This window comes from Pygocentrus nattereri, chromosome 19 (assembly GCF_015220715.1).
Source record: "Pygocentrus nattereri isolate fPygNat1 chromosome 19, fPygNat1.pri, whole genome shotgun sequence".
In the NCBI taxonomy this organism is placed as follows: domain Eukaryota; kingdom Metazoa; phylum Chordata; class Actinopteri; order Characiformes; family Serrasalmidae; genus Pygocentrus; species Pygocentrus nattereri.
The window spans coordinates 6,156,674-6,300,129 of NC_051229.1; the positions used below are offsets into that span (position 1 = coordinate 6,156,674).

General features: G+C 40.2%; 8 protein-coding genes across 15 annotated transcripts in view; 5 read left to right on the forward strand and 3 right to left on the reverse strand.

Annotated features, from left to right (window-relative positions):
- Positions 1–3,507: 3,507 nt before the first annotated feature.
- Positions 3,508–16,514, forward strand: LOC108440860 (vitamin K-dependent protein C-like). 2 transcript variants are annotated; one of them, XM_017720005.2, is made up of 10 exons: positions 3,508–3,559; positions 3,790–3,837; positions 4,052–4,128; positions 4,821–4,978; positions 8,463–8,487; positions 8,572–8,682; positions 9,466–9,606; positions 11,208–11,329; positions 12,754–12,871; positions 15,462–16,514. In XM_017720005.2, exons 3-10 carry the CDS (start codon positions 4,062–4,064, stop codon positions 16,019–16,021), a joined length of 1,302 nt encoding a protein of 433 aa, XP_017575494.1. In that variant the 5' UTR covers positions 3,508–3,559; positions 3,790–3,837; positions 4,052–4,061; the 3' UTR covers positions 16,022–16,514. The 2 variants fall into 2 exon arrangements, with proteins under 2 accessions (XP_017575494.1, XP_017575495.1); XM_017720006.1 differs by lacking the exons at positions 3,508–3,559; positions 8,572–8,682 and having other exon boundaries at positions 3,584–3,837.
- An 8,488-nt stretch (positions 16,515–25,002) lies between these two features.
- LOC108440861 (vitamin K-dependent protein C-like) lies at positions 25,003–33,922 on the forward strand. Its single transcript, XM_017720007.2, has 8 exons — positions 25,003–25,300; positions 25,602–25,685; positions 27,390–27,547; positions 27,831–27,855; positions 29,598–29,738; positions 30,576–30,697; positions 31,719–31,836; positions 33,363–33,922. Exons 2-8 carry the CDS (start codon positions 25,613–25,615, stop codon positions 33,920–33,922), a joined length of 1,197 nt encoding a protein of 398 aa, XP_017575496.1. The 5' UTR covers positions 25,003–25,300; positions 25,602–25,612.
- Positions 33,923–35,514: 1,592 nt separating this feature from the next.
- dusp28 (dual specificity phosphatase 28) lies at positions 35,515–46,292 on the reverse strand. 4 transcript variants are annotated; one of them, XM_017720009.2, is made up of 4 exons: positions 46,193–46,292; positions 39,477–39,812; positions 36,809–36,889; positions 35,515–36,042 (listed from the first exon to the last, which is right to left on the reverse strand). In XM_017720009.2, exons 2-4 carry the CDS (start codon positions 39,810–39,812, stop codon positions 35,902–35,904), a joined length of 558 nt encoding a protein of 185 aa, XP_017575498.1. In that variant the 5' UTR covers positions 46,193–46,292; the 3' UTR covers positions 35,515–35,901. The 4 variants fall into 4 exon arrangements, 3 of the variants coding, with proteins under 3 accessions (XP_017575498.1, XP_017575497.1, XP_017575499.1); XM_017720008.2 differs by lacking the exon at positions 46,193–46,292 and having other exon boundaries at positions 39,477–40,051; XM_017720010.2 differs by lacking the exon at positions 46,193–46,292 and having other exon boundaries at positions 36,801–36,889; positions 39,477–40,051.
- Positions 46,293–46,295: 3 nt separating this feature from the next.
- On the forward strand, positions 46,296–76,502 carry wdr33 (WD repeat domain 33). Of its 2 annotated transcripts, XM_037530830.1 has the most exons (23): positions 46,296–46,433; positions 52,902–53,124; positions 53,214–53,282; positions 53,394–53,498; positions 54,112–54,207; positions 54,308–54,459; positions 56,345–56,442; positions 63,270–63,396; positions 64,681–64,835; positions 64,925–65,003; positions 65,838–65,948; positions 66,098–66,192; positions 66,282–66,368; positions 66,669–66,808; positions 66,978–67,127; positions 67,547–68,275; positions 69,564–69,627; positions 70,209–70,479; positions 70,617–70,682; positions 70,991–71,145; positions 71,238–71,339; positions 72,724–72,921; positions 75,364–76,502. In XM_037530830.1, exons 2-23 carry the CDS (start codon positions 52,921–52,923, stop codon positions 75,528–75,530), a joined length of 3,420 nt encoding a protein of 1,139 aa, XP_037386727.1. In that variant the 5' UTR covers positions 46,296–46,433; positions 52,902–52,920; the 3' UTR covers positions 75,531–76,502. The 2 variants fall into 2 exon arrangements, with proteins under 2 accessions (XP_037386727.1, XP_037386726.1); XM_037530829.1 differs by lacking the exon at positions 71,238–71,339.
- A 3,247-nt stretch (positions 76,503–79,749) lies between these two features.
- Positions 79,750–83,000, reverse strand: sft2d3 (SFT2 domain containing 3). Its single transcript, XM_017720013.2, has one exon. The coding sequence runs from the start codon at positions 82,873–82,875 to the stop codon at positions 82,198–82,200; it is 678 nt and encodes a 225-aa protein (XP_017575502.1). The 5' UTR covers positions 82,876–83,000; the 3' UTR covers positions 79,750–82,197.
- A 1,166-nt stretch (positions 83,001–84,166) lies between these two features.
- On the forward strand, positions 84,167–87,151 carry si:ch1073-184j22.2 (dual specificity protein phosphatase 18). Its single transcript, XM_017720045.2, has 2 exons — positions 84,167–84,318; positions 86,068–87,151. The coding sequence occupies exon 2, from the start codon at positions 86,073–86,075 to the stop codon at positions 86,640–86,642; it is 570 nt and encodes a 189-aa protein (XP_017575534.1). The 5' UTR covers positions 84,167–84,318; positions 86,068–86,072; the 3' UTR covers positions 86,643–87,151.
- A 12,011-nt stretch (positions 87,152–99,162) lies between these two features.
- si:ch1073-184j22.1 (erythroferrone) lies at positions 99,163–115,311 on the reverse strand. 2 transcript variants are annotated; one of them, XM_017720015.2, is made up of 8 exons: positions 114,875–115,311; positions 113,214–113,330; positions 112,632–112,746; positions 107,447–107,574; positions 106,827–106,938; positions 104,448–104,538; positions 101,767–101,845; positions 99,163–99,635 (listed from the first exon to the last, which is right to left on the reverse strand). In XM_017720015.2, the coding sequence occupies exons 2-8, from the start codon at positions 113,310–113,312 to the stop codon at positions 99,537–99,539; spliced, it is 723 nt and encodes a 240-aa protein (XP_017575504.1). In that variant the 5' UTR covers positions 113,313–113,330; positions 114,875–115,311; the 3' UTR covers positions 99,163–99,536. The 2 variants fall into 2 exon arrangements, with proteins under 2 accessions (XP_017575504.1, XP_017575503.1); XM_017720014.2 differs by having other exon boundaries at positions 113,646–115,311.
- Positions 115,312–121,552: 6,241 nt separating this feature from the next.
- mfn1a (mitofusin 1a) overlaps positions 121,553–143,456 on the forward strand; it is a 33,821-nt gene continuing 11,917 nt past the window's right edge. Inside the window, exons 1-10 of one of the 2 annotated variants that reach the window (XM_017720046.1) lie at positions 121,553–121,730; positions 121,833–121,955; positions 125,836–125,971; positions 128,860–129,022; positions 130,242–130,366; positions 132,170–132,278; positions 132,471–132,578; positions 133,888–134,041; positions 135,486–135,553; positions 137,144–137,265. In XM_017720046.1, the coding sequence (XP_017575535.1) occupies positions 121,841–121,955; positions 125,836–125,971; positions 128,860–129,022; positions 130,242–130,366; positions 132,170–132,278; positions 132,471–132,578; positions 133,888–134,041; positions 135,486–135,553; positions 137,144–137,265 (1,100 nt within the window). In that variant the 5' untranslated portion in view covers positions 121,553–121,730; positions 121,833–121,840. The remainder of the gene's footprint in view (positions 121,731–121,832; positions 121,956–125,835; positions 125,972–128,859; positions 129,023–130,241; positions 130,367–132,169; positions 132,279–132,470; positions 132,579–133,887; positions 134,042–135,485; positions 135,554–137,143; positions 137,266–143,456) is intronic. The other variant, XM_017720047.1, reaches the window with a different exon arrangement.

Below are 143,456 nucleotides of genomic sequence, written 5' to 3' on the forward strand. Positions count from 1 at the left end.
AATGGTCTTTATGAATGACTCTGGTGTAGCTCATCTCATGACGTCAGTGTTTTACGATTACACTGATATACGCATACATAGGCATCCAAAGAAGGGAGAAAGTGCGAGCATCTATAAAAATAAAAATAAAAATAAGTCAAATACAGACAACACTACAAATCCTTCAATGATCAGAGGTAAGACAAACACTTAAGAGAACAGAATAAAGAAATTTAATGCACTAAGATTGCTGTGACATAAATAATGTTATCACTCCAACTCACCAAAGTCAGGCTGGACACTTCATTGATTTGCATGCAAATTCAAGCAAAATGTCTACTTAATTCCTGCAATTATGCAAAATGTCAAAACTGTGCTCCAAATCTTCTAAGCCGCTTTTCCCTCAGGGTCTTCAAAATATCTTGTGCAAAATTTAAGATTCAAGTATTAATTTATGTATTTCGGCAATATTTGAAGCCACACTATGAGTTAAAAATAAGTAGAATTTTTTAAAAAGACCTTATGCTATTTCCTTCATCCAGTCAAAAAACATCCTAAATAAGGACAGTAAACACAAAAAAACCTAATAATGAACAATAAAGCTGTTTAATTAACATGAAAGCAGTAGATGTAATAAGAGGAATACTACATACATTTTTAATTGTTTAATACATTTTGAGGATTTACCAAAATATTTGAAATATTTATTTTCTTGAAAGTGTTTTTAGGGCACTTCAGTCATTGTGGAAGCAGTACCTAAGAAGCAATACACAGCACTGGAGTTTAGAAATCGGCATGGAAAACCTTAAAAATTCCTTACTAAAAAATATTTGGAGCACAGTTTTGAAATGAGCAATTGAATAGAAGTTTTTCTTGAAATTTTGAGATAACATGAAATAAATTAATTGACTCCCATAACCACGGCACAATTCGCCCTATTGTTTCCATTTTAAATTCTGGATTAGTTATAATATGGTGGCACAGTGGGTAGCGCTGTTGCCTCACAGCAAGCATGGCCTGGGTTCGATTCCCCAGCCGGGTGACCGGTTTGCATGTTCTCCCCATGTCTGCGTGGGTTTCCCCCCACAGCCTAAAGACATGCAGTCAGGCCAATTGGACATGGTACATTGCTCCAGTGTGTGAGTGAATGTGTCTGTCTGCCTTGTGATGGACTGGTGACCTGTCCTGGGTGTATCCTGCCTTCTGCCCAATGACTGCTGGGATAGGCTCCAGCACCCCCAGCGACCCAGAAGGAGGTGTGTTAGTGATAATATTCAGCATAACTGATTTGCTGTAACTGCTAAACTGCACTCATTTGTGCAGGCCTGGAAGCCAAAGAACACCGCAAAGAAGAAACAAACAACTAAAAGAGAAAATATTCCCCATATTTCCTTATGATTATTCAGTAGAAGAGTCAATGTCATTTTTACGCCTTGTATACTTTTCTGTGTGTCCTCTTTCTGTACCTGGTGCACTGTTATCTCTTTCTCTCTGTCTTTCTCCATCCACGTTTTTAAAGGGGTGGCTAGCGCGGCTTATGCATCTCCTAAGATCTGATTGGCCCCAGATGCCACCCCAATTTGTTTCCTCCTCGCTGTGGGGTGGGTGCTTGGTGTTTGTGCCTTTAAGGGGAGAGTTGTTTGCTATTAGCAGAACTCTCTGACAACCACCCCCCCCCCCCATCCCACATTAAAGCTCTACTGCATGCTTTATGAGAGCAACATAAAAATAAATAAAAATTCACTTTTCATGCATAAAATGGTCCTTGATATGTTTTTTCAGACCTGATTATTAAATTCTAAAACATTTCTTAAAAAATGTGTGAGGCGGTCCTTTTGGGATATGTTGCCCTTAAATGTACTATATATCACTCCATCTCACCCAAAGCCCGACTGGACACATCATAGATTTGCTTGCAAATTCAAACAAAAATGTGTATTTAATTCATGCATCTATGCGAAATTTCAAAACTGTGCTCCAAAAAAAAAGTTTTTGAGTTGGTTAGTGAATTTATACAATTCTTTTGTTCCTGCAGGTTCTGAATTGCATGTTAAATATTGAGTTAAACTGTTTATATTACTAAACTGTTCTGAAATATTAGCCAGGAATGAATGCACCAAAAATTGGTACAATATTTTACTACTGAACTAACAAGATCCATATATAACATATGCCCACAACAGGGTATTTGTTGGGGGGCATGCTTTTATGTCAGTCTTTATGTCAGTCTTCAAAGTATTGTGTGCAAAATGAGAGTATTAATTTCTGTATGGAATATTTGAGTCCACCCTATGAGTTAAAATAAATTCAAATATGTATGTAAACAGTGACCACAAAAAAGTACCATCTAATAAAAAGCCTCTTGTGGGACTAAATTAATGGGAAAGAAGTTCCTAAAATCTGATTGGCCCCAGAGGCAACATTGTGCACCAATGGGAAGAAATAATATAGAGGCGTGTTGCTGAAGTGGTGAGACTTGGCTTGTGACTGGTTAAATCCATTCCTCTGTTGCACAATGTTGCTTCTAGGCAACAAACATATTTCTGCAAATTCTCATAATCTAAAAATTGATACTGAATGTTGAAAAAGGGGCCAACTATGAGGCAGTGTGACCAAGTACATGGTTTTTATTGACTTACTCAGACTCTTCCCTTTATTGTTAACTGTATTGTTGTCTTTATGTATGTATAATGTTATTGTAAATTGAGGAAAATGAGTTTGTTGCCCTGAGGCAACAACATGCAGGAGAGGGTTAACTATGTGACGACCTCTGGTCTGTCCTGCTTAGCACCCCCCCTCCCGGGATGCACATTAACACTGCCACCCTTCACCACCTCTGGTAAAATTTTCTAGATGTGACACTGCTTTTCTCCTTCTCTTGAAGAAAGCATTGCCCTACTGGTGCTGCATGGCATGTTAAGATATAAGCTCAATACAGTTTTGAAAACTTTGTCAAGAAAAGGACGATTGTGGATTGAAATAACCCTTTAGCTTAGCTCCCTTAAGTGCATTTATATTGCAGAGACCCTCTTCTAATTTATCTAAAGCAGCACATTTTGCTTTACACCAAGTGTTGAAAGCAGATAAAACATTTCTTGGGAAAAAATGTTTTACTTAAATAATGAACAGCAAACTGCTGGTAGAACCTTGACCCCCAGGCCCGAAGTTTTATTACACACTTCCATAACTTAAGAATAGCTCAACCAGTTTGCATTGAAGTTGCTGTAGTTATTGAATAATAAGCCTTAGTGTGCATTAAGCCTGGGATTTTAAGGGGTTAAAGAACTTGGCTTTACACACTAAAGTAAACTTGCAGTATTACAGCTTTAAATTTAAACATGTTCTTCTCTTGCTGGACTAGCTGAAAATACATTAACACAAATATAACAGAACATGATTTAATAGGGTCATACTCTATAAGCTCTAGCTGTCTGTAGTCATATGAGCTGTAGGTTTGCGTGGGCTGAGCAGAGGTTGCGGGGGAAGGAACAGACTGTGGACTGTCAGTAAACAGATATTAGTTAGTCATTAACACAATATAAACAGCACATCCTCCATTCCTGCTTTTATTTTTCCACATGTAAGTAAAATGGTTATATGTAAATCTAGTAGTTTCTTTGTGTGAGCTGTTACTTTGAATGTGCGTTTCTAGCAGCTAGATGGTTTTGCGAATTAAACATACAGCACTATTATTATTTGGACTGCAGTGTTGGTGGGAGCTTGCTTAAACTGCTAATGGTCACTCAGGCAGTGTGGACAATCACAGAACTGAAATTTTTGGTATTCTGATGCCTGTGTTTCCTCATATAGCTCTCATTTGAGGAGGAATCAGACTGTATTGATCAGCTCTTCTATCTGGTAAGAGACATTCTTATTACGTAGAACTAGTAAACAAGGTAATAACACAATAAATCACTGTGTAATTCCACCAAAGTGCTGCTATGGTTAATGCATGCTGTGTGTTAGGGATTAGAATCAGATATTGTAAATATAACAATAATTGTGTCTTTAATAATAAACTAACAAAAAACATAACAATATAATAAGAATTAAAGTGCTCTTTTGCCTACAGTCGTGGGACCATGGCGGGGAGAGCCTTCCTCGTTTTACTGATTTCCCTCTGGGCTGCTACGGCTCTCAGCATGTCAGGTATAATCTCAAAATTTTGAAATTGCAAACTAAATTATATTGAATCTACACTGTGAGAAATCTAACAGAACTATGTTACTGAGTGATTCAAAAAATAAAATGAACTATCTTACTGAGCTCCTCGAAAATTAATAAGGCACATTATTTGGCCAAGCAAGAAAGTATTGAACTTGGGAAACTTTGTTGGGAAATTGTGAACATTCTAGAAACTCTATGGATTTATTTGACTGTAGCCTTGGCAGAAGTCAGGTCCAGAATTACTGATGAAAAAGTGAAAGAAATATAAAAAAAACAATATGAATGTGTTAAAATACTTCTTTTATAATTATTTTTTTCTGAAAAAAGTGGTAAACGTACCTGCATGGCATAAAAAACACAAAGGAAAGATAGCTCAATGACAGTCCATCATGTTTTGCTTTTTTTATAGTTTTGAGTTAATGCTTGGGCCAAAAATATATCTAGATGTATGAGCTATGACTTTGGCAAGTCTGGAGTTAGTAATATAAACATACATTGATTGTAAAAATAAACAAATAATGATGATATGAACACATTTTCCAGTTTATACATTTCTCCCAAAAACTTAATCTGGACTTGGAAGCTGAATCAGGGTCTAGGAAGCTGGAATTTGAAGTTTAGACTTTCCTACATTATTCTGTTTGTGCTCTATTAGTCCTGTCTTTATGTGTTAGTCTTCTACAGCAGCCCAAAGGCTCATATGCTCCTGCGCACCAAAAGAGCCAACAGCTTCCTGGAGGAAATCAAGCCTCCATCATTGGAGCGAGAGTGTGTGGAGGAGCGCTGTGATTTTGAGGAGGCCAGAGAGATCTTCCAGACCAGAGAGAGCACAGTCAGTCATTATTTATCTCATAAATGTTACGTTTGTGTAAGGCTGTCAAAATTACTTGACTAAAAAGCGAATAAAACTGCCTTATATATATATATATATATATATATATATATATATATATATATATATATATATATATATACCATTGATTTCAGGAACTGGTGTGACCTGCAACTGAACATTTCCGGTAACTGAACTGTTGATTAGTCCTGCACATCAGCTTGATGGATTTTTAGCCAATTTCTCCTTACAAAACAACTTAAACTCTATTACTTTGGAGGGTTTCCTCCTATGAACTGCTTGTTTCAGGTCCTTCCACAACATTTCTATAGGACTAAGGTCAGGACTTTGACTTTGACATTTCAGAACATTAACTTCATTCTTCTTTAACCATTCTTTGTTGGAACGACTTACGTGCTTAGGGTTGTTGTGTTGACCCATGCCCTCTGGAGCTTCAGCTCACGGACAGATGTTTTGACATTTTCCTTTAGAATTTGCTGGGGTAATTCAGAGTTCATTGTTCCATCAATTATGGTAAGTCGTCCTTACCCAAAACAGGCCCAAACCATGATACTACCACTACCAGATTTCACAGATGGGATAAGGCTTTTATGCTGGAATGCAGTGTTTCCCTTTCTCCAAACATAACGTTTCTCATTTAAACCAAAAAGATGTTCTTTCTGGAGAGCAGCGGCTTCTCCTTGTAACCCTGCTATGCACACTGCTGTTCAGTATTCTCCTGATAGAACATTTACATTAGTCACTATGAGAGAGACCTTCAGTTGCTTAATAGTTTACCTGACTATTACACACCTTTCTCTTGGTGTGATCTTTGTTGGTCGACCAGTCCTGGGGAGCACAACCATGGTCTTGACTTTCTTCCATTTGTACACATATGTCTGACCGTGTATTGGTGGAGTCCAAACTCTTTAGAGATGGTTATGTAACCTTTTCCAGCCTGATGAGCATCAACAACTCCTCTTCTGAGGTCCTCAGAAATCTTCTTTGTGCATTCCATGATACACTTGCCCAAACAACTGTTGTGAAGATCAGACTGTGATAGATCCCTGTTCTTTAAATAAAATAGAGTGGTCACTCACACCTTGCTACCCTATTGATTGTCACCTACCTCTAATTTTAATTTGGTTCTCTTTATCTCCTATTAAGACCTAGGGACACTCAAGTGAGTAGCGTAGTCCTGATGCTGGTCCCAAAGCTTGAAGGTTCCTTAACTGTGTGTCAGCTTCAGAAACAGCAAGGCTTCCCGATCAAGTTTGATGGCCATCTTGTGCCAAGGATTGAGGAGTTAGTGGTGAGACCTGGACCTTAAAATTGTACGTTCAGAAAAAAGTACACTGCCTTCTGTACCCTCTCAGGTCTTTTCTGCTTTACTGTTATGCCAGTCAGACTACACAGACCCCATGTGACATTTCAGCAGGGTTGGAAATGTGGCAGGATTTAAAGAAGTTCAGTTCAGCCTTTTTGGTGATCTTGAGTTCCACTGGGGAAGATCATGTGAAGCATTTTGCAGCAGTCCTCCAAACAACCGAGATGCCAGATTAACAGATTAACAGATGAACAGCCACAAGTGTGCTGTGAGGAGAGGGTATACTTGGGATTCCAGTTGAGTAGAGCGCTGATGCAATGAAGAATTTATAAGAACCGGTTCTTATAGGTCCGGACTTCTCCTTCTCATGGTGCAAGTGGATGCATTGGTAAGTGGTCTCAGAGCTCTGCTGATGTTTCCGAGGGATATCATGTACTCAGAGAAGCAGGTTACTACCTTCTTGGCAGACCATCAAATACATTTCAGCTATACAGTGGTGCTTGAAAGTTTTGAATCCTTTATGAAAGTTTGTGAATTTTGTGAGTTTTCTATTTTTCTGCACAAATTTGACCTAAAATGTCATCAGATTTTCCCTAAGTCTTAGAATGTTTATTCCCTTTTTGATAGTCTTTGAAAGTTCTACCAACCACTCTGGGATTCTATTCAGCTTCCTTCATGGACGTCATCTCTTTCATTTATATTGTGAAGACCCCTTCGGATGCAGTATGATGAGATGATCTAGCTGAGGTAGAAACAATTACTCCAGAAGGCCATCTGCTTAGTCTCATTCAAACCATCTTCTTATACCTGCCATTCCAGCTCAACTACTTTGTTCTCCTTTCTCTCATTCCTGTCAAGAGGTCTACATGGAATGTTTGAGAGGTCTTCCTAAGACCTCAAATGGCATCTGCCTTTTTAAAAATGTAAAATATTAAGTCTTGATCACTGAGAGGAGCCAGTTGAGGTGGCTCAGGCATCTGATGGCCACATCCCATTGAAGGTCTATCAGGCATGGTGTACTGGGATTGTCCTAGGACCCGCTGGATGGATTATATCTCCAACATGGCCTGGGGGCAGCTTGGGGTCCCTTGGAATGAACTGGAAGAAGTTGCAGGGGACAGGGTCATCTCGGATTCTCTATTCTCCCAACTGCTAACACAGCCCTATCTAGAATAAGCAGTTTAAGATGATAATGATGTCTCAACCTTGATCATAGCATCTCTTCTGTTTTAATTAGGCCATCTCCAAATGTTTTTAGACTACTCACTATATGATTTTAGCTTGCCTTTCTTGAGAAACTGGCCCACCAGCATTGCTATCTTTGACATCACTGCCCTGAGGGTTGTGGCAGCTGGTGTGTTTGAATAAGCACCTTGTGTTGCTGACACAGTCTGATCACGTCCTGCATTAACATTCTCAGTCATCTGAGGTCACGAGCAACCTGTTTGAAGCTCCTGGCATCTGTGCTCCATTAAGGAGCCCTTTGCCAATACCTCTTAGATCATTTCCCTTGCCAAGGTCAGGTAGGCCGGCTCAGCATTTTGATACATGCCACAGGCCCCATTCGGATGTTGAGTATTTTATTTTACTTCATTTTTTCCTTTTTTTCCAATTTTGTCCCCAATTTAGAAGTTCCAACTCCACCCACTAGTTAGGACTCCCCCATCACATAATACTGCCAGCACTAGGAGGGGGAAAGCTAGCATAGGCTTCTTCCTGGACCTGTGAAGCGCCACCACATCTTTTCAAACTCTCGCTAACGCAACATCATTGGACAACTGAACACACTTGGAGGAGAACACTAACCAGCAGTTCTGTTACGTCAGTAGACACCTGTGCTTGCCAGCATCACGCTAGGTGATGGGGGGCGGTCATCCCACCAACCCAGAGAGAGCGAAGCCAATTGTGCTCTCTTGGACTCCCAGCCACAAATGGCTATAGCATCACCGGGGATCGAACATGCAAGCTCCAGATGATACGGCCTAGGCCAGCTTTGTTTCGTTAAATCTATTCTTTGGCTGCCCACTCAATTAATTATCTAAATAATTGATATATAATGCGAATGCTAATATAATGGATATCTTCTGTACATTGGTGCTGCCTCAGAAAATGTTTGCACATATAAAAGGTCCAGTAATGGACTCTCTTCTCTTACAGTTGGAGTTCTGGACTCGGTATGTAGGTAAGTGAGATTTTTGTCTTAGTGTTTAAAGGTTTACTGTGGTGTCATCCTCAAAGCACTACAGTCTAGTATTATGTGTGTCAGATGGCAACCAGTGCGTCCCTAACCCCTGTGAGAATGGGCGCTGTGTGGACCAGTACCAGTCCTACATTTGCGACTGCTTCCTTGGATTTGAAGGAAAATTCTGTCATATACGTGAGCTCACATTTACAGTTTCATCCAGTCTTCAAAAAAGAAACCAAAAGCAAACTGAAGCCATATTTCCAGGAGTGCTATCTTTCAAACCAAAAGCACCGAAGCACAGCCGAAAAAAAGCACTAGCCCTACATTTTGTCACTGTTGTAAGAAAACCTTGTATCTCTGAAACTTCACAGGAGAAGTAAACACGTTGTTCACCTTAAAGCACGGTAATGTAACAACTGTTTCTAGATGTAACTGGACTGTTTCTAGAGGTCAGTTCTACATGGAATGGTCACACAACATAAAGGATAGCCAACATTTTCATATGGTGTAAAATACAGAAAGGAAGAAATGGAGTTATGAGGTTTCCATATGGCAGGGCCGATTACTTCAACTTGACAAGTCGTATTATTTTAGCCACACTCCAAATATCAGTTTTGAGTAATGGAGATTTACTAAATTATTTATTACATTATTGTGAGTGAAAAAAGGATTTCCTTTTATGTTTCACTAATTGACAGACAGGTGCTGAACAGTGTTCAAGAGAACTGTCAGTAAAAAAAAATAAATAAATAAACGGTCAGTTCACTGCATACAACCACAGATAAATCCTGCATGCATGTTTCTCCATTTCCACACGACGGGTCATGCAGACATTCTGATTTTAAAGAACTGCATTACACTGTGCATTTAAATTTTGTTTTGATTGTAGTTTATGAGTATTTTTGCTGAGTGTTGGGTCAGAGTGCATTATAGAGATGGTAGGACTGCCGTCTGATGATCCTCTACGGCCCTCAGAAACCACTTCCTTCAACTGCTCGGTGAACAATGGTGACTGCAACCAAGAATGCCTCGAGAGGAAGGACAAAACTGGCCGTTTCTGTGGCTGCATTCCCGGATACCAACTCCACGAAAACGCCAAAAACTGTACTCCCAAAAGTGAGAACACAGTCATCTTTCCTCCCATTTTAGATTAACTGAAACAGTTCAGACAAAAAATCTAATATGCACAGTTTAGGCGTCTAAACTTAATCAGCCAGCCAAGAGATGTTTCGGTGTCTGTCACGCTTGGCTCCTCCCACTCCCCCATGTGCTTTCTGTTTACCTTTCGATAGTCCAAGTGCTTCTTTGTTTTGGTATCCCTAGTCCTGCCCCCTTGTTTTGTGACTCTGCCCCTGATTGTTTTCACCTGTCCCTCGTCTTCCCGGTGTCGTATTTAAGCCCTGTGTTTACCGTTTGTTTTCGTTGGTCTTTGTTTGATGTTAGATGTACTGATTGTTTGAATTGTTTGTATGTCCTGTTGGAAGTGTTTTGGTTTGTGCTTTAGTGAGTGTATTTCACCATGTCTGCCTATCGTTCTCTCCGTGTTGGTTATATGAGCCTGGACTGTCATGACCACAACCCTGGATTTGCCCTCAATAAAAGTCGCTTATCTCAGCACGTTCATCCGCCTCCTCGCTCCGCGTTACAGTGTCACTTCATTTGATTAATTTTCCACTGGAACTAAAAGACTATGTAGTTGACGAGTAATGGAAGCTTACGGCCACAAACTAATGTCATGCTAACTACATGCCTAAATCATGACACACTTGCTTCAAACCACTTTGAGTTGTTAAGTAATCTCAAATATACATGGTTATGTATTGTATAACATACTAAGTGTGTTAACATGCACTTAATATTCCGATAAAACTGCAAAAAAAAGAGATTTTGTCAGTAATCCGATCAACACGTTTACATGCACTTGAGGCTTCAGATACTGGGGAAACTCCAGGTCTACTTGAGTCAGACAGTTATCAGATTTCTGCTTTGCAACCAGCCAATAAACATAACGTAACACTCAAACTTCATGTCGCGGCTTTTTTTTTAAAAACATCACACCACTTTACCTAAAAATATGAACATACATCATGTAGAAGATGAAGAATATTCAAATCCTTTATTTCGTCAAGCCTGTTTTTGGTTTCAGCATCGCTCCAAAGGTGTTTTGTTGCCATCTTGCCGCAGCACTGCTCGCTTATTTCCAGTACCGCCATCTGTTTTCGCACATTCTCCGACTGAGAAATCTGAAAGAAATCAGAGTAAGAGGTCACACGCACTGAGAAATCTGATTACTGAGCTAAAATCCAGTCCTTTTATCATATTTCTTAATCCGATTTCTAGACCTCACTCCATTCTAACAAATCAGTATGCTGTTTACATGACCATTTAAATAATCAGATAACTGCAGAAATCTGATAATGATTTGATGTTATCTATAGAAAAAAATGTAATCTAACCTGGAACTTGTACTTTAGTCCATTTTTATAGATAACAGTATGTCATACGACGTCAGAAACAACATATACATGGACCATAAGCAAGGACATCAAACATGTCATGGTTGGCTGTCTATATTATTAACTATGTAAATGTGATTTTTGGAAAACCATTGTTTTTTTCATCCCTTGGGTGCTTAAAGAAGAGTTTCTGTATGTGTTGGCATGAAAGGACAGCATCTGTTATGAAAGAATCATGATGTGCATGTCTCTGATTTGCAGGTCAAGATTCATGCGGACAGATTTTGATTGCCAAGTCGGCTTTCAGTACTAAGCCCAGACCAATTTTACAGCCATGGCTTGTTGGCGCTGAAGTTGGCAGAAAAGGCGATAGTCCCTGGCAGGTATTTATTTCATTTTTTACACTGAAAGTGATCAATAAGTCTACACTGTCACAGTTTAATGATTTTAAAACAGTTGCTGTAAATCAGCCACACCATTGGTGTGAATATTAAAAGGTATGAACCAGTCACTGGGGCAGTCCCCCTCTTGTCACTGGGGTGGTGCCCACAAGGGTACAACTCAGTACCTTTAGCCAGGGAACATAATTGTACCATAATCCATTGAAATCATATTTTCTAAGGTGTTCTGACTCCACACACCCCGTCTCGTCTCCAGGCTTTTATTTTTTTTATTCATTCGGTTCTAAAAAGGTACAAATATGTATTTTTTTTTTTTTTTTTGTACCTTGATGACCCAAAAATTCAGATAATGGGGAAACTCCATGTCTACATGAGTCAGACAGTAATCAGATTTCTGCTTTGCAACCAGCCAATAAACTCACAGAAGAAGACGTGACGTAAACAGAATGTAAAACTCATGTTGTGGCTTTTATGAGCATACGTCATCTAGAAGACGAAGAATATTCAAATCCTTAATTTCGTCGTATTTCTAACAACCACCTCAGCGAGTCACTTTTGCTTGAGTCATCCTTCATTGTAATTATTATAGTTAACCAAGTTAGCCAAGCGGTGCTAACAGTACAATTACCAATCGCTCCTTCTGCATTTGTTAAAAAAATAAAGCAGCCTGCTCCGAGTATCCAATCAACACGTTTACATGCACTTGAGTAATCAGGTAATGGGGAAACTGCAGGTTTATATGAATCAGGCAGCAATTGGATTTCTACTGTGATACAGCCAATAAACTCACAGAAGAAGACGTGATGTAAATGTAATGTAAAACTCAAACTTTATGCTGCTGCTTTTTTTTTTTTAATTGCACCACTTTACCTGAAAATATGAACATGCGTCATGTAAATGACGAAGAATATTTGAATTGATTCTTCATTTTGTGAAACATGTCATTGGTTTCAGCGTCACTCCAAAAGTATTTTGCCGCTTGCTTATTTCTGGTACCGGCGTCTGTTTTCGCACATGTGCAGACTGAGAAATCCGAAAGAAATCAGAGTAAGAGTTCGCATGCACTACAGCTAAAATCCAGACCACTTTATCAGATTTCTAGACCTTAATCTGATCTTAGAAATCGGAGTGCGATGTTTATTTGACCATTTGAATAATCAGATGACTGCAGAAATCTGATTATGATCGGATTACTGAGTGCATGTAAACACACTCAGTGAAAACAAGTTGAAATCAAGGTCCAGATTTGAAAACGCTCCTCTACTGACCCCTGCTTCACAACTACTGAAAAGGACAAATAAGCATGTTTACAACAGTAACAACGTCTAGACAGTTAAATTGACAGTGTCTCTTTAAAGCAGTTCACTCTCAGTACGGCGCCACTCATCCATGTATGTGCTTTCTAGGCTCTTATACTGAACGCCAAAGGAAAATTTCACTGTGGCGGCGTCTTGATTGATGAAAGCTGGATCCTCACTGCTGCCCACTGTCTTGAGACAAGCCTTCGCTTCAGTGTTCGACTAGGTTTGTCCTCCTTTCCCGTCTGAATTAGAAGTGATTTTATGGCAATGTTGCATTAACATTACAGCGAAGCAAACAGCTTACCACCTCCACACTGAGGTTCCTTTCACTTCTTCCTAGCAGCATCTATCAAAATGGCTACACATGATGCATTGTTAACCTCATGTTCAAGCATGTGGCCCATTTTTTTAAAGGTCTGGAGTTTCAACTAATTCAAAAATGGTATGAGATGGCCAAAAGGGGGATGTTCTTACAAATGTCGACAGCATATTGCTGGGGTGTAGGCTTCTAATCCTGGTCAGCAGTGGTCGCCAACCCTGGCGCCTGATTCATGAAAGTGTATTGAGAAAGAAAATCTTCTTAAATGTGTTTCTTCATAACTTCATTCGTAAGAAAAAAATAGCGATGGTACTTTTGTAAAACCTTGTATGTAACGTTACTTTTCACATACCTTCTTAACACTTCATTTTGTGGTATTCTTGGAAATATTATATTCTGAAATGTTTCCTAAACCTTACGACAGCCTCACACTTGACAAGGTCAGCATCTAAAGTTACCAATTTATCCACTTCGTCCTCGTCTCTTGCTTTCTGCTGTCACCCAACAATTATCGCATTGTCTAAGGAAGCTGTTTCTTCCAAAATCTTAAGAAAATCTTAAGAAAACCTTAAGAAAATTATTAAGATTATCTTGCGCGAATGTGTGAGAACATTCTAATGAAATTCTTAGTGTTGGTCATTTGAAGGTTTTCTCTTAAGAATAACCTCTGGTTCTGGAGACTTTCAACTTTTCTGCATGGTCTACTTCTAACCACAGCTGGCCACACCTGCTCCACCTAATTAACTTCTTTGCAAGGCCTTGATTGGCTGGATCAGATGCATTAGTGCTGAGTAAAGGAGAGGGCAGCAAGTTGCAGTTCAGGAAATCAGGAAAAGAAGAGGGTTGGTGAGCACTGCTGCAGAACCACAGTACTGCAAAGATTAGCGTTCTACCTCATTTAGCACACCTGACTCAACTCATCGCATATTAACCTTATTAGGTTGAGTTCAGAGTGTTGTGGTCCGTTTCGCCGCTTCTGATCAACTCAAGAAGTCATGTTACCAAATAATAACTACCAGTTTGGTTTTGGGTGGTAACTCATGTAAACATAAAGTGATGTCATAGGCCGAAGTTCTGAGATGGACCAATGACATCACTCATGGGAAAAACATCATTGTTAATGGCTGGCTCATACACATGTATGTTCTTGGTGCTTCTTCAAGGGTTCTTTAGTAAAGAAAATGGTACTACACTGAACCATGAACACTCAAAGAACCCTTTGCATGATTAATAGGGTTCTTTGCATGATGAACGTTTTCTCCAGGTTGCTGGAGAATGTGCCGTAGATAGTTCTCTATAGAATGTTCTATAAAAGCGCTATATAAAGGTTTCTATATAGCACCAAGAAGGGTTCTTTTGCTGTATAGAACCCTATTTAAAAAAAGGTTCTATATACAACTTTTTTTTTTGCTAAAGAACTCTTGAAGATCCATCATTTCTAAGAGTGTAGGGTCTACCTGTTCATTAGAGGTAAGATTAATATTTACCACAGGTGCATTGGTTACCAGCTTGTGTAGCCATGGTTACAGAGGATGCACTGACCATATATGTCATATATATGTGATATATCTCATAAACTCAGGTAGCTTGGAGTTAGCTTGAGTTTAACACTTGCATTTATTATTTAGCTCAAGTACCACATTGCTGTGGTAAACTTGAGGCTGTGGCAACATATGGCCGTTAAAATTCACCAATTTTATACGAGCCAAATCACACCGATACTAACAAGCGACGAAAAAAACTGTCATCCAGTATCAAACTTCTACACTATGTGTCAAACACAAGGCCAAGTCAGGCCCGAGACACAGTCCAGGCAGCTTTTTCAGCCGGCAAAATTATTTTAATTTTTAATTCGTACCAGCCTGAGATGCACTACAGTCCCCAGCATGCACTGCAACATAGTGTGCATTCTGGCCCCCTTCCCTCAGCATCAATCTATGGTCAGCGGTTACACAAAAAGAAAAAAAAGATGCCTGGTGTCTAGTTCAAGTAAATAGGTAGCTATTTATTTTTATTTAGAATAATTTTTAGTATTTAGTATTAAGTATTTAATGCCGATTTTGTAATGCCGATACAGTTTTGCTGTATTTTGAATAAACAATGGCCCATTTGGGCAAAATGTTAAGCAAAAATGAAATAAAAACACAACTGGCCCACAGATTTTTACCACTCAACCTTTTAGTGGTTGAGTTTGAGACCCCTGACCTAAGAAGTCAATCTTATCAGTGCCAGTGAGCCAATAAGCATGCTCGTTCCAAAACCTAGACAGGTGATTGGCTGATTAACTTCAATTCTGCATTCATGTGATGAATCAGAGTTTCTTCTTAAGTCTATGTCTGTTCTCATAACACTAACACCGACGTCCAGTACCTCAGACTTACTTCTGGTTTAAGCCACACCCACAAGGTATCAAAAAAGTGTCCTTGAGAAAAGGTGCTGGAGTCAAGTTTGACACTCTAAGCTCATATTATATAAAGATTTCCTGTTCCTTTAGGTGACTATTTGCGATTTAAAAAGGAAGACAGTGAAGTTACCATCCCTGTGTCCAAAATCGTCTCCCATCCAAAGTACAACCCCGTGACGGTGGACAACGACATCGCCCTCCTGCGCTTGGCCACTCCAGTGAAATTCACCAATTACATCCTGCCGGCGTGCCTCCCGAGCCGCAGCCTGGCCGAGCGAGTGCTCCACCTCAACGGAACCCAAACAGTAGTGACCGGCTGGGGCAAACAAAATGAGACAGCGACCCACTACAGCTCTGCTCTCGGCTTCATCAACATCCCCCTGGTGGACCATGCAGAGTGCGCCCGCCACATGGTCAACAACCTGACCCAGAACGTGCTGTGCGCCGGGATAATAGGGAAGGTCAGGGATGCCTGTGAGGGAGACAGCGGCGGCCCCATGATGACCCAGTACCACAACACATGGTTCCTCATAGGCCTCGTGTCGTGGGGCGAGGGATGCGGCCATACGGACAAACTGGGCATCTACACCAAAGTCTCCAATTATCTGGAGTGGATAGACAGCGTCCGGAAGGAAGCAACGGGTCCTTGATCCGTCTCCAGGATTTCAACTCTGCCCTGCGCTCGCCTTCTTCACCATTCTGCTTATTATGTCACTCACAGTGGAACGTCCACGCAGCCTGCTAGGCCTTCTCCAGCCCCTCATTGTGGCCAGAGGAGGCCTGGCAGGCTGCCTGGACGTTAAACGCAGGGTGGTAAAATGGTACGGCTGCACAATATTTCATTCATCACTATTACTATTACTATTACTGTTACTATTGTGATATTGGTATTTCTAGTGCTGATGTCACAGGTGGCTGCAATATGCAAATGAGGCCTCTCACCAAGCATAAAGATTTTTGTGTGCTGTGAGCATCCCGGCCAATCACAGCTCCACAGTTTCTGTGGGTGTTTTAATGAGCCAAGATATTCAAGCAATCCAACAAAAGTAAATACTATTGGTCAAACTAATGCAAGCCAATGTTCAACTATGTCACATTAATTCATCAATATAATATATTATAATATATTATCATGTATTGTTACACTTGGGTCATTCTCATTTTTCACATTCATTTCTTCGTTATTATCACATACAGTTTTGTTGTGTGGCTAAAGCAGATGATATAGCCATAATGTGGTGTGTATGTTAAACTTTTAAGCTCCACTTTAATCCGTTTTTTAACAATTTTCTGAAAACAGTATATAATTACTGTAACAATATTTAGATTAAACAGCAAAATAAGATTTCACACTGTTCAAATTTACAGCCCAAATTTTAAATAAAATAATACAATAAATGAATAGGACCTATTTTATCTGTTAAATTAGGTGTTTATTTTGACCAATAGTCTCATTCATGCAATTCTGTCACAGAAAAAAGCAAAATAATAACACAAACCTGAAATACCAATCCAGAGGCAAAAATGAACTGCAGTTACAACTGAAGTTACACGATTTCAATTCCTCTGAGAGTTCATGAAATAAAATGAATTAAGTGCTGATTCCTGCTGCTTAACATAAATATGAAGAGAATATGAAACAGACACAAGAAAAGCAAAGCAATAAACCAAACTGACTCATAAAAAAACAAACTAAACCAGCAGGATTCAAGTATTTATTGTAATTCCTAAAGCCACCGTTTGATGAAAAATCAAATGAATTTAAGTTTAAATTCAATTTAAATTGTGAATTTTGTCTGTAGTCCATGTTTACAGGCAACAGTGTGTTATACAGTGGCAGAAACCGCATAAGCAAGTCTGTTAGAGACCGTATGAGGCCAGCGAGATCATTATCCGTGTAGTTTGATTGATGCTAATGGGTGAATAATGGCTTCTATTACTTGTGAGCGACATGAGCCTCGTAGCTAAAGCACAAAATTAAACCAACACATGTCTTGACTGAGTAGGGGGCAGTCGTGGGCTGGAGGTTAGGAAACTGGCCCTGTGACCGGAAGGTTCCAGGTTCCCAGAGCCGACAGTCCATGACTGAGGTGTCCTTGAGCAAGACACCTAACCCCCAACTGCTCCCCGGGCGCCGTGGATAGGGCTGCCCACCGCTCCGGGCAAGTGTGCTCACTGCCCCCTAGTGTGTGTGTGTTCACTAGTGTGTATGTGGTGTTTCACTTCACGGATGGGTTAAATGCAGAGGTGGAATTTCCCCGTTTGTGGGATTAAAAAAGTATCACTTAACTACATTTGGGAGAAACATTTGGGTGAATTTCTGCACTGGAGCTATGAGGCTAATGTAGCTTACAAGTAATAGAAGCTATTCACCCACCAGCATCAAGCAAACGGCATTAGCCTCGTAGCGCCAGCGCAAAATGAAAGCAAAGCACATCTTGATTGTATGAAGCCCAACTGGTGGCATCACGTATAAATAAAAATAATGTGGCCACGCCGTATTAACGTGTGGGAAGGAGATAATTCAACTGTGAGCATGACTTAGTAAAGCAATGAGAATGATGTGATTCAATTGTGAGCACGATTTAGTAAAGCACTGAAAGGAGATAAGTCATGGCCACAACTTAGTAAGGCGTAAAAGGAGATAATTAAGTCCTGACCATGACTTAGTAAGGCATGAGAATGGTATAATTAAGTTGTGGCCATGTTTAATAAGACGTGGGAACAAGATAATTAAGTTGTAACCACAAATTAGTAAGGCATGGGAACAAGATAATTTAGTCAAGGCAATGAGTTAGTAAGGCATGGGAACAAGATAATTAAGTTGTCACCACGACTTTAGGTGTGAAAATGAGATGATGAAGTCATGGCCACGATTTAGTAAGATGTAGGAACGGTATATTCAATTTGACTCATTTAAGGTGAGGGAACAAGATGCTTAAGTCCTGACCACGATTTAGTCAGGTGTGAAAAGGAGATAATTAAATCATGACCACAATTTAGTAAGGTGTGGGAATGAGATAGTTATGTTGTGGTCATGACTCAGCAAGACAGGGGATTCCACGACTTAATTATCTCATTCCCACACCTTAATAATAATAGTCCTTGCTATTAAGTGTAAGTTACTGCGCTGAGGTCACAAATGAATATAGTGATATAGATAGAAATATTCAGGGCCACGCCTTATTAAAAATAATCACCATGTTACCTTGGGGTCTCTGTGTGCTTGACTACCTTTGTGATAAGGTGAAATTTTGAATATTTGATTTTTGCCAAAGTGTCGTATTGACTGTATATCTATATTTAATGACTGGAATTTCCATTTGAATGCAAAACAAAAGACATAATTATCATAACCTCTACAGCAGGAGGAGAGGGAGCCTTGCTTTCTAGTCATGTTTGAGTGTTTTTGCTGAACTTGTGGATTTTTAAATGTTGCTTCAACAAAATGTGCTTTATTTTGAATGAAGTATTCACTCATTTATACGTTACACTTCAATTCACCCAGACAAATTGTGGTAATGAGATTTTGGGAAACAGTATATATTGCTGTTGTCGGAACAAAACCTTGTATCTCCAATTTTGTTGATTTTCAGTTTTTGGCATGATTTGAAACTGCTTGTTGCCCTTTACATTGTACGTAAATTTCATGATGAAAGGACTGAAAGAAATGGGCCAAAATGACTTGGAAAAAACTCCGGTTCCATTGACTTACATTAAAAATAAAGTAGGTTTTTTCCTTCTCCTGTAAAGTTCCCATTTTGGAGACATGAGATTTTGTTCCGACAACACCGACATAAAAGTTTAGATACAGTTACAAATATTTACATATTCAACAAAACAGGCACAAAGAGCAACACATTCATTTCAGAAAACAACTTTTAAAAGCACTGATTTTTAAAAACGTATTTAGCTTGTACGTCCAATTTCACAAGTTCATGAGAATGACCCAATTGCAGCAAAGCTACAGTATTTGATCCATATTGTGTAACCTTAGAATATGAATATGAAAAAGCAGAGCTAGCATTTGATGTGTGTCCAATATCCAGGTTTAATAGCATCAGTAATGGATCCCATGAGTTCCACCCTGAGACATAATAGGCAAACTGCTTAAATCACTCACTTCCAAACTGTCTGCTCTTTTTATTGCAACAAGTTCACAAACGATGAACTCTTTACCGTATGAACCATATAATATGTACTGTTAATCTTCACAGCTTCATAAAAACATATTTTGGTGACAAATGCCCTTTTGTTTGGTTCATTGTAAAATAAGGTTTTAAGCATTTACTTAATTAAACAGTATATATAAAATTTTTCAGCATTTCAAAGAAATGTGTGTAATATGTGTGTAACAAACACCCTGTTTTTATTCATCTGAATAACAACAAAAAAGTGATGACAATATTATTAGTCTACATTACGGTCCTATTTTAATCCAGATTGCAAATATAATGCCTTGTATTGGATGGTCAAATGTTGACCAGCCAATCAGATTATTTAGCCAGACATTTTGTAAGTGAATACAGATATTTATGTTCTATAGTAAGAAGTTAATAATAATAATAATAATAATAATAATAACAATGAGAAGACCACTCATTTAAATAACTCAAGTAAATTAATTAGATGATGATTTAAGCAGGAGAAATATAGGGGACTTTTATTGTGACAGCAGTGGAGTTTCTGCTTGAAAGAGGTAAAATTATCCACTATGCCATCTACTTTCTGTGTAGGCAAAGGGGACCAAATAGATGTAATAGACCAATTTCTAGACTAATGTCTTTGCTGTGAAATTACTGTATCTTTTACTGTATCACGGAAGTTTAACTAGCTCTGTATTAAACTTTAAATTGACATAATACATTCAGGACTGTTAACTGCAGACTCTAAGATGCTTTCAACAGGTGTTGGGATGTATCCGAATACGACTGTTGGGAATATTATTAAGAATACACCAATTAAGTACCTGTGTCTAACGGCAGTATTCAGAATACAGTAACTTGTTATATTCTTTGGAATATTTTTTAAATTCTCTCCCACTAAATAATAAAAAATACTTCATAAATCTTTTTAAATCCCATCAGTGCTTGTTTATTATGTAAACAATTAAGTATTCAGTATTTTAGAATCAGAACACATGATTCTAAAGGAGACCTCAATTAAAGGTTTCGTTACCAACTGTGAAGTTCCTCCTAGATCCTGAGTAGACTGATAAATCAATGTGATCGTCTACACAAAACATACACGGCCCGAGTACAAACCAACATACAGGATTCAACGTGGTTGGATAGTGTAGTGGTTAACACCTCTGCCTTCCACACTGTAGACTGGGGTTCAATCCCCACCTGGGTAAACACCCTACACTATACCAATAAGGGTCCTTGGGCAAGACTCCTAACACTGCCTTCGCCTTCCTGTGTAAAAATGATCAAACTGTAAGTCGATCTGGATAAGAGTGTCATGTAAATGATTCCTATTCACGGCACTACGGAAGCATTACTAGGAGGACAAGACAGTATTATGGGGTTTTTTTTGCAAGATTTATAGTGGATGAATAACTGTGTGTTCTGCTTTCGTTCATTATTAGTATCTTAGCGATGTGAGAGCTTACAATCCTTTTTCCTAAAATTTTAGGAATTCAAATTTTAATAAAGCTGTTGTACAACTGTAGATAATTACTGCTCTTATATTCCAAAGGTGAGTAATGTCAGCAGGTCATTTTGAAATTGCTGTTATTTAGATTAAGTTGTTTTTTAGATGGGCAGCTTTCAGACCATGTTCTTTATTCATGATCTACAATGCAGATTTATCTTGTGTAGAAATGACAGCTTCAGAGTTTTGCATCTTGTGTACTCCACCTTCATTGACTCATCGTAAGAGTGTAAAAACAGACTGTATAAAGAAATGCAGCTTTATTTTAGCTGACTAAAACTTTAAAGCTATAGGCTTTAGTCTTTGTAGATTCATTTATGACCCGGCAGTAGATGCAGCATGTCAGAAGAGCGGAATTCATCACTACATCAAACCAATATAGTTCTTGAGTAAAGGCAACTGTTCTATACAGAACCTTGGTGAAAGGGTTCTTCAGACTGATGGCGAACGTCATGTACATCGCACCAAATAGCACCCAAAAGTGTTCTTCTATTGTTCTTCTGTTGTTAGAAGCTCGAGGGTGTAACAATAGCAGAACCCTTTTTGGTGCTATATGGAACCCTATATGGTTCTGTATGGAATGTTTTTGTAAATGGTTCTATATAGCACCAAAAAGGGTTCTTCTACTCTTACAAGCTTGACATTGCAAAAATAGCAGAACCCTTTATGGTCATATATGGAACCATATATGGTTCTGTATGGAATGTTTTTGTAAATGGTTCTATATAGCACCAAAAAGGGTTCTTCTACACTTATAAGCTTGACATTGCAACAATAGCAGAACCCTTTTTGGTGCTGTATGGAACCCTATATGGTTCTGTATGGAATGTTTTTGTAAATGGTTCTATATAGCACCAAAAAGGGTTCTTCTACACTTATAAGCTTGACATTGTAACAATAGCAGAACCCATTTCAGTGCTATATAGAACCATTTTAAAAGAGATTCTATATCAAGCCATCTACAACACATTCTCCACCAATTTGAAGAACTGGTTGATTATGCAAAGAACCATTTAAGCGTGAAATGTTTCTCTATAATACTCATAGTTCTACACAGAACCACTGCCTTTACTAAAGAACACTTGAAGATCCCTCTGCTTTAAGTGTGCACCATGAAGGCAGATTTACATTCACTCCTTTGCCAAACAACAATGATTACTGCATAGCATAGTGAATGATTTGACCTTTTCGAGCAGAAACACTATAGATATTACAATAAGAGTCCTCCACAATTTTATCCGGTACAACTGAATATGACAAATGTTTACCAAATATTATACATACTTTATTATTATTAGTTGTAGTAGCAGCAGCAGAAACAATAGCGATAGCAGAAAAACAGAAAATGTGTGTACTTATGGGGAAAAACATAACAGAGACTGTATCGTATCGCAGCCCAATGCAGACTGTATTATCCTGTAGAAGTGTCAACTCTACAGAATAAGAATTTTAAACTCTTTAGTGTTAAAAATCAAAAACCAAGGAAAACATGACTATGGACGGAAATAGCCCTATAGATTAGTCCTAAAACGTAGCTGTATTTTAGGGACCATCCTTTCCTTAAAGTAAAACAGCCTATTGCATCAGGCCAATTGTTGCATATAGCTAGAACAATGAATTACAAACAACTGGTGAGCAGAAAACTGCATAGCATCTTCTTTACTAAAGAAAAAGGTTCTATGTAGAACCGTGAGCACTCAAAGAACCCTTTGTGCGATTAAGGGGCTCTTGGCATGGTGAAAACGTTCTTCAGATTGATGGAGAGTGTGTGGTACATGGTTCTCTGTAGAACCTTTTTGAAATGGGTTCTCTATAGCACCAAAAAGAGCTCTGTTGTTGTTACAATGCAAGCTTGTTATTTTTGTGCTATGTAGAAGCAATTAGAGCAATTTCTCCATCAGTCTGAAGAACCATTTTACAATGCAAAAGCATGCAAATTGTTCTTTGAAAGTTCATGGTTCTATACAAAAGAACCTTCGAAGAACCATCTTTTTTAAGGGTGTAGTACCCTGTTCGAAAAGGTTGTACTGTAGGCCTATTTTGGCTGACCGGAGAGGGGCTGTGTGGGTGGGGGTGGTGTTTTCGCAGACTGTGGACTGTCAGTAAACAGGTATTAGTTAGTCATTAACACAATATAAACAGCACATCCAGCCTTCTCGCTTTCTTTATTCCTTAAGTACTTGAATCTTCTTCACTGCAGTGGCACAAAACTCAGGCAAGTATGGACGAAGTGTGGTTTTGTGGTTTTGGAAAGAATGTTTAGTCCATTTACGAGCGAATGCTAGTCAGCTGTTCAAGAACCTTTTGCCGGACGTAGAAACGAGCGGAGATTTAAACATAAATGATGAATCAGCTTGGGTGCGTGAAATCAAGCCCCTACCTGCCTGTACCTCATTTACATATCATTCACATGAAACACGCCCTACTCTGTGCAGATGTTCCTGAAAGAAGCCAGTAAAATGAACACATTTGGAGGCCCCTGAGCCAATTGTCTGATCTGGGAGGTGGAGTTTCGAGCACTGCTTTGGTTTTGGTTTTGCCCGTGTGTTCTTTGTTTTGGTTTTGTAGTCCAGCCCCCTTGTTTAGTGACTCTGCCCCTGATTGTTCCCACCTGTGTTTCCACCTGGGTCTTTTGTTCCCTTGTTGGCCCTGTTATATTTAAGCCCTGTGTTTGCCCTTTGTCTTGACTGGTCTTTGTCTGAACTGTCTAAATTGTTGGATGTACTGTATTCTCGTGGCGTTTGGTGTTTGATTCAGTGTTCACTTCGTCATGTCTGTCCCTCCTGCTCTCCGTGTTAGATGTTTGACCCTGGACTGTTGCAACTATGACCCTGGATTTGCCCTTAATAAATGTCGCTTACCTCAGCACATGTATCCGCCTCCTCGCTCCCAACCGTTACGGCATTAACAATCTCTGTTAATGCCTCGATTTCTCAGAGCTGCTGTTGCATTTATTTGAAATGGAAATGTGGTCTAACTAACCAAAAAAATGCTTACATTTTTATTTGTTCTCACAAACTACATTTTTGAACAAGCAAAGACATGAGTAGGTGCAGAGCAATAAGCAGGACGGGGCCTACCCAGATTGATCACAAGTCTACCCAATCAAATGGGGAGTAAATATTTATTAAGCTGCATTTTTTAAGATTAAGAAATTTGATTTGTTTTTCTATGCATGCTGCTATTGAATTATACAATCTAATCATTACGCTCGCCCCCAAGCTCAGCCCTTCAATCACTGTTTAGCTACTGTTGCTTTCTGCCTTTGCCTCAAGCCTTCAGTTTATCATTACACCAGTGTTTGAATCCAAGGTTCCAGCTGCAGTCAAAAGATGTCTCTGTAGAATATCATTTTCTACTCATTTCCAAAGCCAAAAACAAATTTCTAAAGACGTTGTCAGTTTTCTGTAAATTTGATTATTACAATACCCTTTTACCACAAAAACTAAAATGAGGTTTGTCAAAGCAAACATCTTCTTCAATGCCATCAAAGGTAAGACATGATTAGTCCATAAACATTTTTCATGCCCACTGTGTATGGCAGTATGCTTTAGCCTAGGATGGGTTAGGATTGGGTTTATGTTTTCAAGTTTGCTGGGTTGTTTTCCTTTCATTTGTACATCTCAGCTATCTAATTTTAGCTCAGTTATGTTGTCTTCATTATGCAGAAGTTGTACCTATGGTATTTCCAACAGGCACAACTGTTGAGTTAAAATCAAACAGATTATCTATTTTACATGCTGCAAAGTGAAGGGTGCTGCAGTGTTGGTTGCCTTCATATGAATCCTGCATTCTGGTTAATATGTTTACAGAAATTTCAGGATGTAGCATGTTTATAAATTGTATTTATCAAGGTGGCCTACCCCCTTTGTCAGAGTACCTAAAAATATATTCCCGCCTACACTTCTGAGTCACAGTTTGCCGGGTTTTATCATTGCTCGGAAGAAACAGATCAATAAAAAGTGCTTGCAGATTCAGACTGCACTCTGAATGAGCTCACATGCTCGCTTGGAAAAAACAATAGCACATTCAAAAATAGAGGAATGCTTGGGAATCTTTTATCCAGTGATGCCTCCTTCCCAGCCCACATATACACACATATGTGATTTGGCTTGTAGAGTCGGCTGGAGTTTGGTTTAACTGCTAACGGTTACTCATGCATTGTTGAATACCTGGGATTCAGGACAAAACCAAGCCTGTCTGATGTCTGTCTCTCTCCATACAGTTCTTATCTGAGGAGGAACCAGACTGGATTGGTCAGATCTGCTAATCTGGTAGGAGACGTCTGTTTTTACACTGTAAAACTGGACAGTGCTGAGATATAGAGGTGATTCTAGGACAGTGTCATCCGTGTTGTGCCATGCAAAACTATGCTTTGTGTTTTGAATTCCAATTACATAGAATTAAATATTAAAGTGATTATAATTAACAAAATATAAGTGATTATCGTGGATTTTTTTTCCAATCCTATATCGTGTGTACTGGCAAAATAAATATATTTCAATTATTTTCTAGGACCTTTGCAAAGTACTGTGTCATTATATAATAAGAATTTGGGTCCTGCTATATCCACAGTGTGTGTAACCATGGCGAGGATACCTTTCCTCTGCTTTGTTGTGCTGATTTTCTTCTGGGCTGCTACAGCTCTCAGCGTTTCAGGTATGATCTCACATTTTAAAAATGTAATTAAGTAAAAAAAAAAAAAAAAAAAAATATATATATATATATATATATATATATATACACATATATTTGATAAGTACATATTCTAACTGAAATGAACTGAAATGAAATGTGTTACTGAGAAATGTTGAGCACCTAAAAAATATCTGGGACATTAGTTGGTTGACCAAGAACGTATTGATCTATTTGCTGGGAAACTGTGAACATTCCCAAATCCCTTGTGTATTTGACTACAGCTTTGACGGGCTACATGTAAACAGAATAACTGATGCATTTATAGTTTAAAAGGTATTATACACACACAGATCATGGTCTTGCGAGGCCCGTGTGACCAAGAGACTTTGGAGGCCTCTGAAGCAAAAAATAGAATGAAAAAGAAAAAAGAATGAAAGAAAATATAATAAAACAACGTTTAATGTTTATGTACACTGTAATTTTGCACACACTTTGAGCGATGCTGAAAATGTGGTTTATTGAAAATGAACAAAATTAGCCTTATTCATGTGCAAACACTTTTTTTTGCATAGCATCTGAAGGTTATTGAAGGTTAAACGCTAAGACCGTCACACTATCCACAATATCCCATTTGAATGACGGCAACAAATGTATTTGGGTCATTCCATGGAAATGGCACATTTTGAGTCCTCATCTCCTCTTTAGGTGTATTTTATCTACTGGGTCACAAAAATCTATATTTTAACAGCTTTACACATACATTGAAATATCTCCTTTAATACAGTGTATTTTTTTTATTTGATCTTTTTATGAGAACTTTGTTTATTTATTTATTTTTGCTGACACCACCTATTTTGTCATGTCCCTCATGGCCTTCAACGAAAGTATACTTAGAATATACCAAATACAACTATAAAAAAGTCCATATATTTTGATGTCAACCTAAACAACTGTCTGTGTTTAATTGTTTGTGATATTATTTTTCAAAATTAATTGATAATTATTTATTAAAATCACATTATTTAGTTCTGTACCTAAGTAACCCCTCAACCCCGTAACACAAATGAATCTCCCCCACAAAAACAATGGTATGATCCATATGATCCAGATACATCAAGAAGTGACATCACTCAAGTCTTTTGGACAACAGGACAGCAAAGACAGGCAAGTGGCTTCCTTCTTTTATTTAATTTTGGTCATTTATCTTGTGATATTGTGGTCGCCAAACTCAGTGACTCAACACCGTCACATGAAAAAAAGATAGAAAACTATTACTTATAAAAAAAGTTTTTTTTATTTCAAAACTATATGCTAATTCTGAATCTCATGCATGCCATGTGCTCTCTCTCTGGTATACAGTATGTAGAGCAGCGGCCATTTTGTGCAAAAATCACAACCCCGTCACACTCAACCCCGTTACATGTTTGACTGTGAGGTTTACATATCAATGATACATTTAAGCAAAAAATTTGAAAATGTCAAAGTCCAATTTGAACCATTCTAGTGGAATGACCCATTTATTTGTAGTCATTTAGACTTTGTGTGCATTCAAGGACTACTCTAATAACTCATCTAATGTCTACATCTGTGGTGGATTGTCCCAAGTATTTGGGCAACCTTGAGACTTGTGGTGTCTCAGCCCCAATGGCCCAATCCTTTATGACCCAAATCCCCAAGCCCACCCCCCAGGGAGGTTTTTTTATTGGCCTGTCCGTTATGTATCAGTCTTCTACAGCAGCCCAAAGGCTCACATGCTCCTTCGCTCCAAAAGAGCCAACAGCTTCCTGGAGGAAATCAAGACAGCATCACTGGAGCGAGAGTGTATGGAAGAGGACTGTGACTTCGAAGAGGCCAGAGAGATCTTTGAGAACAGAGAGCACACGGTCGGTCATTATTTATCTTATTAATAATAAGTATTAATGATAATAATAACTAATCTTACTACTAAGAACCAGAATCTGATGTTACCACAGTGTTTTTATATTTTTAATAACATCTTTTTAAAGGCTTTATCTTTTCCCAACAAAGACTTTTGGAAACTTTTAAAGGATATGCATGGCTTGTTATTGTTGAAATATTGTCAGAGGTGCTGGCAGATTACCAGACCTAATGCACAGTGAATGTAAATGTCAATATAATCCAGCAACTGACTCTTTTCTCCTGTAGTTGGAGTTCTGGGTGCGGTATGCAGGTGAGTGTGACTTTTGGTACAAGGGACCCCACAAATGTTTATGTGAAGTATGGTATTGACAGAAAAACATCTTGTGATTACATCAGTGATGACTCACTGTTTTTGAGATATTTTATTTATGATGTATTTTTGCATTTTTTCTTTCCTCTATATATGCTTAATTATTATTTTATTCTCTTACCTTAGCATTTATAACATGTTTTCCTGATTGCAATTAATGAAGCATTCATTCATTTTCACCCCCCCCCCAACCAAAAGCACAGATGTACAGTTCCAACTGTACATGTCATTGCTGATGTAAGGAGACCTTGTATTACTAATAGTAACTTTGAAGAACTTTAAAGTTTTCTATACATTAATGTTTTTATTTATTTATTTATTTATTATAAACAGTAGCAGTAAATATATGTGCGTTTCAAATTTGATGCCTGCAACACTTTCCAAGTCAGTTGGGACAGGAACATGTGTTGCATTAGTGTTACATCGTCTTTCCTGTTAACAATACTTAATAAAACCATCTGGGGACTGAAAACACCAGTTGATCCAGTTTTGAAAAGTCTTCAGCTGCACAACCGTACATGGTCATGTGTGCTCCATTGTGTGTTTATATATCTTCTGGGGTTAATGGTGCCTTCACAGATGTGGAAGGTACACACTAAGGCTTGGTCCACAAATCCGATTGTATCCAGATGGATTTTTGACCGTCTGGACAGCAAAAAATTTATGAAATTTGATTTTTGCAGATCAGATCCAACCCCAGTTTGGAAGTGGTTTGAAATGCGATTGAAATCGGACTTTTAGAGACGTATCTCAGACTGGATGCTCTGGCCGCTCAAATATGATTTCAAAGCATCTTTGGCGTCACTCGCAACACAACAAACAACAACAATGTCATATCCAGACTGACGAAAAGCTGGGGTTTGAGAAGAGCGCCAAAGATTCATGCTTGTGAAGAGACCTCCATCTCTCCTACATCCATGTTTGAAATCCACATCACTAGCATAGCTTTTTAGTTACTAACACCTGCATTGTTACCAAAGCAAACCATGCAGATCGGCTGCTGATGTCTGGACAAACAAATCCGATCTGATCTCTTGCAAATAACAGTGCAGACAGTCATCTCAAAAGATTTGAGATTTGAGAAACAAATCCGATTTGCCTGCAGTCTGAACACAGCCTCCTAACTTATCCTTGCTTATGAAGGACTAGGCCTTTACTTGGATGCTCCTTTTATACCCAAACATGACCTGTTTCACAACACTTGTCATATTACAGACATCAATTTCAGAGTAAGCATATATATACATATATATATATATATATATATATATATATATATATATATATATATATATATATATATATATATATATACAGTTTTTGTTTAAATATACATCAAAGTGAGTTCACGAATCACTGCTTTCTGTTTTAATTATATATATATATTTGTACTTCTCATACTGTCCTATTGAGGGTTGCAATAAAATGGCCACAGAATGTATGTAAAAGCATGTATTAGATACATAAACTACAGTAAAGTAGTATAAGTAAACTACACCAATGGCCTGCATGCATGTTTCACGTTTCCAGATGAACATGTATGGAGAAAATCTCGAAAATTCTGATTATGAAGAATGAAACTTTGATTTAGGTTGTAGTTTGTCACTATTTTCACTAAATGTTGGGTCAGAGTGTATTAGAGTGACGGAAGGACTGATGGTCCTCTCTGGCCTGGCCCTCAGAAACCACATCCCTTAACTGCTCGGAGAACAACGGTCACTGTGACCATGACTGCTACGACAGGAAAGGCAAAACTGGCCGTTTCTGCAGCTGCATCCAAGGATACCAACTCCACGAAAACTCCAAGGAGTGCATTCCCAAAAGTAAGGACATGTAGTGTGATAGTTCTGACCTGTGAACATGAGCACCAAAAAGAAAAGCTGGACGTTCCGTGTCGTTCTTGCCACACCGAGGTAGTGCTTTGGTAAAAAATTGTTATATTTGTTAATCTGCCAGTTATAATCTTGAAATGAAACGAATAGAACATCTTTTACAAGTTTCAAATGTCTGTGCTTAATTTACACTCTTAATAAAGATGGTTCTTCAAGGGTTCTTTGGTAAAGACAATAGTTCTACACAGAACCATGAACAGACTCACAGTCTCACCAGGCAGAGAGCCATTTAATCATTCAAATGGTCTATTGACTGTTTGACTGGTTCTTCAGATTGATGGAGAACGTGCTGTATATGAAAAGAGTTCTATAAAGCACTAAAAAGGGTTCTTCTATTGTTTCAAGCCTGGCACCATAACAATAGCAGAATCATTTTTGGTGCCATATAAAAATGGTTCAAATGGTTCCTTGAGTGCTCATGGTTCAACCATTGTCTTTACTAAAGACCCCTTGAAGATCCATCCTTTTAAGCGCAGTGGCTGAAAAAGATAATTTGCTTGTGGAAATACAACTAGAATCCCATACGGCTACTGGCAGAAATTCGTATAAATATAGAAGCATTTTAGTGTTTTGAGAGTTACGGTTCAAACTCTTAAGGCCCAGTTCTGATAGTAACTGTTCACCACCGCGCCAAACGTCTCCACTTATCGACTACATTCGGGGAAAAGATGTCTTCATGTGATTTTTTTCTCCAAACCACTGCTTTAATTTGCATCTTGTTCCTGTGTTAAAGGAATCGTTGTCTGTGTGTATGCCTTTGGTTACCAGGTGAAGATTCATGTGGACAGATTTTGATTGCCAAGTCGACCTACAGTACTAAGCCCAGACCAATTTTACAGCCATGGCTTGTTGGTGGTGAAGTTGGCAGAAGAGGAGAGAGTCCCTGGCAGGTATTGAAGTGTCCAGTAAGAATACATTGTCCAATTGTTGTGATCTTGAAACTGATTTCCAAAAATGACACTGCCATGAATCACCTACAGCTGGGGAGCACAACTCTGATCCTGGAAATTTCCCCGTCCTGTAGATTAGCTTTGAGGCGGAGTGAGTTTGACAAACTCATCAAAAGATTCCTTGACCTGTGCTAAACGATCCGTCCTTATACAGCATCTTTCAACGATCAGGCATAATATCATGCTCCATCATCAACTCCTTGCTTCTACACTCATTGTCCATCTTATCAGCTCCACTTACTGTATAGCTGCACTTTGTAGTTGTACAGTTACAGACTGTAGTCCATCTGTTTCTCTGATACTCTGTTACCCTGTTCTTCAGTGGTCAGGACCCCCATGGACCCTCACACAGCAGGTACTTTTTGGGTGGTGGATCATTCTCAGCACTGCAGTAACACTGACGTGGTGGTGGTGTGTTAGTGTGTGTTGTGCTGGTCTGAGTGGATCAGACACGAGTTTTTAAACACTGTGTCCACTCACTGTCCACTCTATTAGACACTCCTACTTTGTGTGTGCACCTTGTAGATGTAAAGTCAGAGACGACAGCTCATCTGCTGCTGCACAGTTTCTGTTGGTCATCCTCCAGTCCTTCATCAGTGGTCATTTTTGGACATTTTTGGATGGTGGACTGTTCTCAGTCCTGCAGTGACACTGAGGTGTTTAAAAACTCCAGCAGCACTGTGTCTGATCCACTCAGACCAGTGCAACACACCATCACCACCACCACGTCAGTGTTACTGCATTAAAATGATAACAATCACCCCCCCATCTCTACCCCCTACATCTCTATTCATATTCTCCTCTACAACCCCCATTATCCCTCCTCAAACTCCTTTTCCTCCTTCCTCCCCCTTAGTTTTCAATGTATAGCTTTCAAAGGTCCTGGTGACCAGACTGGACTGGTGACACTGATGACCAAGCTGTGCCCGTGCGTGATTGTCTTCATGTATGTGCTTTCTAGGCTCTTATACTGAACGCCGGTGGAGATTTTCACTGTGGTGGCGTCTTGATTGACGAAAGCTGGGTCCTCACTGCTGCCCACTGTCTTGAGACAAGCCTTCGCTTCAGCGTCAGACTAGGTTTGTCCTGCTTTCCTTCTACATCCGACGTGTTTTTAAGGCTGATTTGTTTTTCACTTCATGCTAGCAGCATCAGGCTGAATGTTTAGTGTGTTTAATGCTGTGTTTAATCATAAGACACATTTTGTTTTCGCACAATACTGGGAGGGGGAAAAAAATAATAAAGAAATATATAAATACATACATAAATACAAAAATAACTGTGAGTGGTATTCTTGAAAAGTGGAATTGTTTAGCAACCACAGCAACCCAGCCACAAAGTGTCAGACTACGTCAAAATCACAGAGCAGGTTGCCAGGTGTTGAGGAGAATAGTGCATAAAATTCTCCAACGCTCTGCTGAATCAATAACTGCAGAGTACAAACCTCTTCTGGCATCAACATCAGCACAAAACTGTGCATCACCAAGTACAACGCCATGCGTTGGATGGAGTGGTGTAAAGCTTATCGTCTCTGGACTCGGGAGCAGTGCAACGTATTCTGTGCAGCAACAAATCACGCTTCTCTATCTGTCAGTCAACGATGGACGAGTCTGGGTTTGGCGAATGCCTGACTGCATTATGCCAACTGTAAAGTTTGGTGGAGGAGGGATGATGATATGGAGTTGTTTTCCAGGGGTTGGTCTAGACCCTTTATCTCCAGTGAAGGGAAATCTTAATGCTTAAGCAGACCAAGACCATTTTGGACAACTGTACGCTTCCAACTTTGTGGGAACAGTTTGGGGAAGAACCTTTTCTGTCCATAAAGTCATGGCTTGGTCAGTTTGGTGTGGAAGAACTTAATGGGCCCTAACAAAACCCTGACCTCAACCCCAACGAACACCTTTGGGATGAACGAGAATGAGTTTGAGAGCCAGGCCCTCTAGTCCAACATCAGTGTCTGACCTCACAAATGCTCTTCTGAATGAATGGGCAAAAATTCCCACAGACACTCTCCAACATCTTGTAGAAGGCTTCCCAGAAGAGTGGAAGCTGTTACAGCTGCAAAGGGGCAACCAACTCCATATTAATGCCTATGGGTTTAGAATGGGATGTCATAAATGTCCATATATGTATGCATGTATGTATTCTGTGAACAATACACATCTGCTACTGAGATGGACCAATGACATCACTAATGGTAAAAATATTGTTGGTAGCTTGCTGATAGGGCCCATCTGTTCATTAGAGGTAGGATTAATACAACCCCAATTCCAAAAAAGTTCGGACACTGTGTAAAATGTAAATAAATGTAACTAGAAACAAAATGCAATGATGTGCAAATCTCATAGACCCATACTTTATTTACAATAGATCACAGAACACACATCAGATCTTTTGAGACATTTTACCATGTCATGAAAAACATTAACTCATTTAGAACTTGATGGCAACGCATCTCAAAAAAGTTCTTGCCACCCAAAATGTCTGTGCACAGATCTGTTTACAAGGACTTTTTAAACGTCCCATAAGAAGAGGCACTAATCTGTTTATCGGCTTTGGTCCTCCAAGACCAGACTTTGACGCTCTTGACTTTCTACCCCTTTAGGTGACTATTTTCAATTAATGAAAGAAAAAAACGAAGTTACCATCCCTGTGTCCAAAATCGTCTCCCATCCAAAGTACAACCCCGAGACGGCGGACAACGACATCGCCCTCCTGCGCTTGGTCTCTCCGGTGAAGTTCTCCACCTACATCCTGCCGGCGTGCCTGCCGAGCCGTAGCCTGGCCGAGCGAGTGCTCCACCTCAACGGAACCCAAACAGTAGTGACCGGCTGGGGCAAACAAAATGAGACAGCGACCCACTACAGCTCTGCTCTCGGCTTCATCAACGTCCCCCTGGTGGACCATGCAGAGTGCGCCCGCCACATGGTCAACAACCTGACCCAGAACATGCTGTGCGCCGGGATAATAGGGAAGGTCAGGGATGCCTGTGAGGGAGACAGCGGCGGCCCCATGATGACCCAGTACCACAACACATGGTTCCTCATAGGCCTCGTGTCGTGGGGCGAGGGATGCGGCCACACGGACAAACTGGGCATCTACACCAAAGTCTCCAATTATCTGGAGTGGATAGACAGCGTCCGGAAGGAAGCAACGGGTCCTTGATCCGTCATTTGTTAATCACTATTGCGTCATTGGCCTTTGCTATACTGATATAACTGGAGGCTGCAATATGCAAATGAGCCAATCAATCACAGAATTTTTTTTTGTGCGCAGTGATCATCCTGACCAATCACAGTTCCAGATGAGTATTTCTGTGTTTTGATGAATCAAGGGGTGGATGTAATCCAAAAAAGATCAAACATCCCATCATCTGTATTTCGCTGTTGTCGGAAAAAAACTTGTATTTCCAAAATAGTAACTTTACAGGAGAAGAAAAAAAACTCCTTTACTTTTAATGTAAGTCAATAGAACCAGAATTATTTCCAAGTCATTTTGGGCTGTTTCTTTTGGTCCATTCATCATGAAATTTAGATATAGTGTAACGTGGAGCGATGAGGAAGCGGACACATATGCGTAGAAAAGCAAGATTTATTCGGGGCAAATCCAAAATCAGGGTCGAGACAGTCCAGGGTCATAGAGCCAACACATAGAGAACGGGGAACAGACATAACGTAAGAAACACAGGATCCAAACAACACAGGGGTGACGAGGGACAGGTGGGGAAACAGGTGGAAACAATCAGGGGCGGAGTAGCGAAACAAGGGGGCAGGACATCAAAGAATCAAAACAAAGGGGCACGTGGACGACCAGAAAGTAAACAGAAAAGCACATGGAGGAGTGGGAGGAGCCAATCATGACACACAGTCTAAAGGGCAACAGATATTTTCAAATTATGCCAAAAACTGGAAAACATTAAAAATGAACATACAAGGTTTTTTTCAGACAACAGCGATGTGCTCTTAAAAAAAAAACATCTTAAAAGCATCATGCGTTTAATTATTCTGCTATTCAGAGAATGGGAAACTGCTGGCTGAGAAAATTAGGTGTTAAATGAGCATTTAATAACTATTTATTAATCCAGACAACAATGTTTCATTCATACAACATTATTAGGCTACAGTACATTCATATTTTGAATTTTCATTGCATACATCAAGCCTTGCTATGTAAAAGCAAAATGTGGTAAATAAAAAGCTTAAAATATGATTTGAAATTTTGTTTCTAACCATATGAAAGACATTTGGTTTTTGAAATTATTGTTATTAAAGTGAATTCAGTGAATCCATGGAGGGAGGTGTAATTGCTAACAAGACAAAAGCCCTTTCAGACATTTTTACAATCAACCCTTAGACGTCAAGAGGTATTACTGTTGCTTCGACATGCTACTTAATTACCTAAAGCTGCACTATGTAAGACATTGTGTAAGACTGAAAGGAGTAACATTACTGGGTCAGGCTAAAACATAGTAAACGTGTGCTGCTGCGAGTCATTTACTCAATCCTGATTTGAATGTTAGAAGTGTTGCTTATAGTTATTATTTTAAATCCATCACGAGTAAAAAATCAGAGATGAAATACAATACTATATTCACTCATATCAGGAGGCACGTTCTTCACAAAGGTCGGACCGAGTTCTCTTTGAATTCTCTTGCTTGAAATCAGATTCATCCACTCAGGGAAGGGGTTCGAAACACAACCCACACTACAAAACGTTCTGCACATTGCATGCAATTACACACTTCCGCCAGAGAGGTCTCCAAATCCCCAAAGCTTACATAGTGCATCTTTTATTAGTGCTTTGACATTCAGCTTCTGATCTGCATCAACGGGTTTCATTCCAAATTACATCTTTCAGTTTGATTCAGGGTCAACAAAAATAGATGAGTTTTCTGTGTTCAACATGAAACTGCACACACAACAGTAACTTTTCATTCAATTTAAATCATATTTCCACTCCTACCAACAAATACAACTGTGCTATGGACTGAACGTTTACAGTCTGCACTTCCCATACAATGTCTATTAGTTTCTATGAGCTACAAGTGAACAACAACAGCAATCACTGACTTCTAAGGATAAAGTAAGTTCCTGAGCATGGACAAGTACTGTAGAGATTCCTTGAGAACTGAACAGCACCATGATTTAAGACCACTTGAAGTACCTTGTGGTTAATGGGACAAGGATGAAATAAACAATAAAATACTTTTTTATTAGGATGTATGACCTCTGTGTGAAAAAAGTCGTTGTAGAGAAAACTGCAGACGTTTGTGTGTCTGTTGTGTTCTGGAAAATGTGAAAAGAAAAAAAAACTATCAGTGACAAATAAATCTACCTAATTTTAAAAGTAAAACAAACTTAGCTTTTCTAGGTTCATTATGAATAACAAATTACAGGATTCTTGCACAATTCAACAGCAGAGAACCTGAGTGCCACTATGTAAGGCAGTATTTAAGTTACACAGTTAAACGGTGATAAAGGGACAGTCTAAGGTGTCTTACTTAAAGGATACAATCTGCAATATTGGCATTGTATTTAACTCTTATTATTCGGTTATTAATCTTAAGACATTCAGTAACTAATATGAAACTACCATTTCAGTTATGCAGTACAGATCTTTATACTGTAATGTGTTGCACTGAATGTTTTCTTGATTCAAATGTGAACCTCTTTCCACATGAATAAAACAGATTACAATCAACCCATTTATCACAGAAACTAGGTCAAATGAAATATAAAAATGTGCTGTAAGATTTTGAGAAAATGATGTACACATTTGAATTAACGCATTTCTTTTTTCAGTGTAAAAATCACGAGTGCATGTGTGGGTCCAGACTTCACTCTCATAACTACATACTAGTTTTGCAGCAGTTGATCGTTTATAGCAGGTAAGATTAATAAGATAGAATGATAAGCTGGTAGTTACAGGTTTCAGCTCCCACATAAACCTACCTAAGGGCAACAATCTATATATTTAACGTAACACTGTCTAAGCTCTTTGGTGAGGTCAAGTTGGAGAGATGTTCGAGCTGCTGCTTGCTGACCTCCTGACCTGCAGCTCCTGCTCGTATCGCTCCAGCTGAGCCCAAAAGCCTGGGTTGGGCTCCACCACTGACCGGGCACTTTTCACAACCTGGGGGAACAAGTGACATGACTTTACAAAAGCAACATGAAGCACAACATTACATTAATACAAAAAGTGTCACTGCCCGGGCGCCATGGATAGGGCTGCCCACCGCTCCGGGTAAGTGTGCTCACTGCCCCCTAGTGTGTGTGTTCACTAGTGTGCATGGGTTAAATGCGGAGGTCTAATTCCTCTGTGTGCAAACACAGTTGGCAAATGGTTCTGATCAATGATCAAAAGGTGCAGCTGCATTTTAGCGAGCAGGTTACTGAAAAGATGTGTATTTGTATACAATGTACTGTCAAATTTAGTGTCACTAAACATGCATTTCACATTTTTAATTCTAACGGTTGGTAGATATAAAGGGGTTGCCTTGCAACAAAATTAGGACACTTGTGCTGTGGTACTGTTACAGTACTGTGCAAAAGTTCAAGACATCTAAGCTAATTTTTTAACAATTGACCTCAGCAGTGAGTTTATCACAATATACATTAGAATAAAGTCAAATCCAGAATTCAAATAAACATAAAAACAATAAAGAGTAACAAGAATTTCTCGGGTCCATATTTTTCCTTGACACCTTCACAGCCGCCACAGAGACTCGTTAATATCATCGATTACATCATGAGCTCAATTTACTGAAGCACTGATTGGTCAAACCAGGAGCTGCTTTTTAACTACATGTAATACTGGGCTTCCTCGAGGAGAGGCTTGGAGATGGGTAAACAAACAAACTAACATCCAGAAATCACTTTATTATATATATCATTGTTAATTAATATTCTATACATTCTGTTTATTCAAATATTACTACACAAATGAATAGATTTTGAAAATGTTTCTTGGGTGCCTAAGACTTTCGCACAGTACTGTACATACAAACATTTTCACAAGGTTCTATAAATATTTTCCACCTCGCCTTCCTGCATCTCTGGCTGTCTGTACAGTCTCATTGTGTGCTAAGAAAAAACTCATTTAATGTTTTGCAATGAAATCAACAGTTATTAATTATGTAAATTACACACTTGAAAATGAGAGTCATTTAGTAAAGAAAATGGTTCTATATATGAAGCCCTCTTAAAAAGTTCTTCACACAGTAAAAAAGGTTCTTCAGACTGATGGAGAATGCGCTCTAGATGGTTCTATATAGCACCAAAAACGGTTGTAACAAACCTGACGTCATAACAATAGAAGAACCCTTTTTGGTGCTGTACAGAACCACGCATGCGTGTGAACAGCATACTCCGATTTCTTAGATCAGAGTGAGGTCTAGAAGTCTGATAAAGAGAGCTGGAGTTTAGCTCAGTACTCAGATCTCTCAGTGTATGTAAACTATCTTTTGACTTCTCAGCATTTCTGAGCATGTGCGAAAACAGACTGCGGTACCAGAAATAAGCGCGCAGCGTTGCGGCAGCAAGACACTTTCGGAGCGATGCTGGAACAGACTACATGCCTCACGAAATGAAGGATTTAAACATTCTTCATCTTCTAGAGGATGCATGTTCATATTTTCAGGTAAAGTGGCGCAACGCTTTTTTAAAAAAAAGCCACAGCATGAAGTTTGAGTTTTACCTTAAGTTTACCTTAAGTGAGTTTACTGGCTGGTTGCAAAGCTGAAATCTGATTGCTGTCTGACTCAAGTAGTCTTCCCATTATCTGATTCCCCAAGTGCATCTAAACACGCTGATCGTCAAAAATGCTTTTCTGCAGTTATTGGATTATTAAGTGCATATAATCAGCTCCACTTACTGTATAGGTGCACTTCGTAGTTCTACAATTACAGACTGTAATCCATCTGGACTCAGACCGCTGAGTCATGGTTTCTGTTGCATATGTGAACAAGCCAAACTAAGCCAGACCCCTCAAACGGCCCCAAAAACAAACCGAACTGAGACCACCTCTCGAGATGGTCTCAATTTGACTCGTTTGTACATTGTACACCGTGAAAACAAAACGGCCCTGGTCCGCTTTAGCTTTGTGTTATGATGAAGACCACAAGGCTCCGTGTACACACAGCCAGTCTTCAGCACTTCAGCAGGTAAAAACTGACTAAGGATCATTTAAGATGCTCCACTCACTGTATAGCTGCGCTTTGTAGTTCTACAGTTACAGACTGTAGTCCATCTGTTTCTCTGATACTCTGTTACCCTGTTCTTCAGCAGTCAGGACCCCCATGGACCCTCACAGAGCAGGTACTTTTTGGGTGGTGGATCATTCTCAGCACTGCAGTAACACTGACACGGTAGTGGTGTGTCAGAGTGTGTTGTACCGGTACGAGTGGATCAGACACAGCCGTGCAGTTTTTAAACACATAAGTGTCACTGATTTACCTGCTCTGTGGGGGTCCATGGGGGTCCTGAGCACTGAAGAACAGGGTAAAAGGGGGTAACAAAGTACCAGAGAAACAAATGGACTACAGTTCATGGACAATGAGTGTAGAAACAAGCATATTTGAGTATCGTGAAGAAGATCCTGACATATCGTGATATGAACCTCTACTATTTCACTGTGTAAGTATTGCAGCAGTAATCGATCATTTACTATAACATTTTGTCCCATTGAGCACAAAGTGAGAAGCAGTAGTTAAAGGCCTTACCTGGAACGCCTCTGTTAAGGTGAGGCCCTGGTGCTTCATCAGGAAGGCCACACAGATTGTGGCTGAGCGGCTGCGACCGTTCTTGCAGTAGACGACTGTCCGGCCGCCTCGGCCCGCTTCGGCGTGGATGGCGTCAGCACAGCGGTCAAAGTACTTATAGAGGTCCTCGTTGGGGTCATCGTAGACGGGCACGCGGAAAGTGCTGACTCTGGTGGAGGGGAAAGGCTGCTGTTTGGACACGTTGATGCAGAGCGTTACTGCCTCCTGCTGGACGAGCTGGTCGTTGCAGGCTGAGCGAGCGTTGCTGATCAGCAGCGCGTCTGTAACCGGACACATCTGAAGCATCGAGAAGAGTTTGGAGAGCAGCAGAGACACTACAGCCGGTTTAACTCACACACATCACTCACACACACACAAAGCACCCTCAGCTCTACGTCTGGACACCCTAACACTAACACTATAAGCTGTCCGTTTCTAGCTGGCATGAGGAAGGCAATGCAGAGGTCAGTCTGATTCCACTGAGTGCTGCTATATTTACAGCAGGAGCCTGAGGCTTCCTCCAGGTCCTAATGCCACCCCAGTCTCTCCACACAGTGGCACCAACAGGATCTTATGGGCCCAGACAGATGTAGCTGCCACTAAGGGCATTTACATTTACGCTCTTACCCCGCAGGCGAAGGTGGTGTTAGGAGTCTTGCCCAAGGACTCTTATTGGTATAGTGTAGGGTGTTTACCCAGGTGGGGGACTGAACCCCAGTCTGCAGCGTAGAAGGCTCTGGTGTTACCCACTACACTATCCAACCACGTCTATTGACTACCTGTCCACCGATTAATGGTGCAATTTGTAAGATTTTTGGTTTAAAACAATACAAAAGTAACTAAAGTTGTCAAGAGAGCGAAGAAATAACACTTTTGATGTCACGACAAAGATGTCTGTGTACTTTGCTGCAGAGATACCGACTTAAGCTTGCATGCTAACCAGCTAGCCCTGCCCCGTCCTGCCTCGTAATACCAGAGAACCGGGAGAGTGCAGTGTGTTCTGGGTTTCTCAAACACTAGAGGGCGCTCTTGAGCGACCCCAAATCGTAGTTTATAAATGTTTAAACATTTTTAATGTAAAAGGATGCAGTCATTTCCTGAACATTGAATATGATAAAACATATTAGCGCCGCTGTTCTGCTTCTAAGAGCTTTTAAACTCGAGTTATAGGACTTTAAAACGGCGCCTCATGCGGGTCCATGATGTCAGTGAGTGCGAACAGCCAATGAGCTGCTCCGCTCGCCCATCAATCATCACGCTCTAGCAGTAAAGCCCGCCTCCTGCTGCCCTAAAATCTATTTGCTGTAGAAAAAAGGAAATATATTGGTGAGTTTTCTTTGCTATTTTAGTGGAATACATCCTTCTACTTTCTAAAATTAAAGAAACGTTCTGGGTGAGCGATTCGTTTTTAGCCGTTGAGCTCCTTTCACTCCCATTTATTGGGGACTCGCTCACAGGTGCCCTCTGCTGTTTAGCAGCTCTGTTTCGGATATAACGGAGGAAATAAGAAGTGGCCAGGCTCCTCATAAATTTAGCTTGGATCGTTTAAGGACGGGTAGCCAATGAAAGGAACAGGGATGAAGTTTGGTGCTGAACTTGCAACATTTCTTCTAGAGTGGTAAGGAGTGGGAGGAGTGAAGAGATTACTATACACTGGTTTACTATACTAAAATGACATTTTATTAATTTCACGGTGTTTCTGACCCTACAGAAATAAATGCTATATTTTTCTGTAATGCTAATACAGGTAGATTTAGTCCCAATGTCTACACTTTATGTGTACAGTCGTATACACGAAAGTTTGAATATCTCTGAACAAGTTGTGTTGTATTGATTTTCCATGTGAAAATAGGTTAACACAAATTCTACAGAGAGCACACTTAAATACAACACTGTCCTCAAAATATACTGCACAATTACTGTTTATTTGTTGATTTAACATGTCAGGAAGAACAAAAAACATTCAATTTAAAGTGTCCCATTACTTTTGCACAGACCACATTTTAGGTTTTATTTTTTTCCAACATGTTAAATTAACAAATAAACAGTAAACGTGCTTGGAAATGTGCAGAAGTCTGTTCACTCTGAAATACAAAATACACACATCACACCGTTATACACCGGGGATACACGCTTTTCGGTTGTCTATATTAAAGGTTTTAATAGGTTTTCTATTCTCAGAAGAAGAATTTAAATCAATATCAATTATTTGTTTATGTAGTACTTGTCTCAACTTAAAATAGATTTAATCAGTAAGTTCTGTTTGTGTGCCGTAAACACAAGAATCACATTTTTATATTTCTAAGAAAGATTTGTGATCAAATGAGACCTTAATCTGTTTCCAGGGTCTCTTTGTTTACTACAATGACAAAATAAATGAGACATATCTTCAAACTGTTCAGCTAATAAACAGTCGTGCATTTAAACGTGCATTAACTTTGCACACGTTCTTTCCTCTGAGACCAAATTTTATCACGGTCAACATCATTTATATGTTTATTCCAGTAAAACAAAGCAATTTTAAGAGAGATAATTTCATGCAGAAAAACGATGATTTATTTCTTATTTTTAGCAGAAGATAACCTAATAAACAAGCTTTATATAATGTTAGACAACAGATAAATCCGGCCACGCAAGCCGTAACATCACAGGTTTTTCACAAACGCTGTATCACTCCACTGAGACGCTGTTGCTAAGCAACGACTTTGACAGCTGTAGGAGACGCTCAAGCCATTTGAACGTTTTTACTTCTTACTTTGCCACAAAAAGAAAACAGACACTGTTAAGATCACATTTGACCGACAGCCGATTTGGTCCGACTCTGAAGACGAGACGACACTAAATTCTCTAATTGTCAGTTGGTCTGTGTGGAGCTGGAGAACAAACTGCCGGCTGTGCAGCAAGTGGGCGGAGCTTGTTACTCTGACATAACAACAAGCTGCTTGTTAAGGAACTATAATTTGATGAAGGAACTGTAACACTGAAACATTTTAAGCGCAGCGTTCACGGCCCAGTTTGTTAATTTCTTACTTTATTTATTTAACTGTTCTATAAAAGCCAATAGAACACTTGAGGTTGTGTGTTATCGCTATAACATCAAGGCTGTGATTCGCCTTCGGCTCATGCCTACAACCAAATCACAGCTGTGATGTCATTTTGCGATAACACACTCCCTCTCATGTTCTATGGCTTAATTATATAAGGATTGATTGATTAACACAGTTCAAGGAATGTTTTGATGAGTTTGTAAAGCTCACACTACCTCAAAGCTAATCTACAAAAGGGCCAAGAAATTACCCTCACTTTCAACAGAAGGGTTGTGGCAGGATGAAGCAGGATTCTGCTTCCTAATGAAATTTCTGCTTCCTAAATTTCTGTTTCCTAACAAAATTTCTGCTTCCTAAATTTCTGCTTCCTAACAAAATTTCTGCTTCCTAAATTTCTGTTTCCTAACAAAATTTCTGCTTCCTAACGAAATTTCTGTTTCCTAACAAAATTTCTGCTTCCTAATGAAATTTCTGCTTCCTAACAAAATTTCTGCTTCCTAAATTTCTGCTTCCCAATGAAATTTCTGCTTCCTAACAAAATTTCTGCTTCCTAATGAAATTTCTGCTTCCTAACAAAATTTCTGCTTCCTAAATTTCTGCTTCCCAATGAAATTTCTGCTTCCTAAATTTCTGCCTCCTAATGAAATTTCTCCTTCCTAAATTTCTGCTTCCTAATGAAATTTCTGCTTCCTAACAAAATTTCTGCTTCCTAAATTTCTGCTTCCTAATGAAATTTCTGCTTCCTAATGAAATTTCTGCCTCCTAACAAAATTTCTGCTTCCTAAATTTCTGCTTCCTAATGAAATTTCTGCTTCCTAAATTTCTGCCTCCTAATGAAATTTCTGCTTCCTAAATTTCTGCTTCCTAATGAAATTTCTGCTTCCTAACAAAATTTCTGCTTCCTAAATTTCTGCTTCCCAATGAAATTTCTGCTTCCTAACAAAATTTCTGCTTCCTAATGAAATTTCTGCTTCCTAACAAAATTTCTGCTTCCTAAATTTCTGCTTCCCAATGAAATTTCTGCTTCCTAAATTTCTGCCTCCTAATGAAATTTCTCCTTCCTAAATTTCTGCTTCCTAATGAAATTTCTGCTTCCTAACAAAATTTCTGCTTCCTAAATTTCTGCTTCCTAATGAAATTTCTGCTTCCTAACAAAATTTCTGCTTCCTAAATTTCTGCTTCCTAATGAAATTTCTGCTTCCTAAATTTCTGCCTCCTAATGAAATTTCTGCTTCCTAAATTTCTGCTTCCTAATGAAATTTCTGCTTCCTAAAAGAACTTTTTACAAATGTTCTTTTTATAAATGTTCTTTTTACCTAAAAGAACATTTTAAAATACCACACATTTTTTATCCTTGCCACGTCCTTGTTGCTTAAACACGTTGTTGTTTGTGTGTGGATGTATGCATTGTCCTTCCATCTGATTTGGTTAAATATGAATCTGTATGTATATTTCTTCCAAGGTGTCATTGGACTGTGCATGATTGTTAATTGAAATTTAAATAAATAGCTAGATAAAAAATACATGCATGTTTCTGTGTAGGTGAACAACACCTCCTTAGGTACGTGTCTGTTTGTGTGTGTGTGTGTGTGTGTGTGTGTGTGTGTGTGTGTGTGTGTGTGTGTGTGTGTGTGTGTGTGTGAGAGCAAGAGATGTGTGTGTTTGGTGGGGGGGGGGTGTTAACTGTCACTCTGTGATTATGCCGCTCTTAGTGGAGAAGCCTTGTTTGAGTCCAATTTGCACCCTCTGAACAAACAGTCATAACTCGGGAAAGGAAGAATAAGAAGTATGAGAGAAAACAATAGAGCGCATTTTCAAGCACCTCTAATATCCAACCAAGATCTCTGAGGAACATTTCCAACACCTTGTTGAAAGTCCGCCATGAAGAATTAAAGCAGTTCTGAAGGCAAAAGGGGGTCCAACCTTTCACTATTAGTACCTAATAAAGTGGCTGGTGAGTGTATGTACAGCATATACATGCATAACTCACTTCTAAATCTAGAACATGCCACACTCCAAAAAAAGACAGTTCTTTAAGGGTTCTTAGTAAAGGAAATGTTCTATAAAGAATCATGAACACTCAAAGAATGATAATCATGATCATGGAAGACTTCTTCAGAACGTGTTGTAGGTGGCTATATAGAACTTCTTTGAAAAGGGGGTTTATCTATTGTTACTATGTCAAGCTTGTAAACATAGAAGAACCCTTTTCAGTACTATGCAGTAGCCTTTTCAAAACGGTTATATGGGGCTCTTGTGAAACTCTAAAGCAATACAATTCCCAATTTTACCAGACAAGATCTGAGTATTTCAGAAACTGCTGATCTACTGGGATTTTCGCACGCAACCATCTCTAGGGTTTCCAGAGAACGGTCCGAAAACGGATGAAAACGCCTTGTTGATGTGAGAGGTCAGAGGAGAATGGGCAGACAGGTTCGAGCAGAGGTGGACAAAGTACAGAAATCATATACTTGAGTTAAAGTAGAGACACCCACGGTAAAATATTACTCCAGTAAAAGTAGAAGTCCTTACTCTAGACCTCAACTTGAGTAAAACTACAAAAGTATTTGGTTTCAAATGTACTTAAGTAAGAAAAGTAAAAGTACTAAAAGAGTAATTCTGGCTCTGATGTCCTGTTATCATTTTCATAACCAGACTGGCTTCATGAACTCATTTCAGGTGAAAGTCCTCCAGCGTCTCTCTTGGTAAACCAGTCTTTTAATAGAACGTCATTAATTAGTGACGCTGACGTCTATTAAAATGATCATAAGCACAAAACACTGAAGGTAAACAGTTTCCATCAGGGAGAACGTAGTGGCTCTGAAATCACTTTTTACACACAAGCAAAGTTTCAGTTTCAGATTTATTTACAACTTAGTTCCAAGTTTAAGTTGAATAAAAACTGGCTTTAAACTCAGGATCACAGATGAGCTCCTTTACTATGTTGATCTGTAGGCGTCTGTTCATAAACATAAACCAGCCCAAACTCATTTACTATAAAATGAAATGGTGTTTGTAGAAATTCAGAAAAAAGCCGCGTCAGTCTCGACTGCATATGTGGACATATTTCTATATTGTGCTCTATTTACTCAAAGTTAGGTTAGTTCATCATTTAGGTGACGTATGTGCTCCCACATTTTTACGCTGCTGCGCTGACATTGAACCGTGTGCTGCACTGGGTCGGTATGACCAACAGGTCAAAACCAGCTCTAAACAAAGTGACCGCTGGGCCCTGATTGGTGCTCTGGCTTTGCGCTTCTTTCGTTTTGACATGTTACGTTTTTATACACACAGAAACCAAAAGGAACAACAGATTTCTCAAAATGTAGGAGGAAAAAGTCGGATATTAGACTCTGAAATGTAGTGGAGTGAAAGGAAAAAGTCACAGAAAATGGAAAAACTTCAGTAAAGTACAGATATACGAAAAAAGTGTCCACCACTGGGTTCCAGATGATAGAAAGGCAACAGGAACTCAAATAACCAACCAAAATCTCTGAGGAACGTTTCCAGCACCTTGTTGAAAGTTTGCCGTGAAGAATTAAGACAGTTCTGAAGGCAAAAGGGGCTCCAACCTTCCACTAGCGAGGGGTACCTAATAAAGTGGCCGGTGTGTGTACATTCATAACTTACTCGGCCTTACGACGTGTACGCGCCTTCGGCTGCGTCATGACGTCACCGCGCGCCCGACTGAAAGCAGCGGGTCGAAGCGGAGCCTCAAGATGGAGATGGAGGCCGCGGGCTGACAATCCGGAGACGGTTTTAATGTTGCTGTGTTTTCCCAAAAGAGAGTGCAAACTCGTCTCCGCGAGGGAAGAGGCGTGCGTTTAAACGTAGCTAATATAGACTCAGTCAGCACTGGATATTTTTGGGGGTGAGTTCTACACAAGAATTGACGAGAAAACTACCGAGGATGAGCGAGCGACATGTTTCTTGACCGGCCGCCATTTAAACCCGCTGCGTTGAGAGGAAAACGCGCAGCGACTGTACAGATAAAGAGCTTCTATACGCTGTTTTTAAACCTGCTTTCCGTCAGAAACGAGCCAGCCGCTTGTGTTGTAGCTGCTCTGCTAAAATAAAGTTTCACAGCTCTGTGTGGGTTTTGGGGAACGTTGGGTAGCGCGCCAAGCCAAGCTAAGCTAAGCTAAGCTAAGCTATCCACCATTGTGTCCCTGTCGCCACAGCGCTAACGCTAACTCGCCGACGTACGGCTAAGATGCTACGTTTTCGCGAATAAACATCACTCCTAACGAAACAAGTTGGCTTATTTTGTTGTGAATTTGCCGTTCCACCTTAAATGCTGCGGCGGTGACGTTCTAGCGCTTGAGACGCAGCCCAGCCGCTGCGGCGTTTAAGGTGGAACGGGCGAAATTCGGGAAAGAGGCTAGCGAGTAGGAAGCCAACGCAAGCCTCGTTCACCTTTTAGGTGTTTTATTTAGTCCGGAGGGGCGGTTGTGTGGTTATGAAGGGCCGACGGCGAGTATCGGACGCATTAGAGCCGTTTACGAACTAAAATGGTCTGGATTAAGGAGCTCTGGTCTAGGGCTAACAGGCTAAGCTAACGCTAATGAAACGGTTTATGTTCATAAATCTGCTGCGTTGCCGTCACGAAAGAGGCGGAAACGAGCAGATTGGTTCGACCAGGTGCTCTGGAGCAGGGAAAAGGCGTCAAACACGTTGTATATGAATCATTTGGAGACGTTAATCGAACTCGTTTAGCTAGCTAGCGCTCCCTTGGCGACGTTATTTGGTTCTGTTGCTGTTCCGATCTTCACTGTATCTACAGCACAAATACGGACATCGTATTTCCTATCCAAAGCCACAGGTGTCCACTGTCTACACGTGTCTTCTGAGTGTTTGTAGGTAATGTTGATGGGAAAACGATGAAAAAATGTTTTATTTGGAGGCTCTTTGGCCTTAAAACATCCTTTATGTGTCCCTCCACCATGAATATATCAAGGTGAATTGATTGCAACTCGTTTACATGCAAAATGTAATCATTCTTGTGAGGGGAGCTTTTAGAGGTGGACGTCTGGTTACCATCACCACCACTGTGAACAGCTCTGACTCTGCAGGTTTCTCTAGAACGACGTGTTTTACACCAAGCTGTTCTGAATGACTTTGCTTCCATCTTAACTGCTATGTAGACCTTTTGAAAAATTGGAGGAGTTGCCCTTTAAAGCAGAGCTACGTTTATGTGGCTCTGGCAGGAACATGTGACGAGCTTAAAACTGAAAATGTCCATTTGAAACAAGAATAGGTTTGAAAAGAATAACAGGCGGTATAACATATTACTCATAACATATTACTGATATTTCTTTGTGTACATGCCACTATCAGCAACATATTATTGAGAAAATAAAGGGAAAAAATGGCAAGTGTGGCATTCACCGCGTTTTGGAGCAGCAGCCCATCATGTATAACTTCAGATCTGGCCTGCAATGTGCCAGCTAGGCTGTCTAGTCATGTCGCTGCTGTCGGAAACAAAGGTTTTTAATTTTTTGCCTTATTTGAAAATTGTGCAGAGCTCCGCTGATGTCATCCTGTTTAAGTAAAAATAATGAGTGGCCACGCCTTAACGCGTGGGAACGAGATCCTAATGCATGGCCACGACTTAGTAAGGTGTGGGAATGAGATGACCAAGTCATGGCCATGACTTAGTAAGGCGCACGCTTTCCTAAGTCGTGGCCACGACTTAATTATCTCGTTCCCGCGCCTTACTAAGCCGTGCATTAGGATCTCGTTCCCACGCGTTAAGGCGTGGCCACTCATTATTTTTATTTATACAGGATGTCGCCAGCGGGGCTCCGTCACATTGTGTATAAACTTAATGAAAAAAGAACCAAAACAAATGGCCCAAAATGACTTGGAAAGACGTCTGGTTCCATTGACTTACATTAAAAGTAAGGTATGTTTTTCCCTTCCCCTGTAAAGTTACCACTTTGGATATACAAGGTTTTCTTTGGACCGCAGCGATGTGTTTGTGCAGGCATTGCATCTGAAAGTGATGAACACGAAGGAAGCAAATGCATCAGAAAAATCTGAATCACTTCAAAACCCTGCATATCAAGGTTGATGATTGTTTGGTAGAGATTATTGAGCAGATTTTTTTCAGCCTTTGCAAATTAAGTGTTATGCATTTTTTACTCATTCATATTCATGCATGTGACTGTATTTCTACACATTCAACACTTGCATGCAGAAACTACTGAACTGAGCCCATGAATGATGGCCTGTAATGTAAGATGAAGTTTGTTTTTGTTGTTGTGCTGTTTTCTGTCGATCCAGGGAAGATGCTATGTAAGGGTGTTAAGGTGTTTAGTGATAAATATAATTTTTAATAAAGGATCATTTTGGTGTTCTTAAGCTGTAATAAATGCAAGGCACAGTCTTTGTTTAGACAAAAAAAAAAAAAAAAGTTTTCACAAGTTAGGTCTCCAGTATTTCAAGTAGACTAACAATTCAGTAAAAAGTCTGCAGTTAATAATTTGTTTTGCAAGTATTAAAACACTTGAGTCTCACTGAACTTGGACAATATGAAACTGTTCAGGTTTTGTTGTTAAAGGGGAGTGTGTGTGTGTGTGTGTGTGTGTGTGTGTGTGTGTGTTGGGGGGAGGGGGGTCACTTGGACTGTTTGGCTCTAAAAGAATTAAATTGGCCACAAAACGTAAAAGTCATTGCACTTCTGCCTGAATTTGATCATTTTATCAATTTTGCCAACTGTCTTCTTCAGTTTTCAGGGCAGTAAAAACTCATCAGTATGTGCTTTGAGCAAAACTGGTTGTTGATGTTTCTACATTACTGTACTGAAATCTTTAATTATGGGGTTTGTGACTGCTGATTAGTGAGGCCTGTTGTTGATGTTGCTGTATGATTCTTTGCTGAGAACCAACATTTTACAGTGTTTAAGGGATACAGTACCTGCAGCATATCGCTGTTGTCAGAAGAAACCCTGAAGGTTTTTCAGTTTTTGATATAATGTAAAAATGCCTGTTGCCTTTTACATTGTCTGTAAATTTCATGATAAATGGCCAAAAAGAAACGACCCAAAATTAAAACTAAAGTGTGTATTTTTCTCTATTCCTGTAAATTCACACTCCAAGCACTACATGTGTGCAACATGCTGATTTTGGGTTTCTTGTAAACATTTCAAAGCAGAAACGCTGAGTGGCCTAAAATAATTACAGATCACCTCGGATTTTGTGCACGTTCGTATTTCTGCCACTACCAAGACGGGGGATCCACGTCCAACCAGTAACCTAAAGATTTTTTTATGGTGTTGGAAGCTTCATCTCTTTAGCTTGGTGACCCAAACACTGCTATTGAAAACATGTATGGTTCTGAACTAACACTGGGGTGGTTCCCTTCTTGTCTCTTGGTCTCATAATCTGCTGTGATGTGTGTGTGTGTGTGTGTGTGTGTGTGTGTGTGTGTGTGTGTGTGTGTGTGTGTGTGTGTGTGTGTGTGTGTGTATATATATATATATATATATATATATATATATATATATATATATATATATATATATATATATATAATTACACACACACTTTTTGTTTGTTTGTAATGGTTATATTGGCTCCACACACCCTCTTATCTCCAGGCTTTTTCTTTTATTCCATTTTAAAACATAAGTTTATGAAAATGTACAAATGTGCCTTTTTCTCTAGAAAAAATCTACACAGTTGAACATTGAATCCACTGTTCTACCTTTTGAGGGTGCATGTATGTTGTTCGTACCTTGACATGAAAAATGTATCTGCTCAGTACCTTTTTTTTTTTTTTTTTTTGGACAATATACATAGATGCTGTTTAGCTAGGCGCATCTGAAATAAATTAGTTTTGTTTATTTAGTTTTACTTTGGTGCACTTATTCAGTCTTGGTTTGGACTGCTGCTACTCCTAGACTAACTGGTGATCTTTTACAGGAAAGGTCTTGTAATGTCAGCGAACGATTCCTTATACATATTAAGCGTTTTCATTGCTGAAAGTCACTGGGTGCCAAGGTTTTTTGCTCCGGTTAAATTGGGAGTGTCAGCGGTTTATGGTATCTAACATTTTAATGCTACGCTGGTATTTTAAATAAATGGTTTAACAAAAAAATCTGATTGTTTTTACCCCCTTTGCCTCAGATGTGTTGTTCAGACAAGGCTAACGTTGCTGACAGACACTGGAAGTCAGTGATCGCTCAAATCTTCCCCAGGCGTCTCTCAACACGCTCAAACTAGTCTTAATTAAGCTCGCGCAGACTCATCAGTGTGGTTTGGGACAATGTTGGCTTTCATGGTGAGTTATGCTGTGTCCTAAACCACATCCACAAGTCTGTCTTTAATGAAGGACCTCGGTGTGGTTGAGAGACGTTTTGGGAATGTGTTTGCAGATGAGATTTGGGAGACTTGACTTTTCTTGGTAATGGTAGCTTCGTGACTCTAGTTCTAAACTAAAGAAGCCAAATTTGGAGACCAGACGTGTCTGGGGTAATTAGAAAACTGTTAATTCTGTGTCTCATCAAGCTATTCCTTTAAATATAAATATAAAAGTTTTTTTCAGTAAAATCTGCACAAACTACCGGTAGTAATTAAAAAAAAAAAAAAGGCCGGCATATGAAATGTGGAAAAGAAAAAAAAAAAAAAAAAGTCAAATGTTTTAGAAAAGAAAGTTTGATGTTGGTTCTTATGTGACTTGTATTTGCAGAGCTTGACGGTCAGTGCTGAGATTTAGCGGTGAAGATATGCTGTCAGTGAATGCTTTGAGTTTGATTCAACATTTTCCCAAGCTGAATCTCCAGTCTAGCATGTCAGTGGGATGGTTTTGTTTGCGGAAGTGTTAAAGAACAAGGACCGCATTCAGTGTGACTCCGATCTAGAATCTGTTCCCGTCAGTTTGGGTTGGATTTTGATCCTTTGTGATGTTTTGCTTTGCTGTGCCAGTGTGCTTGAGGCATATCTTTAAAGGTTGTGTAACTCTCGTCAGTGGTTTAGGCGTGTTTCTGGCTGGCATAGTACAGACTCGGAGGTCACTGAGCTCCTCGGAGATGGGATAAAATACTTCTGGCATCATTATTAGAATATCGGTCATGCAAGACCTCCCCGCTTTCTGTTTATCTCACTTTCGGCTTTGAAGACCCTAAATAGTATCGACACAAATGGAGCTCAATCCTTTTGTGTTTTTGTTTGTTTTTTTTTATTTTAAATACTTGTGTTGCTGCTTACTTTGGAAAGCTTGTTTTAAAATGCACTTCTGTATGTTTACAACCCAAAGTCTTAGCTGTACTTTTGGCAATGTAAATACCAGAATACATTTTTTTTTTTTTGTTGGATGAAGCTTAAACCATATTTGGTGGAAAATATTTATTCCTCCAGAAACAATTAAAATGGGTTAATATGCAGCTGCATTCTTTCACTGTCTCTGGTCCAATGCCTCCAACCGTCTGGCAATGACTGTAGAGCAGAGAATATATTCACACTGTTAGAAATACAGTTTGTGCAGGTAGTTTTCATTCAAGGTGCAAACAATGTAATGTTCCCTTTCCAGGTGAAAGGTTCATATTTGTACCTTTTCATGACCGAATGTTTTGAAACAGAACAATAAAATAAGCCTGGAGGCGAGGCGGGGTGTGTGGAGTCAGTACAGCTGAGAAAATATATCAGTGGATTATGGATCAGTTATGTTCCCTGACTAAAGGAACCGAGATGTGTACTTGAGGGAACCACCCCAGTGACAAGGGTCACTGCCCCACTGATGGTTTACTACCTTTATTTCTGAGAGTGTGGAGAAAACATTAGGCGCTCAGGGGGTGTGGGGTTACTGGGTGTGTGCTTATGATTTTGTAAAAAATTTCATTAAGAGGGAAAAAAAGTTCATAGATGCCAGCAGTCAGAATTTAGTGTGTTAACTGACTGTGTACCTGTTCACATCCTTAAACATCTGGTTTTGTGTGTTGTTTTTAATGTTTTGTTTACGTTTATACATCCGTCCACTCATGCACCCTGGTAAGCATTTCATTCTGAGCTGATAGATTAGCAATAGAATTTCATAATTTGGTATGTTTGGACTAAAAACCTCTGGTGCAGGATAAGAAAGGGTGGTGTTGGATTGACGAGTCAAAATATGAGTTAATTTATGCTATAAAATCAAACCCTTGCATTTCACATTCACTTTGTCCTGCTATGTTTTCTTAATTCAACTCAGTTGTTCCAGTTTTAGTCGTCTTCCATTGTAAATACTGACTGGTGATGCACGCATGTTGTATCAATGTGTAAACCAGATGTTTTACAGTAAGCTATTTATAAGAACAGTGAACTAAAATGGGCACAAACTGATCATTCACATCCATCCACAGGTGTAGCTGACTGGTCACCATGGCGACAGACATCGGCTCACCACCCCGGTTTTTCCACATGCCTCGGTTCCAGCACCAGGCGCCGCGGCAGCTGTTCTACAAGCGGCCGGACTTCGCTCAGCAGCAGGCCATGCAGCAGCTCACCTTCGATGGCAAGCGCATGAGGAAGGCAGTCAACCGCAAAACTATCGACTACAACCCCTCAGTTATCAGACACCTGGAGGTATTGCCAGAACTCCAGCGTCTTTCGCCTCCTGCAGTATTGAGAAACGTGAAGATATTCCTCATAAATTTTAAATTTTTGTCCCACAGAATCGTCTCTGGCAGCGTGATCACAGAGATCTCCGAGCTATTCAACCAGATGCAGGTTGCTTCAATGATGTGAGTGCTTAATTTGGCTGGATACTTTATAAGCATTTAAAATTATGCCCTGAAATAGTTGGTTTGAATAAAAGATTTCATTCCCTGACGGTTCTGTTTGTCTCTCTTCAGCTGGTCCCCCCTGTTGGTATGCTCAATAACCCCATGAATGCGGTCACTACTAAGTTTGTCAGAACATCCACCAATAAAGTGAAGTGCCCTGTATTTGTTGTGCGGGTAAGTTTTGTTCACTGCAGTGTTCATAGCCTGTATCAGTTTGCATTTTTGATGGACTGAGATTTAGATTTGTCAGTTAATCTAGGATTAGACGGGGATGCTGGTATAGGACAAAAACGCACAAAAAAGTCTCGTGACACATCAGTGCTTATATTGACATACGTTTTTCACATAATTGACAATTTTGTGAGACTTTTGCAAGTTGTTTTTCTTGGCGAAGGTACGATTAAAAACATTTACAGCCTTTAGCAGAGGCTCTTATCCAGAGTGACCTACAAGAAGTGCTTTGTCTAGGAGACTTCCATTGACAGCATGTCTTAATTTCATGCCTAAAATTCTCAACAGCCGTATTGGAGAGATTCACAAAAGGCTCTTTGAGGCATGTAGGTTTTAATCTGCCAGGCACTAGTTTGTCAGCGAACGTCTAAACATATAAGCCCTGTTTTCATACTTGAGTGAAGCATGTTCAGTTCTTCTTTTCTGCTTGTGGAGGCTTTCGTTGAAATGTACAAGTTGTCCAGTTCTAGTTTGTTAGTGAACTTGAAGGTATTTTGGAGCAGTTATGAAGCTCTGTTCTCATCTGTCTCTTCATTTTCTTCTTTGTTTTATCTAGTGGACCCCTGAAGGCAGACGGCTTGTAACAGGTGCCTCCAGTGGGGAATTTACATTGTGGAACGGCCTTACGTTCAACTTTGAGACCATTTTGCAGGTGAAGACGGTGTTTTTGCCAGTATATTGGCTAATGTAATGCAAGAACCGGCTCTTGGACATACTTATACTTACCCTTACCCCTTTACGCCCTTTTGTAGGCTCATGACAGTCCTGTCAGGGCAATGACCTGGTCTCATAACGACATGTGGATGTTGACTGCTGACCACGGAGGCTACGTGAAGTATTGGCAGTCCAACATGAACAACGTCAAGATGTTCCAGGCTCACAAGGAGGCGATTAGAGAGGCCAGGTCTATACCCAATCTACCATTTTCTGTAGTTAACCCAAGCCTGTTCTTGGCCCTGCACTGTCAGGGAACTGTCTGTAGGGGGCTCCCCTCAGTGTTCTTAGTTTTTATATACTTCTCCCTGTGCTGCTCAATGTTGATGTCCATAATTATTGAAACGTGTATGTGTGTGCTGTTGCAACACTGCATTGATTTGTCACCTGTGGCTCATAAGTTATGTATCCTGGTTTTTTCAATATATAATTCATTACTATTGTACAGAAAAGGTATATTTTTTCACTTTTTTTAAATAAAGTATTCACATTTATCTATATTCTAAGGTCCTTATAATCCCAGCGTAGCTGCAAAGACTAACAGAGAGACACACAGGGACAAAGTGCATTTAGGAGGGTTTGTGGACCCTCTGTATTCAGGAGGGTGGACACTGGTGTCCCACTTCCACTCATACAGTTAACTTCACACTGATGCATTAATGGGGAAACTGCTGTTCTACCCCTTTGCCAGCGGGATCTGCCATGCTCTTAGACTCTTTGAATAAAGATTACTGGCTTTAAATAAAGATTGCAAAAAAATAAAGGTTAATAGAATAAAGATTACCTTTTCATGTAAATAATACAACTGTCATTGGGGGACAAGTGCACGTGCCTCTCACATCACAGGGACATCCAGGGTGACCACTCACTGCTATTGCTTCATTTTGACTCTTCAGGCCACATAGTGGGGGAAACAGTGACAGCTGATCAAATAAAGTTGACCATTTTATTTCTTTTCCCCTTTAGCCATACATTTATAACCAATGTTACACATGGGTGGAGGTTAAATATGAATATGGTTTAAAAAAAAAAAAAAAGGCTGCCTTGATTTTTCACACTTTGGGTGGGCAAGTTTTAGCTGGCTTTGTGTTTCTACTACATAAAAAAAAAAAAACGTGTTATCCATGTAGAAGCAAGTTGATTGCGGTCAGTAATAGTGCTGTAGAGAGAATCTGAAACGGGTGTCATGTTGGACACTGCTGTGAGGGATTTTCTGGCATAGATGAAGTGTATTTATGCACAGCCCCAGAGCTTAACATGGAACAGAATCCAATAATTGCAGAACAGCAACATGCCTAAATGGACAGGGTGGGAAAACAAAAAGGATGCAGGTCAACCTGAATGTAGGTCATGCCTTATTCTAGCTGAGACAGGTTCTGAAAACACGAGTTAACTAGGAATTTTAACTAGGAAGTGTTCTGTCAAGTGAAGGACTCTGGTGTTTATTTAGTCTGGTTTATATTTATTAATTACTCTTAAAGCAACTGTTCTGTCAAGAAACCGGACATTGAATGAAAGTGAATAGTCACCACTGAGGTAAGCAAAGTCATGCCAGTTGGTGGCTGCTGGCTTCCATTCATTGTTCGCCATGTTAGCAGGCACTGTGGACTGGAACCTTTTTGGTTCCTCTGCTTCCTTTAGGTATGGTATTCACAGTATGGATGTGGACATCAACCACAGTCTCATGTTTGGTAGCAGATGATGACGTTTAAGTTTGTAGTGTTATGAGGGAAGCGTTTGGCAGTGACTGTGAAGTTGAAGATGATTGGTCAGTTTTCTGGACGTTGTAAAGACTAATCTAGCTAAATCGCAGTGCCAGTGGTGAATTGGAAATGTCTTTACGTCTCCGTTTTGGGTTAATTTGAGTCTTGGAAACTGCCCCAGCATCATTTTTTGGGCCAGAACTTGAGAATCAGATCAGTCCTCTACTCTTTTATGGCATGGCTGATAGGGAGACACTTGAGACAGCGAGAAGACCCACTCAAAGCCTCTCCCAGAGTTTGGGGGTTTCTCAAACCCGCAAAGAGCTGCTTTGTTATCCTTCATTGTTCATTCTTTCCCTGCTGTGTCTTCAGTTTCTCTCCTACGGATAATAAATTTGCCACTTGCTCTGATGACGGAACTGTACGCATCTGGGACTTTCTGCGCTGCCATGAGGAAAGAATTCTGAGAGGTATGTCTATGATGGACTTGTACACACAAACACTTTGTGCCAGCTAAAAAAAAAACAACACATGCACAACTGCATCATAAATGGATAAATGGGTTCACACACAGATCAGTGCACCTTATCATGGACTCCTAAACACTTGCTGGAAGTTTCTCATTCTGATTATCCTTTTTTTTTTCTTGGCTTCTGTGTATGTTAGGTGAAAAATAGATGTCATTGATGTTTGCCTGATTGCAGTCTGTGGTATTTCCATCTTGGTGATTTTTGCTTTGGATTTTTGGTTTCTCTGAGGCAATCATTTGTCCATTTGAAGAAGTTAGTTTTCCTTGTGTTTTTGGGTCCTGAAGATTTTATTTTCCCTTTTTTTGGTCTGAAATTGCCCAACTTTAAAGAATAATCTACATCACAAGCCCACAGACCCACCACTGTGGTCCTGGAGATCACAGCACATCACAGTTTGGTGATTTTAGTTGAATCAGGCGTGTTGTAGGAGAATCCCCAAACTGTGCTCTGGCCCTCCAGGACTGGAGTTTGAAACCCCCGCCTTAAGGTCACTTTAAAATATTTAGTTTTTTCCTGCTAGATTTAATTTTTATGAGTAACCAAACCCCAAACTCCTCCAAGGTACTTGTTTCAGTATCTTAAAGAGCTGGAATGTCTCTACTTGGTCTGTAGCAGGTACCACTGTTGGACCCAGCCGTTCCCTCTGAGTAATCTAGCGTGATAAATCCAGCATAAGTAATAATTATGCATAAAAATGTGCAGACCTCCTCTCTGTAGATGACTTTAACTTCAATGTCATTTGACCAAAACTTTTTATAGTATTTAGTGTTCATCATTTACTGAAAATAACCTATTAACCATAATAGCCTAATGAATAGAGATTTTAGGTTAACCTGACTTAAGTATCACTTCAGTACTCATTACATTAAAGCTGCCCAGTATGATGTTTAGGTCACCATAAAAGGGGAAGCTTTACTGAGCGAGAAAGTGTCACTAGTAAACCAGGGATCTGTTTTAACCTTGGCGTAAAAGCTTTGACCGCAGGCACTCAGGATGAAATGGCACCTTGACCTATTTTCAGTAAAGCTTTTGGCCTGTAGAGCTGAACTTGGACACAAATGATTTTGCAGATAAGCAAAAGATTCTTCTTTGCTTGTTCCAGGTTGTGATGTAAAATCCATGCGTTTCTAGCTAGTTCAGTTTTATCAGTTAGGAGTTATCATACTTTCTTGTTATATTGTAGTGAATAAAACTGCTTAATTATGTTTTATTGATTACTGAGATAAAGTGGCAAAATCTGCCGCATAGCTGTCACAATTAGTGAGGTACCTGTGTTATGTACATATCTACTCATGGTGATATCAATAGATAATCTGTTTAATTTGGAGCTTTTCGCTCTTCCGGAATACAAATAAAAGCCAATATTTTAGATATCAATATGAAATTTTGGTCAAATCTATACGTTTGTCTGATGCCAGCAGTTTTTAAAAGTGGGTAGCTGCAATGCCGATATGATTACAATTTTAATGCGCACACAATCACAGTTGTGTAAGAAACTGCTCATTTTAAAGGTTTAAAAAATGTCAGTTTGAGTCAGTCATTGAAATGTTAATGAACACATTAGTAGGACATTAGTCTGCTATGGGTGGTGAGAATCAAGGCTCACAGGTTGTATTTACTAAAAATCGCAGGTTATAAAAACTGTACAAAGATGATGGCATATTTTCAGGGTTTTTTTTCCCCCAGTGTCTTAAGCTCAAAAAACAAATAAATGGAAATGGAGCACTAATATTAGCAGAAATACGTGTTCTCTGTAAAGAATGTAAACTTATTTTTCATCACCAACTCGTGTCGTTTGGGCAGGTTTCTTGAAACATTTGCATAAGCATGTCTCTGAAATCTTCGGTGCAGTTTTGTTTTTCTGGCCCTGTAGGTTATAGAATGAATCTAACTTGAGTTTTGCTTTGCAAAACCTTTTTAAAATAAAATTGGTTGTTACTGTAATTATATTTGTCCAGATCTTCGTCCAGCCTGCTGGCGTCCAAACCACCTCCATGTTTCGGCCCTTTACTCAGTCATGTCATTACAATGTGGTGCAAACACACAACACTGACGTTCCAGACTCCTTGTGCACTCAGTCTACCTGATTGAAATCCTTACCGTCAGCATAGACCTGTAGAGTTTCAGGACCATGATCCTGCTCCTGCATTCAGTGCGGTCACTCAAGTTGTGTAATGAACGTTATGAAAAAAGTAATGGACGGTATTCTTTACATAGTAGTGGTGGTCAAAGCGCACGGATCCAGTGCTTGAGTGGATTTAGATACCGTTAGTAAAATATTACTCAAGTAAGAGTGAAAGTGCTCCGTTTATATTTTTTATTTGAGGTAAAGTAATAAAAAAAGTTAAAGTGCTTGCTTTTAAATGTGCTTTAATAACTAATATTAACCCCATAAATGGTCAGGGCCCAAAGTTTTATTTCATACTTCTATAACCTAAGAATAAACACCTGAAACGTTTAGGACTTCAAGGGTTCTTTATCAAAGAAAATGGCTCTGTATAGAACTATGAACACTCATCTGTTTCCATGATGACTTGGTTCTCTGCATGGTGAGATGGTTCTTCAGATTGAAGGGAGAATGTGCTGTCGATGGTCTTTGAAAAGGGTTCTGCTGCTGTTTAGAATATCAAGCTTGTAACAAAAGAACCCTTTTTGGTGCCTTTCTAGAACCATATACAACATTCTCCATCCATCTGAAAAGCCTTTGTACCATGCAGAGACCCAATTAATCCTGCCAGTAGATCTTTGAGTGTTCATAGTTCTATATTGAACCATTTTCTTTGAAGAACCCTTGAAGATCTGTCATTTTTAAGAATGTAGTTTGCATTAATGTCCCTGTAGTTACTGGAAAATAAGCATTGGTGTGTAATAAGCCTGGGATTTTAAATGGTTACTGTGAGATTTAGCAGTCCAACATTTCTCCTCTTACATCTTCTGATTGGGAAATGGATAAAATCTCACTCCTTTTCCAAACTCTTGGGATATGATTTTTAAAATGCCCCATACATTACAGCGTTTTCAATTGTCAGAGGTGCACTATGATTTTGGTTTATTTGTGAAAGAGCATCATATTCTTTTGTGTACTGTATAATGGAAAGTCTAGTTTTTACTTCACAATATTTTGCAGAAAGTAGAGTAAAAAGTTGAATAGTTTACTGTAAAATGTGATGGAGTGGATGTAAAAGTCTCAAAGTACTTGAAGTACAGATACTTGAAGTTCTTACGTACTGTAATGAAACCAGTAGTGTTCACCCGTGTAAAGTGACATCATGCACAACAAATATTTAATTATTAAAGTTTGAAGTACATAAAATGCCATTTTCCCCAGTAGACAGATGTTCTGAAGGCCAGAACACACTGACCAACACCAGCAATACAAACAAACATTTGATTGGTGAGCTTGATGCAAGAATCTCGAACAGGGTGCCCACTCTGTTTCTTGTCAGGGGCCAAAGTGTAATGTTTGTGGTCAAGGTGAGGGCAAAAAATACAAAGCTATGTACAAATAAAGATGGTTGGTAGACCTTTTTAAAAACATTGCACTATAATTTGCTACTAAATGATACAAAGTACAAATTTGAAAGGATTTTTTTAATGTATTAACTTTTATTCTTTCCCTGGGTGAGGGGGTGGGGTTAGGGTACCTTCCCTTTGGGCCAAACCATTTTGGCCTGTGGTGCGCGCACTGGGCTGCCCTGCTCTTGAATGTCTGCTCCCCATTCACACTTTTATTTGCCCTGTCAGTTCTTTTAGAATAAGGGCTCAGCTCAGGGCCTGGAGGGCTGGCGTCCAGCACAGTTAGGTTGTTTTCCTATTCAAACACACACCTACAACCTGGCAGTTAACAGAGTTGAATTGGGTTTGTTTGAGCAGAGACATCACCAAACTGAGCTGGACACTGACCAGCATGCGTGGTCACTGTGCCGTATTTTGTGACTCAGCATTACTGTTCCACAATATGAACTGACAATACAAAAGAGCCAGTGTTAATGGGAAGACAGTTTTAAACCACTATGAACAGGAAAGCTTGTTTAGAACGTTCTGAATGGGGTGACTCTGGTGGAACATAGTGGAGGGGGGGGCCATTCTAGAACACTGAGAGGGAGCGTGTTCTAGAACAGAGGGGGACATTCTAGAACACTGAATTGAGAGGGAGAGCATTCTAGAACAGAGTCAATGTAGAGGGCATTCTAGAATACAATGAGGCAGAGCATTCTAGAACAGTGGATGGGGGCATTCTAGAACACTGAATTGAGAGAGCATTCTAGAGCAGAGTGGATGCAGGGAGGCATTCTAGAACACAGCATTCTAGAACAGAGTCAATGTAGAGGGCATTCTAGAATACAATGAGGCAGAGCATTCTAGAACAGTGGATGGGGGCATTCTAGAACACTGAATTGAGAGAGCATTCTAGAGCAGAGTGGATGCAGGGAGGCATTCTAGAACAGAGTCAATGTAGAGGGCATTCTAGAATACAATGAGGCAGAGCATTCTAGAACAGTGGATGTGGAGAGCAGTCTAGAAAACGGAGTACTGTGACTCAGGGGAAGAGTACTCGAGTGTTATGAATCGGAGAGAATATTCTAGAACGGTGTGAACAGGAAGAACATTTCTTAGAATACTAAAAACGGGGGAAGTGCATTCTAGAGCAGCGTGAACAGGGTCAGGGGGTCGGGGGGCATTTTAGGCGTCTTACGGCAATCCTGCGGTTTTATGGCGAATCAGTCAAACGTTTAGATTTGTTGGAGGAATTGGATGGACAAGAATGGATTCTAGTACATCTTCATAAATGCCCAGTTCTTCTGATGGTGTAGTGACGATCACTTTGGGTGCCAACTTAACAAAACACAGGTTGATATGGTGTAAAATAATTAGTTTTACTTTGCCTGGGCAAAACGTCCCCCTCTGCCCAGCAGAATCACTGCAGTGACTAATACTGGTAGTACGCAGGAAGAACCAACCAACGTTGTTTTCTTGGATTTTTTGGAGGGCTTGTTTCTCAAATTACCAAACTACAGTGCAGAGATTAAACAACAAGGTGTCAAATGTATGTAGACATTATATCCTATTTTCTTTTGTACTCTGCACTGTTGGTTAATAAAACCACTTAAGTAACTCTCAAAATAAGCTTTGAATAGTACGTGTACTTTTTAGTTGGCTGTTTTACTTTGCGCTAGTGGTTTTAGATCTACTGCAAGTCTTGAAATAAAGTTTGTCTGTATTATGTGCAGTAATTTGCAGATTGAGAGCCCAGCAGTACTTTCAGGAGCATATTTCATTTTCATAATCTCTCTCTGAGTATCACTCTCATGTCTCGCTCACCCTTTCTGGTTCACTGTGTCTCTCTGGTTTACTCTCAGCTGTGCGCGTAATAAGCTCAGCACTGACACACAAAACGATTCTGTAATTTAAAGAATGATTGATTTGTTTTTGTTGTTTAAACATGTATGCAAACTCCTTTTGTTTTTTAAATATTCTACACCATCTTAAATGGCCAGCTGCCCTTTACATTGTATGAATATTTCATGATTAATTGAATAATGTAAATGGTCCAAAATTACTAGGAATAAAATCGTACAATTGCAGACATGCAAGATTTTCTATTGACAGCGGTGGTTCGCAGTGTCCTTCATACTCTGAACATTTTTGTTTTTATTATTTATCCAAATATGTGCAGTACATTTAGATTTTGCTGGTGTGAAATCAGTGTATTACAGTTTGATGTTTGAATATTTATTTTTTAATATAATATGTAGGGGAAATGCTTGCAAAGCATTAAAGCTAACAGTGATGAGTCAGTGAGCAAGTGTATGTAAATTAAATATAGCCCTAAAATAATCTGTGATCATTGTCGGTCAAATATATTTGATCTGGGACACATTTTGCAAGGCTGTTAAGAAGAGATGTGCTCGAAAAAGAATCTGAATATCACGCCGTTATGCCCATATGATGGAATCCGATGCTCCTGCACTCTAAAATGACGTTGCATGAAAGTCTACTTTTAAACTTCAACACTGTTTAACAGCAGCAGCTGTTTAAACTAATCTAAAACTGCCATTTGACAAAGTGCACAGAACTTATCAAAAAAGCCTCGTATCTCCATTATGGTAACTTTACAGGAGAAGGAAAAATCATACTCTTATTTTAATGCAAGTCAAGGGAACCAGACATCTTTCCAAGTCATTTTTCATCCTTTCTTTTAAGCCGTGCACCGTGAAATTCACACACAATGTTGAGGGGAACGGGTATTTTCAAATTATGTGGAACACTGAAAAACGACAAAAACGGAGATACGAGGTTTTCATCAGACAACAGCGGTATGCTGGTTTGGTTAATTTTGGTGAGGTTGAAGTATTTAGTGCGCAGTTGCGTTACATGTAGTATGTAGCAATATTAATGTTTCAGCCCCTTATTGACCTCACAGTTCAGAGGATCCGGTGCCATTCTGAGGGAAAAAATGTCCATTTGGCAAAGTGGATCAGGTTTGGAATGGTTTTTGTTTACCGCAGGGTGCCATAGGGAGCAATTTTGTCTTAGAGAGATCCAGTTTAGACCTGGAGTTTCTAAAATGGCTATGACACCAACTACAAAATGATGCACGACGACAGAGGTCTGAAAGATCAGACGTTTGTTCTTCATACAAGCAGTTGCGGTTTTTGGTGAAATTTTATTTATTTTTTTTTTTTTTCTCCCCCCATGTCTGTGTGAAAGTGAAGAATGAGGGATGTGCTGTTAATCTTGGCTCTTTTCCTTTTCTCGGTGTTCAGGCCACGGAGCAGACGTGAAGTGTGTTGACTGGCACCCCACCAAGGGCTTGGTGGTGTCTGGCAGCAAAGACAGCCAGCAGCCCATCAAGTTCTGGGACCCAAAGACTGGCCAGAGTCTAGCAACATTGTAAGTTTGAGGGTTAAAGCGAGAACGGGGTGATGCCGCGTTTGTGCCTCTGTAACACACAAGGCTCCAGAAATTGAAGTGCAAGACAAGAATGGAGAACGCAAAAGCTTTTGTGATGGCAAAATGGAACATTTTTGTTTTAGATGGCATGAAGAATCCTAGGAGACATTAAAGCTAATTTCACCACTAGAACCACGTAAACCTAATAACCCAAAAACTTTTTAACTTTTTTTTTTATTTATTTGTTTCATTTGAAATTGGTACCTGGCCCTTTGATTGTGTGATTTGTGATCTTTTTATAAAAAAAAAAAAAGACAAAAGGGGTGTAAAATACACGTCGTACTAGTGTTGGATAAAATAAGAATCTAAGCAGTATAATATTTAAAAAGGGGGTGAAAATGTAGATCATGTTAGTGCATCAGCTGTTAGAGTATGACTGCTTTTCTGTACATTATAATCCCATTCAGTTGTATGTACCATTATAACTTAGCTGTATAAATATAAAATATAAATATAAAAGACTAACTAAATAAATCACTCACAAGTAGATAAATAAAATTCCAACCACAAACTTGGGCAAAAGTGCTTAAAGCAAAAATGAAGTGACTCCTCGTAATGTTACATGTGAACGTTTCATAACAAACGGATCAGAAATGGTGGTGGAAAATGTCTAGGGATACACCAATGTGGGAATTATAGGCTGATGCCAGTATCCAGTATTCTTCATGAACTATGCTGATAAACACATTATAAAATGTAGAAATTGGGACTAACTCTACCTGGATTAGCAAAACAAGTGCAACAAATGCAGAAAGTAAATAAAATGCAGATATTTTGGTGAAGTAACCCAGCATCACAAACATAGTCTCCTCTTCCAAAGTACAATAAATACATCAAATATTAGTTTGAAATATCCTCCAAATCTAAACATCTGTCCAGTGTCCAGCAGATGTCTGTTGATTTGATTCCAGTGTTCTCATACGTTCTTAAAGAGGACTTTTTACCCTTTACGTTTAATAACAGTAAAGAACATTTTTTCTTCTCTTCAGAAGTCGTTTAATAACAGTAAAGAACATTTCTTCCTTCTCTTCAGAAGTCTTTAATTTCAGAGATGGGCAGTTGTGCTATTGTCACTAAGATTTTTGATGATGGGTCAGATTGGCCAGATTAGTCCACCACAGATGGTTGAGAAATACTCAAAGAACGTGATGACAGCAGTAAAAACTGGCAGTGGTCTAAAGCCGTGAACGTTTGTTTATTATTGTCCATTTTTCCACATTTCAGACATGCCCATAAGAACACCGTAATGGAGGTGAAGTGGAACCTCAACGGCAACTGGCTGCTGACGGCGTCACGTGACCACTTATGCAAATTGTTTGACATCCGAAACCTGAAGGAAGAGCTGCAGGTTTTCAGAGGCCATAAAAAGGAAGCTACGGGTATGAATTTGTTAGTGATTACACGGGTTCTTGTGCGCTCATGCATTTGTTAAAGATTCTATCTCAGTCTTTCTGCCTCTTGATTTTAGCTGTCGCCTGGCACCCTGTCCACGAAGGCCTTTTTGCCAGCGGAGGCTCTGATGGATCACTGCTGTTCTGGCATGCAGGGTGTGTAATGCTGATGAGCACCTAACATTTCATTAGTCATACAATATGATGGTAATTTCACATAAAATGTAGAAATATTTCAGCCTTAATTCATTTGAAAGGCTGTTAGTGGTACTTATAGTCAAGATTATATTAGAATATAGTGCGTAGTAGTTCTACTGTAGGGCATTGATGCCTTTTCAGATTCTTAAGAATGCGTCTTTTAATTGTTGTCTGTGGAGCAACACACCATGACAAAGTGTGCTGTCCTGCACAGCAATCTTCATTTATATATTGCTTGTTTAATGAGTAAAAAACATCAAAAGTTAGTTTTGGTGGTTTTTGAACACACCTTTCTTTATCTTTACTGTTTTCTTTGATTTGTGTGTTTTATTTGTCCACATTTCCTATGTTTATACACACACACACACACACACAAATTTATTTATTTTATTCATCATGAAATTTACATTCAATTTAAAGGTTAACATGCAGTTTCAAATTATGTCAAAAATATATATTGCTGTTGTGGGGGGGGGGGGACCTCCATTTTTGTCATTTTCGTCATTTTCCAGTTTTTGACAGTCTGAAAATGCCTGTTGCTCTTTACATTGTTTTAAAATTTCATGAGAAATGGACCAAAAGAAATGATCCAGAAATGATTTGGGGGGGGGGGGGGGGGGGGGGGGCTTGTTCCATTGACTTACATTAGAAGTAGGTTTTTTTTTTTTTCTTTCTTTCTTTCTTTTTCCTGTGAAGTTACCATTTTGGAGATAAGAGGTTTTCTAACGACAACCTCACGTTTAGAATGACGATGTCTGAAAATCCCATAAAGCTGTGTAAACCTGTTGACAGGGTGGAGAAGGAGGTGGGTGGTATGGAGATGGCACATGAGGGCATGATCTGGAGTTTAGCTTGGCACCCTCTCGGCCACATCTTGTGCTCAGGGTCCAATGATCACACCAGGTGTGTATGTGATATTTAGTCTGTTTATACACATGTTTTATACACATTACTCAGTAATGTGAGTTGTGTGAAAGAATACAGTTGTAGAAATATTTAAGCCCTCCTCTGAGCTGTGCTGGTAGACTCAAGCTGTTCATTATCGCCTTCAGCAAATTTTGGACAAGGAACCGACCAGGTGACAAGATGCGTGACCGATACAACCTGAATCTGCTACCAGGAATGTCAGAGGATGGTGTCGAGTATGGTGAGTAGTGTTGGGGGATCATATACAGTTCTGAGAAGGCAGTATGCGTTGTAAAGCTTTGGCTGAGGGTTGTGTTTTGGTGTTTCCAGATGATGTGGAGCCCAACAGTCTTGCAGCCATTCCTGGCATGGGGATCCCAGAGCAGCTGAAAGCAGCCATGGAGCAGGAACAAACAAGTGAGCACCAGTTTGAAAAACCACTGATATTTAATATTATAGCCTGCTTAATTTGAATGTGAAAACAATCTTTAACTTTATACAACAGCTTGATCTGTACTGTAAAAACCTAATATGAAGTTGGTACCTCAGTCTCATAGAGCTTGGAGTATAGTTATTGAAAATGCTCTGCCATACATTTTGCAGGAGCAGTCGATTTCTTGCGGACGAATTCTTTGTTTGCACACTACAAGCATTTTCATAGCTACATTTTGTCCTTTGGCGAAGTGGAGACTGATCTGTGGGCTGTGTGATCAACAGATAAAGAGGCCGCACCAGAGGCTGAGATGAGCATCCCAGGGCTTGACTGGGGAATGGATGAGGTCATGCAAAAAGACCAGAAGAAACCTCCAACGAAAAAAGTTCCCTATGCAAAACCTATTCCTGCACAGTTTCAACAGGTAAGACAGCCTCACCTAGCCAGGGTGTAGTAAAGAAAATCAGTTTTCAGCAAACGTCTTCCAGTTTCAGGTGTTTATATTGACCAATGATGATGTGTTTAGAACTTGACTTAGACATTTTCAGTGGTATGTAATGTTTTTTCTCCATCCCTGTTGCTTTGCTCTTTAGGCCTGGGCAGAGAACAAGGTACCAGCTATGGCTCCTGGTGAGATGCCCAAAGAGAGGAAGGATGAGAAGGTGGACGGCAAGAAGAAGACTCAAGCTGAAATAGAGCAAGAGATGGCTGCGCTGCAGTATACGAATCCCATGCTGCTGGAGGTCAGTAGAAGCACAGTGGGTTTAAAAAATAAAAAATAGCAATGCTGCTCTCATTCTAGTCTCTTTCAGAAAAGATAAACAAGTGCCAGGTAGTACAGGGTGTAAAAACGCAATCGAGGCATGCATTTGAATATGGCAATTCAACTATGTTGATTATTTTAGTTTGTTTTATTGTATAATTAGTTAGAATAATAGTCAATGTAATAGTAAGGTCTGCACAAATTTTAGCCAAAATGAAATTACCTGTTTTCAAATACAAAAATGCTTAGTGTTCATTTTATTGTTCATGTTCCACTCATGTGTAAATAGTATGTCCCAGTTACATTTATGTATTTAGTGTAGTAAAAATAAAATTATGCTTCTAGTAAAAGTATTTATTTATTTGATTATTTTATTTATTTGTTTGTTTGTTCCTTCAGCAACTAAAGATTGAACGAATGGCTCAGCTCCAAGAGCAGGGTGTTCCGCAATCTGCGAGCCAGCCAGGAGCCATGCCCCCATTCCCTGGCCAGGGTGGTCCTATGCCACCCCCTCCGCAAGGCTTCCCTCAGGCCATGCCACCTGAGCAGATGCCATCCCATAACATGCCTCCGATGGGTCCAGGTGGAATGCCTGGTCCCTTCATTCCTCCAGGCCAGATAGGTCCTCCTGGGCCTCCACCTCATCAAGGTCCTCCACAGGGCATGATGGGCCACCCTGACCTACACGGACCCCCACGTCATCCCGGACCTCACAGAAACATGGGTCCCCAAGCCCCTCATGGTATGCCACCAGGACCGAGGGGTATGCAGGGACCTCCTCAAGGCGGGATGCCCCCAGGGCCCGGGGTTCCTGCAGGTGGCATGATGGGACCGCGGGGTCAAGGACCACCACAGGGAGGCATGATGCATCAGGACATGAGGGGCCCTGCACCCCATGGTAATATGATGGGCCCTCAGGGGCCCATGCAAGGAGGCATGATGGGACCTCCACCCAGAACTCATGGCATGGGGAACATGCATGGAATGGGACCTCCTCCTGGAGGAATGCATGGGCCCCCAAACAATATGCAAGGGCCCCCAGGTAACATGCAGGGCCCTCCTCTTCCATATATGCAGCAGGGCAAGCCGCCGCACATGGCTGATGGAAACAGAGGACAGTTCAATCAGGTAATGAGGGAAGAAAAATGGGGCTTGATCAATCCATGGTTTTCTGTTCTCAGCAGCAGTTGCCATGACGTCACAACGGTTCCTCTAGAATGGGCTAAACTTCCGTGTAATGTTTTTCACTGAGAGTAATGACGATGCTGTCGAACTGGATCAAAGCACTGGAATGTTGTTATTAGATGGTGTCATAACAGCTATCGAAAGCTTAAAATGATGTTGGAAAACGAGTGCGACGAACACAAAGGCAGATCAGAACGTCAGTGTCCGAGGCAGACGAGGCCAAAAGAGCATGGCTAGATATATTCACCGTTCACTCCTTCCATTTTGTGATAAGACTTAATAAATGCATAAGAGAGAGATTCTGATGAACAAAGCGAATGAGAAATGCACACCTGATGGTATTTTAGTCTGCCCAAGAAATACTTTGCTACTGCAGTGCTAGACTAATAAACCGTTATGGCTGCTGTGGCAGAATAACCAGTTAGCTAACGCTATGTTTCTCAGAGTAAATGCATCTCAGCTAGTTATGTGTTCTAGTTTCATTTAAAACTCCTACCTTCCACAAAACAGCAGTGACGTGGCTACAAGATCTGCCTGGACCAGTGATGCAAGACCATCCTGCTGTCTCTCCTACACCGAGGTTTTGAAATCGTAACCCATGCTGAGTAGTTAGGTTGACTGGCCTGGCTGTGCCTCCGCTTTGAGAAATGTGAACTGTTCGCAGTTGTAACACAGATCGCTTGCAGTTTTAACGCTGTGTTAGATAATTATAAGCTTCTATGCGTTTGATTTCTCAGCTCCTCATCGTCTACGCCTTCAGAATCACCAAGGTAGTTGATAATGTCAACATGCGTGACATCTAGGCAGAGTTTCACGTTGTTAATCCAGACTTGGGATTGGTTCAGTGGATGAGGAACAAGCTGGGTGACACGATTTTCAGTTCTTGTTAAACATTCTTGTATGTGATGCCACCGCGAGACAACCATCGTCGTCTTGTATCCAAAAAGCAAAAACTAGCAGGCTACACAAATTAATAACTGGCTAGTGATAAATCTCTTTAGCCGTGAAGTTAATCTGTACGCCGTCACTTGTCAACAACAAATGCATACCGGAAGTTGTGCCCATTCCCGTTCCAAGGACGTGCAAAGCGTAATGGTAAATGTTGTCTAGGAAAACCATGGATCTATAAGCAGATTTATGACCATTAAAATAGCACATGCAGTCAGTTCAATGGGGAGTCCATTTAGAGGATTAAGCGGTCTTGATGTGAATCTTTGTGAATGTCTTCTAGGGACAGAATTCTGGCCCTCAGTCGATGATGCATGGAATGGGCCAACAAGGTCCTGGAGGCAAAGGTAAGGCTAAGTGACCACATATGTAATAGTAAACCACCAGCACAAAATAAAAGTCTGTGGAATCTATGGCTGGGCAGTATGTCCAAAGAGTTTATATTTTTTCATGTTATTTATTCATAATGATTATATTTCTTAAGCCAACTGTATGTCTGGAAAAAAAATTGAAAATATAAAAGTTTGTTCTGATGTGATGTTCAAAATAAAATTGACATGAAAGGTATAACTGTGAAAACACTCGATTTTCATCGTTGTTCTAGTTTGTGCTGTTATTAGTAAATAGCAAGACTTCTTCCTACCTGTCTAGTGAGTGAATGTGCAGGTTGCCATCTAGTGCACTGAATTAGCAGGTTCTCAATGTTCAAGACTTTGCTGCTTATAACTGATGAGGAACAGAATGGCATGATGATTTTATCGAAAAATGTGTCAAATGCATGTTATCAATATCAGAACGCTTGTTTGTTTGCATTTTATTGTCCAGGCCTCTCTTGTCCTGGAACCTTTTTATGCTAGTGTGTAAAATGTGTCTTAACTTTAAGAACTTGTCTTCATCATCTCCATTCTTTTTCTCTTTCATTATTAAGATGGGCCTCGAGGACCACCAAACCACCACATGGGACCTCCCCAAGACCGACAGGGCCCTGGGGGCCCAGGTGGACAGGGCCAAGGCTCGGACGGAGGCGGCCAGTACTGGGGTGAGGAGGGGGGCTTCCAGGAGAACTGGAGGAGAGGGCCTGGTGGGCCGGGACAGGACTACCACGGGGACCCCAGGGGCCACCGTGGAGGCTCAGGAGGACAGTGGGAAAACCAGGAACGGTTCTCCTCGCATGATGGGGAATATGGTGGACATGACAGGTGCACTTTACTTGATGTTCCTATTCCTCAAAATGAATGGGTGCGATTGCTGTTAGTCGGTTCCAGCAAAGACTGGGGTACATGCTGCTTGTCAGTGTCAGAAATTTGTTCAAATTCTGACTTGAGTTTCCTTGCAGATATGATGGGTATGAGGGTCCAGGGGAGGAGTTTGACCAGAGGCAGAGGCGGCCACCAGATGACTCGTAAGTACATTTAGATTTATGAGCACATGCTGTTACTGAGGCCGATTTACAAAATGTGATGAAATGAGAATTTTTTTTAGCAAGTAAACAAAAAGGTAACATGTTAAGTGCAGGTAATTTTTGAAGAACTATTAAAAAAAATGATAAAGGTAAGAACGACTGACTATAGAAAGGTGTTAACCATGCAAAAGTCATGTACAGTGCAAAATATCTATCTACCTGCACCTACTACTACCTACTACTAAATAAGCTGCGAAGGTTGAGGACAAATTCCTTGAAAAAGGTTGATGTGAGTCAAATTCTTGTAGTTACAGGAGAGGTGGTCCAAGCAGTCGTGGAAGTAGAGGAGGCTACCAAGAGGAGTATGGAGGAGATGAAAGCTTCGATTCTCAGGATGAGATGAGCCAAGGCTGGGGAAACGGAGGAGGAGGACGAGGGAGGCGTGGAGGACCACCACGAGGAGGTCAGACTCGTTCGCATCTTCCTGGTACCCGCATAGCAAGCGTCCATCCATTCAGTATGAGGTGCCATGTTTGAACATGTCATCTCTCTTAGGTGGTGTAGGAAGAAAGGGGCTTCTGCCAACTCCTGATGATTATGGCCCTCACTACGAAGGAGGAAGAAACCAAGAGGGTTGGGAGGGAGGGCGAGACCCAGGTAGAAAAACAGAAAAGACAGGGAGGGGTGGGTGGGTGTTGGTTCTGTGAAAGTGTAGACAGATAGTGTGCTGACACCACCAGAGCTGAAGGCCTTGTCCCGGTCTTATATCCCCGACTAGGGGTGCGCTGTATATCAGTGGCACATGTTATTCACCCATAAATGGGGAAATTGAAGTAGTGGCGCACCAGTATTCAAAATGCTGTTCATATTTACAGTCAATAACTTGGCAACCCAGGTTTCCACATATAATCTTTAATGGTGGGCAATGAAATTGATAAAGTGGATAACACATGGAAAAGCAAAGGTGTGGTTCTCCATCCAAGCAGGATTGCCACTACTATACTAATAAGTGTTAGGGCTGTCACTGTCAATTACCTATGTGTAGTTTAATAATCTACTGTATGATGTTTTGTTGATTTTAAGTGCAAATGTGTTAAATATACTCTACCAGGAAAAAATGTAAATGTGACTTCCCCCCCCTTCAGCACTGTGATCGTCATTTTTAATACCAGTGTATTAGCTTATCTGCTGAGCCATTTGGCCTATGCTTTGTAAAACATGCAGTTTATAAGAATTTAATTTGGCTTCAAACACATGTGATTTTAAGGAAAATCCTGGTAAAATCCTGTTTTAAAAAAAAAAAAAAAAGTCATGACCATGCATGAGGATCTTGTTCCCATGCCTGACTAATTTATGACTATGCATTCTTTTTATATATACAGGATGTCATGCATTCATTTTATTTATATGGCATGTCACCAGCAGGGCTCTGTACAATTTGTAATTACAAACATATGCATTATGTTCCTGCTGGTGTGGGTTTCATCTCTTTCAATTGATGCTCACACAAGCATCTTGAGTGTTCATAGCTCCCACTTGTGGACAGTCTGCTAGGCTTTATTATGACATGCCGAAATCCTGATTATCATCAAGCAGCCGTGACGGCCCTAGAGAATTGTACACATAACACTACACATAGACATAAACACTATAAATAGATCTGTGAGTATTGGGCAGGACTCATAACTCTACATTTGTCTACTACTGCAAGTCTCCTAAATACGTATCTTTTCCAGTAATCATGTCAGATTTTTCCGTGTGTCCTGGCTGTGTAAAATTTAATCAACGATCCATGTTGAGAGTTTTATCTTGTCTTTTACTCACTGCACTTCATATATGGACTCTACTGTGATATTATCATCCACAACAAGATTTTAACTGTCGGTTATCATCAGCCTATAAATCCTGTATCGGTGCATCACCGTCCTCGACCACTGGGGAAATTAGTGCAGCTTGCGGTTGGTCATTGTTGTGCTTTATTTCTCCAGGCTGTAAAGTAAAGCTGTGTTATACTGACACTGAGTCAAACTTGCACCTGCAGGTCATGATGGCCATTGGGACAGCCAGCGAAGTGACCACTCCATGCATGACGGTCAGTCTCCAGCCAGCAGGGAGCGCTCCTCTTCTTTGCAAGGGATGGATATGGCTTCACTGCCGCCTCGTAAACGGCCCTGGCATGATGGGCCGGGCACTGGAGACATGGACTCGCCCAGCGGTGGACCTGATGAACGAGGAGCAGGTGAGACGGATGATAAATGTCTCTGTGGTGGATGTTAAATTATGGTTATTTGAATTTCAACATATTCAAATGCATTTTAGCATCTGTTCTCTTGTTTGGGGATGCGGATAAGGCGCATTTTTACATCGTGTTTTCGTGTCTGGATCACATTCATCTGGATGTACTTCAGCCGGATTCCATTTACTTCACTAAAACACATCCCGGGTGTGGCCAGATGAAGTCTGATGCGACTTTCACTTCTGCATATTTTAATGCACAATTACTGTTTATGTGCTGAATTTAAATATTTTGGGGGGGAAATTTACAAATAATGAAAAAATAACAAAATATGGCAAAAGTTATGGTACATTTTATAGTGTTTTTCCCCCAGAATATGTTAAACAAATTAAGCAAATAAATAGAAATTGTGCGCAGAAAAATCCCATATGCAAGTGCCTTCCCTGTAGAGCCAGGGGTGTCTAACTCAACCGCTAAACAGGCCATATTAAAAAAAATCTTAAATCTGTGGGCCAGAGAACACCCATCTTCATCTCATGCCACTTTCTATCCAGTTCTTTGGTGTTTTTTTCACTGGTACATAATGTGGTATTCCTTCATTATGGCCGCACCATCTCGCAGCAAATAAGATGGATATGGGAAGTAAAAAGGTATCTGAGCTCCCACCCATCTTGGAATCCCCAGTGTTCACTGTACGCTTCCTACTTTTAGTAAATTTTATTTTATTTATTTTCCCTAGCTGAATGTTTTGTTGCTTGGACTTGTGCTGAAACACAACTGGTGTGTCCGGTGATGTGACTACTGTGGTAGGATTGAGGTGTAACTGCTGTCCCACAGGTTGCTGTTGTGGGGAAGGGAGTTGCAGTGCACTTCATGTTGCAGTGCATGTTGGGGACTGTAGTGCAGCACACTGTGAAATGGGCTAATATTAATAGAATATTTTATATAGAATTGATAGAACATTTAAATATGTATCAGATTGTGCTGCTGGCCTGACTTGGCCCGCAGGGCTTGTGTTTGACGCATTGGCCAGTAGAGGATGGTTTAACTTACTTTCACCCAGAAAATCAACAAAACGGCATTTGATCAAACTTTTGCATATGGCTGCAAGTGTACATTACCTTTTTCAGTACAGTATTTTGGAGCCTTCAAAAGGCTCTGCACAGTGTGGTGAATATACATGCAATGATATTCACAAATCTCAATGATCTGATCATAATTGGGTTTCTGCAGTTATTCAGTTATTCACGTGGTCATGTAAACACCATACTCAGATTAAGAAATCTGATAAATTGAGCTGGATTTTAGATTAGTAATCTAAAAGTAATTTCTCAGTGCATGTATACTTGTACTCTGATTTCTATGGGATTTCTTGGTCACATTTGGAGAGGTGCTGAAACCAAATACGAAATAAAGAATTTAATTTTTTATCTTCTAGATGATGGATGTTCATTTCTCAGATAAAGTGGCTTTTTTTTTTTTTTTTTTTTTTTTTTTTTTTTTGCAGTATGAAATTGAGTTTTGTTACGTTTACGTCATCTTCTGTAAGTTTATTGGCTGGTTGCAAATCTGATTACTGGCTCATGTAAACCTGAAGTTTCATATTATCTGATACTCAAGTACATGAAAATGCATTGATCAGATTTGACAGTCAGATTTTCTGCAGTTATCAGATTATTAAGTGCATGGAAATGCACTCATTGTTGAGTTAAACCCATTTTTATTGATTTTAATCATCAAAATAAACAGTAGCTTATTAAACTACACATATATAATCAATAGTGAAAGCCCTAGTGCTTTTCAGTATAGCAGTTACAACTGTACGTCTGGGAAATCTCAAGCATTTTCTCAACAAGCTTGGATGCTTTCATTGGCCCAGAGTGCAAGAAGGCTCCTGTTTTGGGGATTCATAACCGATGTGAATATAGAAGAAGCCTTCAGTTTGATCTGCTCACGGCGCTTCCTGGGGCTGGTCGGTCAAGTGAAATCCAAACAGCCTAGCACTTTCACATAAAAACAAAAACTGAAATGAATTGTTTTGAAAATAAAAATGTTTGAGACGTTGCAAGTGTGACAACTAAAGAGTCAACACGAGCTTGTGTTGCACCTCATGTTAAGCAGAATAACGGAGGTGTACTGAGAAATATTTCAGATTAGATAAATGTGTACAGTGTAAACGTCTCACATACACTGAGATCACTAAATCAACCAAATGATCCGGTACAGTTGTTAGGCCAACTGCCCGCATTAATTTTATATTAATGTTTTGTTTTTGTGTGAAATGACATGTTTGCATATTTGTATGTTGTTTATAAATGAATATATTTGAATAGCCAAAATTGTTGAATGGCGTTTCCCTTATTTTGAACATGTAGAAACATCTCATATAATTTTAAACTGTGAATAATGCTTTTCCAATCATCTCTCGCTCTCTTTCTCCCCCAGGTCGGCCACCACGAGAGGATGGTGGTTATGGCCCACCATCGAGGGGGGGGAGAGGTGGGTGGGGTCGTGGTGGGCCCCCTAACGCAGGAGGTCCAGGTGGCAACCCAGGTCCAAATACAAGGCGCGGGGGGGCTCGTGGTGCACTGAGAGGGGGTCGGGGTCGGTAGAAGTTACACATGCTCCCCCCGCCCTCAAAGGACTGTAGGGGGACACTGTGGATTACAACGAGGACGGAGACCAAAGGAGACACAAGCAGCCGCTCTAGCATCTCTGGCTGTTCACTGGGTTGTCGTGAATGTCTCGGCACCACCTGGAACATCTGGATCCTCGTTGTCCAATTTATCCAGAGGCTTTTGTGACTCGGCCTCTTTGTGCTGATTGGTTGGCGCAGACGGTATTGGGAACATTTTCATTGGTTGAGGCCCATAAACTACGGCTTCTTTCACAGCTATTGCACAAGCTGACTGGATTAATTTGATCTTGGACACTTAATGTGCATCACTGATTAAAAAAAAAAAAAAAAACAGACTGGTTCACACCTCTTGACCTGTTGCGCATGGATTATATTCCTTTTTGGGGCCGTCAAATAGTCTCTACCCAGAATGTTCCTCCAGTGCACCGTACCAGCCAGACCCCAAGCTAATGCAGCAATGCATTTGCTCTGCTACCCATCTCCCATCAAAGCTTTAAGGAGCACTCTGACCATGTGCGCTGCTGAAGCCCTCACCTCTAAAAACTCCCATTTTCCAAACCAGTGACTGAAATAAATGAAAACTGGACTTTTTAAACATTTAGTTCTTCACATGCTGAGCTCCTCTTGTTTAATTTCATTTTATGTAAAATAATGAAAATAATTCTGTAACATTTACGGGGCATCTCCTGCGTGAAGAGGCTGCCTACTTTGTGTACATTTTGTCAAAAGATTGTCATTGTTTTGTCTGTTTTTGTATGAGACTACAATAGAAGTTGTGCAAGATTTGTAACAAAGCATCCGTTTTGTCATTTCTTTGGTTTCAAACAGTTCAGACCAAATCTGTTTTTCAGTCCAAAGAAGAGTTTACGTTACAATATTGCGAACATTTGAGTCGAGAAATTGATCCCTTATTTGCTATTCATTTATATTAAATAATCTGCCCGAACTCCTGTGAGTCATCTAATTCTAGTTACCTCAAAGTGCTCGAATATCCTGATGGTAGGATTCAAAATACAGTTCTGTGCACCATTCTTCATTTATTCATTTCCAGCCAAACTGGCCGTTAAGTATTTGTTTTTTAGCATCGGGAGGGTAAAAAGCAGCAAGTGAACACATCAGGCATAACATTATAACCACCTCCTTGTTTCTATGCTTATTGTACTGTATAGCTGCACTTTGTAGTTCTATAATTACAGACTGTAGTCCATCTGTTTCTCTGATACTTTGTTAGCCCATTTTTACCCTGTTCTTCAGCAGTCAGGACCCCCATGGACCCTCACAGAGCAGGTACTACTTGGGTGTGATGCTGACATGCCCACCCCCGTTTGACATCAATGGAAGGTGGGCTTTGGAGTAAAAGCCACAGTAAAGTTGCTGGGTAAACAGAACTATGACGGCGTTTTAGGGTAATACAAGTAAAAATAGTAGAATTTGAGAATAAAGTTGTAATATTTCGAGATTAAAAACAAAGTTAAAAGAATAAACCTGCAATATTTCAAGGATGTAGGGGGCTGACAGCGCGTTGGGGTCTGGGTTGCTGCAACAAAGACACAGAGCGACGCAGATCAAGGCGGAGTTCCACTCACACGTCTCCTTGTGGGTCGATCATTTTGATCATCATTCTCACTGTCTGTGAAACTTCATGTCCTCTTTGAAAGGTGCGGAGATGCAGCCCCGGTAGCCGTGTAGATGGTCAGTGCCTGCGATTCTCCCTGCGACCTTCCTTTTGCAAACCCTTTGGCCATAATATTGCGACCTTTCCTGGTAATATCCCACTTTAATGTCCTAATTCCACACTATGATCGGAATATTATGGCTTTATTCTCAAAGTCTACTATTTTTATTAACAGTGGCCCTAAAACGCCGTCGTACAGAACACTGCGGGGAAAAAACAGTAAAGACTAATAAGGTCTAGATCACTGAGCGCTTCGATTACAGGTTATGATCTCGGTAAGTTTACCGTTACATTAATGTTTTTAGCAGGACTTGTGGAAAATAAGCATGTGGTTGCTTGATGGTCAGCAATACTCAGCCTTGCCAGTTATATTGTGCAAGCTGGCAGCACCACGGCAGCCCCTACTGAATAAAGTCCATGAAATCTAATGCCTTTTGCCTCCTAATGGTTACCATTAGAGACCACTAGTTTCCAACTGGAATCTGAAATGTATCTGGAAATGTATCAGTCAGGTCACCTGGTAAACCATTAGGATCCTTTATATTATGAACCCCTCGAGAAAAGCCCAAACGCATCACAAACCCCCAAGAACCAACAGAAACTCAATGGTTTCTATGTATTTTTTCCTCATGTTAACCTTGTAACCCATTATTACACATTATTTAAATAATGGTTGGTATGGAGCAGATGATGATGATGGGCGTTCAGACCGCAAGTTCAAGTCGGGGGTCACAAAACCAGACAGAACTCTACAGATCACCAGAGCCTATAGATTCATAAATATTTGCTTTTAAATGCCGAATAGCTAAATATATAGAAACAATATTAATTTAGTGTTACATCTTTACAAGTACTGACGTATTTTCCCCACTGAGTTGTATCCACCAACGAGAGAAGACATTTAGCAGATATATTGGGCAATGAATGAGAAGTGGGCGTTCCTGATGTGGCCATTCTTGTTTTACAGGAACGCCCTTCATTGCAATTTGACTCTATTGGAACAATTCCACCTGGTTAAAGAGGCCGAGTTTAAATTAAACCAGGCCCGTACTGAACGTGGTCACGCTCAGAGGGACGCCTAATGGTCTTTAGCCAGTGCATAAACTCCCTCAAAGGAAAACTTCTGCGTAACGAAATTGTAAACAAACTCATTCATGGTGGTTTTAATGCTTCATTCTAGAGAAACTTTCCGTTCACAGTAGTGGTGATGCATCATATTCATTTTGATAAGGTTTTGGCCTAAAACGTCTGTTCATGAGGTACATGCATGGTTTATGAGACCATAAGACAAAATAGTCCCAAAAGAAATGTATTATTTATTTATTACTGTTTTACCATCAACATTACATATAAAAACTCAGGTGTAGGTTCACTGGTGGTTCTGGATAGTAAATATGTCGGTGTTTGTGTAGTCACCCTGGTTCCCATCACCACCACCAAGTTTCTCTACAGTTAACTATTTCACATTAACTCAGTCTGAACTCGATGATTTATGCAGAAAGTTGGAAGAAGTCATGAAATTGTCTATTACAGTAATGTGTCTCTAATCTCCACCTGCTGTATACAGCGTACGGTCAGTTACCACAGATTTCAATTTAAATGCATTTTCCTGCACTTGGTAAAGAACTGAAAGCCCATTGAGTCTGTGTGTGTGTGTGTGTGTGTGTGTGTGTGTGTGTGTGTGTTTATTTCTACATCTCGAACATGGTACAGATAATGTGACAGATCAGGTTGAAAAACTGAGTGTTCCTTTCCTTCCATACAGTCACTGTAGTTCTCAGTCTACGCCGTGTCTCTAGCCCTTTTCGGGTGGGATGTACGTGGGGTCCTGAGGTAATTTCCTCTTTTTCATGTGCTGCCCTGCGATTTTATTTCCAGTGGATCAGCCATGTTGGTGGTTTTTTTTCCCTCCTAATTACTGGCTTGCTGTTTTTCACCAAACTCAGCAGCCGTCTGATTATGTTGGTCCAGTCTGGATACACACTTCCATGATTTTCCAGACAGATTGGAGGAAAAAGGCAGTTTTTACTATCCACTGTATTCTCCTACACTCTCAGAAAAAAGGTACGAAACTCACTGGGGGGGGTTCCCTCACGGTATATTTTCTAAGTTGTATCGACTCCACACACCCCGACTTGGGCTCTGAAAAGGTACAAATATGGGGCAGTCGTGGGCTGGAGGTTAGGGAACCAGCCTTGTGAACGGAAGGTCGCCGGTTTGATCCCCAGAGCCGACAGCACATGACTGAGGTGTCCATGAGCAAGACGCCTAACCCCCAGCTGATTGGGCGGCCCACCGCTCTGGGCAAGTGTGCTCACTGCCCCCTAGTGTGTGTGCGCTCACTAGAGTGTATGTGTTGTTTCACTCCACGGATGGGTGAAATTTCCCCGTTGTGGGACTAATAAGGGTCACTTAATCTTTTTCCACTGGGGGGAAAAAAAATGTCTTAAGGTACACAATTGGATCTGAAAGCCTCTGCTGTACCTTTGAGTGAACATTAACAACATTCATACCAGGATGAACGAAAACGTACCTACACAGAAGCTTTATTTAGAACGGTGTAGGGCATATCCATCTTAAACGCGTCCCAGTTACAAGGATTTAGCAGAGTCTCAATCATTTACTTGGTTTGGGTGGTAGAAGTTCTTCTCCATCCACTCTACACTGTGAGACCATTAGCAGGAGAAAGAAAACGAAGTCAATCAGAAAACCAAGACTCAGTGGTGGCTACTATCATATGCCCCCTTCATCCATACACATCTGAATTTGTACTAGAAGCCCACTAGAAACCTGTGGTGATGTAACTACTAGGGCTGAAAGATTCGTCTTTTATATCAAAATCGCAGTTTTCAAAACGCAAGAGCTGCTTCTTTAGTAAAGACAGTCGTTCTTTACAGTAGCATGAACACTCGGACCCATTCGCATGCTTAGAACGTTCTTTGCGCGGTGAAATGGTTCTTCAGATCGGAGAATGTGTTGCATGCGGTTCTGTATAGCATCAAAAAGGGTTCTGGTATTGTTCCTTTGTTGCTTGTTGATGTCAAGCTTATAGCAATAGAAGAACATTTTGGTCCTACAGAGAACTCTTCAAAAACGTTCTATATAGATCCACAGAACACATTCTCCATCAGTCTGAAGAAACACCAGAGAACTTTTCATCCATACGAATGGATGGCTGAGTCCTTATGGTTGTACATAGAACCACCGTCTTAATAAAGATGGTTCTTCAAGGGTTCTTTAGTAGTGTGTACATTAGCCAAACCGTTGTTCTACGTTTTAAGAGGGGAGACGGGTCCTATTAAGAGTTTGTGAAATGCCTGTAGGTGAGTTAGACCAATCAGAGGCAACCAAACATCCATGTGTTTTGACATCACAACTCGTCGGTACTTCGACACCTAAACACTGCGTTTAGGGGTCGAGCCTCAAGCCGGACAAGGGGGATGTTCTGGTCTTCTTGGCCAAAATAAATCAGGCCTGAATCTCAGTTTAAAAAAAAAAAAAAATCACTATTTAAATAGCAGCCGCCGGATTAGTCGGAAAAAAATCACAATTAGGTATTTTCCACAAATCGTTCAGCCCTAATACCTGCAGTCCGAATGTGGGAGTTTTATCACTGAGCTGTGTCGATTATTATAGACGCCCCCTCGTAAACCATCCCAGTCTGAGTGAGGCCTGTGCCAGTGTTTTCCAGCTCCAGCTGTAGTCGGTCTGTGGAATAAAGCTCTGTGCCACAGCATGGCGAGGACACCGAGCAGCCAGGAGAGAGTACATTACGTTCCTTATTTATTTACAAAAGGTAAAAATCTGTTGTGGGTGCTTTCTTGACGTGACCATGGTCACTCTCAGATGAACACAAGTCTTTCTCCTTGAGCTTGGTCCCATTCAACTCTTCACAGTGAAGAAAAAAATCTGAATTAATGCCGTTAATCCAGATTAGCGCCGCCTCACGCTGTTCCAGAATTACAGTATGTGGTGCGTTTTTCACAGCTGTTCTCAGGCAGCAGGTCATTCCTCACGTTTTGGTAAACGCTGCCCATCTCAATGAGAAATCCTGCTTCGTGAAACTCGCCCTGGGTGCGTATTTCACAGAAGTCATTCTCTCAGTTAGCCACACAACTTCAGCCCAAAGTCTACCATGACCAATAAAGCAAAGGTCATACCTATTGAACAGTCCTTACTCAGGGTCGGGTTGTCCAGCTTTACTGAGAAATCCCGTTTCTGTGTTTCAGAAGTGGCTTCTCTCAATTAGCCAGTTAACTTGGACCCAAAGTAAAGCCTGACCTCTGAAGAACAGTCCTTTTGACGTATGCTGACCATCTTAACCACGCTTTCTGAAACTCCCTCTAGTTGTGTGTTTCACCAAAGTGGATTGTCCTAGTTAGCCAGATAACTTAAGCCCAAAGCCCAATGCAATCCTATTGGACAGTCCTCACTTCTGGCTTATGTTGACCACCTTAGCAACAAATCCTGCTTTCTGAAACTCCCTCCAGTTTCACAGAAGGGGTTCCCTTAGTTAGCCAGATAACTTGAGCCAAAGGTCATTCCTACTGGACAGTCCTCACTTTCGGCTCACTTTGGCTTTGGCTTATGAAACGCTCCCTAGTTGAGTATTTCAGACGTTCTTTCATTTAGCCAGATAACTTAAGCCTGAACTCAAGCCTGACCAGTAAAGGCCATTCCTACTGTTCAGTCTCACTTCTGGGAAAAGTCATTCGGCTTTCCTGACAAATCGTGACGTGTAGTCCTGCACAGAGGCGTCTTCTCTCAGTTAGCCAGATAACTTAAACCCGAACTCAAGCCTGTTTAATAGTAGTAGTCAAGGCTATTATAATTACAAAATTAGGACAATTGTCATGTTTGATTTATGCAGCTTCGCTGAAAAGTCCTGCTTTGTTTAACCCCAGATCAGCGCATCCGTCCACAGAGTCAGTGTAGTCCAGTCCGTCCCGCCGCCCCGAACCGGCGCTCAAATCGGCATAGTTTTGCCAGTCACGGTTCTTTTGATGGCCGACGCTGCCAGGCCTCCAACAAACCGCATTCCAGCGCTCCCTCCCGGCAGCAGCGCCACCACTTGCCCCACGATTGCGCCGATTTGAACCAAGGCTCCGAGCGCGGTGAGCGCCGTGCTGTGGAGCCCCATCGCCGCGTACAGGGTCCCGCCCAGCGCGCAGAGATACACCGCGGTGCCGGGGCTCGGGCTGCCCAGGAGTTTGCTCGGTCCTCGGAGCACCGCGGCGCCCAGGAGCGCGAATAAAGAGCCGAGGGACCAGAGGAGGGCGAACTTCCGAGCCTTCAGCAAGAGCAGAGGGGCGTAGAGAGCCGACAGTCCGAAACAAATGGCTGAGAACAAGACGCACGTACCGAAAGCTACCAGCCGCTGAGAGCGACTCATGGCCGGCAGACATGGATCCGGCTCCGCGGACCACGGCCAGGAAAAGCCGCTGCTCTGCGCCGGGCCTGCCGGAGCTCCGCGGCTGCTCAGTCCGGGGAAGGGACTCGACCACCTGCCGAACCAGCTGCCCGGGACCGCGGCGGGCTCCTCATCGATGTTAATGGCCGTGCTGGAGCTGGACTGTGAGATGGTCTTGGCGCCGCTTTTGGACTGCGCTAAATATTCCTGTAGCTGGCGGTTTAACTCGGCCATGACTGCGGTGGTGTTGTTGTAGTACAACAAGTAAGGCGCACGATATAAAAACGCGACTGTCGCAGGAATGGGCGCGTTCGAATCCCATGCATCCGCCCTACTTCCCTATGCACTATTCCCTAAGCACTACACCCTTAATTCTATGGCATTCACCCTTATTTTAAAGGCACCCGGTGCAATTTATTCAGACGTCAGTGAATAAATTCGACCTGTTTCACACCGAACAGGTTGCTTGTGTCACTTTTTTCGCTTGGCCCACACAGAAATCTGATATATGACCATATATGGGCTTCAAATGTATTGACATGTATTAGCACACATGGATTTCCCTTATATCCAACTTCTATTAGTCACATGGACACACATGCAACATAAACAACGACTTATTTGAAGTTAGCCATTTTCAAATACAGGAATATTTCAGTCATATATGAGCTTACACATATATTTAACAATATATGATAAACATATTTGAATGCCACATATGTGCTATACCATGCGGGAACTCACTGAGCTCCTGAGAGCGACCCATTCTTTCACTAATGTCTGTAGAAGCAGTCTGCAGGCCTAGGGGCTCGGCTTTATACACCTGTGGCCATGGAAGTGACTGGAACACCTGAATTCAATCATTTGACTGAATACCTTTGGAAAGAATGTGTGTGTGTGTGTGTGTGTGTGTGTGTGTGTATATATATATATATATATATATATATATATATATATATATATATGTATATATAGTACTCAGTGCTCACTCAGGAGCTCAGTGAATTCCAGCGTGGTACCGTGATCGGACGCCACCTGTACAACTGAAATTTCCTCACTACTAAATATTCCACAGTCAACAGTCAGTGGCATTATAACAAAGTGGAAGCGATTGGGAACGACAGCAACTCAGCCATGAAGTGGTCGGCCATGTAAAATGACAGCGCGGGGTCAGCGGATGCTGAGGGGCATAGTGCACAGAGAAATGAATACAGTGTCAGTTTGTATTATGTGATGTGTTTTTATGAAGATATGTTTGGTTGAAAAAATAGATACCGTTTGTATAAAGCTTGTGATGTGATTATGAATATCAGCCCCTCAAATTGCCACTACAATCTGAATGGTATCTTCTGAAGGGCTGTGCTCTGTGAAAGCCAGATTAAGCCCCACCCTGTGGCTGTGTTTGACTGAGATGTCTTCACATGCAGAGCAGTTTGCTTGAGTAATGAGTAATAACAGATCTGAGTGATGTAAGGCAACAGAGATATTTCTATAGGACAGTTAGTTCACAGCTGCTGGGCCAGTCTAAAATTAGCCTCTCTCTCCATTGGTCAGAAGCTCCTCAAGCCTTTTTATGGGTTCAGTGTGCCAACAGGGAGTTTCCTTCAGCAGAGGAAGCATGCTCGTGAGAGAGAGAGAGACAGACAGAGGGACAGAGACACCACACCAAGGGACCAGGTCAGTAGAGTTCACAAGGAATAATTATGCAAAAAAAAAAAAAAAAAATGAAGCTTTACAGTTCAGGAAATGTTAAAGACTTGCGGAAATAAATCACTGTAACAAATCTGCTATTAGAATGTGAATATGAAGTGGGCTTTAAATGAAGGAATGGAGGTAATGGGCTACAATAGTATGGTGATAAATAGTGATATGCCTTTGTTTTCAAAGCTCTGAGAGGGAAGTAGTACAGCACAGTAAATGTACATGTCTTTTCTGTTTTCACACATTGTTTACACACACACACACACACACACACACACACACACACACACACACACACACACGCACACACACACACACACACACACAGACTATGTAATCTCTGTGTACAATATGAACACTGTTTGTGTCATTACTGTCCCTACTTTTGTCCTATCCCTACTCCCTACTCCCTAAACCCTACACACCACTGTGCACTACTTCTGTGTTACACTCAATTTCAGGGTCTCTGAGCCTTTTCTGTTCCTTCTGACCACTTCCGTTCCTTACAATGTTGATCGTGGACCATTTCTGTTCCCTGTAATAGTGATTACAGACCATTTCTGTTCCCTGTAATAGTGATTACAGACCATTTCTGTTCCCTGTAATAGTGATTACAGACCATTTCTGTTCCCTGTAGTAGTGATTACAGACCATTTCTGTTCCCTGTAATAGTGATTACAGACCATTTCTGTTCCCTGTAGTAGTGATTACAGACCATTTCTGTTCCCTGTAATAGTGATTACAGACCATTTCTGTTCCCTGCAGTAGTGATTACAGACCATTTCTGTTCCCTGTAGTAGTGATTACAGACCATTTATGTTCCCTATGAAATTAATTAATGGCCATTTCTGTTCCCTGTAATAGTGATTACAGACCATTTCTGTTCCCTGTAATAGTGATTACAGACCATTTCTGTTCCCAGTAATAGTGATTACAGACCATTTCTGTTCCCTGTAATAGTGATTACAGACCATTTCTGTTCCCTGTAATAGTGATTACAGACCATTTCTGTTCCCTGTAGTAGTGATTACAGACCATTTCTGTTCCCTGTAATAGTGATTACAGACCATTTCTGTTCCCTGTAGTAGTGATTACAGACCATTTCTGTTCCCTGCAGTAGTGATTACAGACCATTTCTGTTCCCTGTAATAGTGATTACAGACCATTTCTGTTCCCTGCAGTAGTGATTACAGACCATTTCTGTTCCCTGTAGTAGTGATTACAGACCATTTATGTTCCCTATGAAATTAATTAATGGCCATTTCTGTTCCCAGTAATAGTGATTACAGACCATTTATGTTCCCCATAATATTGTTTGGATATGATTTCTGTTCCCTATTATAGTGTCCTGTACAGTGTTCCAGTGTAGTGATTAGGGGGCCATGTCTGTTCTCTATAATAGTGAATGTGGGCCATTTGTGTTCCCTTTAATAGTGAATGGAGGATCATTTATTTTACCTATCAGAATGATTAGAGACCATTTCGGTTCCCTATGATAGTGATCGGAGGTGTTCTAATCCTTGCTCTTGATTTTCTGATGTAAGAAATATAACAGTGTCTTATTGAGTGCTCCAGTGTAAGGAAAAGTGATTAAGGAACCACTCAGAATCCAGTATTTGAGCATTTAGTCTAGGCTTAATCTGCGTCTGGGAACTCTGGCAGTGCAAGTTTGTTCTTGACATGTATAATATCTCTGTTTGTTGACTGCACTGTTGCTCTCTACAGCCTCCATGTCTATGTCCCAGATCACCCCGACTCTTTTCCTGAGTGGTGCTGATGCTCCGCTGAACCAGGCCCTGGTGACCCGTAAAGGCATCACCCTCATCGTTAACGCCACCCTTTTACACACTTGTCCCAGGTACCCGGGCGTGGAGTGCATCCGCGTGGCCGTTTCTGACCTGCCCAGCGCTCGGCTAAGCGAACACTTTGACAGGGTGTCTACCCGTATCCATAACAACCGGGCTGGTGGGACTTTGGTCCACTGCGCTGCCGGCATGAGCCGCTCGCCCGCTTTGATAATGGCCTACCTCATGAAATATAAAGGAGTGACCCTCCAGCAGGCGCACAGCTGGGTCCAGAGGAGCCGACCCTACATCCGTCTCAATGCAGGCTTCTGGGACCAGCTTCTGGACTATGAGCGGAAACTGTATGGAAAGAATACTGTAAAAGTGGCTGTTCCACTGGAGCCACTGCCACAGCCCAAAACACCTAAACTGACCCCCAGATTCAGCCTGAGAGAATGTCCCCCATCTCCGTGGCTGGGCCGGGCTAGACGGTTCACGTTCCCAAAAATAATTTGATAATTAAAAACACTCTCTCTGTTATCTCTGGTTGTGTTAAAGGGATGGTCTGGCAAAAAAACCAAATTTGCATTATTTGTCTCTTACCTCAGAGGCCATAGATCAGCCGAGACATATTTGGTGGTTAGACAGCACAGGTGGTGGACTCCGCCTCCCTTTCCTGACCTCTGGGGTAAAAAGAAAATTGTGTACTTTTTTGCCAAATTAGACCTTTAACTGTGACGATTGTTTTTGCTGAACACACACTTCTAATAGAAACCACTGGGCTGATGATTAAGCGAGTGTCCACTGACTTCTATAAAACAACTGCCCATTGATTTATATTATAAATCAACTTCCCATTGATGTCTATTATAAATCAGCTGCCCACTGGCTTCTATTATAAAGATACTGACTATTGACTTCTACTTTTAATCAGTTGCTCACTGACCTCTATTATAAATCATCTGCCCATTGGTTTATATTATAAATCTACTTTCCATTGATGTCTATTATTAATCAGCTGCCCACTGACGTCTATTATAAATCAACTTCCCATTGACTTCTATTATTAATCAGCTGCCCATTGATTTATATTATAAATCAACTTCCCATTGATGTCTATTATTAATCAGCTGCCCAACGAGTTCTGTTATGAGTAATATATATAATATATAATATATAAAATATATAATAAGCTGCTCACTGATTTATGTTAAAAAGCAACTGACCACTGACTTATATTATTAACCAGCTTCCCACCGATGATTATTGTAAAGCAACTGCCCATTGACTTCTATTATTAACCGACTGCTCACTGACTTCTATTATAAATCAGCTGACCACTGACTTATATTATTAATCAGCTGCCCACTGACCTCTATTATAAATTAACTGACCATTGACTTACATTATTAATCAGCTGCTCACTGACTTCTATTATAAAGCTACTGACCATTGACTTCTATTATTAATCAGCTGCTCACTGACTTCTATTATAAAGCTACTGACCATTGACTTCTATTATTAACCATCTGCTCACTGACTTCTATTATAAAGCTACTGACCACTGACGTCTATTATTAATCAGCTGCTCACTGACTTCTATTATAAATTAACTGACCACTGACTTCTATTATTAATCAGCTGCTCACTGACTTCTATTATAAATTAACTGACCACTGACTTCTATTATTAATCAGCTGCTCACTGACTTCTATCATAAAGCTACTGACCACTGACGTCTATTATTAATCAGCTGCTCACTGACTTCTATTATAAAGCTACTGACCACTGACTTCTATTATTAATCAGCTTCTCACTGACTTCTATCATAAAGCTACTGACCACTGACGTCTATTATTAATCAGCTGCTCACTGACTTCTATTATAAAGCTACTGACCACTGACTTCTATTATTAATCAGCTGCTCACTGACTTCTATTATTAATCAGCTGCTCACTGACTTCTATCATAAAGCTACTGACCACTGACGTCTATTATTAATCAGCTGCTCACTGACTTCTATTATAAAGCTACTGACCACTGACTTCTATTATTAATCAGCTGCTCACTGACTTCTATTATAAAGCTACTGACCACTGACGTCTATTATTAATCAGCTGCTCACTGACTTCTATTATAAAGCTACTGACCATTGATTTATATTATAAATCTACTTTCCATTGATGTCTATTATTAATCAGCTGCCCACTGGTTTCTATTATAAAGCTACTGACCATTGACTTTATTATAAGTGTGTTTTTACAGCAGGTTCTTTGTTCTTTACTAGGCATAAGGCAATGGCTGTCCATGGTAATCGAGCGTATGCTACAGATGGGCAGACAGAGAAATGCTGTATTCCTTTAACTGTCTGTAGAGATGGCTTAAACATAACTTGCACGTTGGTTTTGAGAGTGAGCTTGTTTTGGCTGAAATCCTTAAAGTCTAAGGGTCCGTATGTGGGTCCACACTTCAATTCCTCACTCTCTTAACCAGAGGATTTAGAGGTTAGTTTCATTCTGTAGTACTTACTGATGAATGTGTAGTAGTTACTGCAGTATAAGGAGTTAAAGGGGAATTCCACCAATCTTTCAACGTTTCTCCACAATTCAATTGTTGAGGCTAAACAGAGTCATTCAGATTGGTCTGATGTGAAGCGGTTCATTGTAGAGAAACTTGCCAACTTAGATGCCTTTACAGCGGTGACCATGTGTACAACACAAAACCACCAGTGAACCTACACATCGGGTTTTTATATGGAATATTGATGATGATGTCATGTATCTATCCACTTTCAATGGAGTGTGTATATATATATATATATATATATATATATATATATATATATATTTTTTTTTTTTTTTTTTTTTAGGCCAAACCTCCTCAAAGCTCATAAATCAATGACTCCAAACATCAGGCAGCATATTCATTTCACAGAGTAATTATCTGTGAGCAAGCTCTGTGAACAATTCTGACTCAGTAAGTTTCTGTAGAACAGAGGATTTCACACAAAACGAATGATCTTGGCAAGCAAGCAAAGTTTATTCATATAACGCTTTTTACAAGTATTGTCACAAAGCAGCTTTACAGAACAATCAGTATTACAGAAAGAAAAATCCGGGTCCAAGCCCCCATGAGCGTCGCCAGTGGCAAGGAAAAACTCGCTCAGAGCCGGAGGAAGAAACCTTGAGAGGAACCAAGACTCAGAAGGAGAACCCATCCCCCTCTGGTCGATGCTGGATAGCAAACATTGTTAGTATAAAGTATTATAGTACCTAAGCAGGAAAAACAGGTGGGCAGTGGTGAATTTGGTTAGTTTATGATTAGCAGCAGCATCTGAGGGTGAGGACTACACAGCGTTGCACAAGAAGAAGCTCAGTGGTGGTCAAGCTGGTCCAGAAAGCTGGCGAGCAGTGGCACCTGATCAAGGCAGAAGAGGCAACAGCATCAGACACACAAGATGGGCAGCTGATCAGCTCGGCAAAGAAAGGAAAACACACAGAGAATTCGTTCTGTACTGAGTGACTGATCTCAGATTACAATATTATTATAATAATAATATTATAAATTGAATTCCCTTTAAAGGTACAGCGCCAGGCCAGCTTGTTTGAGCGGCAGTGCGTCTGTGTGAGTAGCATGGAAATCTTGTACATTTGAGGTGGTTTTTGAGAAGAGATAAAACTGACCAGTTCTGATCAAAGAAGAAAGCGATTGGTGCTCCGTGTTATTTTCATCCAGCTTTCTTCATAAATTGGCTTATGTTGCTTTTCAGCCGTTGTTTCTTGTATTGGGCCTTTATTCCTGGCAGGAATTCCAGGTCAAAATAAAACTGATAAAATATCAGTGGCATAAAAATGGATTGATGTGATGCTTCACATATATATATATTGTATACATACATCAGGCATAACATTCTGACCACCTCCTTGTTTCTACACTCATTGACCATTTTATCAGCTCCACTTACTGTATAGCTGCACTTTGTAGTTCTACATTTTTTTAACCCCTCAGTGTCGCTGACCAACACAAACTGTGCAGCAGCAGATGAGCGGTCGACTCCGCCTTTACATTTACAAGGTGGGCCAAGGTACCAGTGTCTAATAGAGTGGGCAGTGAGTGCACACAGTGTTTAAAAGCTCAGAACAGCACAACACACACTAACGCACCACCACTACGTCAGTGTTACTGCAGTGCTGAGAATGATCCACCATCCAAATAGTACCTGCTCTGTGACGGTCCATGGGGGTCCTGACCACTGAAGAACAGGGTAACAGAGTATCAGAGAAACAGATGGACTACAGTTTGGAACTGTAGAACTACAAAATGGATCTATGTAGTAAGCGGAGCTGATAAAATGGACAATGAACGTTATCGGAGCAAAACCTCGTATCTCCAAAATAGTAACTTTACAGGAGAGGGAAAAAACATACTTTACTTTTAATGTAAGTCAATGGAACCAGAGGTTTTTCCAAGTCATTTTGGGATATTTCTTTTAGACCCTTCTTCATGACATCTGCACACAATGTAAAGAGCAACAGGCATTTTCAAATGATGTCAAAAACTGAAAAATGACAAATAACAATATATATATATAGATACATATATCTTGGAATTACTTGGAAAAAATTCTAGTTCCATTGACAGTATGTTTCTCCTTCTACTATAAAGTTAGTATTTTGTATAGATGTAAATAAAAAAATATTTCATAGAATTACAATAGAATTGAAGTATGGGCACATTTGAGCTTTAAGTGAGCTCTGATTTTTTTTTCCCCCAAAGATTCGTAATTGATCTCTATTGTGAGTTCAGAGCTGTAAGGTCTAGGCTGACAGGGGGCGCTGTGGGAACAGAAACCATTAAAGCTGACCCACAGACTCAGGCAGACAGGTGAGATGAATGAATGGAAAGTTTGGATTCAGCCGATCTGGTGAGATAAGACCTGCTCTGAAATATCTCTGGCAGGACAACCCACATGCCCCCTAATAATAGCCTCCTTTCATGTCTGACTCGAAAATCTCTCACCAAATGCATTACGGCTTTCAGTCCGGAGCTGCTGGGGCAATTTGGGAAGTGCGTTTCTGCTTGTCACTATAATTCCTCTCTGACAGAAGCTCCACGACCCACTGTACGTGTGGGAGGGTGGATCTTATTTCCAGTGACGTAGTGTTTTCCTCATTTAATGATTCTGTTATTACTTTTATCGTTTTTTCTGGAGTGCTGGGAAGTAAATGGTGTCGAAACCCCCCTTAACCATAGTGAAATCACTGTAACGCAAGCTCTTATTGTTTTTTGGAAAATGTATAAAAGTATTTGGATGGGTCAAATCATTTCACTTATAACTAATAACAACTGGTTATTAAATGGTTTGTAAGTAAGGCGAAGTTCCCAGTGTTATGATGTCAGTCGTACATGCAAGAGTGACTGCTTGCATGTAGGATCCAGTGGTGCTTGGAAGCTTGGAAGCTGAACCCTATAGAATTTTCTAGATTTTTGCAGAAATTTGACCTAGAACTTCATTAGATGTTCATATAAGTCCTATAGGTAGATAAAGAGAACCACAATAAACAAACGAGACAAAAACAGTAGATCCTGTCATAAATTTATTGAGGAAAATGATCCAATACCTGGACAAAACTGAATTATTTGCTTTTTCATTTACAGCAAATGTAGGATGGAAACTACAATATATGCACTAAAGTATGCCAGGTGCCAAGTGTTATATAGAGTGGTATAAAGCCCCCCAGCATTGGCCATCGGAGTAGTGGAACCACATCCTCCGGAGCGATATTGGGGTCTATATTCATTAATAATGTCGTTGTTCATACAGAATGCAGTTGTGCAGTTCTGTGTGTGTTTTCAGCACGTCCCAGCAGCGTCAGCCGATCAGAACTGAAACGCTGTACGTTCTCAGTGGGTGTTGAAGGCCTGGCGCATGTTCACGCAGAGTCTAGGCCTCTGTTCGGTAAAGAAAGCTGAGAAGCATGTCGAGGCGTTTGGAAAAGGCATCATCTACTGAGGTCATACTTTTGGCCTGCAGAGTTTTCAAGGTCAAGAAAACATCATTTGTCACTTTTATGTCGCAGTTGTTTTAGGTTTATTGCATAAAATCTCGCTTTGCAATAGATATTAAGTATTTCTGGCAACAGCGTAATGTTGGAGTTGAGAGAGAAAAGAAAAAGAGACACTTTTTTTCTTTCTGAGTGGGTAGATGGGGTTTGGGGAATGTGCTGAAAACGGAGAGAGGAGTCGTAATGCCTTGGATAGAAAGCCACTAATTTATCCAGAAAAATAAATATAATTTATTCTAGTCTGAAAGTCTGCCATCTACTGCAATTAACAGGAAACAAGCTGGCAAACACATCGCACTGCTAGAAAGAAGTGTTTGTGTGTGTGTGTGTGTGTCTGTGTGTGTGTGTCTGTGTGTGTGTGTGTGTGTGTGTGTGTGTGTGTGTGTGTGTATGTAATGAGTGTGTGCTTTCAGTGAGCCCATCATGAGCTAAATGGCCGTGTTATTATGATGTGATCATTTATCTTTCTGCACATTATTTGACAGCAAACAGCCCTTGTAGGGGAATGCAGTCATACCACAAACCTGCTGTTAGATAATCCCCTGGAACCTACAGCAAAGTAAGCATGTGCTTGTTTTCATACATTCTCAGCAAAAAAACATTCCTGAGGTTGGGCTCAGGCTTAGAAAAGTCCCTTTTTATACAGTTGTATGCAAAAGTTTGGGCACCCCTGGTCAAACGACATGTTTTGTTGATTTTCTAACCTCTTATTCTCCGGGGTGTGTTTTGGTTTGCCCATCTGAATTTACGTGACCAAATCATAAGGCAAATGATTCACTAACTGCGTGAAATGAATGCAACTTTTTATTGTGATTATTTTAATTATTTATTTATTTTGGCAAAAAGCTCCCCTCAAAGTAACAGAGCATGTGTTTTACGATCATAGTTACACATGTTGCTATTAGGCTTGCAATTTACCGCTGAAAGCCAAAAATCTCTTTGTTTTGTTTCATAAAGATCATTTTTACAGAGCAGATCACTGAAGAGACGCCGTCTGTTTATAGTTTACAGCCCAAAAACGGGTCGACTTTCAGTAGAAAAACAAACTGTGACAAACAAACAGCTTCTTTTATGACAAGGGTTTAAAATGACTTCACCGTCTATTTGACTGTAAAGCAGACAGTCACGGCCTCGTACGATGTCCAGCTTCGGAATGTAGCTTATGAAATATTAAAGTTATGAAGAATATGACGACGTGCGTTTTGGAACCACCGGTGGTTCCAAGGAGTTTCAGTGGCAAAGTGGAAATAAGTTCACCCACTTCTGCACATTTTCATACACATTTAGTTTATTTATGGAATTTAACATGTTGGCGTTACAAAAATGAAACACCAAATGTCATCTGTGAAAAAGTTATGGCACATTTTGTATTTTGTTTTATTTTTGCCCACTATGTTAAACTCAAACTGTGCACAGGCTGTTTATTTAACTTATTTTCACTTAGAAAATCAACAAAACAAGGGTGCCCAAACATTTTCATATGCCCATTTAGGTACGTGCATATCATCACTCTCTGAACAAAACCTCCAAAATAATGATTTTAAAGAAGAAAGGAAAAAACATCTTGACTTACAATAGAAGTTAATGTGGAAATATTTTTTTTCAAATAATTTAGAAGCATTTCTATTGGTCCATTTATTTTAAAAAAAGTTCATATAGGTACTTGCACATATATATGTGTGTGTGTGTGTGTGTGTGTGTGTGTGGCATATTACTATTGCACATAGGTTCTCATATTGTTTCCAACATGTACTTTACAGGAGAAGGAAAAACATACTCTACTTTTAATGTAAGTCTATGGAACCGGACGTCTTTCCAGCTGATTGTAGACCATTTCTTTTTGTCCATTCATCATAAAATTTACATAAAATGTAAAGGGCAACAGACATTTTCAAAATATGTGAAAAACTGAAAAATGAAGATATAGCAGCAATATATATTACATATGGGACACATTATTGTTACATAAAGGTACTATATATAAGATATATATATATATATAATATATCTATGAGACGTAACGTCAAACATTTTATATAGTTACTCATGTATTGTTGCTGTCACGACAAAACCTGTCCCCAAAATAACTTTACAGGAGCAGGAAAATACATTCTTGAATTGAAATTAATAGAAGAACATTTCTTTCCAGATCATTTTGGAGCATTTCTATTGGTCCATTCTTTATGACATTTTAAAACAATATAAATGCCAGCTGGCATTTTCAAAAAACAAAAAAAACAAAACATAATAACTGTTTTTTCCCCAACACCCAGTATAATACATATGGGACACATTATTATTACACATATTTACTTACATTTACAGTGCCATGCAAGCCAGAAACCACCTTTTAATTTATTGTATTTCCAGGAAAAATGGCCATAAAGTACAAGCTATTTAGCATTCAATATCAACAGAAAATTACGAAAAAGTCTAAATATAATATAAAATGTCTCAGGATTTAAAGCTCCACTTTGTTCAAGATTTTTTTGTTAAAATTGAAAGAAGTAGCGTTACTGAGTCAGGAGAAGATAGTCAACATGTGTTGCTGCAAATTGTCCTGTAAAGCCTGAAATAATCATTTAAAAGTCGGAGTTGTCGGATCAGGAGTTTTTCAAATCACATCCTGCTTCTTTATGTATTAACGTCACACCAACAAACTCTGAAAGAAGGCCCTGCTCGATGTTTATATCTCATATGCAAAATCAACATTATACTGATGCAGATGATGACAACAGATAGTTCACTCACATCCTCAGAAAACATGTCCTTCATCATGTTTTGAGTTAGTTATCTTTGAGTCCTATTTTAACTCGCTCACAATCATCAGATTCATCCGCACGGGGAAGGGGACCAAAGCACAACCCACATTAGAAAACGCTCAACCGCTCATTTCCACCATAGAGCTCTCCACTCTGTAATTCAGTGCATCAACTGCCACTTTAAACTAAACCAGCTTCTAAGACTGAACTTTGGAGGTGTGCCTGCAGGTTCTTTGAGGAGCTGAAAGTGAGACTCCTGAAAAGAACGGAAGCTGGAATAAAGGTAAAGCGTCACTCATGAAACACTGAAAAATGGGTTTCTCAGACTTCTGTTTCATTTTCTCTGACAATTCTCCAACTTTGGCACAGTACTGAATATATGGGTGTATTATTTTCACATATAGATGCTTTCATATAGGAAATATGTATGACTCCAAGTCCTGGCACTGTATAAAAACAAGCGTACGTGTGTACTGAGAGAGAGGGGCACAGAGCCAGACAGCAGGCGCCACTATTTGCGCGTGATGACCTCATCGCTGTCCGCCAGCAGAAAAATGCTGTCCACATCCGTCATCCTTTGGGACGTATGTGTGCATGTGTGTGTTTGTGTTTTTATGGGGGCACATTTGATTCCACTTATGGCCCATTTTGCAAGCTGGAAAATCATAATTAATGTGAAGGATTTCAAAGCTAAGCTGAAGTTATTGAAATATTTATTATTATTATCGATGCACTCTGTGCCTTTTTAGCAACATCATTCTTTCATCAGCTTTTATCCTAAAAACACCCCCCTAGGAAAAAAAAACACTTTGTTTAGAAGGACATAAACGTTTCCAGACCGAGAATTAAAACCACGTCTTAAAACCTCATAAGAGTAAAAGTAGAGTAGATTAAAAGCCTGAGCGAACTCGCCAAGACCCATTTATTTTATTTAATAGTTATTTATATAGAGGAGCCTGACTGAGACTGAAGCTTCATTCCCAGCGTGCTCCTGTTTACATCACACAGGCCCGAAGCACGAAACACAAAGAAACAAAGATTAAAAGCCTTATGTATGACACACAGGTACGCTCATGCGTGCGGCTCGCCCGGGCAGAGCTTTGAACTCTTGTTTTGGAAGAATACAATGGTGTTGTGATGGAGCAGCTGCAAGCTGAGCTTCATTAGTAGAGCAATTGCATGTTTGAAGGCTTTTCAGAGGCTGTAAAAACATCAAAACATTTCACTTTAAAATATGTAAATGAGTAGAGGTGTCTGAACCCATCCTCAAGAAAAAGCATAGCCCTCTGGGCCTTCTAGGCCTTCAGAGAAGGTGTGGTGATTTCTGGGAACTGAAAAATACATGTGTGTGATTTTAAGTTCACTATTATTCTTTTATTAGAATCGTGCTTGTATTTCAACTCTGCAAGTATTACTACACTTGGGGGAAGTCATGGGCTGCTGGAGGTTAGGGAACCAGCCTCGTGACTGGAAGGCTGCCAGTTCGATCCTCAGAGCCGACAACACATGACTGAGGTGTCCTTGAGCAAGGCACCTAACCCCCAGCTGCTCCCCACATGCCGTGGATAGGGCTGCCCACCGCTCCGGGCAAGTGTGCTCACTGCCCCCTAATAAGTTAAGTGACACAAACTGGGGAAATTCCACCTCCGCATTTAACCCATCCGTGAAGTGAAACACCACATACACTCTAGTGAATAGACACACACTAAGGAGCAGTGAGCAGCCCTATCTACGGCACCCAGGGAGCAATTGGGGGTTAGGTGTCTTGCTCAAGGACACCTCAGTCATGCAATGGGGATCGAACCAGCAACCTTCCGGTTATAGGGCCAGTTCCCTAACCTCCAGCCCACGACTGCCCCCTAATGTGTGTGTGTGTGTGTGTGTGTGTGTGTGTGTGTGTGTGTGTGTGTGTGTGTGTGTGTGTGTGTGTGTGTGTGTGTGTGTGTGTGTGTGTGTGTGTGTGTGTGTGTGTGTGTGTGTGTGTGTGTGTGTGTGTGTGTGTGTGTGTGTGTGTGTGTGCTCACTAGTGTGTATGTGGTGTTTCACTTCACGGACAGGTTAAAGGTGGAGGTGAAATTTCCCCGATGTGGGACTAATAAGTATCACTTAAACTTATAATACTCTTGTTTTACTCTTAGGTTTTGGATGGAAACAAATTCTTGGAAGACAGAGCAGAGGAATTGTTTTTCTGCAGATGCAGCCAAGTGGGCTCTCCTGTTGGTTAGGACTTCAGGAGCCGAAGAGAAGGAATGAATTAGTACCTGACATTGGAATCGACCAAACATATTTTGATTCACAATGACCAATTTCATGAAAAAGGTTGCTCTAGGTCCTTCTGGAAGTTCTAGATACTTAACTGACTGTGAATACAAGCCTTAGTTTAATCAGTGGGCTAATAGAAACAGAAAACAGGGGCGGCAAGAGCTCTGTTTTGAAGTTTGGCTGCCCTCACCAGTGCAAAGCGTCAGTATGCTATTGATAATTATTGGTAAATGTAATAAATCTGACCTAAAAGCTCTTAAGTGAGAGGTGTGAGCAGTCCAGTAGTAGAACCAACACAAGAGAACAGAACACATTAAGCTCAATAAAGCAACTATGAACTTCAACCCCATTTCCAAAAAAGTTGGGACGCTGTGCAAGATGTAAATAAAAACTTTAGAGTAAAACGAGCACAAAGGCAATGGTACGCTAGTAATTTAAAACCTATATTTCATTGCATTCTATTTTAATTTACATTCTGCAAAAGCGTCCCAACTTTTTTGGAAATGCTAATGACGTTACTTTCCACAAACATACTTGAGCAGGAAAAGTTTTACCATTTGAAAGTACAAATCCTTCAAACATGGACTTAATTATATGAAACTTAGTAAATACAACTTGTTATTACTCGGTTCAACCCAAATGGGTGTCATAGTCACCACACAGATGACCAGTATTCATTTATCTTAGTAGACTGATTGGAGCAGCAAAACTTTAAATTATTCACTTTTCTATTTTTACATTTTTTTGAGATATTTTAACCCTGATTCTCATCACCACATGTAGTCCATACATCCATGATGATGATGATGATGAATTAGAAAAAATGAGCTGGCATGAGCTGGTCCGAGACCATGGTTCTCAGGCGGAAAAGGGTGGAGAGCCCTCTCTGGGTCGGGGATAGGCTCTTGCCTCAAGTGGAGGAGTTCAAGTATCTCGGGGTCTTGTTCACGAGTGATGGTACAAGGGAGCGGGAGATTGACAGGCGGATTGGTGCTGGGTCAGCAGTGATGCGGGCTCTTTACCGGTCTGTTGTGGTAAAGAAAGAGCTGAGCCATAAGGCAAGGCTCTCGATTTACTGGTCCATCTATGTTCCCACCCTCACCTATGGTCATGAGCTTTGGGTAATGACCGAAAGAACGAGATCGCGAATACAAGCGGCCGAAATGAGTTTCCTCCGCAGGCTGTCTGGACTCTCCCTTAGAGATAGGGTGAGAAGTTCGGTCATCCGGGAGGGACTCGGAGTAGAGCCGCTGCTTCTTCACGTTGAGAGGAGCCAGCTGAGGTGGTTCGGACATCTGGTTAGGATGCCTCCTGCACATGCAAGTCCACCTGGGAGGAGACCCCGGGGAAGACCCAGGACACGCTGGCGTGACTATATCGCCCAGCTGGCCTGGGAGCGCCTCGGAATCCCCCTTGGAGAGCTGGTGGAAGTGGCTGGGGAAAGGGAGGTCTGGGCCTCATTGCTTAGGATGCTGCCCCCGCGACCCGAACCCCGGAGAAGCGGAAGATGATGGATGGATGGATGGATGGAGCTGGCATTATTTTTAACTGTTGCTTTATTGTTTTCTTTGTAGACTCAGAGGAAGTGAACCAAAACAATAAAATCTTACGCAGCGAAAATCTCAGTGGCTGTTGCAGTGATGAGATAAAACTGCAAAGCATTACATTTTGTAAAATGTATATTTTTAAATGTTTTAATAAATGATTTCATCATTTTATTAGATTCTTGCTATACTTAGAACTTACATACACACATTCTCTTTGTTGTTGTGGTGATAAGAATTTGGAAAATCTGGGAAAATAAAATTAAATCAACTAAAATAATTCAAGGATATTTGTAATCATTCAGTCAGGCATCCGTGCCTGTTGCCTGAGAACGCTGCGGCTCTGAAATCTGCTGCAATATCCCCCTCACTCCACGTCTGTAAATGAGCCCACTTTGAGAAATTCACGTTTTTACAAACATTTTTATTTTAGCATTCACACTTCAAAAAATGCAAATAAATACATAAAGTTCCTTTATCCTGTTCACTTGCAAACGTGTAATATATAAACACAGCACGTGGAAAAATACATACATCTCTATGAACAGAAGTTTAAATGTTTGAAAACTGCAGTTTTATCTTGCTGCCTTGGTGATAATATCACACTGAATGGTTATTGTTTTATAGTTATTGAAGCTTTTTGGTTTTGTATTTTGGGGAGCGTCCTCCTCCGTGCTAGAATTATTACTGCTGACAGGACTGCTGTCTTTGGAAGCAAATAAATATGGGTTTGTAGAGAGGCAGCTGTTTGATTCTGAGGGTTTTATATGTATGTTCTCACACTCCAAGAAGAATCCCAGAAAACAGACTGTCTTGGAGAACGGTCAGCGCCGAGCCTGTTCCATTGTCAATAAGAATAGACACATATTCTCCAGCCTGTAAAACAGATAAGAGCACACATTCATTCTTCTGTTTTTCCTTCTTTGGTGTGCATTTTGGCACATGTTACAAAGGTAAAAATGAATACTCCAGCATTTTTCAACCTAATCTCTACCTGCTGTATGCAGGGATGTATTAAGTGGGGGTGCCTGGGGGGGTGGGGGCTGCAGCACCCCCAGATTTCAGAATTCTTTAATCATAAAAGTAATACTAAAGATAAAATAAATGTGAAAACAATTGGTGAAATGCTCCCAACACAACACTAGTACATTTAGGGGTACAGAGTAAATGCATATGCAGTCATAGGATAGTTCTGAGCTCCAAAGTGGCCTAGGAATAGTTTTAAAACTTTAAAAATGAAACCAAAATAATTTCCTGCATTAATACCCTTTTAATTATATCCTCAGAAGGTAGGCTGACTATGTGTATGACACAACTATGCAATTTCACAATTACTGTGCCACATATGAACAATTTGATTGGTCATAGCTCAGCTCATGTACACCTTTGCCCAGAACAAGCGATCAGGGACGGCATTTCAGTGGTTTCTGTTCTGCAAGACGCAACAGAAGGCGAGAATAACGAGAGAATGACTAGAGACTACTCAGATGTTTAATTCAGTGTTTTCACTCCAGGCTTGGAGCCCTTGCACTGTATAGTTTAGTGTTTTTCTCTGCTGATATTTAACCAGCAAACCACAGTTATGCAGTGCAGGGGTTTCCGGACTGGAGCTGAACTCTGAACTAACTGAACTAAACTTACAGAATCACGTCTGTTGAAACACGACGTAGTTTTCCGACCCACGACATTCAGTCTGATATTTAACGTCTATGTTTCTCCATTCAAACGTCATTTAAATCTCCAGAAACAGAGCGTAACGTTATACCGGTGGTCTGCAGCTCCGTTAGGGGGGCGACTGTTTATCTCTTGGCTGTTAACATCAGCTAAAGTTCTCTAAAGGCCTGCATTGTTCACATCTGTGTTAATTAGCTGATGTTGTTTCCCTCCTATGATGATAAAGTGTTTTCTCCTCTTTATGTAACACCATGGGATCCTTTACCCGGCCTGACGTGAAGAACTGGTGGGCTTCTGTGCTTTTAAATGCTTTGAGAGACCCCAGATTAGAGTGAATACAATGTCAGGAAAACACAAATTCGGCAGCTTTTCTCCAGTTTAAGTGAAATCAGATCAGGGGAAAGTGTGTAAGGATCACAGCCTGTTTTATCAACTTTGTCGAGGAAACGATTTTTCTCTTCCGAAGTAAGGTGAGCATTAAACCCAGACTGATCTCAGAAGGTAATACGATTCTGAAATTCTGGCTTCTTTTTCCAAGCAGCGCATCATGTGTCCAGCATGGATGTAGCTGAATCCAAATAACTACTTGTTAGCAATACTATGCATTGTTTAAGTGCAGGAGCCAGTATTTTAACTCCTAAATAATGCACTATGTAGGAAGGAGGGAGTCATTTGAGATCCTGCCCCAGTTTGGGAACAGGGAGGTACAACACTGTTAACTTGGTGCTCCATATAACTGGAAGTCACATAGAGGCACTAATGGAAATGATCATTAGTAATAGTGAAAGTACTTATAAAGTGAAGGTTTTCACATTATAAAGTGCTATATTACGATATGGTCATTGGTACAGGACAAAACGTTTAGAAGTTCATGAAATATTTAGTATTTAGTGAGTCCATGGGCTTCAGATCAGGGGTAATATAATCATAGTTATAATTTTATCATATGTGTGTTGTTTGCCGTTTTATAAAAGCAATACACCACTTGAGATTGTGTGTTACAGTGATTTTATCATGGGTGAGTTACTCTGCTTCTGCTTTAACCGTGAAAAAATCACTGTAATGCACAGCCTCTCGTGGCTTATTGCTTTAATAAGCATGCGTTAATGTCATTGTGTAAAGAGGTGAGGTTGAGAAACGGTGGAGTATTCCTTTAATTACATGTAATCTTGCATAAAAAGAAGGAATTCAGAGCTGCTGTGTTTGTGTACGTCTTATGTAACTGAAAAAACTGGCTGTGTGTATGTGTCTGTGGGCTTGACAGCGATTGTATTTATATTCAGTGTAATTGTTGTTTCTGCTAAGCTCTTTGTGCGCATTAAGTCATTTTTACCTGCAGGTAAAGAGTTCCTGTCAGAAGGATGCTGAAAACTCCCCCTGCTGGACTCACTCCAGTTACTGTCTCCAGAGACCTGCAGTACAATCACAAAACACAATAAACACATCATACAAACATCACAACAACAACAATAATAATAATAATACTTCTTATTATCCATCCATCCATCCATCCATCCATTTTCTAAGCCGCTTCTCTGTCAGGGTCGCGGGGGGATGCTGGAGCCTATCCCAGCAGTCTTCGGGCGGAAGGCAGGATACACCCTGGACAGGTCGCCAGTCCATCGCAGGGCACTTCTTATTATACTTATTATTATTATTATTATTATACTTATTATAATAAATAAATAATGAATATTATTATTATACATATTTATCTATAAAGCAAACTAACATACCAATTGATCTCAAGGTGTTTCATAAACCAGGCCAAATACACTAAAGTAGCTTAGTTCACCACAGGTGAAACCCAAAAAACATACATCGTTAGCTAATTTGATGCGGCACCAAAATGAAAATTCTTGACCCAAAACAAAATTTAGGACACACTCAGGCGAAAACCGAAAGAGAGTGTTCTTATGTATGATTTGCTGTTTTATTTATGCTATTGAATTAACCTTATAATGCTGCCAATGCTTCTGCTGGAAAAGATAACTGAAAGAATTAGAGCACTAATTTAATTTTCATCAGCTCACCAAATTATATGAAATATTGCACATTGTGAATATGAAAATATAATACTTCATGGTTTCCCAAATGCATATAGTGTTGAATTGCCTCTGCTATAATAAAGGAAAACACCTTATGTTTATATATTATTTTTGTAAAGAAATAATTTTTGTATTATTTTTGTAAAGAGCTCCTGTCTACCAGTCAGTTTCCAGCCGGGGGCGCTATTAGTACACAAATTGCTTTAGTGTTCATCACACCAGCAGGAACTAACAGACACACGAGTTACAACTTTCAACACCAAAGGTGAAAAAATTTAGTATCAAAAAATATTGAGTCACTCAATAGAATTTGAGTGAAACTCAGAATATTTTTGTGATTTCTGTTAAAGAATTGAATTAAATCAGTTAGACTACAGTTAAAGACTGCATAGATCACAGCTGCAGTGGGCTGGGTTCGAGTGTCTTTTTTCTCTTTTGGACGAAAAACAAATGTGCCATTTTTGGATTATTTATTAATTAATTCATTTATTTTATTTCAGTGCATCCCTAAACTGTGTCTTTCCAGATCAGTTGCACCATGTCATTGTTTCCAATGTAGGATAATAAATGGCCACTTTAATTTAATAATCTGCTGTAGTTTCTGCATAAATCTAATGTTTACAATTTACCCCTTATCATAATTTTTCTGGAGGAAATGTGTAACTGCGCACAATGTGCTGAAGAACATTTTGTAATGTGGGTTGTGCTTCGGTCCTCTTTCTCAAGCAGATCAATCTGATGTTTGCGTATTGAAAGAGAATTCAAAGAGAACTCAGTCAAAACCTGGTGGAAGATGTGTTTTTCTGAGGATGTGAGTGAATCACGTTCTGTTGTCATCATATCTTCATCCATATAATGTTAATTTTGCATTTGAGACCTAAAAATCAAGCTGGACCTTCTTTTTGACCCACTGCATGTGATGTTAATAAGTAAAGACGTGGCTTTAAATGATCATTTCAGGCTTTACGGGGCGACTCACCGCAGTGCACGCTCGCCATATTTTATCTTGTTTTTATTCTCCTGACTCAGTGAAGCTTTTTTTAAAATCTTTAAATCTTACATAGTGCAGCTTTAACAGCGTGGTTTGAGCTCCAGCACAAAACTAAAATAAGCAGAATTCAGATATCAAACATGTCTTGGCTCATTCAGGTTCAGGTGAATTTGTTACAAATTATCACTTTAATATCAGGTTTAAGTTAAAGAAAGTATGTTGAATTTTAAAGATAAATTTAGCTGAGTTTAATTGAAAGATGACGTGGGGGTCCACAAAGCATCTGTGGACCCTCAAAATGAAGTGTTGTGTTACATACAGTCGTACACAAACAATCAAGTGGCATGTTTATTGATTTTCAAAGAGAAAATAAGTTAATACAGCCTCTGCAGAGAACACTCTCTTTAATTATATTTTATTGCACATTTTAATGCACAATTACATATGGGGGGGTGGGCTGTGTAAGATGTTATGGCACATTTTATATTTTATGTTTCTCCAATATGTTAAACTCATATCGCTGCTGTCAGAACAAAACCTTGTATCTCTAAAATGGTAACTTTACAGGAGAAGGAAAAAAACACATTACTTTCAATGTAAGTCAATGGAACCAGAGTTTTTTTCAAGTCATTTTTGGACATTTACTTTGGTCCATCCTACATGAAATTTACACACAATATAAAGGCCAAAATGCTTTTTCAAATTATGTCAAAAACTGAAAATCAAGAAAAATGGAGATATGTGGTTTTGTTCGGACAACAGCAATTTGTTAAAAGCAAATAAACAGAAACTGGCACTAAAATTGGCAGGAAAATGTTAAATTAGGAAAATTTAAGTTTGTTCTCTGTAGAGGATGTGTTCACTTATTTTTACTCAGAAAATCAGCAAGACATGGAAATCAGGTCCTTAAACTGTCGACTGATTTCCAAGGCAAACCGATGTGACGAAAACTTTAACAGTGGGTTCTGTACTTACACGTTGCTCTGGCAGAGAGACTCTATACATATGGAGGCTTTAATGCTGTCCCTCTGTCTCGCCTGAGGCCTTTTCTGAGACTCACTGGATTCTAAGAAACACAGAAGCACAGACACGGCGTACTGAAGGATGCGTTGTGGGTGGATGTTCAGTGTAAGGACCCCACCCCTTTCCTCTGAGCTTTATCTGTTGCAGTGGCCTGTGCTGCTTTATTTTCTGAACAACCACATGATGCAACCACGCTGGAGGCATTTCATGTGCTTCAGCTTGCATCATGACGCAATGATTAGAACACACATCATCATCCAAGGCTTCCTACATCAGCTCAGGTTACAAGTCAGTTCAATTTTCAAGGCTTCTCTGATAATATGAAGATGAAAGCTCATAAATGGTTATTAATGAACAAAGATTTTCAGTGGTGGAGAACACAGAGCTTCTTTCCAAACAGTTGAGGTCCGTGTATATAAAGTCAAGGGGGAATTATGTTTCCAATCCCCTCCTTCAGCTCTTCAGGCAGACAGGCTGACCACATTGTTGTCCTAAAATGACATGGCTGTACACTATAGGCCAAAAGTGTTGAAGCAAGCAGTGATTTCTAACATTTCAAAAATATTCTGCAATTAAGCCAGTTTTCCAACAACCAACACAATACAACATGGTTTACTGGCATCTAGTTTAACCATAGAGGTTTTCTAGAACATTCCATTGGTTTGCAGGACAGACTTAGCCAAACCGCCCCTGACATATGAGGCCTGTTAGGGTGACACAGAAAGACAATGAATTACTTAAAATATACGCAAAACTGGCCATTAATGTAAATTAACCACTGGCGGAAGGTGAGTATTAGAGTTAGGCCATAAAGTTCAAAACACCTCTATGAGAGAAAATTATTAGATGAAATGTTTATGAATACATTACGTGCCTGATATCTTAGACAGTCGTGGGCTGGAGGTTAGGGAACTGGCTCTGTGACCAGAAGGTTGCTGGTTCGATCCCCAGTGCCGACAGTCCATGACTGAGGTGTTCTTGAGCAAGACACCTAACCCCCAATTGCTCCCCGGGTGCCGTGGATAGGGCTGCCCACTGCTCTGGGCAAGTGTGCTCACTGCCCCCTAGTGTGTGTGTGTGTGTGTGTGTGTGTGTGTGTGTGTGTGTGTGTGTGGTGTTTCACTTCACAGATGGGTTAAATGTGGAGGTGGAATTTCCCCGTTTGTGGGATTAAAAAAAGTATCACTTAACTTAGACCAGGGGTCGGCAAGCCAAACATTAAAAGAGCCGTTTTGTCCTTTCAACAAAAATCAAACCACCTCGAAAGCCACAAGATTTAAATCAATTTTACCACATTGACTGTAAATATGTCTCAGTATGTGGCAATGCACTAATAAAGGATAAAAATAATATAAATGAAAACCCAGTGTTACTTTGCTCTACTTTAAGTTTTAGCTCAGCTGCTTTTCACGCATCTCTGGCAGGAAACTTTTCCGCAAAAGTAGAACAGTTTCTTGGAAAATGTCTCTCAATGTTCCACATTTTACGAGGCTGAAGTCGCTTCTCGCTCGCCAGCTTCTTGTTAGAATTTTCCCGTTCCACCTGAAATGGTGCCTGACATGCCAGAATGTAACTTTCAACTTTTTGAACGTTCAAATGAGAAGCTGGTGAATAAGAAACTGACTACAGCTTGACGACTTTTTAGTGCTTGACAGTTTCTTTTTGCAGATTAAACGTATCAGGAAACCAGCTGAAGTGATTATAATGCAAATGAGTTCATTCATCTCCAAACTGACCAGCAGTTTTCAGTCTTTGGGCCAGTCTTCAGGGTTAAAGGGTGAATTAACAGTTATAGGATTATATTATTTTAACCTAAAAATCCAATTCTGCTGTGGAGTCTCAACAGGGCAGTAAAAGAGTCACATCTGGCCAACGCCTGTCTTAGACATTGCTTTATACTAGTTTTGAATTAACGATTTGGCCCAAAACTTATTTTTTTAAAGGCCATTCAGGGTGAAGAGGGATATGCATGGCAACAGTTTTTCAGTTCAATATTTTACCATCATCAACATTATACAAATAAACTCAGAAGACATGTGTGAGTTCACCGGTGGTTTTCAGTAGTAAATAAAATGGCTATACTTGTGTTGTAGACATTGAGACCTCCAGTTCCTATCACCCCCACTGTAAAGAAATCAGAGTCAGAACCATTCCCCTTTAAAAGCTCTTGAAAGAATATAAAGAAATGGGAGGGGAAAAGGTTGCAGACGCATTGCTGTCTGTTATCCCATGAGAAAATGCTTCTTTATTTTTACAAAGTTTGTTTTGCTTCCAAACCTTTGGCCTGTAGTGTACATTAGTCTGTAACGTGTCCATGGCTGAGGTACTTACCCAGCAACAGGCTGGCTGTGAGCTGGTAGAAGCCCGACACTGGAGCTGTGTAACGGCCGTTGCTGGCGTTGAAGCCCTGACCTCGCTGGTGAAACTGCTCTGCATCTGAAGGCTGTGGGGAAATAAAGAGTCATTACAGGAATAATTAGAGGAAGAATCAAAATGGACCAAAGTGTGTTGCATTGCTAAAAGCTATTATTGCATCAAGATAACAGCATTGTAAATTTTGTCCATGTTTATCGAGAAACTATACCATATTGTCTTTCAGAGATTACTTAACAACTTCACATGGTTTGGGCCAAGTTTATGATGCTTTAGGCATGCGTTCAACACAGTCCCATTACTTGTTAGCCTCGTGGCTCTAGTGCAGAACTAAAGACGCCAAACATGTTTTGGCTGATGGACTACCTTTGAGGTAAGGGGGAAAACTGTATGAAATTGATTTTTCACCAAACCATTCCCTTAACTACTGAAAACATCGCCAGCTTGTCTCACATGCTCGCCAGTGCAGTCAGCCAGTGCTGACGTCCTTGGCCTGGACTGGCTGGCAGAAATTAGAATCAGAGCCTAACTGCGGGGCCAAGGAATGCCATGTTTGGTTGAGCATGGGCGCCACTCACGCTGCTGAAGGGTTGGAGCTCTTGCAGGCTTCGGCGGTGGACCAGCAGGTTGTGGTGCAAATGGTTGTGGAAGGCTGTAGCCACACGGGGGGGCTGATCACAGAGCAGGCAGTGGGTCCCCACCATCTCTGGACAGAGAGGATTTTGTGACATTAGATTTGAGATTTTTCATTTTTACAAGTGTATGATACAGTCTTTAAAGGAATACTGCTGCATCTGTAATATGTGGATAATTTCGTTCACCTGTACTTAGGAATCGAACATCTGTTGATAGAAGACAGTGGGTTAGGGTTAGGGTTACTGGCTTCTACGATAAATGTGTTTTGTGTTCCTTGATTTTGTAATGTTTTCTCGCTAAACAAAAACCTAAACAGTAAAAAAAAATGATTTCAAGCTGTAAGAAACTAAATATCTCTATTCCAGAGATGTTCACATGTCAATTCATGCAAGTCTAAGCCAAGTTTCGAGTGTCTAGGGTGCGAGTCTGAACTGAATTTCTGGTTACTGGTGTGCAAGTCTAAATCAAGCCTTATGTCACATGGGGATGAGTCCATGCCGAGTCTCTAGGGTGCGAGTCTGAGGCGGGACTTAAGTCTCTGGGGTTGCAATTCTAAGTTGAGTCTTGAGGTTCGGTGGTGCAAGTCCAAGTCTCTAGTCTCTGAGTGTGAGTCTGAATTAGGTCTTGAGTTTCAGGGGCCCAAGTCTGGGGTTGTGAATCTGAGTTGTCTTGAGTGTCTGACTGTGAGTTTGAGTTCAGTTTTGAATTTTTGAGCCAAATCCTGAATCTCTGGGGTGTACACTATTTTTCCAAAAGTATTTGCTCACCTGCCTTTACAAGCATATGAACTTGAGTGAGATCCCATTCTTAATCCATAGGGTTTAATGTGATGTTGGCCCACCCTTTGCAGCTATAACAGCTTCAACTCTTCTGGGAAGGCTTTCCACAAGGTGTAAGAGTGTATTTATGGGAATTTTTGACCGTTCTTCCAGAAGCACATTTGTGAGGTCAGAAACTGATGTTGGATGAGAAGGCCTGGCTCACAGTCTTCGCTCTAATTCATCCCAAAGGTGTTCTGTCGGGTTGTGGTCAGGAGGCCAGTCAAGTTCTTCCAGACCAAACTCCTGGTCACGTTGGAAATAGGAAGGGGCCGTCCCCAAACTGTTCCCACAAAGTTGGGAGCACAAAATTGTCCAAAATCTCAAAAGCCCAACTCCTGAAAAACAACCCCACACCATAATCCCCCCTCCACCAAACTTTACAATTGGCACAGTACAGTCAGACAAGTACCGTTCTCCTGGCAACCGCCAAACCCAGACTCGTCCATCGGACAGAGAAGCCTGATTCGTCACTCCAGAGAACACATCTCCACTGCTCTAGAGTCCAGTTTTGGATGCAGCTGCTCAGCCATGGAAACCCATTCCATGAAGCTCTCTACACTGATCTTGTGCTGATCTGAAGGCCACATGTAGTTTGGAGTTTTGGAGTCTGTAGTGATTGACTCTGCAGAAAGTTGGTGACCTCTGCACACTATGCCCCTCAGCATCCACTGACCCCGCTCTGTCATTTTACGTGGCTGACCACTTTGTGGCTGAGGTGCTGTCGTTCCCAATCGCTTCCACTTTGTTATAATCCCACTGACAGTTGACTGTGGAATATTTAGTAGTGAGGAGATTTCACAACTGGACTTGTTGCACAGGTGGCATCCGATCACGGTACCACGCTGGAATTCACTGAGCTCCTGAGAGCGACCCATTCTTTCACTAATGTCTGTAGAAGCAGTCTGCAGGCCTAGGGGCTCGGCTTTATACACCTGTGGCCATGGAAGTGATTGGAACACCTGAATTCAGTGATTTGGATGGGTGAGTGAATACTTTTGGAAATATAGTGTATGTCTGCATGAGTCTTAAGTCTCTGGTTTGTAAGTCTGAATCAAGTCTTAAGTCTCTGGGGTTGCAAGTCTCAAGTCTCTTAGTTGTGAGTCCGAGTCTAGTCTTAAGTTTCTGGTCAGTGACTCTAAATTAAGTCTAGAGTCTTTGGTCAGTGAGCCTGAGTCAAGTCTGGTCTCTGGGGTGCAAGTCGATGTGCTAAGTCTTGAGTCTCTGGGGTGCAAATCTGAGTCAGGTCTAAAGCCTCTGGAATGTGAGTTCAAGCTGAGACTCAAAACTTCAGTAGAAAATTTTAGTTCAATCTAGCTGTTCATTGCAGACATTGTAAAACTTTACATTGCATTAGTTTGTATACTTGCTACTTAGGCTACTTGGTATTCAATGGTTTCAATTGTTTCACATTTTTCTCTTAAACACTCTACTGACAGTGTGCAGAGCGTCAGTTCTGTCCATCAGACTGGAGGTTTTCCTATAGTGAAAAGTTCGTTCTTTGAATTCACATCGATCCTGATGGCACTGTGAGTCACAGGAGAACAACAACTGACTGTAGCACAACTGACAGGCTCACATGTAAGGTTGGAAAAGAAGGGCTTTATTCATTTACCACATGTGAGTTGGCTGTGCTAATTTAATCAGGTTTTGTTCATGACCCATCTCTGGCCTATTCTTCCTTTTGTTGTTTTGACCATTTTCTTCACCCTTTTCAATTTCATAAGCTGTCAGCTCCTCACGCTGTCGGCTATCTGCCCTTTCAGCCTTGAGGAACCTTAAATAACAAAGATAAACAGCTAGGTGCGAAATGTTTGGGATTATCTTTGACTGACACTTGGCCGCATATAAAGTCATTAAACAATCTGTGTCTGAAAGAGAGATGTAAATATTTGGAGTGCGAGAGCATGTATGAGTGGAGGGAGAGTGGATGAGTGTGTGTGTTGCGGGGTGGGGGAGTGGGGGGGTTTGGACATGCTGGAGTGTGTGAGTTTGCGGCGCCACTGTGCTTTGCAGTGTGAATAAGAGCCTTTATGTTTTATATTGCTGTCAGAACAGCCCGCAGCTCGCCGCTCCGGAGCACAAACAGACCTGTGTCTGCTTTCCTGGCCATCTGCCAACACTCATTCCACACACGCACACACACACATACACACACGGACGCACAATGTGGAATCCAGGGAATTCTTTACCCAGGCCAAGTCACATCCACGTCCAAGAAAATTACACCTATTAAGGGATCAGCCCAGCCCACAATCAGACAAGCGGCCTCCCCAACAAACGAGCAAGACAACACACACATTACAAGCATTGTGGTGAAAGTGACCCAGTCCACACACACACACACACACACCTAATTCCACACAAAACTCCACTACATCATTTAGACAGAAGGTAGATAAATAGTTCCATGTGACCCATGGACGCTAAATTGCAAGTCCTTACAAATTACGATGAACTTGCCAACTTGTGCACAAAACGCTATTACTCACAACACTAATACTGCACAGAAACTAGCGAGTAATCACAAAACACCATAACATCTACACAAAGCTACACCCTGTAGTTTCACAAAACACTGACAAAAGAGCAGCGGAGAACCATCACTAGAGTTAGGCCTTCAGTTTAGGCCATAAATGAAAAAACAAGCAAACGGTGCACCAGTATAACAACACTAATTTCTACTATTGGTCCTGAGGGATTCAGTAGAATGTAACACTAAGCCTACAGCAATTTGGCTATACTAGTTTAAATGTAGACATTTGAAGCTTCTAAAGCCATTCCATGTTTTATATGAAGTGTGTAACAGACATTTTACCTTGAAGCAGTTTTAAAGTGACTTTTTTAGTGAACAATCCTGGAATTAAACTCCTTAACCGAGCTAGAACAGGCTTGTATCCACAATCAGTGATGTAGGTAGGATGTTCAGAAGGCTTAGAGCGATGTATTTTCTCACAAAATTGGTCCCATTGTAAATCAAAACATGATTGGTTGCTGTCACCCCCTAATTTGTCTTGATAGTTCACCTCAAAGGCCTTCTTTTCAGCTCTCGAAGTCCTAACCAATGGGAGAGCATGCTTGGCTGCATCGACCTAGACACCACAGGGGGACCGAAACCTGATGGAACAATTTTCCATAGCCAAGATTTTTACCCTTTGGTTTCCAAGCAAAACTTAACAATGGAAAATGAGTATTAGTGCAATACTTACAAAGCATAATAAACAAGTATGATGATTCTACTAAACAAAAATGAACTCATTTTGTTTTTTTTATCTCATAGAAATAATCAGGCTTTCTCGGGAGCCTTTATAACAGATGTCTGGAAGGCTCTGAGGGAAGAAAGCAGCAGGCTTGATAGTACTGCTCGCCTGCAACACTTTTGGGATCAATTATTTTCACAGCTTGTAATCACAGGTAATGGGAACATTAGCTACAATAGTAAAACAGTCTTGGAACAATCTGGCAGGCGGATTAGCTGTTAGACAGGGCTTCCAAATGCTATTATAGTTTTAAACCAGATGTGTTATGGCCTTGCAATTTTGTCAGCTGCAATCATCACCATTAGCAAGTGTTGCTATTGAGAAGATTGAGGGAAACACGGTCGCAAGTTTCAAAATTTCCATCTTTTGTATTCATTTGTTACCATTAACCCACTGTTTCTATTGTTTCTGCAGTAAAGGAACAGTTCTGTATCTCTTTTCTGCTGTATCTCTTTTATGTGCATCTGCCAATGCTTTGTAATGTGCCTGTTATCCTTTCTGTAAGTCACTGAGCTTTGCTAATTTGTCTGCATATTTTCATCTTAGCACTGGCAGTTGTTTACACAGTATTGTGAGTGTGCTGTATTGTTATACAAGCCTGCGAGCAGGCTCTGGGAATGAAATACTGTCTGTGTATGCATGTAAAGAGTAATGCAACTGATTTAGGTTGAAATGATGTTGGTAAATGGTATCCCATTACTTGCTGCCATCTGTCATCTGTGTTTTAATATGATGTGACTGATCGGACCAGCAGAAACGCAAAGGATGTGGGCCTATAAATTCTGTTCCTGGACATCTTTCTTGTCTTTCTTGGTCAAACACAATGATCAAATGTTTTCCAACAAACCCCAAAGCTGGATCATGATTGTTGGAAGCCTCCATAATGTTCTCCCCCATTCACATGGGTTCATTTTGCTTGTTAGTTCTTTTTCTGGAACAGTGTAAAGCCAACTGCCAACACTTGAATGTTGGTCTTTGTTGGGGAATGTTTGGTCAGTGTGCCATGGCCTTTAATGTCCAAGCTCCAAGGAGCATAAACCTTTCCATACCTTTCAGCTTTTGCTGGAGGTCCTCCATGATCTCATCTTGGTTAGGCAACAGGGGGCCGGGAGGACCAGGTGGACCCTGTGGCCCTGGAGGGCCTGGAGGACCAGGCAGGCCATGCTGCAGAAAGACAGTGGTCAGTTTACAATACAATTCTCTGTGAGTCAAAAGCATAACCATGGCTTCAACAGTTGGAGGGTTAAGATTTTGCCCTTGAGTAGAGCAATGGTCTGCTTGAGGGAGTGAATGCATCCTACAAAGTTTGGTCAGAAACATCTACTTGTCACACATTCTAATAGGCATCACTTCTGTATCACAGTGTCTTAAGGACAAAATATAATCAACCCCTTAATATCCCACGCCCATTACTTACTAAGTCGTATTATTCAGTAACTACAGATACTTTAATGCAAATAAGTTAAACTATTCTTAGATTATAGAGGTGTGTAATAAAACTTTGGGCCCACTGGTGTCCGTGCAAGGGGTTAAGGTAAGAAATTTGATCCCATTATGGTCATCATTAAGTACTGGGGTGACTCTGTTTGTGGGTTTCTGCATCATGGAGCTCCAGCCTATAGACAACTTACCTTTGAGATTCTTTTATTTTGTTTGGGCTTCTTGTTTCCACCCTTATTGGAGTTGTCTCTGAAGACTATCCAGGTTCTGTGGGGGCTAACTATAGCCATATCTGAAGACACAGTCTCCTGTGGAAGAAGAACTTGTCATCATGTCAGTTTTAACAGCCAGTACCGAGTCATAAAAGCTTTGCAGCATTCCTACCAGCTCATCTATCAACATATAATTGCATGCTCAGCAAAGCCAGTTAATACTGACTTCAGTAGGAGTCAGTAATTTAATATGATGCAGCTTTCTCCACAACTTTATAGCAGGTATTACGGTAGTCATTTATACAATGGCACCCAAACCTGCAAGAATTTTTAAGACTACCTTTTGGAGTGTTGTACGCCCCAGTGTTTAACACTTGGACATGTGTTGGTGTATTATGGGTATTAACTTACAGGGCTTTCTGTGCTCACTGTGTTGCTCTCTTCCACAAGCTCTAGACTGTCTTGGCTCTCTTGTGCCATGCAGGTGGTCAGCAGGAGGCTCAGGACCAGGGGCAACAGTGGCCCTCTTTCCCCACTCCAGAGCGACATGCTGCAGTGTTAAAGGGGCAGTCTTTTACTCAGATCCTCAGAGTACAGGTCCCATCCCACTCCAGGGAGGCAAAGGATGGTCCAGTGGTTCTCAGAAAGACTGTAGTCTGCAGATATCAGAGTGGAGTTTTTTAGCCCTTCAAATGATGATGGACATCAGCGTGAACTTGGTTCAGGTTTTTTTTTCGCTTCAGTTTAGAAATGTTCTCAATCAAACATACAGTTATTTTCAGGGAACAGATGTGGTCTTCAAAATGCCCCGGCCTCAGTTTAGGAATGGATTAGTGCAGAATGCAGATGATTCCTAAATGAATAATGGATTGTAGTGTGCAGAGTAAATTTGTAGATCCTCAGAAATGTGATGGATATCAGTGTAAATGAAGTTTTCAGGTTTCATCAGTTTGGAAATGATCTTCAATCAAACATCAGAAAGCAGAAAGTTTTTTTGGACAACGATATGGTCTGACAGAGGACAGGGCAGAGTTTATAGGTACTCAGCCTTAATTTGGAAATGGATTTTCAGTTCTTTGATCATATATCAGAGTGCAGATAGCTTTCCTGGAAAATGGACGTGGTCCTCAGGATGATGAATATCTGCACAAATGTAATTCGATCTTTATTGGATGTGGTTGCCGTCTGTCTGGAAACAAATCCTCAGTTCCTTGATTTGAAGATGGTCTTCATTAAGCACTGGGATGCTTTCCAAAAGAAGAACAAAAATATGTTTGGGGCTTATCGTGAATGTAGCTCCAGCCCCGCAATGGTGATTCCTTGCAAAGAAAGAGTGGTCCACAAGGCCTGACCTCACTCCTCTTTTACATTCAAGCTCAATCTTGCTCCTGTGCCATCCAAGGCTCTCTATGCTTTCTTGCAACAGTCTAAACTCCCTCAGGTCGAGCTGTGAATTATGCGTCTGTCTATGTATTCCATAAATACACCGTGTGTGGCACTGTTGGTGTGTTTGTGTGATGATTAGCAGCCGTGTGGCTCAGTTACAGTGTGACTGCTTATGATAAAGCCAGTCTGTGTGGTAAGACCTGCTCTGTGGGTGGTATCTCCCCTCTCACTTTCTCTCTTGCTCTCTCACTAACCTTATTGTCCTCTCCACTCCACCCCGTGCCTTTGCTTGCCCAGCTGCTTTTTTAAGGCCAGTTTATGTTCCCGTAATTCCTTGAATGATGGTGATGATTTATTCCTCCAGACGGGATCCTTCCAAGCTTCGTTCATCCAGCTGCCTCAGCCTCAGTCCTGGTGCTGTCCACAGCAGAATGCTCTGTGTTATGAAGGCTCCCTTTGGCGCGCTGCTGTTTTTTTGTAGCCTCCTTGGCGGCCAGAACCCTCCTCCTCACTCCGTCAGTCCACTCCTCCCTCTGTCGTCTATCTGCTTCTGAATCTAGAGCTGTCACTTTGTCTCTCCGCAGCCCCCCTGCTCCCTTGTCTGACCCCTGTCTCTCGTTCTTTCTGTCTGAGCATTCCCAGGTCTCCCTCTCTTGGGTGTCTTATGCTTCATTCCTCTGTTTCTGCAAGCCTTTTTTGCCTCTCATGTACTGGCTGCTGGGTCCTAGTGCCTATTGTTTGGCTTAAGTCTCAAAGTTGCAGAGAAAATCTGCTATATTTGCTATTGAAAGGTAAAAGATATGCAAGTCTGTACATTGTCAGATACGGTGCCTCCCAATGCTTCACAAGGGCATGAACAACAGAGCAAAGATTGGAAGCCAAGGGCTTTAGTTTTAAATCAGTCAGCTTCATTTATTTACACTAGGCTCAAGTCTGTACATTGTTGGAGATTTTGCCTCCAGATGCAACAAATTGCCAAAGAAAGTCACTTGTTAGGCATAATAATACTAAAAGAAAATCTCCACCATACCAGACAGCAAGCATATATCGGTCCATTGGCCATTAAGGTCAGCACCCCACTGACTGTTGGCCACTGCTTGTTCACCCTTGGACCACCCAGGTTACTGTCTTGCGTACAAGGTTTAACTAGTTTTCGATTTTCTCAAACAGACCTTTAACACCCACAGTCTTTTATTTTGGAAAATAAACTAATGCAAATATCACGAACAATTGAGAGAAAAAAAATAATGACTTGGCCCGAGATAAAATGACTTAATTGAAAATAAAAAATTCAGAAAAATACTCACTAAACTGATTTACAAAGGAAAATGAAATAAAGAAATTAAGGAAAAATCATTCATTTGGACTGTGAGTTTAAAATGAGTGATGAAATGTCATATTTTGTTTAACAGTCTGCTTAACTGCCAATGGGCCAGCAAGAAAACACTGTGCAAAATATCACAGGTCATTTTGGGCAGTAAATAAAATGGCTACAGTTGTGTGTTGATATCCTGACATCTGGTTCCTATCGTGGGGATTCACTGTAAAGAAATCAGAGTTGGTTAGTTTCACTACAGTGAACCATTTCACATCACTCCAAACCACTTTGCTTCATCTCATAGACTGAACGATGCAGAAGCCTTGCAGCAAAACTGATGAAATTCCTCTTGAACTACTTTCCTTTAACTTTCCTTTAACTGGTTACTATCCTAAATTTCTAAGCAATGGGTGTGGCAGAAATGTGCATGTCAGATATGCTGGACCTCACTGTTCTGGATGATGACATTTATAAGCGAAATTGCAAGCTTTCCACCCAGCCCACCACACCTCTTCCTTTATCAGTCTTTCCTTCTTGCCTTTTACCGCCTCTCCTCAGCTGAACGAATAGCTTGAGAATGGCACCTGGTTAGCTCTGTCTTACATAACGTCTCACCAGCGATGCATTTACTCTTGCAATGTATGTCCACATTGCTCGGTAAAATGGATCCGCATGTGGAATATCGGAGCTTTCTTAGAGCCACTGTGTTTTCTATCACTGTATAAAAGAAGCTCCATGCTGGCTTTATTGTTGGATGCACTGCGACAGTTTCTGAGCAAGTATGTGCACAGAAATGTTCACAAGTCACTTCAAGTCTTGGGTTTTTAGTACAGAACAGTAGTTTTGTCTCATTATTAGCTTTGGAAAAGAGGAAACCGCATCTAAAGACCTGCCAGGCTTGACACGGCTTCAAATAATCAGCCTTTCGTTATTGAAAAAGCTTCAATGTGAAGGACAGAGGTGAGAAAGATAAATGTGGTGTTTAAAGGAAAAATAGCTTGAAACGGTTGGTTCGTCTGTAGTTTGAACAGTATGTTAACTAGCTAGCATAATAGTTAATCCAGCTGAAGTTTTAGCACATTTTAAAGGGATGTGATCTGCAGTTTACTAAAACTTCAGCTACATTCGCTGACAAGTTCAGCTAAATTAGTCATTGCACTAGCTGGCACACCAGAACCAACTATTTCAAGTTGTTTTATTTATTGTCTTTTGAGCACTTTTGTGTTCAACTCTTTCATGCTGAGGCAAAAATCAGCTGTCTTTAATAACTTGATTTCTCAGTGTTGTTGATGCATACACTCACCAGCCACTTTATTAGGCACACCTGTTCTATTGCTTGTTAACACAAACAGCTAATCAGCCAATCACACGGCCACAACTCAATGCATTTAGGCATGTAGAGGTGGTCAAGACAACCTGCTGAAGTGCAGACCGAGCATCAGAACGGGGAAGAAAGGGGATTTAAGGGGCTTTGAACGTGGCGTGGTTGTTGGTGCCAGACGGGCTGGTCTGAGTATTTCAGAAACTGCTGATCTACTGGGATTTTCACACACAACCATCTCTAGGGTTTACAGAGAACGGTCCGAAAAAGAGGAAATATCCAGAGAGCGGTCAGTTGTGTGGACGAAAATGCCTTGTTGATGTGAGAGGTCAGAGGAGAATGGGCAGACTGGTTCAAGATGATAGAAAGGCAGCAGGAACTCAAATAACCACTTGTTACAACCAAGGAATGCAGAACACCGTCTCTGAATCCACAACACGTCGAACCTTGAAGAAGAAGGGCTACAGCAAAAGGGGGTCCAACCTTCTACTTACAAGGCGTACCTAATAAAGTGGCCGGCGAGTGTCTGTTACCATAAGTTAACAATACAAAAGTATTTCTTTCTTTCATCACAGGCTACAGTAAATGCATGAATAGGAATACCTCCCACTTCAGTGGCCTTTCCTTATTACTCTGATGCATTCACTAATATGGCTCGCATCGTTGTCCTACATGGCTTCAAATAACGAGCCTTTCCTTATAGAAGAAGCTTCAAGACGAAAGTTGAAATGGTTGGCTATGGTTTGGATAGCTTAGTGTGCTAGCTAGTTCAGTTAGCTGGATTTTTTGTAAATCAGATCCCTTTAAAACGTACTAGAACTTCAACTGGATTAGCTGTTATGCTAGCTAGCATACTTTCTACACAAACCTCAGACTAACCAACTTTTATCAAGCTATGTGGTGCTTTTCCTTTAAACGCTGCAGTTCCTGCATGTACCAGCTCCCTGACAGCTAATCCCATTGAAGTTTTAGCACATTTTAAAGGGATGTGATCTACAGTTTACTAAAACTTCAGCTACATTCGCTGACAACTTCAGCTAGGTCAGCTACTGTACCAGCTAGCACACTAAGCTATCCACACCAGAGCCAAACATTTCAAGCTGTATTGTTTCTTTCCCTTAAACGCCGTATTTACTGCATGTAGCACTTCATTTCTTCAGACTGCAGCCTTTTCTATTATACAACTCTTGTTTTTTAAAGCCATATAGGACAACGATGCGAGCTGTATAAGTGATTTCATTAGAGTTATAAGGAAAGGCCACTGAAGTGGGAAGTATTGCTATTCATTATAATTTACTGTAGTTTGTGTTTATACATCGATACGTATTACATATTGCGCTGCCACCTTGTTTTAGTTTATACATCAATACATATTGCATATTGCACTACTATGTGTTTATGCGCACATACATATCGCACAACTATTAACGTATGTTTTCATTTACAGTGTTTAGTCACCTGGTTCATTCAATGGACGTGACATGCACCACTGCATCATCACCCGCACAATATTTGTGCGATTTTACTTACTTTCTTTTTGTACTGCACATTTATGTTTTATGGTTGGTTTAGTATATTTTGTTATATACCCGCCCTGCAATGGACTGGCAACCTGTCCAGGGTGTATCTTGCTTTCCACCCAATGACCGCTGGGATAGTACCCCCCTGCGACCCTGAGGGAGAAGCAGCTTAGAAAATGTGTGTGTGTGTGTGTGTGTGTATGCAAATGTGTCTGTCTGTCTGTCTGTCTGTCTGCCCTGTGAAGGACTGGCGACCTGTGCAGGGTGTATCCTGCCTTCCGCCACTGGGATAGGCTCCAGCACCCCTCGCAACCCAGAAGGAGAAGTCGCTTAGAAGTTGTGTGTGTGTGTGTGTGTCTGTGTGTGTGTGTCTGTGTGTGTGTGTGTGTGTGTGTGTGTGTGTGTGTGTGTGTGTTATATACCCTTACTTCTTCTATTTATGCATCTGTGTAATGGCATACAGATTTTGCTCTTTACTATGTGCTGCTGTAATAGACCCTCTGGGAATAATAATGTGATCTATCTATCTATCTATCTATCTATCTATCTATCTATCTATCTATCTATCTATCTATCTATCTATGTATCAAAGAAAAAAATGCATTCACATTCTTTATTTATGATAATAAATGTGTCGAAGAAATTGAGAATTCAGATTATTAAAGACAGCTGCTTCTTACCTCAGCATTAAAGAGTTAAACACAAAACTCCTCAAAAACCAGGGAGTCTAATTACATAATTAAGTCAAGCAAAAAAAAATATATAAAAAATGCAAGTCGACACTGGCACCATCTCATGGCCAATTTGTGTAAAAACAAACACTGGACATTTCCAGACTCTGCCTGCACTGCTGTTGTGTAATGAATATGCAGCACCGCCCCAGGAGAACCATTTACCCATGAAATTATGGTTTTGATATATTTAGTATGTTGACTTTTGGAGTTTGGACTGTGGTCTCAGCTCACCCAGTGGACATGCTGTACAGCAGGTGGTGCTGATGAGAAACCGTGCCTATAGGTATCACTCCGTTTTCAAATGCTCTGCTAAAGACTGGAAAATTGACCACTTTTCTGGCCAGTGAATGTGCAAGTGCTTGCTGCCGCTGCTGCTGATGTCATTTTTATTTTTCTACCTAATGTTAACACACCAGTCGTCCTTTATGATGAATGGACTAAAAGAAATGCTCCAAAATCAGCCCCAACAACCTTATATAATATTACATTTTTCAGCATTTTGTGTGTCACGCTTCACCTTTATTACAGCATCCATTCTTTTCAGGAGACTCACTTTCAGCTCCTCAAAGAATCTGCAGACACGCCTCCAAAGTTCAGTCTTAGAAGCTGGTTAGATTTTCTGAAGTAATCAAACACGTTCAGTGGTGTTGAGGTCTGGACTCTGGGGCGGTCAGTCCATTGCTTCTTTGTTTGATGTGTCCATCTTCTTTTTTTGGAAACTTCTGTTTTTCACTTCTTTCCTTAGAAACGTCTTCTTTAGCCATTTTAGATGGTCATCAGAGAGAAATCTGGAGGCAGCTTAGGTGAGTGTGGGTATCTGCTTGGGTGAATGTTAGAGTCTCTTTGAAGGGGAACTTAATGTCAGTGAGTAATCCGGTAACAGATCAGTGGCTGTAGATGCACAATAGCGAAGAGAAGACAAATTAAATACTGATCGATTTGATATTATACTTACTTAGTGTTTCATGTAAGATGAGGCTTTTTCATCTTTTTTCAGGAAATGTTGAAATCGAGGCCTATATATATTCAACTGGACATATTTTATGTATTTTATAAACAAACTGAATTTAATCCCTGTGTGATGTTGACGTGTGTTACTCAGTGGTCTGATGGACCCACCACATTATTGTTTTTAAATCAATACAGCCATAGCAATTTATGTAAAAATACCAGATGCTTAAAATATCAGAAGTGGCCAGTGTAGGACTCTGCTTTAGCAGCTGTAGCCAGTCAGCAGCCTGTCCATGTTGTCTACCCTCATACACACACACACACACACACACACACACACACTAACAGCAGGCCATGTAGGAGAACAGAGTGAAGGAAACAGCACCTCCACACTTTTACTCCCTGTGGGTTCAGCCCAACACCACATGTAATATAAATTGGGGGTAAACGGTCTGATGTCACTGAAAATGCATTATTTTATATGTTCTTCACAGAAAATGAGCCAAGGACAAGGAATCACAGGTTGAAATGATAATAAATCACATCTTTTTTTTTTCTTTTGGTAAACACTGAATGCTTAAGACATGTCCATTTCACATCTTTGCTACTTGTAGATTATTTTGTGTACTCTGTATTTGAACTATTTTAATAAAATACATAGCACATCTATATTTTATTGCCATTATTTATGTTTATTTAAGTTAACCTGCACTATGTGAAATTCTTTGTTCATACCATGCTTGGCAAAAATAAAAATATTGTGATTCTATGAGATGCCTTCTGCCCGGTGACCGCTGGGATAGGCTCCAGAACCCCCCCCAAACCCCACCCCCACCCCCCCAAACCCCACCCCCACCCCTCCAAGGCCGCGACCCTGAGGGAGAAGCGGCTTAGAAGATGTGTGTGTGTGTATGTGTGTTTCTATAAGATATAAGCATAAGTTACCAAAATCCTGCTGTAAATGTTCTTGTGATTGCAGGTAGAGAATAGAGGCAGCAGGAAACCACAGGCTGCATTAATGCGGGATAAGAGGATTGGCTCAGGCTCTGTGTACATTTGTCAGGAGCAGCAGATCAGACTTAAGACACTCCACTGCGGCTCCCACACTGTATGTGTCTAATGGACAGCAGAGGATCACTTACTTAACATCCACGTAACACGACAGACAGCAGAATAATGTTCCACAGGTTAGATCCCATTTAAACTCATGGGAGAAACACCTGAAGTTGAAGACAGAGGTCTGGCCTTGCTCTGTTGGAGGTGAAGGTAAAACTAGTTTAGCATGCCTGCACTTGGTGTCCATCTATTCAGACTGCTTTCTTTGTCTTAAAGGACAAAATAGCACATTAGAGGTTCCTTTATTGTCAGTAGTAAACATGGCAGAGGAGGACGCTTCACCTTTGCAGCATTTCGTGGTGGCGAAGAGGACGATCAGCACCGTGTTTGACCAGCTGCTGGAGTTTGTTAAAGAGGGATCAGAGTTTGTGGAGGGTGAGTTAACACGACTGACTGTTCAGTAGAGCAGGACCAGTAATTGTTTTTATAACAAAATCGCAAATACGAAGAGTGCAATTTTCCAAACGCAAAGGCTGCAATTTTAATTCTGTCCTACATTAAAATATTGTGGTTACATCAAAATATTAAAATATGCGGGGAAATTTAATCTAATAAAACAAAGCTTGTGAACTGGCAATCTGAGCACTACATTTAGTGTTCAGGCCTCACGCCAGAAAAAATCAGGATGATACCTGGGGTTAATTTACAGAAAATAATCACATTTATGAATTATGTGTAATATTTATTGAGTGAAATCAGTGTCACTAGATCCTGAACCTAAATTCATGACATTTGGAAAAAAAATGCCTAATTTTGATCATTTTCACTGCAAATGTTAGATATCGGAATATACTGAGTCTGAGTTTACCTTTTTAAAAGGCTGAAAATTCAGGTCGAAAAGTGTTCAGGAGGGAACTCAAAAGTGGAACTTTAAAGTGGAACTTTAAACCTGGTTGACTTAAACTTAAGTACATTGAACTTCTAACATTAAGTTAACAGAGTAATAATTAGTATTTTACTATACCAAATTAGTTCACTTAATTTTTAGTTAAAAAGTTGCATATTTTTTCAGTGTTTCAATACTTGTTATCACATTCCAGTTAATAACTTAATAAGAATTATTAAGTTATTATTATTAATTATTGGTCACACCAAAGTCTCTAACAGAGCAATATTAATTTCACAGGATGCATTTTAAACATGGATCTCTCCCAGACTTTTATTTTGAAAGCGAGCGGCGCTGTAAATCAAGCTAATATGAAACAGATGAATAAAAACTTCACATAAACAGAGCAGACTCGGTTTACATTCAGGAACAGCTCTGTAAGACTTATATTTTATTTATCGAGGTTATATTTCAAGCGGTTTTGGGCGTTTTTGAACTGTTTTTAGTGGCTAGTTTCTCTTTTTCCCTCAGTAACGTTAGCAGTAGCCTTAACTGGCGTAGTTAGCGAGCTGGCTAGGCTAGCTGGCTGTGTCTAACAGCAGGAGGAACTTTAGCGACAGACGGTTTAAATATTGTTTACCGGCTGTTTCTAAATAAAACAGTGAAAAGCAGAGTTTTCTTTCTCCTGTGCTTTCCAGTCGACACAGAGTTGTATCGGTTTTTAGAGAGGAAGCTGGTGAAGTTAGCAGGAAAACTGTCCCTCACAAACGGTTAACCTGGAGGTCCCTGCAGAATCTTTGAGAGGGAGCTTCAGCATCAGCCAGGGAACTCAAAATCATTGTGAAGGCATGAAGGGTGTTGGAAAGGAGTGGAAAATCACTGTGAGGGATTAGAAAAATATGCCAACAAATGCAAAATTATTGTGAGGGAATAGAAAAACATTGAGAGGGAACGCAAAATTATTGTGAGGGAATAGAAAAATATTGAGAGGGAACGCAAAATTATTGTGAGGGAATAGAAAAACATTGAGAGGGAATGCAAAATTATTGCGAGGGAATAGAAAAATATTGAGAGGGAACGCAAAATTATTGTGAGGGAATAGAAAAATATTGCGAGGGAACGCAAAATTATTGCGAGGGAATAGAAAAGTATTTAGAGGGAACGCAAAATTATTGCGAGGGAATAGAAAAGTATTGAGAGGGAACACAAAATTATTGTGAGGGAATAGAAAAACATTGAGAGGGAACGCAAAATTATTGTGAGGGAATAGAAAAATATTGAGAGGGAACGCAAAATTATTGTGAGGGAATAGAAAAATATTGAGAGGGAATGCAAAATTATTGTGAGGGAATAGAAAAATATTGAGAGGGAACGCAAAATTATTGTGAGGGAATAGAAAAATATTGCGAGGGAACGCAAAATTATTGCGAGGGAATAGAAAAGTATTTAGAGGGAACGCAAAATTATTGCGAGGGAATAGAAAAGTATTGAGAGGGAACACAAAATTATTGTGAGGGAATAGAAAAACATTGAGAGGGAACGCAAAATTATTGCGAGGGAATAGAAAAGTATTTAGAGGGAACGCAAAATTATTGCGAGGGAATAGAAAAGTATTTAGAGGTAACGCAAAATTATTGCGAGGGAATAGAAAAGTATTTAGAGGGAACGCAAAATTATTGCGAGGGAATAGAAAAATATTGAGAGGGAACGCAAAATTATTGTGAGGGAATAGAAAAGTATTGAGAGGGAACGCAAAATTATTATATTTCAAGCGTTTTGGGCGTTTTTGAACTGTTTTTAGTGGCTAGTTTCTCTTTTTCCCTCAGTAACGTTAGCAGTAGCCTTAACTGGCGTAGTTAGCGAGCTGGCTAGGCTAGCTGGCTGTGTCTAACAGCAGGAGGAACTTTAGCGACAGACGGTTTAAATATTGTTTACCGGCTGTTTCTAAATAAAACAGTGAAAAGCAGAGTTTTCTTTCTCCTGTGCTTTCCAGTCGACACAGAGTTGTATCGGTTTTTAGAGAGGAAGCTGGTGAAGTTAGCAGGAAAACTGTCCCTCACAAACGGTTAACCTGGAGGTCCCTGCAGAATCTTTGAGAGGGAGCTTCAGCATCAGCCAGGGAACTCAAAATCATTGTGAAGGCATGAAGGGTGTTGGAAAGGAGTGGAAAATCACTGTGAGGGATTAGAAAAATATGCCAACAAATGCAAAATTATTGTGAGGGAATAGAAAAACATTGAGAGGGAACGCAAAATTATTGTGAGGGAATAGAAAAATATTGAGAGGGAACGCAAAATTATTGTGAGGGAATAGAAAAATATTGAGAGGGAATGCAAAATTATTGTGAGGGAATAGAAAAATATTCAGAGGGAACGCAAAATTATTGTGAGGGAATAGAAAAATATTGCGAGGGAACGCAAAATTATTGCGAGGGAATAGAAAAGTATTTAGAGGGAACGCAAAATTATTGCGAGGGAATAGAAAAATATTGAGAGGGAACGCAAAATTATTGTGAGGGAATAGAAAAGTATTGAGAGGGAACGCAAAATTATTGTGAGGGAATAGAAAAATATTGAGAGGGAACGCAAAATTTGTGTGAGGGAATAGAAAAATATTGAGAGGGAACGCAAAATTATTGTGAGGGAATAGAAAAATATTGAAAGGGAACGCAAAATTATTGCGAGGGAATAGAAAAGTATTTAGAGGGAACGCAAAATTATTGCGAGGGAATAGAAAAATATTGCAAGGGAATAGAAAAGTATTGAGAGGGAACGCAAAATTATTGCGAGGGAATAGAAAAGTATTGAGAGGGAACGCAAAATTATTGCGAGGGAATAGAAAAGTATTGAGAGGGAACGCAAAATTATTGCGAGGGAATAGAAAAGTATTGAGAGGGAACACAAAATTATTGCGAGGGAATAGAAAAGTATTGAGAGGGAACGCAAAATTATTGCGAGGGAATAGAAAAGTATTGAGAGGGAACACAAAATTATTGCGAGGGAATAGAAAAATATTGCAAGAAAATGCAAAACTGTCGCGAGGGTTAGAAAAAATATTGAGAGGGAACGCCAAAGTGTTGCGAGGGAAAGGAAAGTTGTTGCGAGGGAGCATAATGCCATTAAGCTATTTTTAAAATTATTATTATCTTTACTGCAGCCCCTTAGGGGCCCCGTACCTTTTTCCTACAGGTAATGAGTAAAGTAGTCTTATTACCGATTAAGAGAAGTAATTAGTCTCTTATCACGCGCTGCTTCTTCGAGTAACTACCCCGAGACTGACAAGACTTCCTACCATCCACCTTTCACAATGATCCAGGAAACTCTGCACTGTTAACTGAACTCAGTACACTCACTTTGTTCAAATCTGTCCAAGTTGAGTTCATTCGACCCCTTTGGGAGTTTTTACATGTCTTTGTGTTTGTGTGTTCAGAGACATGGAGGAGTGTGGATCTGGAGCATGTGGCGGAGGAGGAGCAGTGCGCGCAGATCCAGGCCTTCTCCAGGAAACTGGCGGCTATTAAAGAGGTCCTGGCCCGCAGACACATGAAGGTGGCCTTCTTCGGCAGGTACTATGAAAAAAAAAGAGGCCTGGCGATGATGGATCTGTTTAGGCTGAGGGCTTTTGGGTTTGTAAACAGGCCAGGAGAGCAGGAGAGGTCATTAACATGTTTGCACCATGAGTGTGCTGCCAAAAGCAACGGGACACACAGCGAGAAAGGGTTTATTTTGTTTAGAGAGGTGGACACATAGACGTCCTTGAGTGAGCAAGCAAGTCTGAGTTAATGAAGGAAAACTTTAATGCCATTATTCTTTCCTACACTTCAGCGTGACAGGCTTCTCAGGGCACTGAAGTTAATTTAACACGCAGGCTTACTGTTCAGCTTCTAATATTAAAGGAATACAACCCAATTTCTGGTCAAATTAGATGTTGTCTTGGTATTCTGAGTGAAAATAGGTGAACATATCCAAACATAGAATGCGCTGCTGCACATTATAATGCACAATTACTGCTTATTTACTGAATTGAACAAGTTGGCGAAACATAAAACATTTTATATTTTATGTTTTAATATTAAATATAAACAGAAATTGTGCAGTAAAGTTAGCAGAAAAGTACCACATTAAACCTTTTTCCTCCTAGAGTATGTGTTCCTATTTTCAACTCACAAAACATGTAATTTGATGTGTGCGAACTTTTGAATACAACTGTATTCACATTTTTATTATTCTGTTTAGGGCTGCCAGATGTGTTAGTTCTGTAGCTTATTAAAACTAATCAAATTAAATCTAAGTTAATTTTTTAAATGTTATGTTTAAAGCATTTTCCTAGTTTGATTTGTGGCTTTTATGGCTTTTAAAGCAAAACGTTTGGCAGATTGCGCTGGACTGTGCTCACAGGAGAACTGTGAATAGATCAGTGAGCAGCAAGCTAACAAAGGCAACAGCAAAGTGGAGCTCCAGGTCTTCCTAAGGGAGTAACAAGAATCCACAAGCTGTACAAATGAGAGCAAGATGCTACAGTCATGGAGGAACCGAACCATTGGCTGTATATGTGATACGTGTATACGCCGATCAGTTACAGACTGTAGTCCATCTGTTTCTCTGTTACTTTGTTAGCCCCCTTTTACCCTGTTCTTCAGTGGTCAGGACCCCCATGGACCCTCACAGAGCAGGTACTATTTGGGTGGTGGATCATTCTCAGCACTGCAGTAGCACTGATGTGGTGATGGTGTGTTAGTGTGTGTTGTGCTGGTCTGAGTGGATCAGACACAGCAGGAGTTTTTAAACACTGTGTCCACTCACTGTCCATTCAATTAGGCACTCCTACCTTGTCAGTCCACCTTGTAGATGTGAAGTCAGAGATGACAGTTCATCTGTTGCTGCACAGTTTGTGTTGGTCATCCTCTAGTCCTTCATCAGTGGTCACAGGATGCTGCCCACAGGACGCTGTTGGCTGGATAGTTGGTTGGTGGACTATTTTCAGTCCAGCAGTGACACTGAGGTGTTTACAGGCCTGTTATATAATGCTGTTGTCTATGGTAGCTGACTCTGTGAAACAGATGTGACAGATAGATTTTAGCTTGGAAAATGCTGGCGTATTCCTTAAAGACGTATTTTGAAACTTTTATGTAAGTGCACTATATTTCCAGAAGTATTCACTCACCCATCCAAATCATTGAATTCAGGTGTTCTAATCGCTTTCATGGCCATAGGTGTATAAAACCAAGCACCTAGGCCTGCAGACTGCTTCTATCAACATTACTGAAAGAATGGTCGCTCTCAGGAGCTCAGTGAATTCCAGCATGGTACCGTGATCGGACGCCACCTGTGCAGCAAGTCCATTTGTGAAATTTCCAAAATATTCCACAGTCAACTGTCAGTGGTATTACAACAAAGTGGAAGTGATTGGGAACGACAGCAACTCAGCCACGAAGTGGTCGGCCATATAAAATGACAGAGCGGGGTTAGCGGATGCTGAGGGGCGTAGTCCACAGAGGTCACCAACTTTCTGCAGAGTCAATCACTACAGACCTCCAAACTTCATGTAGCCTTCAGATCAGCTCAAGAACAGCGTAGAGAGCTTCATGGAATGGGTTTCCATGGCCGAGCAACTGCATCCAAGCCTTACATCACCAAGCGCAATGCAAAGCGTGGAATGCAGTGGAGTAAAGCGCCGCCACTGGACTCTAGAGCAGTGGAGACGTGTTCTCTGGAGTGACGAATCACGCTTCTCCGTCTGGAAATCTGATGGATAACTCTGAGTTTGCCGGTTGCCAGGAGAACGGTACTTGTCTGACTGCATTGTGCCGAGTGTAAAGTTTGGTGGAGGGGGGATCATGGTGTGGGGTTGTTTTTCAGGAGTTGGGCTCGGCCCCTTAGTTCCAGTGAAAGGAACTCTTAAAGCTTCAGCACCAAGAGATTTTGGACAATTTCATGCTCCCAACTTTGTGGAAGCATTTCGGGGACGGCCCTTTCCTGTTCCAACATGACTGTGCACCAATGTACAAAGCAGGTCCATAAAGCCATGGATGAGCGAGTTTGGTGTGGAAGAACTTGACTGGCCTGCACAGAGTCCTGACCTCAACCTTTGGGATGAGAGTGGAGACTGTGAGCCAGGCCTTCTCGTCCATTATCAGTGTCTGAACTCACAAATGCACTTCTGGAAGAACGGTCAAAAATTCCCATAAACACACTCCTAACCCTTGTGGAAAGCCTTCCCAGAAGAGTTGAAGATGTTATAGCTGCAAAGGGTGGGCCAACATCTTATTGAACCCTGTGGATTAAGAATGGGAGGTCACTCAGGCAGACAAGCGAATACTTTTGGAAATATAGTGTATATGCAAGTTATGTAGTAGAATACAACTTTGGAACCAAAATATAAGATAGAGAGGTTAATTTTGCAGGATTTTGAAAACATTCAGGCCGTTTCTGATGATTATATGTTGTTTCTCAGGACGAGTAATGGGAAGAGTACAGTAATTAATGCCATGCTGAGGGAACGTGTGCTGCCCAGTGGGATTGGCCACACCACCAACTGCTTCATCAGCGTAGAGGGAACGGATGGAGAACACGCCTACCTCACAACCGAGGACTCAGAGGAGAGGAAAAGTATAAAGGTAAAATACAACCTTATAACACAAACTGCTTTCCAAACCATGGTGTCCTTGTACTAGTTGTGAGTACTGGATGATTTTGGAGTTTTTTTGGTATTATTTATTTATTTAGGAATTTATTTGTAAGCACATTTTAAAAATTGAATAACAAATTATCACTCACTACAACAATGACAAATTAAATAGTCTATGCCAAAGTGTTGTACAACAAAATAAAATTGTACTGTAGAAAATAGAAGAAAGAAAACAAAGACCCATTCGCTGAAATTACACTAAAAGACAAAAATTATGTTCACTGAATTATTTTAGTATTACTGGGACAGTTCCCTGACCGTGGCTTAAAGGATTACTCTATTGATTTTCATTCAGCATACAACTGATTACCACACAGTAACTTTGATGTGTTTCTTTGTACTCACCAAAAGGACCGAAAACCGGTTGACTCAAAGCACTCTTATAATAGAAGTCAGTGGGATCAAGTCAGACGGTCTTGCTTTTAAAGGGGAATTCTAGGGAATTATACAGAAATTTGAATCAGATGATCACGAGCACATCAAAGTAGGATTCAAAGAGAACTCAGTCAGAACTGAGGACGTGTTTTCTGAGGATGTGGGTGAATTAAGTACTTTTGTCATCGTATCTTTGTCAGTATAATATTGATTTTGCATTTGAGGCATTAACTTCAAGCCAGACCTTCTTTTTGAAGCCAGCCCATATGATGTTAATATGCAAATATGTGTGACGTGCATGAAAACCTTCCAATCCAGCGCCTTAACTTGTGATTGTTTCCGGTTTTACAGGTGACTTTGAGCAGTGAACGCTCACCATATTTTACCGTTTTTATTCTTCTGACTCAAAGTGCTGCCTTCAGTTTTTATACATTTATGGCATATGGCAGACGTTCTTATCCAGAGCGACTTACAAGTTGATCATTTTACACAGGTAGGGCGAAGGTGGTGTTAGGAGTCTTGCCCAGGACTCTTATTGGTATAGTGTAGGGTGCTCACCCAGGCGGCAGTTACCCACTACACTAACCAACCAAAAAAACTACTTCAAAAACAACTCAGTGCAGCTTTAAGTAAATTTGTGTAATTAATTAATTTCTTGTTTGAAATTTAGTCAACATTTGTTGTTTTTAAATGTACTGTGTAGATGAATTTGACTCCTTTTCTCTGCATGGGAGTCTCCTCTCAATCTCATTCTCTGTCTCTTTTTCCTGCAGACAGTTAATCAGCTGGCTCATGCTCTGCACATGGACAGAAATCTGGACTCTGGCTGTTTAGTGCGAGTTTTCTGGCCCAAGACCAAATGTGCCCTGCTGAGGGACGACCTGGTGTTGATGGACAGGTACAGGCACTACAGACAGACTGTCCATACTGAGGAAAAGAAATGTCCTCTAGTGAGTTTTTGGCCCTTGGTCAGCAGGCCTGGCTCTCAGGATAAAGCCTGGCGTGCTCTGGCAGCCCTTGGCAGACACACAGACGTCTAAAAGGCTTAATATGTTGTACAAGAGATTAAACTGATGTGCTGGTGTAGCTAATGAACTGACTCTGTTTGTCAGAGCTGCCTCTACACTCCGCAGAGGGAATTCTCTCTTGTTTATTAACTCTTTAAATGGCCAGGACCTGCCAGCAGGTCCAGACTTTCTGTTACACACTTGTATAACCTAAGAATAACTCAGCTAGTTTGCACTGTAGCCCTTGTAGTTACTGAATTTTAAGCCTGAGGATATAATAGGGCGTGTTAGGATGTACTGTCTGGGATTTTAAAGGGTTCATTAAGAATGCTCATGTACTTTATTGAACATATTCTTGAGTTTTTGCTCACCACAAAAAGCTCACTCTGATATTATGCAGTTTATTGTCCCTTCAATCATCACCATCTTCATTATAGTATGCAGCCCAAACAGAACAGTGTGTCCTCTTAGACTTATAGCCTTACAAATAAAGGTTCCTAAATGGTCCTTGGCTTGGACATACAGTTCAAGAAACTTTTTCAGTTTGCTTAGGACCCTTGTAATATGTGGCGATTAAGAAATATGTTTTTTAATAATAGATTATATAGAACCATCCATTTAATGGTTCTTTACAGAACCAAAAGTGGATGTTCTGTGGCATTGCTCCAAAGAGCCCTTTCTTGCACCTGTGCATAGAGAATGTAAACCGTATGTGAATGTAATTCATTATGTACGTAATTATGATATTAATCGTGTAATTGTAATTGTGTACTGTAGACTTCTGAGTGTTAAAAAGGTTCGGACGTTTATAATTACTTGATTAATGTGGTCACAGTGAGTATTTTTGTCATTTTATTCAAACATAATACAGTGTAGAAATGAATTTTTAGAAATTAAGTGAAATTTTATAAGCTAGAAGTGATTATATAAATGATTCTGTGGAAAGTTATTAAATGATAAGTAATATTGTTGTTGTCTACTTATGGCAATTTGTAAGTTATTTGTCTTGAGATTTGATCATCACCAATGAAATATAAGGCATACTGGATGTTTTATTGGATTTTAATAGAACTTCATTTTAAATTTACATTTTATGAGAACTTCATTTTATTCTGGATATTAACTTTAGTAGAGCTTTACTCTGGATACTAATTTTAGTAGAACTTTATTCTGAATATTAATAGAACTTTATTCTGGATATTAATTTTAGTAGAATTTTATTCTGGATATTAATTTTAGTAGAACTTTATTATGAATATTAAATAGAACTTTATTCTGCATATTAATTTTAGTAGACCTGCATTCAGGATATTAAATAGAATATTATACTTAATATTAATTTTTGTAAAACTTTATACTGGATATTAATTTTAGTAGAACATTATTCTGGATATTAATTTTAGTAGAACTTTATTATGGATATTAATTTTAGTAGAACTTTATTATGGATATTAATTTTTGTAAAACTTTATACTGGATATCAATTTTAGTAGAACATTATTCTGGATGTTATTTTTATAGGATCTTCATTCTGGATGATTCCTTAGTTGTTTACACCATTCTCCTAATCCTTTGAAACCTGTGCGGTGATAGAATACTTTTATACACATAATTGCAAGCCTTTTTTTAAAACAGTGATTCCACACATTTTAATGGTACTATATGTGTAAAGCTATAAGTCACTGTTCCTTCAGTCCAGGTACTGATGTCACCTCTGAGCTGGACAGCTGGATCGATAAGTTCTGCCTGGACGCTGATGTTTTTGTCCTGGTGGCCAACTCGGAGTCCACACTCATGAACACGGTGAGTGGACTCACCTAAAGCATTCTCAGAAAAACTCGATCACAAGCTTTATTATTGCTCCACAGTGAATCTCTGAAGATCTAGCAGTTTTAGTCCTGCATCTTTGCCTTTGATGTAAAATTCCACACTGATAGAGAGATTTATGACTGTAATCCTCACAAGTTCACTGCTATTGTTCATTCTACTTTTAAGGAAAAACATTTTTTCCACAAAGTCAGCGAGCGCATTTCAAAGCCCAACATTTTCATCCTGAACAACCGCTGGGACGTGTCTGAGGTTGAGCCCGAGTATCTGGACGATGTGAGTAAAAAGCTTGCCTTGATTGATTGCAGGCTGATGTTGTACTGGTAGTCCTTGAGGGAGTTAAAATAAATGTTGCAAATACCCTTAAAACAGGTGCTTTGAATTTAATTCAGATGTATCAGTTGATCACAATAAATCAACACAGTTGCTTTCAAATATTATTTTGCCGAGAGTTGTGTTGATGTCATTTTATTCATGTGCAACCAACTGATGTATTCGAATCATGTAAATTCAAAACATTATTTTTTCGTTTTGAGGATGCAAATAACTGACTTAACAATAAAAAAGAAAGATAAAATGTTTGACAGTTAACAACATTAATACAAGCCTCCAAGCCAACAGTGCACAAAGTCAGCTTCGTCAGTTTTTGTGCTCTTTAGCTCTAGAAACACCTGACCTTTCAGTTGTCCACCAATATTCTGCTGTTCACTGATACACATCACATATTGCAAGAGTAGAACCCCACATATCACTGTGTGGATTTCCCGAAAATTACATTTTTAAGCAAAAACTTGAGCTTTGTTTTCTTGTGGGCTTTCATGCTTTCTAGAGACAAACAGGTGGGTCTCAAGTTGAAAAAGGTTGAGAATCTCTGCCATATATGAACTAATTTTTTTGCCCGAAATAAAATTCCTAGGCTTCTTTTGAGAAAACAGAAATGGCTTGATGTATTTTTTTTATATTCAACTATTGTGTATTATGTATTTATTGTATTTTTAAAAATAAAAAACAACTTTTATGTTGCAATGAATGGGTTAATTTTTAGTACTAGTTTATTGAAGAATCGTGATTGAATCAAATCTCATCGAATCTAGGTGAAATATAAGATTTATTATGCAGTAAATCATTTTCAAAATAATTGTAATTTAATTGAAACTGAGTTGCATTTCTATCTGAGATTTCATGATGCAGTTAATTATTTAAAAAATATTTCATTTCAATAAAGCATTTCTTATTAATTGCTTCCTAACTGAACTGAATCAAATCATGGTGAAATTTGAGCTTTTATGATGCATTGAATCATTTCCAAAAGAACTGTAATTTACCTGAATCACGGTGAAGTTTGAGATTTCATGGTGGAATGAATCATTTCCAATGGAGGTGTATTTGAATAGAATTATGAAAAAACCCAGATCAAATCTTGATGAAATCATAAGAAAATTTACTGAATCATTTTTAAATGAATCACGCTCCTAACTGAATCATTGTGAGTCCAGAGGTTTTCACTGCAAGCTGCAGATGAACCGATTGCAAGTTCTTCTGTTGTGAGTCCATCATGTCTCTGTCCTCTATCTTCGGCTCTCAGGTGCGAAAGCAGCACATGGACCGCTGTGTCAGTTTCTTGGTTGACGAGCTGAAGGTGGTGGCTCCTGACCAGGCGTCTAACCGCATTTTCTTCATATCTGCCAAGGAGGCTCTGAGTGCCAGGATCCACCGGGCCCAGGGTATGCCAGAGACTGGTGGGTCCAGCATCTTCACTCTATAAAAAAACAGTCCTAAAAAACCTTTAATTGGTATACAAACTATATGTTCTGTGGAGGTTCTTTAACCTGTGGAAGTCTCTAGCTATAATAAAAGCAAGCTGTGTTTTGAAGACATTGTGTTTAAAGTGCACATTCTAAACTTGCAATCCATACCACATTTGATAAAGTTATCGTTGAGGGCACTGTTGTGTTTTGAAGAAAGAAAAAAATCCTTCAGGTCCATTTTTTGTCATCAGAGCAAGAAAAAAGTTTGAATTGGAGATTTCAGCCTGTCAAAGGCTGTGTTCACATTAAGCCACATTGCTCAATTCCCATTTTTTGAGAGATCATGTTGTTCTAACTTGATGGTTTGACTTGTGTAGGTAAGCAACTGAAATCTGTCATTAATGTGAACGTACATGTGTTCTAAGCAGAATGCACACATCCTAATCAGTAGCGTCACGTGAATGAACTACTTGTCATGAACAATAAACAAACTAACCAGCAGAGCAGGCCTTCGTGGGGAAGAGAATTTGCTTTGAACGGCTCTGACGAAGGCAAAAAGGGTCAGATGTGTTGCTTTTGCAGTGTTTACTGCAAAACTTCAGGTTAAGCAGTGCTGCTATCATAGTAACACTGAATTATCACACACATCACATTAATTTGACCGTTCCCATTAAGGTTGCAGGGCCACGGATATCTGTCCTACCTCTGTCCACACATGAAAGGTTACATTCACATTACTAGGCTAAAGTGGCACAAATCTGATTTTTTGCCTCAATGTGACACAGTTAAGATATTTTCAGCCAATCAGAACAGAGGTCATTTGCATCAGTCATAAAGTAGCATAAAACAGCTTGTAGAACTGGAAGCAGTAAAGAGAGGTTGGAAAATGATCATGAGAAGAAAATGAATTTGTGCATAAAACCAACACAGACATTGTAAGTGGATATTAAAAGGAGGGAAAAGTAAAAAGCAAAAAAGTTTTGGCCTGTTTTTGTCTCACTGGTCTGTTAAACTCTCACCTTTATACAATAGCTTCAAACTAGTTGCTGGATAATTTATAGTAGTTGGACTGAATAATGAGTCTTGAGATGAATTACCAAGTAATAAGCCTGCAGGTTAAGAGGCTAAAGCGCTTCTTTCTTCTTTCTTGACACTCCTCTGGAAGAGGGCTGGAGAAAGAAAGAAAAGATGAACTGAAAGAAAGTCATAAAACATTGTGGGACAGATGCTAATAAATAATATGTGAGCTCATCGAGGTCACAGCGTGACAGTGGTTTGAGGTATGATCCTTAATGTGTTACCTTTGAGGGGAAAAAGACACAAAAATGACACCTCATTGCCACATGCTTCATTTTTTGTTTTATATACTGGTTGGCTGTATTGTGGAGGTGAAATCGTGCATGTTCTTTTTGATTTTTTTTATATATATTTATAGGTGGTGCTTTGGCTGAAGGATTCCAGGAGAGACTGCAAGAGTTCCAAAGCTTCGAGAGAACATTTGAGGTGAGGCCGCCGGCTCCAGAATAATCATTGTCTGGACGAAGAGCGGCTGAAAACAATTAAGATTAAGGGGAGCTTGGAAAATCGTCATTTGGAAAAATGACTCCTAGCCCTCGTCTCTTTGTTATTTAGTCTAGGCGAGAAATGCGTGAAAGATTTTTTTCCTAGAAGTGGAGCTGTGATGTGATGACTGTCCCTTCCCTGCTAAAGCTGCGTAGCATTGGCTCCAACCTGCCGTGGCTGGCTCTCTGAAGTGTGAGATGCTTGGCCTTCCTCACAGATTCCACTCTGGCATTCCTGTAGTGCCACATCCCTCAGCTAAGTTAGTGTCTACCTTCTGCTCACCCTGGGCTAACAAGTAGACCTGTGTAGGTGAGCTCCTCAACCTCCTTTCCTTGTCTTTGTTGTGGGCTATGCAAACTTTTTTATGCCACAATTGCAGTTTCTCCGCATTCATGGACCTGATTCAAATGCAGGTTTTTGTTATTAAGTGAGCATTCCCTGCAAAATGTAATCCTCACTGTGCAGCCTAGAAGAGTTTAGCCTCAGGCCAAAAAAGCAGCGCTTATTGCTTAACCCTTGTGTGGTGTTGTGTGTGTTACTCAGTGGTCTGGTGGACCCATCTCTTTATTGTTGTTTTGTTTTTTTTATCAACACAGCCATAACTTCATGTAAAAATATCAGATGTTTAAAATATCATAAGTGGTCACCATAGGGTTTTCCTTTAGCAGCTGTAGCCAGTCAGCAGCCTGTCCATGTTGTCCACCCTCACACACACACACACACACACACACACACACACACACAGACATATACACACTAACAGCAGGCTATATAGGAGGTGAACAGAGAGAAGGACACAGCACCTCCACACTTTTACTACCCGCAGGTTTACCCCAACACCACATGTGCAATATAAATGTGTAGGGGGTGAACAGAGTGAAGACATTTTACAGAAAATGAGCCAAGGCCAAGGAATCTGAGGATGAAATAATAATAATTCACATTTTTTTCTTTTGGTAAACTTTGAGAATGGGTCCCACAGATCCCAACACCACACAAGGGCTAAATAGCAACCCAAAGGACTTTTTGGTTGCTTTTGTTTTTTTGGGGTTATAACTTTTATAACAGTATAACTGTTTAACTTTGGGTGCTTAGTTACAGAAGCCAGTTTATGCCAGGTAGAGGATCGCCTGTTTTTTTCTCCTCATTTTCTTTACTTGGTATATGGAAACAATTATTTATTTTCTCAAATGTCATTTTTTTAACATCAAAATTAATTATTTTCACAAAATTTTGCTTCATTAACTCAAACCGTATACTCATTTTCCCAAAAAATATACTAATGTCAAAGTAATTACTTATTTTATCATAATTTACATATTTTAACTTAAACAGTCACTCATTTTGTCAAATGTTCAGTTATTAAATATAGTACATTTCACTAAAGTAAGTCATTATGTTAGAGTGTTTCTGCATAGTCGAAGTCAAATTATCTCCATCTCGTCATTTATACAGTGGTGATTTCTCTGTGCGTGTAATGTTATTGTAGTGATTCTGCTATGATCAGAACATGTTTGGTGGTCCCTGCAGGAGTTTATCTCCCACTCATCCGTGAAGACCAAGTTTGAGCAGCACACAATCCGAGCCTGGCAAATCACAGAGTCAGTCAAGGCCATCATGGACGCCATCAATATCGCCTCCGCAGAAAAGAAGTGAGTTACTAACATAAATTGATCTGTTCTCGTCTCTGTTTTGCAACATTTAATTTGAGGAAATGAAGTGAAATTATCAAATAAGTTATAAGTGGCTTTAAAATGGAATTCAGCCACTTTTTAAAACAATTCTGTATAATAAAGTATAATTTTATCATTAAAATGTAAGTACAATTATTCAGAGTAGTTTTAAGTGAAATGCTCCCATACTTCTACTTTAAAATGTGTTGAGGCTACTCCACCCACCACCGCACATAGCTAAGAATACATTTCAAACAACATTTATGTCTGAAACCTGATTTGTTTTTCTTCCTTAGTCGATGGGGTAAAGTTCATTCTTTTACTTTAGCTGATATATGGCTTCAGTCACATTACTGGCATGTGAACCTCCACAAGAGTGCATGAAAGCAGTCCAGTTGTAATCGAAAAAGGGCAGACGTTGTGTGTGTTGGACACAGTGCTGTCTGTATTCATGGGCAGAGGCGCTATTTCTATTGTTTTAGGTTTTGTGAAGCAGTGATGATTATGTTAAAGTGCAGAAATTGTCAGCTTTAATTTTAAACTGTATTGGATGAACAATGTAGAAATCACAGCCCTTTTGCACAGAGCTTCTATTTCAGGGAACCATAAGTAATTGGGCTGCTGGTTGTTTGGTCGTTTCTGGGCTAGCCGTGAGCCATTGCAACATTAGTTCATGCACAAGAAAACTAACAAAAGGTCTAGAGCTTAGAGACTGGTGGTGTTTCTCAACATTTTGAAGACTAAAGAAGCATGAGTACCAGTAAAGCAGGCCAACATCAGGCTGAATATCAGAATAAACCAATCAGAGGACAAGAGTATGAAGAAAAACAGAACAGATTTACATTTACAGCATTTGGCAGACACTTTTATCCAAAAGGACTTATAAAAAGTGCTTTGTTGTCCACTCAGAGAAAGTATCTTTGCTAGTTACACATTTAGAGAGAAAGGCAGTCCTGAGCTCTGCTAGAAACAAAAGCCCATGATGATACCCAGAGAAAAAGAAACAGTTAAACACAGCGCACTGCAGTACATTTCAATTAGTAGTTATTAGTGCTCACTTACAACCCCAATTCCAATGAAAACATCAATAAAAACAGAATAACGATGATTTGCAAGTCCTTTTCAACCTATATTCAATTGAATACACTACAAAGACACGATATTTAATGTTCAAACGGATAAACTTTATAGTTTTTTTGCAAATATTCACTCATTTTGAATTTGATGCCTGCAACATGTTCCAAAGAAGTTGGGATAGGGGCAACAAAAGACTGGGAAAGTTGAGGAATGCTCAAAAAACACCTGTTTAGAACATTCCACAGGTGAACAGGTTGATTGGAAACAGGCGAGTGTCATGACTGGGTATAAAGGGAGCATCCCTGAAAGGCTCAGTCGTTCACAAGCAAGGACGGGGCGAGATTCACCACTTTGTGAACAACTGCGTGAGCAAATAGTCCAACAGTTTAAGAACAACGTTTCTCAACGTGCAATTGCAAGGAATTTAGGGATTTCATCATCTACAGTCCATAATATCATCAAAAGATTCAGAGAATCTGGAGAAATCTCTGCAGGTAAGCAGCAAGGCAGAAAACCAACACTGAATGCCCGTGACCTTCGACCCCTCAGGCGGCGCTGCATTAAAAACCCACATCATTCTGTAACGGATATTCCCACATGGGCTCAGGAACACTTCAGAAAACCACTGTCAGTGAACACAGTTCGTCGCTCCATCTACAAGTGCAAGTTAAAACTCTGCCATGCAAAGCGAAGCCAGATATCAACAACACCCAGAAACGCCGCCGTCTTCTCTGGGCCCGAGCTCATCTGAGATGGACTGACGCAAAGTGAAAAAGAGTCCTGTGGTCTGACGAGTCCACATTTCACACTGTTTTTGGAAATCATGGACGTCGTGTCCTCCGGGCCAAAGAGGAAAAGGGCTGTCCGGATTGTTATCAGCACAAAGTTCAAAAGCCAGCATCTCTGATGGTGTGGGGGTGTGTTAGTGCCCATGGCAGGGGTAACTTGCACATCTGTGAAGGAACCATTAATGCTGAAAGGTACATACAGGTTTTGGAGCAACATCTGCTGCCATCCAAGCAACGTCTTTTTCAGGGACGTCCTGCTTATTTCAGCAAGACAATGCCAAGCCACATTCTGCACGTGTTACAACAGCGTGGCTTCGTAGTAAAAGAGTGCGAGTACTAGACTGGCCTGCCTGCAGTCCAGACCGTCTCCCATTGAAAATGTGTGGCGCATAAATGTGTGAAGCACAAAATACAACAACGGAGACCCCGGACTGCTGAGCAACTGAAGCTGTACATCAAGCAAGAATGGGAAAGAATTCCACCTACAAAGCTTCAACAATTAGTGTCCTCAGTTCCCAAACCTTTACTGAGTGTTGTTAAAAGGAAAGGTGATGTAACACAGCGGTAAACACGCCCCTGTCCCAACTTCTTTGGAACATGTTGCAGGCATCAAATTCAAAATGAGTGAATATTTGCAAAAAATAATAAAGTTTATCCGTTTGAACATTAAATATCTCGTCTTTGTAGTGTATTCAATTGAATATATGTTGAAAAGGATTTGCAAATCATCGTTATTCTGTTTTTATTTATGCTTTACACAACGTCCCAACTTCATTGGAATTGGGGTTGTAAGTGCTGTGTAAAGAGACGTGTCTTCGGTCAGCGTTTGAAGACCGTGAGACACTCTACTGTTTGAACAGCCGGTGAGAGTTCATTCCACTGCCTGGGCTCCAGGACAGAGAAAAGTCTTGATGCTTGTCTTCCCTGTATCTTGAAGGATGGCGGGTCAAGCTGAGCTGTACTCGAAGCTCGAAGGGATCCAGGTACAGGTCGAGTTTTGACCATTGGTGGAGTTTGACCAACAGATGAAGCGCACCATCCAGGCAGGATGTAGCATAGATCTGGTGAAGGTCACAGACAATAATAATAATAAAAATAAGAAGTTCAGTGTATACAGTGCTTTTCTCCTACCGAAAGTCAGAAACAGAGGCTGGAGGGGGAAAATGGAAAAAAAGACTTTCAGTAAACAGAAGGAAGAAAGTACAGAGAAAAAAGGTAGAAGAAGGAAAATGAGGGACAGTCACAAAGAGTTTGTGGTTGGGTGTTCCATAGTTTGGGGGTTATGATGCTGAAAGATCTGACCCCAGCAATGACCAGTCTGAATTTTGGAACAGATAAACGACCTGTACCCTGTGAAATAGGCTGGTGCTGGACCATGTAGAGATTTGTGTTAGCAGAAGGAGTTTAAACTGGATGTTTAAGTGTAACTGAAATAGAACTGGGGTGATACAAACTGATTTTTGGTCTATTACAGTGAGAAGGATGTGGCTGCAGACATGCACTCTCAGCTTGACATGAACTGGCAGCTTATTAATGATGTCAATGCCGCTCTGCCACGACAGTATTTTTGTCGTTTTATGGGGAAAAACAGCAAACCACGTACTGCTGGGCAGCAAGAGTTAACAGCATCATACTGATAATACGGTAATTAAATATGGGAACTTTCACAATAAAACCTACAAAGATGATAAGATATAATGTCGGGCTTATTAGTAGAAAAAAACAAACAGGCTACTGCTGAAACTCAAGAAAGCCATGCTGAAGACGATCAGAACTGTTATGAATAAAACCTTTTGCTCCCTAAGGGGAATTGACTTGATGGTTACTGTTAGAGACCATTCGGAAATTAACAAATGTATCTGGAAGTCTCAGAACACCAGGATTAACCTCTTATGCTTGTGGGTATATTTTGGTTTTTCCATCTGAATTTACATGACCAAATCAAGGCAAATTATTCAGTAACTATCTCAAATTGTTTTTTTTTTTTGTTGTTTTTTTTTTGTAAAAGCTCAGCTCCAATAAACAGAAAATGTGTTTTATGATCATAATAATAATGAAACATAATGCTGTATGCTTACAATTTACTACTGAAAGCCGAAAATCTTTTTTGAAAAAAAGCGTTTTTTAAAAACATCTTTTTTTTTAAAAATAAAAATAGTTTTTACAGAGTATATCACTGAAGAGACCCCATCTGAGATTCAGTTTTTAGCTCAGATTTGTGGAAAAATGGGTCGACTTTCAGTAGAAAAAAAATTGCGAGTTCAGCTACTTTTATTATAAAGTTTTAAAATGACATCACCCATCTGTTAGACTGGAAAGATGACAGTTACAGCCTCATGTGGCACCCACCTTTTGAATGAAGCTTATTAAATGGGAAAGTTATGAAGTAAAGAGTATGAAGAAGTGCTGTTTTCCATGGAGTTAAAAAGCTTTTGAATGATCAGAATCCTGTACACTGTGATATCAACCCATCAGGAATACACAGAACACCATTAGTGACTACTAACCACCACCAGGAACCGAAAGACACTTTTAATAAGATAAGATAAGATGATCCTTTATTAGTCTGACAGCGGGGAAATTCACAGTATTACAGCAGCAGCAGAGTAGCAGAAGTAAGGCATTCAGTAATAGAAACGGGAAACAGTATAAACACTATAAACATTATAAATAATAAAAATTAAAGTTAAATCTCTAGACTATTTACAACAAAATAAAAATTATTTAGAATTAAAAAAAAGAGTTGCATACGATCCATATTGCACTTATGAACATATTGCACAAAGAAAAATATTTACATTCTGAATATAAGTGTATATTGTGTGTGTGTGTGTATATTGCATGTATGTATATTGTGTGTATGTGTGTATATTGTGTGTGTGTGTGTATATTGTGTGTGTGTGTATATTGTATGTATGTGTGTGGTTTACTGGGAGCAGTGCTGGTTGAACAGTCTCATAGCAGCAGGAAGGAAGGACCTGCGATAGCGCTCATTCACACACTTGGGGTGAAGGAGCCGGTCACTGACGGAACTGCCCAGTGCTGCCAGAGTCATGGGGTGGGAGTCGTTCTCCAGCATGGATGCTGGCTTGTTTAGCATCCTCCTTTCTCCCACTGCCTGCACTGAGTCTAGAGGAGTTCCCAGGACTGAGCCGGCTCTCCTGATCAGTTTGTCATAATGGCTATGACTTTATTCTGTGACTTTATCAACAGGGATGTACATTAGATGTAACTCTCTAGCCGTGTTATGGATGAAAAATGGATCAAGTGACGATATCGATAAGCAGAAGCAGCCAAATGTTAACGTGCCGTCGGGCCTCTTCTGCCCTTGTGGCAGAGAGTGCATGTGACGTCACAGGGGCTGAGAGTGCATCTGGCTGAGAGTGCATGCCTGCAGCCAGACTATCATAAAGAAAACACCAGCATGACCTCAGAAGAACCTCAACTGGTAAGCAGGGATGAGCTTTAAGAACATCCAGGCCAGGTTACAGTTTACTTTAAAAGAAAAATGTACAAAAGCCTGTAGAGTTCTGGGAACGAAATGTTGTGGACAGATGATGTGAAGAGTAACCAGCAACAGAGCGAAGGAATGAGGAAAATGTGGAGAAACAAAGGAACTGCCCATGATCCAAACAAAACACCTTCTCAAACGTGGTGCATGGGCATGTGGACCTGATCACTCTTCTTTATGGATGGTGTGATGGCTGAGTGAATAGAAGCATCTTAACCACTCAGATCCAGACGTTTGTCTTAGAACTCAATGGATGCAGGTAACGATTAGTTCTAATGATCAATCTGTCAACTGTTTTTAGATTAATTAACTAATCAATGAATTGTATTTACAGCCATTTCCTCTTTTATATGTAAACGCAACCCAGTTATCGCGCTGTTTTCAGTGGGGACCAAGTGAGGTCAATCATGTCACCTCCTGATTGGCTTCTCGGAACGTGTGAGACGCGTCACAGGTGCCTTAATGAGGTGCAAAGTACTGCACTGTTTGTAGAAGCTGCCCAGAAAAAAAATTGTGAATGTGTTGAAGGAACATATCATAACCGTTCAGCAGGACAGGACGCTTTCACCACAAAATGAATTTTAGTTACTACTTCTATGATTAGTTGTTTGCGTAAAATGTATTTTGGAAATAGAGAACAGAGCAACATCGATAGAGAAATCATCTTGAAAACATGCAGCGCCGACTAAACTTGTACTATAATAATGATCATAATAAAAAAATCGTAGTTATGGCAATATGGCAATAATAACGTAAATAATGTATTTTATATGTATGTATGTATGTATTATTAT

Excerpts from the sequence above, each read along its gene's own strand:
- LOC108440860 (XM_017720005.2), top strand. The coding sequence starts at position 4,062 with ATGGCGGGGAGAGCCTTCCTCGTTTTACTGATTTCCCTCTGGGCTGCT. Across the intron at positions 8,683-9,465 it reads AGGAAAATTCTGTCATATAC|AAACCACTTCCTTCAACTGC; the intron begins GTGAGCTCACAT and ends TACGGCCCTCAG. Across the intron at positions 9,607-11,207 it reads CAAAAACTGTACTCCCAAAA|GTCAAGATTCATGCGGACAG; the intron begins GTGAGAACACAG and ends TCTGATTTGCAG.
- LOC108440861 (XM_017720007.2), top strand. The coding sequence starts at position 25,613 with ATGGCGAGGATACCTTTCCTCTGCTTTGTTGTGCTGATTTTCTTCTGG. Across the intron at positions 25,686-27,389 it reads TACAGCTCTCAGCGTTTCAG|TCTTCTACAGCAGCCCAAAG; the intron begins GTATGATCTCAC and ends GTTATGTATCAG. Across the intron at positions 27,856-29,597 it reads GTTCTGGGTGCGGTATGCAG|AAACCACATCCCTTAACTGC; the intron begins GTGAGTGTGACT and ends CCTGGCCCTCAG.
- dusp28 (XM_017720008.2), bottom strand. The coding sequence starts at position 39,821 with ATGCTTCAGATGTGTCCGGTTACAGACGCGCTGCTGATCAGCAACGCT. Across the intron at positions 36,890-39,476 it reads CCTTAACAGAGGCGTTCCAG|GTTGTGAAAAGTGCCCGGTC; the intron begins GTAAGGCCTTTA and ends TTGTTCCCCCAG. Across the intron at positions 36,043-36,808 it reads GATACGAGCAGGAGCTGCAG|AACACAACAGACACACAAAC; the intron begins GTCAGGAGGTCA and ends CACATTTTCCAG.
- wdr33 (XM_037530830.1), top strand. The coding sequence starts at position 52,921 with ATGGCGACAGACATCGGCTCACCACCCCGGTTTTTCCACATGCCTCGG. Across the intron at positions 69,628-70,208 it reads ACAAGGTCCTGGAGGCAAAG|ATGGGCCTCGAGGACCACCA; the intron begins GTAAGGCTAAGT and ends TTCATTATTAAG. Across the intron at positions 71,340-72,723 it reads GGAGGGAGGGCGAGACCCAG|GTCATGATGGCCATTGGGAC; the intron begins GTAGAAAAACAG and ends TTGCACCTGCAG.
- sft2d3 (XM_017720013.2), bottom strand. The coding sequence starts at position 82,875 with ATGGCCGAGTTAAACCGCCAGCTACAGGAATATTTAGCGCAGTCCAAA.
- si:ch1073-184j22.2 (XM_017720045.2), top strand. The coding sequence starts at position 86,073 with ATGTCTATGTCCCAGATCACCCCGACTCTTTTCCTGAGTGGTGCTGAT.
- si:ch1073-184j22.1 (XM_017720014.2), bottom strand. The coding sequence starts at position 113,783 with ATGTCGCTCTGGAGTGGGGAAAGAGGGCCACTGTTGCCCCTGGTCCTG. Across the intron at positions 104,539-106,826 it reads CACAGCCAGCCTGTTGCTGG|AATCCAGTGAGTCTCAGAAA; the intron begins GTAAGTACCTCA and ends TGTGTTTCTTAG. Across the intron at positions 99,636-101,766 it reads CAGGAACTCTTTACCTGCAG|GCTGGAGAATATGTGTCTAT; the intron begins GTAAAAATGACT and ends TCTGTTTTACAG.